Raw genomic sequence first — 129,569 nt, 5'->3', positions numbered from 1 at the left:
TTTCAGCAAAAGTTCTCATTTTCTGAATGCCTTGAAAAGACAGATTCCACAAGGCCCAGGAAGAGGAGAGAGTAATTGGAGATGAGGAAAACATTTACAGGTCCCTCTGTTTCTCAAAGCAAGAGGCTCTTAGTCCTCCTGGGCTGGGACCAGCCAGCCTGCAGAAAGTCCTGCCCGAGGTCTCTTGCAGGCACTGTCACAAGTGTCTGAAGATCCAGCCCCTGTAAGCCTCACAAAGACCAGTGAGGAGGGCATTATCTCACTTACTTTGTGGGTAAAGAAACTTAAGACGTGAAGACAATCAGTGCTTCTTACCCAGGACCACCTAGCAGGTAGGTTAGGGAGTCAGAATTTGACCCCGGCCTGGTTCTTAACCCCTTCTGAGCAAAAAACGCACTCCGGTTTACTAAACATGGCCTGAGGGAAAAATTACTGAGTTTCTCCAAGCCTCAGTTTCCTCTCTGTAAAATGGGAGAAACAGTCCCTACTTAACAGAGTTCTTGGGTTTGGATTTAACCCATATGCAGGGCCTGGCATGGGTGACTGGTAAATAGAAGGCATTCTCTTAAGAGGGACTATTATTTTTAAGCCAGAATTGCCATGATCTTATTTTCGTCCCCCTCCCACCCTCAGCAATCTGCTCACCCTCCTAGGTACTCACCTCTAGGCAGGCAAGCAGCTATGTGGCTCTTATGTCTGCTCTTCCCTCTCTCCTATACCCAACGGCAAACACGAGGATCCCTCAAGACTTGTCCGTGGGCAGCGAGGTCTAAAGGCACCAGGCCTGGGTGGGGTGGGGTGGGGTTCTGAGCAGGGCTCCCTGAGGTTCCACAATGCTCCTTACCAGGAACAAGGTGCCCAGGGCTTCCCCGGCCTGGAGCCAGGCTGCGTTTACATGGGCAGGACCCTGTGCAGTAAGGGCTGTGGATGCTGGGATCAATACCCCAAATCCCCCTCACCACACAGATGCTCCCTGCCACTTGCTATCTGACCTTCTTAGAATCCCGAAAGCCCATTGATTCCAATGGTTGTTCTTTCCCCCTCGCCCCAGGCCATAAGCACCCGGAAAGGAGGCGCAGGTCACAGCAGGACCCGCAGGTGACAGCTCCCACTCCCGCTGCTGCCCGCCACATGCCAGTGAAGCCCTGAGCTGCTGTGATTTGAAGCCCTGCTGAATGGCATTCTGTCTAGACCTCTAATTTAATCTCAATTTCAAAAAGGCAACATGAAGAATGGGTTCTCCCTGGAGCCAGCCTGGCCTTTGGTCTGAATTTGCCCTGAGACCAGGATCCCATTTCTCTGACTGCTTTCTGGTCTCTGCTCCTGCAAGAGGTGAGGGAGAGCCCGTGGGTACCAGCAAAGCGTGGGGGCAGCAGCTGCTTCTGTGCCCTGCCAGCCACCCCAGACCCAAGTCAGCCCAATTCCGGAGCTGGGCTCCCGTCCCCGAGTGAGGGTGGCTGTCTGCCAGCAGTGCCGCTTCCTCTCAGCCCGAGCATCACTCCCCTCTCACATGTCCGTCTCCAACTCCACATTGTGCTTTTAATCTTCAGCAGCTCCATCTGCTCATTTAGATCCCTCACGTCCCCTCAAGCCACAAGTCCACCCAGACACAGGCATGCACAGGCGGACTTCATCTCTCTGCAGCTGAGAGATGAATTTGCACATAAAAGTGGATGAGTTCACGCACAGAGAGGATTTAGGCTGATCCAAGGCACGTTAAGAGAGGGGGAAATATTAGAATGAGTGACGAGGACAAAGGCGCCTAGAATGTCCAAGCTGAAAATAATTCAGGAACCATCTAATCCACTGTCAACTTTATTGGAAGCCATCTGATTTCAATTGCTAAATACAATTCACTGTTCAAAATGTGTTGCCCAGGCCACTGTCCCCCATTTTAAAAATGAGGAAATCAAGACTCCAAAAGACCCTGTGAGCTGTCCTCCATGTGCAAGAAGCCTCTGAACCAAGGTACAGAGAAGGACAGGGACCCATGGGGGCTTCTGGCAAGCAGGATATGCAATAGCTGGAGTGCAGGTGCCCCGTGTCCTGATGCTGGGTTCAAAGCCCAGCTTCACCTCTTATAATGTCATACCTTCAACTGCCTTGTCTGCAGATGTGGGGTGGGGAAGGTATGATAGCTATTTCATGGGTTATGGTGAGGATTAAATGAGATGACTTCTGAAAAGTTCTCAGCTGAGCACACAATAAGCCTTCGGAAAATGGTTACTACCATTGCTGTTGTCATTATACTGCAATCAGTTGCTTCCGTAGATGCCCCCTGCCTTCCCAGCTATGTGTGCTCTTTTCCCGAGTTCTTACATGTGAGGCTTTTTATCAGAAGGGCTTCTAGATTCAATGTTATCCTGGATGTAGACTGACTGGGAGGGCTGAGCTCATGCGGACGATGGGGTGGGAAGCATGCACCAGAGAGCCTCAAGGACTGGGACACACATTCAGTAGGATAAGACTTTGCTGAACTCCACAGTACGTTATCAGTATTGAGGAAAATAAGAAAAAGACAGGCACTGGATTTGGTTAACTTGAATTACAGTAATAGCCGCCTTGCTGATCTGCCTGTCTCATTCTGTCTTCTAAGCCAGCCTGCACAGTGCAGCTGGAGTAATCCTCTTAAAGATCACTTTCATTATGCCGTGCCCCTTTTCAGGCACCTCTTCACAACTGCCTGCAGAATGAAGGACAAACTCCTGCACCATGTGTGAGAATGGGGTGTCTGCCTGTGGATGTGTGCATGGGTGTGTGTGCTGTGAGTGCAGGTAAGCATATGGGTAAAGGGGGAGGAAGAACATAGGGCTTTTTTAATATTCTGAAAATATGCTGATAAAGCACTCATATTATTTTCTTTAAACTACTATATGATTTATATACATTTCTAACTCCAGATATGAGTAAGAGCCATGATTCATAAGTTTTAGGTACAATTTTAAAATTGCCCCTTAAATATTATCAAAATTACACATGGTCTTACCACATGACCCATGTGGTGTGATCTCACTGAGCCTCAGAGTTGGCTTGGTTTCAGGGTCACATGATCCATGTGGTGTGATCTCACTGAGCCTCAGTTGGCTTGGTTTCAAGGGTCATATCCTGGAACTGTCACCAAATCAGACTTGTGTCTGCTCCCCCAGTGTGCAGTAAAGCCAATCTAGTGACAACAGGTTGTGATGAAGAAGATGCAGCATTTATCACAGGGTAACAAGCAAGGACTGCCAAGAGAAATGTTAATAACCTCAGATATGCAGATGACACCACCCTTAAGGCAGAAAGTGAAGAGGAACTAAAGAGCCTCTTGATGAAAGTGAAAGAGGAGAGTGAAAAAGTTGGCTTAAAACTCAACATTCAAATAATGAAGATCATGGCATTTGGCCCCATCACTTCATGGCAAATAGATGGGGAAACAATGGAAACTGACAGACTTTATTTCGGGGGCTCCAAAATCATTGCAGATGGTGAATGCAGTCATGAAATCAAAAGATACTTGCTCCTTGGAAGAAAAGCTATGACCAACCTAGACAGCATATTAAAAATCATCCAACCTAGATAGCATATTAAAAAGCAGAGACATTACTGACAAAGGTCCATCTGGTCAAAGCTACGATTTTTCCAGTAGTCATGCATGGAGGTGAGAGTTGGACTATAAAGAAAGCTGAGCGCTGAAGAACTGATGCTTTTGAACTGTGGTGTTGGAGAAGACTCTTGAGAGTCCCTTGGACTGCAAGTAGATCCAACCAGTCAATCCTAAAGGAAATCAGTCCTGAAGATGCTGAAGCTGAAACTCCAGTATTCCTAAAGGAAATCAGTCCTGAAGATGCTGAAGCTGAAACTCCAGTATTTTCGCCACCTGATGCAAAGAGCTGCCTCATTAGAAAAGACCCTGATGCTGGGAAAGACTGAAGGCAAAGGGAGAAGGGGATGACAGAGGATGAGATGGTTGGATGGCATCACCAACTCAATGGACATGAGTTTGAGCAAGCTCCAGGAGTTGGTGATGGACAGGGAAGCCTGGCATGTTGCAATCCATGGGGTTGCAAAGAGTTGGACACAACTGAGCAACTGAACTGAACTGAAGCAAGGAATCCAGAAAGCTCATGCTCAAAAGATCCAAACTCCCCAATGGCTTTCAGGGAAAGGGTGAAGTTGGAGAGTTAGGAGGTATGTGACCAGCTTGTGGACATTCTTCTGATTGGTTGGTGGTGAGGTAATGGGAGTCAACATCATAACCTTCTGGTTCCAACCAGTCTGGGGTCTACCTGCTGTGTTCAACACACAGTTAACTTCTCCCACCTGGTAGGAGTTTCAGTCTCTGCAAAACAACTCAAAGGATAGAACTCAGAATATGGCCTCAGCAGAGGGCTTCCCTGGTAGCTCAGCTGGTAAAGAATGCAGTGCAGGAGACCCCAGTTCGATACCTAGATCGGGAAGTTCCCCAGGAGAAGGGATAGGCTACCCACTCCAGTATTCCTGGGCTTCCCTGGTAGCTCAGACAGTCAGTAAAGAATCCACCCACAATGCAGGAGACCTGGGTTCGATCCCTGGGTTGGGAAGAAAGATCCCCTGGAGGAGGGCATGGCAACCCACTACAGTATTCTTGTCTGGAGAATCCCCATGGACAGAGGAGCCTGGCGGGCTGCAGTCCGTGGGGTTGCAAAGAGTCAGACATGACTGAGTGACTAAGCACGGCTCAGGACTTCGGAGGAGGAACTAAAGGAGTTTGACTTTGTTTAATGGCTAACTTCCTATTATTCTGTCCTGCTTGACTGTTTTCCTTTCTGCATTTTCCCTCTTTTCTGATGAATGTATTCTTTGGAACTCGGGGAGGGCCTAGGAGGCTAGAGTTTTTCTACAGACCAGAAGCCCGCAGAGGACATGGTGGGGGTGGGCCCATCTTTTCCACGAAGGCCCGGAGGTTCCTGCTGGGTTACAGAACTGACCGTGACTCCCACGCCTTTGTGGCTCACTGTGGTGCCCCAGCACCTCCAAGAAGCCTGAGGAAGATTTGCTGAGTGGTAGCACCCCGCCATGGCCTCTCTTCCCTTAGGCCAGCCCCCCATTTGTTTTGTCTGCATATATTCAGTTCATTCCCATCTTCTTGATTCTGCTTCTACTGTTCCTCCCCCGTAAAAGACCTTCTTCCCTTTCCTTAAAACCTTGACATCCTCAAAGTCTTGACATAATAAAAATGGCAGACACCTTTCATTAAGCACAGGTTTCAGATCCTGCCTAATGAGGTGGATATTATAATTATTCTCCTTTTACAAGTGAGGAAACGGTGGCACAGAAAGGTCAGGAAACTGGTGGAAGATCTACCCCTGAAGTCGATTTCCCCTAGAACTGAGTTCCTCTACTGAGTTTATGATTAACCTTTCTATACAAAACTTTATTCCCTTTCTTTTCCTGAATGTGTTCCTCTCAAGGCTGAGGCATATCAAGGAAAAGGGGAGATTGGACCCTATACAAACCCCGGCGTCCCTGTCCTTTGAAGTAAAGGACTTTTGCTTTAGTCTCCCAGGCCTGTCGCTCATGACATTATCTTGTCTGGATGTCAAGCCTCTGAGTCCTCCACTCCTCAGAGGAGTACTTGCCGCACATTTCTTCACCATAATATCCACAGATAGAATGCAAAGGTCCCACTTTGTGTTTCCTCTTGTGACGGAGTCCAAGCTCATCTCTTCATCATATGACTAGCCAGTAAGTCGAGAAATGACTTCTTAGAGCAACGAATAGCAACCTTATTTGGTAACCCAGCAGACCAAGAAGACAGTGGACCAGTGTTCCAAAGAAACATCTTGCCCGGGTTTGGATCTTAGTTTCTTTTATGAAGCATAGAGGAGTAGGTGAAGAGAAAAAGTTTAAAAGGCAATAAACTATCACAAATATTTCCGGGTTCCACCCAGACTTCAGTGGGCACATATCGATTTCTTGTTGCCTGCATTTATTCTCAGGTAAGCCTGATCAGGATGTTTCCTGTGAGCTAAACAAAGGTATTTCAGCTTCATGCTCAGGCATAGGAGGCAAGGTCCCCAGAGATGGGCCATCATGTATACTTGAAGCTACTGACAATATCCCTTTAGTGGTTAACTTGTAGCAAAAACGATAGACTATGAAGATTAAAGTAAAAGGCACAGATTCCAATTAAAGTCAAATAGGTTCTTCCCTATTACACTCTAAGCAAATGTAGGCCAAAGAGCCCTATTCAAACGTCCCACCCAACAGTCCTGTGTCTCTAGCAGCAGCTTCAGCCCTGCAGTCTGTTTCCCATGGCAGGAAAATAATAGCCTCACACAGGGAAGTACTTTTAACTTCTTTAAAGGGTTTTCATGTCACTGCTCTCATCTCATGTGTATAATACCCGTCAGGTAGGTATTGTTATCTCCCATTTGAAGCAGAGGAAAGAGAAGCCCAGAGATTTGGTGTCTCGTTCAGAATTTCCCGGGGGAAACTGTGGCTGGGCCAGGACCAGAATCCGGCCTTTCCCTTGAACCTTGCTGCCCAGCACCCAGCCCTGCCTCTCCTCTTTTCATTGCTGGACCCAAACATGGCCACAGTGAAGCAGCAGTTCTTCTCCCCAAGAGCGTGAGGGGGAAATGAAACTCTAACCCCTTGAAGGTTTTATCTGAAAGCCTTGCTAATCCATCAGCAGTCTGTTAGATAACAGCTTAAATCTCCCCACCGATAAGGATTAGCTTCCAACTGGTTTGCAAACACATTAGAGGAGGCGTGAGGCGGCATCAGCGCAGAGGCTGGGGCACTGTCTTGAGAAGTGGAGGTTTTCAGATTTCTAGACACTGCTATGCCCCCCAGACAGGGTGGGGGAAGCCCAGGGTCTGTCCTTACATGAAGCAACTCCTCAGCCAAGGTCACTAAAAGAACAGCTTGATTCTGAAAAACTCCTCATTCACTCAGTAAGTATTCATCCAGCACCTCCTATGAGCCAGGCACTGTGCTGTCTACCATGCTATGCTTAGTCACTCAGTCGTGTCCGACTCTTTGTGACCCCATGGACTGTAGCCCACCAGGCTCCTCTGTCCACGGGGATTCTCCAGGCAAGAATACTGGAGTGGGTTGCCATGCCCTCCTCCAGGGGATCTTCCCAACCCAGGGATGAAACCCTGGTCTCCTGCATTGCAGGCAGATTCTTTATCGTCTGAACCACCAGGGAAGCCCAGTGCTGGATACTGTCAAATGACTTTGGATGAAATAGATGATACTTCCTCATTAATCGCTTTGATAATTACAGCAGGGCATTCTCAGTGGGTGCTCAGTCGCTCAGTTGTGTCCAACTCAGGCTCCTCTGTCCACAGAATTTTTCAGGCGAGGATACTGGAGCAGGTAGCCTATATCTCTTCTCTGGGGGATCTTCCCAACCCAGGGACTGAACTCACATCTCTTGCATCTCCTGCACTGGCAGACAGATTGTTTACCACTAGCACCACCTGGGAAGCTTCAGGGTGACAAACCAATCAGACTTGAACAAAAACTCTCCTTGGAGCTGATGTGATCTTGGCCCCTGATTCATGAATCTGGCCTTAAGGGTTAGAGGAACATCCACTAAGGGTGAGAATCCTCCAGACCCCAGCCCTTGGATTACAGGGGTTATCACTCCAGAGTCCGGGTCCGGCAAGATGCCTCATGTCCTTCAAGCAAAAGGAAGCATTTAGAAGACTTTAGACTTCTGGGGAGTACTGCCAGGACTATAGTTTACACATGGAGTTTATAGTTTATACTATACACAGAGTTTATAGTTTATACATATTTTTGATGAAACAGAGCCTCTCCTACATGGTCTTTATTTCTAGTGAACTCAGCCATGACTTTTTTCTCCCAAGGGCAGTTTGGAAGTGCATCAGAAGAAATGTGGTCTGCCCTATTTACCCAGTCAGTGAATGGTATGACTCCCCTCTGAGTACCAGTGATAACTAGTGCTAGACTTTGTGGTAGACTTGCTCTCATCTTTTCCCTAGATATTTGCTAGGAACACCCTCCTCCATGAACATGCGATGAGTTTAGGATCTCTAGTCCTAGTTGGACCACAAATCTGAGGCTCTGGATCATTAAAAAAGAAATTTTTTAGAAAGCGCTCCCCCTGCCTTTTTTTTTCCTTCTCAGAACTGTCAGAATCAAATTCAGGTCAGTAACTGAAGCAGGAATGATGTTTTTGAAACACAACTTCCCAAATTGCTGGGGTGTTTGCTATTTAACCAGAGTCATTGAGAAAAGAAGATCAGCATCTGCAGGGGTGGCCAGGGAACGCGATTTGTTCAGCAGCAGGAGGCTAGACAAGTGGCCCCAGTGGGCTCTTTTTGAAGGCACTCTGGGACCAGCATGGCCCAAGAGCTGGAGGCCCAGCTCTGCCCCAGTCACATTTATGACCTCAGACAGAACAGCTCACTTCTCTGGGTCTGGGTCTTTGACTTGCTATTTCCTTGCTGACTGGACAGTTGACTTGCTTGCCCGGCACTCATTCCCCTGTTCTAGTAATGACACCTCAATCTTCCTTGGTACTTGGTCATATCATTGACAAGAACAAAAATCATGGAGCTCATATTTTGGTGGGAAGAGGGCTGAAGTGCAAACAATAAGCAATATATCCTGATAAAGAAGTTTTATAATGTGATAGAGTGATATGCATTTATCAAGATAGTAAGTTGCCAAAAAAAAGGGAATAGGAACACTTAACATTTATACTGATATGCAATAGGTGCTCAGTATGTATTTGTTGCTTGAATGATTAAAATTTAGCAAGGGAACACATTAGGGGACTCTCATACTACTTGAAACTCCCCAAGCCTTCCTTCACCACCACCATCACCCCTCACTGGTGGTAATGGGCTAAATGGGTAATGGTTTGGGCCGAAATACTACAGTGAACAATGGTTTTCATTTATTAAATCCCCACTATGTGCCAGGCACTGGGATGAGTGCTGGGCACATACAGAAGACAGATACGCTCAGTTTCTTCTCTCAAGGGGTGCCCAAGAGAGAGACAGACCAGGAATCACATACCGCTCAGCCCAGCATGATGTTTGTAGCACAGAAATAAGGCTTCTAGCTCAGCAAGAGACACCCGGGTGACAGACACCTTCCTGGAAGGGATGCTAGAAGGAAGACATTTCAGAGATGGACTTGGGCTGAGGGTAGAGAGAGAAGATGGGAAGAAAGAGTGAAACTCAGACTGCACCAAAGGCTGGGTCAGGAGAAGGCACTCAGAATGTACTCTGATTCCTTCCCTTTTCTCATCTGGGCTGACCTGACTCTGTCAGTCCCCTTGTGCATTCTCTGACACCAGACCAGATTCTCTCTCAGGAGACCAAGTAGATGGGGGTCTTTTACTCTTTTGAATTTCAAGGTAAAAAAGAGTCATAGTTCTCTTTGGTTACCTGTTCCAACATCATTCAATGTTACCATTTGTAACTTCCCATAAGCTGTGGCTTCCCTCATAGCTCAGTCAGTAAAAACCTGCCCACAATGCAAGAGACCTGGGTTTGATTCCTTGGTTGGGAAGATTCCCCTGGAGAAGGAAATGGCAACCCACTCCACTATTCTTGCCTGGAGAATCCCATGAACAGAGGAGCCTGGCGGGCTACAGTCTATGGGGTTGCAAGAGTTGGACACGACTTAGCGACTAAACCACTACCACCAGATCAGTCTTGGTTTCTTTCTTTTTTTAAATTTGGCTGTGCCAAATCTTAGTTGTCATATGCAGGATCTTTCTTGTGACATGCAGGCTCTCAGTTGTGGCATGAGGGATCTAACTCCCTGACCAGGGATCAAACCCAGGCCCCCTGCATCGAGAACATGGAGTCTTACCCACTGGCCCACCAGGGAAGTCCCAAACCAGTCCTGGTTTCTGTGAAAAGCCAAACCTTCCTGTCCATGCCCACCACCAGTTACACCTGGAAAGCAGACCATGCGTATCAGTCTTTTGTCCTCAATATCTCACCTTCTCTACTTCACATTGCTGTTGATTCAGTCCTCCCAGAACCAACCACCACGCCTTTCTCTTTGAGGTCACTCCTCCAGGAGAGAGAGGATAGCTCAGAGCTGGACAAAATCCAGAGGGCTCCCTTCCCAGTCCCAAACTCCATCTGCTTGACATCCCACATGCCAGGTTTCCATACTCAGATGCAAGTTTGCTGTGCCGTGCTAAGTCACTTCAGTCATGTAGGAATCTTGGCAACCCTATTGACCATCACCTTTCAAGCTCCTCTGGAAGGAGGAATTCTCCAGGCAAGAATACTGGAGTGGGTTGCCATGCCCTCCTCAGGGGATCTTCTTGACGCAGGAATGGAACCCTCCTCTCCTGCACTGACAGGCAGATTCTTTACCACTGAGCCACGTGGGAAGCCTCAGATGCAAGTTTACCAGCAAATTTATTCATTTCCCTCTTATTGGTTGAAAGGACTTTTGATAATCTCAAGGACTGATTGCTTTCTTTCTAGCCAAAACAGCAGAGACAAGGAGACATTTCCATTGTAACTAAGTAATCCTGAAATTCCTCCAGAATCGAAATTTGATTGAGCTAATATAGACCTTTCTAAGGCACAGGTTCCAAAGATATCTTTTAGCCTCAGGCAAAGTCCTGATGAGTATAATATTAGTCAAAGCCCTTCCTTTAGCTCACCACCCTCACACTCCCTGGAGGGACTGATGGAGGATGGGGAGAATCACTGAACTGCTACAGCTGATACATGCCGCAGACGTCCAGAACACACGACCCCACCACCTCACCTGGATGAGCCTTACAATCTCAGGATCCGTGTCTGATTTTATCAAGGTTCTTCTGGCCGTATTACAATGTTAAGAACCTGTGCCGTGGCAATAGACAAGCCAGGTTAAAATCCTGAGGCACCTAAGTACCAGCTGCATGACCATGGGCAAGTTACTTAGCTTCTCTAAGCCTATAAAAATGGAAGTAATAGTATCAGTACTGCTTACTTCAGGGGATTGGATTAAATGAGATAATGCAGGTTGATCACTCCAGATGCTGCTGCTGCTGCTAAGTCACTTCAGTCGTGTCCAACTCTGTGCGATCCCATAGACGGCAGCCCACTAGGCTCCTCCGTCCCTGGGATTCTCCAGGCAAGAACACTGGAGTGGGCTGCCATTTCCTTCTCCAATGCATGAAAGTGAAAAGCGAAAGTGAAGTCGCTCAGTCGTGTCCAACTCTTAGCGACCCCATGGACTGCAGCCTACCAGGCTCCTCCGTCCATGGGATTTTCCAGACAAGAGTACTGGAGTGGGGTGCCATTGCCTTCTCCCTCACTCCAGATGGAGTGGGCACAAAGAGAAGATTCAGTAAATGACAGGTCTTATTATTGCTTTGGCCTCTAAAAACCTCACCATCAATTCTTTCTGACTCATCAGAAAAGCCCTTTGCTTGGAAAACCATATTTATGAAAACATGCACAGTGTCATGAGTGATCATAAGGAAACTGACAGGAAAAGGCCAGCAGTGATGGGAGTCTCTGAGAGACCTTCCCCAGGGAGAGGGGGTCTTAGGCAGTCACAGAAGCTCCAATGCTGGGAACTGTAACTGCTCAGAGGTCTTTGCAACCTGGCCCTGGGGTGTGGGCAGACGTGGAAACTATAAGGGGAGGAGGAACTCAATGAGACTAGAGAGGACCCTGAAGAAAGATGGGAGGGACCCCGAAAGTCAACCTCTACCCGAGCTTCACCTTCCCATTCATTCCTTCCTTCATTCACTCATTCACTATCAGATATGATTTGAACTCCCTCCTAAATGCCACGTTCTGAGAACACAGCAGTAACAAGACACCCCACGATTCCTGTTCAGGAGCTCACATTCTACTAGTCTATCTGAGGTTTGACTTTTTAAAACTTTATTTATTTTTAATTAAAGGATAATTGCTTTGCAATATTGTGTTGGTTTCTGCTATATATCAACATGAATCAGCCACAGGCATACTTATGTCCCCTCCCTCTTGAATCTCCCTCCCACCCCATCCCAACCCTCTAGATAGTCACAGAGACCCAGGTTTGAGCTCTCTTATGAGGTTTGACTTTTAAAAGTCAACTCTTAAGAGTTGCGTTTTTCATAGTCATCCAAGCCAGATGGTGAACAAACACAAACAAACAAAATCATTGTTTGGTTTCTTTTAGTGTTCCCAATGTAGTCTAATTTCTCACATCTTAAACAAAAGGATTTCCCAGGTGATGCCAATGCAGGAGACTCGGAGATGAGGGTTTGATCCCTGGGTCAGGAGATCCCCTGGAGGAGGGCATGGCAACCCACTCTAGTATTCTTGCCTGGAGAATCCCATGGACAGAGGAGCCTGGTGGGTTACGGTTCATGGGGGTCGCAAAGAGTCAGACACAACTGAAGAGACTTCATGCATGCACAAGGTAAACAAAAAAGAAACACAATACAAGAAGCATGAAATCAGTCCCATCTTAGAAGTCCTTCTCTTGTCCATTAGAGTCAGCAGGTTTCCAGCAGTTCCTGTTGTACTGTGACCAGCCTGGGTTCTAGGGCTGTCTGATCAGTAGGAATTGATAAGAGGCCAGATGGGGAGACTTTATGGTGGCCCCTTGCTGCTGCACAAGGGGGCAAGAAAGAGTAGCAGGTTCCCTGGCTTCATCCTTTAAATGGGGTGAGGGTAGGGGTGGTTCAGGTGGTCTGCCCACCGCCTTGGTGGTGCTGTGAAAGGATCACGTGCAGTACCCTGCTTTTGCTCCTGGCACCTCAGAAGTGGCAGTTGGGTTTGAACCGTTTTGTATCTTGTCATAATTTGCCCCAGCTGCACACAGTTATTATTTTCAATCTCTTACACAAGTCCAGGGTCCCAGATCCCAACCTATCTCAGTACAACTTGAGACAGCGGTTTTTAGCACTTGGTTTACTCCCTAGGCCCCCCCTTCCTGGCTCCCGCCCACCCTGGAAGGGCCCAGAGGAGAAAGGAGGCTGGCTTACACCCAGACAACAATCCAGCCCCAACCACTGTCAAGACTGATGTCTCAGGGGTATTCTCCCTCTCAAATCCCCATAAAGGGAGTCTCAGTTTCTTGCTTCACATCTCCCTGTCTGACTTGTTGGTAAGTTAAAAGGTGTGCATGCTAAGTTGCTTCAGTCATGTCTGACTCTTTGCAACCTATGGATTGTACACACCAGGCTCCTCTGTCCATGGGATTCTCCAGGCAAAAATACAGGAATGGGTTGCCATGCACTTCTCCAGGGGATCTTCTTGACCCAGGGATTGAACCCACATCTCATATGTCTCCTGCATTGGCAGGCAGGTTTTTGACCACCAGCACCACCTGGGAAGCCTAAATTAAAAGGAATCATATTTAAATTAAAATCCCCTTTGTAACTGCTAGATAAGATGTTGATCATGACCTCTTGGATCCAGTGTGGAGCTCTAAGCCTGAGGAGGTCCAGTGTAGGACCAAAGGTCTCTAAAGTCCCAGCCATGGCCAAGTGCTCTTTAGAAGCTTCTTGGGACAGGACTCTTGGGACATTTGTTTCATATTTTGACATGGCCTCAACCAAGATCAGCGGTAAAGAATCTGCCTGCAATGCAACAGACCCTGGTTCAATCCCTGGGTCGGGAAGAACCCCTTGAAGGAGGGGTTGGCAACCCACTCCAGCATTCTTGCCTGGAAAATCCCATGGACAGAGAAGCCTGGCTGGCTATAGTTCACGGAGTCGCGAACAGTTGGATACAATCAAGCAACTGAGCATGCGTGCACACCCAGGATCACAAGCCCCCAAGGTCACAAAGAACCTGTGATCTTAATTATGACAATGAAAACTATCTTTCCTGAAACACAGGGTTTCCATTTCTGCCTTCTTGATACTTGGGAGTTTTGTTTGTTTATCAAAAACCCTTCCAAGGGGAACCTGGGTCCATATCAGGGGTAAAAAATGGATATCATGCCAAATCCAGAAATACTTGCACTCCATCCTTGGTTTGCTTTATTCTCACTCCTGTTTCTGTACTCATTTTGGTTCTGAGAGGGACTCTTTTTTTTTTTTTTTTTTGGTGTATTCAGGAACTGGTCCACTGGCCTGGTAGCAACAAACCAGGCAGATGTATATGGCAGCCCCTCACCATTGGGCCCACCTGACTAGCAGCAGACCAGGTAGGGACATCCTGTGGTCCCTGGGGTGCCATGCTGGTCCCACTGGCTTTGCAGCCCTACCTACCCTGATGCCCGCACATCTCAACTACTGGACCACAAGCCCAAGAGTCTCAGTGAGTACCCCGAATAAATAGAGCCCTGAACCAATTCTGAGAATGGTTAAGTATATCTTTTTTCTGGCTTTTTCTGAATATTTTAAATTTGACTTATCAGATGTAATTCTGCTCTTACCCATAAGTACCAGCTTACCTGACCAAATCACCCGGCTGAGAGTATCGAGTTTTCGAAGGAACTGGCTGGCTTCCTCCCACCATCCTCTCCTACTTCAAACATTTCAACACAGTGGCCTTTGTTCTCCCTTCTTAGGGCTTCTGTGTGTCCAATAGGGTGCCAGATGTTTTCTAGGCTTTCCATGGTAAATGTTAGATTACTTTCTTTCCCCAGTAATGGAAAAATTTTTCTTCTGACAATGTAATGGTGCCTGGAAATAACAATAAGGAGGGGGAGGAGGGGAAAAGATAGAGGAAGAGAGGGAGGAGGGGAGATTGGAGGAGAAAGAAGAAGATGGGGGAAGGAGGCGGACGAAGAGGGCTTTGCGTGAATTTTTAAAAACTTTTTGTTGTGAGATAATTATAGATAAACACACAATTACAAGCAATAATGCAGAGATCCCTTACCCTTCTCACCCAGCAAACAGTGACACCTTACACAACTATGGTGCAATATAACAACCAGGAAATTGACAGTGAAAACAATTCAATCCATAAGCCGTATTCAAAATTTCACCAGTTTTACATGCCCATGTATGTGTATGTGTGTTGTGTGTGTGTGTTGAGTTCATTGCAGTTTTATCACATGTGTAATTCATGTGACCATCACTGCTGTCAAGGTACAGAACAGTTTCCTTGTGATGCCTTTTTATAACCACCTCCACCCCACCCTCCACCTCTGACAACCGCTGGTCTGGTCTCTATCTCTATAAATTTGTCATCCCTCAAATGTAGCATAAGTGTAATCATTTGAGCTTGCCTTGTTTGCACTCAACAGCATTTTCTGGAGATTCTTCACATTTTTAATGTGCATCTCTAGTTCCTTCCTTTTTTTTAATTTTATTGCTGACTGTTTCACAGTATCCAGATACCAATTTATTTGACATTCACCTGTTGAAGGACATCCAGACTGTTTCCAGATTTTAGCTACTACAAATAAAATTGCTATGAACATTAAGCTAAAGGGTTTTGTGTGAACATATGTTTTCATTTCTTTAGAACAGATGCCCAATGTAATTTTGCTAAGTTGTATACTCATTGTATGCTTAATTTTATAAGAAACTTCTAGAATGGCTATACCATTTTCCATTCCCACAAGCAACATTATCAGTGACCTTCATTTGCATTTGGTGATGTCATTATTTTTTTTTAACTTTATAGACAATCTCATGGGTGTGTAGTGATATCTCATTGTGGTTTCAATTTGTATTACCTTAATGACTGGTGCTGGAGAAGGCAATGGCACCCCACTCCAGTACTCTTGCCTAGCAAATCCCATGGATGGAGGAACCTGGTAGGCTGCAGTCCATGGGGTCAGGAAGAGTCGGACACGACTGAGCGACTTCACTTTGCCTTTTCACTTTCATGCATTGGAGAAGGAAATGGCAACCCACTCCAGTGTTCTTGCCTGGAGAATCCCAGGGACGGGGAGCCTGGTGGGCTGCCGTCTGTGGGGTCACACAGAGCCGGCCATGACTGAAGCGACTTAGCAGCAGCAGCAGCAATGACTGGTGCTAACATCTTTTCTTGCCCTTATTGTCATCTGTATATCCTCTTCATTGAAATGTTTGTTCATGTCTTATTTCCGTTTTCTAATTGGATAGCTTTTTTTTTTTTTCACTGTTGAGTTTGGAAAATTCTGTACATATTCTAAGAAGTTAGCACTTTGTCAAATATGTGGTTTGCAAATATTTTGTCTTCATCTGCATCTTGACTTGTCATCCTCACCACAGGATCTTTCACACAGGGAAAGCATTTAATTTTGAATAAGTTAAATTTTTCCATTTTTCCTTTTGTGGATTCTACCTTTGGTGTTTAGCCTAAGAACTTTTTGCCTAACCCTAGATTCAGAAGATTTTCATCTATTTTCTTTTTTTTTTAACTAAAAGTTTCATAGTTTTACATTTTACAGTTAAGTCAATGTGTTACTGACCTGGGTTCTTGAGCACTTTAATCAAATGAAATTGATGAGGCCAGGTGAGGAATTCAGGCAAGGCTTTATTGAGACTCTTCCTATAGCACCAAGGAGTGAAAACAAGTAACTGTTTCCCCGGCTTGCTCTTGAGGGTAGGGGTGAATCCATGGGTTGGGCCAGAAGGTGGCCCAGGTGGTCTGCCCGCCCCCTCGGTGGTGCCCTGTGCGGGGATCACACATAGTACCCTGCTTTTGCTCTCCCCACCTTAGAAGGGGTATTTGGGCTTTTGGTCTTTCTTTTATCTCTTGTTCATAATTTGCACCAACTACAGAATGTTTGCAGTTGTTTTAAGTCCCTTTCTTTGTATTTTGTTACTTTAGGAGATGTTTCTCCAAGTGTAAACACTGCAGCAAAGAGTCCCAGGTGCCTGCCCATCTCCAGTGATCCATTTTGAGTTAACTTTCAGATAATGTGAAATTTAGATCAGTTCATTTTTTGCCTATGGGTGTTCATTTAGGTGTATATTTAAAGGTTAATTTTTATAGAAACCTTCTGAAATGAGTATTATATTGAGTATAACATAATAATATAAATACAAATAGTATAAATATATACCTGCATATAAATATAATATATATACATATATATAAATATAATAATATAAAATGAGTATATATTGTCATCCCATTTCACAGATGGAGGAACCTAGAGAGATTTGGTAATGTGACCAGTGCCCAACTGCTGATAGGTGGTAGGAAAAAGTTATGGTTTGAATGCAGGTCTTCCCACCTCGTGGGCGTCCCAGGTGGTGCTAGTGGTAAAGAACCACCTGCAGGAGACACAGGAGACGAGGGTTCCATCCTTGTATTGGGAAGATCCCCTAGAGGAGGGCATGGCAACCCACTCCAGTATACTTTCAGTACACCCCAGTATACCCACTCCAGAATACTCCAGTATTCTTTCCTGGAGGATCGCATGGACTGAGCCTGGCAGGCTACAGTCCATAAGGTCGCAGAGAGTTGGACACGACCTAAGCGACTTCTATGCACACAGGCCTTCTGACTCATGTGCTCTTACATTTCAGCCCTGTTGCCACTCCCTCATTCCACCCCTTCTCTCTGGGAGAATCTTTTTCCTGAGCAGACATCCCAGTTTCCTGAACACATTCCTTCATCTTGACCAACCCTGCCCTCACCTCGGGTCACAGGCTACCAGAGGTTGGAGCCTGCCTGAACTGGCCCAGGTGTCCTTCTGTGACACGTTGCAGGGTGCAGAATGGGGACCAATTGGGGAACTTCCCTGTATGCAAAAAGCTTGTCGCTCCAGTCTGGGGAAAGGCTCACATCGGATTTCAGCATCTTCCAGAGTACTGCAGAACTGCACCTCCAGCTCACTTCACTGGTCTGGGGATGGCAGCTCCCCACTCCCCCAGAACAATCACACACACACACACACACACACACACACACACACACTCATTTAATAATTCTGAGTCCAGAAAATTTTCATCCCTTATCTTCTAAAATAAAATATACTGATAGAGTCAATAGGAAAAACTGAGAGCATCTTGGAGCAAAATTCCTATGGTTAGAACGTGCTTCTTGCTCTTCCTGGTGGGACTGGACCATGGTCAGACTATTGTACCTAGTTCATTTCCATTCATCACACCCATTTCCTTTCATGGGCCGAGGGCAGTGAAGGTGGAGCTTTCCTCTCCAGCTCTCTGCTCTCTACCCACTGGCTGTGGACCTCCCAAGCAGGCAGGACCTAGGAGCTTCTGCACTCAGACCACTGGGAAAAAAATCAGCAATCTCTACACTGACTTTGGGTTTTCCCAAATCCCTAAGCATCAGCCCACCTATTAATGACAGATCCAGGAACTCTATGCCACTGTGACTTCGCATTCAACAAGGGCCCCTCCCCTTATTCTCTCAGCGTTTTTCCAAAGACTACTAGGCTTTTGTCCTCACTCACTTTACAGAGATAAAGGAAGCCCAATTGCAAGAACAGATCAATTTTCTGAAAAGTGAAAGTGTTGGTCACCTCTGACTCTTTGCAACCCCATGGACTGTAGCCCACCAGGCTTCTCTGTCCATGGAGTTCTCCAGGCAAGAATACTGGAGTGGGTTGCCATTCCCTTCTCTAGGGGATCTTCCCGACCCAGGGGTCAAACCTGCATCTCCCACATCGAGGGCAGATTCTATACCACTGAACCCCCAGGAACTAGGTATACATGCATATCTATTTTGCCAGGTTCTTCAGAAGTAGGGGTGCCTGATCCCTCAGCTTGGCTTTTTCAACAGATAGGTCAACAGTAGCACATCCTGGGTCCTTCCTGTCCTTCCACCCACGCTGTAAAGAACAGCAGATGAGTTTAATTCAGGACCCTAGCAGTCTGTCTTGAGCCCTGGATGTCTTCTCCCGCAGGGACGAAGCTCCGGCATTCCTGTGACGGTTGCTTCAGAGGGCCAGTGGCAGCTTCTGGTTTCTGGCTCTCCCTGGAAAGCCACTTCAAGTGTTACTGATCCAAAGAGAAGTTCCTTAACTGATTCAGGCCATTTGACCCTGGCATTTCCTCCAGTGGTCCCGACAGATCATGTTGAAGGTCAGAGAGTCATCCTTCCTTAGGTCCGGTGGGCCACTTTCCCAACCTCCACGCTCACTCACCCAGAAGAAGGTGAGAAACATCCCCTTGGTCTCCTGATAGTCATGTCCTCTGTCACCATCGGGCTCCCCTGGGGGAGGGTCTGAGACTTGTCAGGAGCAGGCACAGCTGCTCCAGGGACAGTAAGTTTCATCGTGTTGTCTCACTCCTGCCAAAGTAAGCCAGGACCTCCCTCTACATTGTAATTAGGGGACATCTCCTGTTCTAGAAGCAGTTTCCATCACCTCCACCCTCTTCCAGGGAGCATAGCCCCATTCCCCCTTTTCTGCCATATCCTTTAAAGCCTCCATTATGCCCAGCCCTTTCCACAGGGACCAAACAGACCCAGGATTGAATCTCAGCTCCCACTTACTAGCTACGTGGTCATTCGCTACTTACTGTCTTTAAACCTAGTCTTCTCATCCCTCACAAAAACGGAGATATTAAACCTCATAATGTTGTTGTGGATTTAAACAAGATCCCATCTATAAAGTATGCACAGTAGGTAAAAGAGCTACTGATCCTGGGACAAAGTTAAGGCTCAACAGTGGGACAGTTTCCAGGCCAACTTTCAGTTCTCCACTCTGCCCACCAGAATTTATCCTGGGTGGGAGGGGCAGGTCAATTGCTATGGAAGAGCAAGTGCCCCAGCCCCAGCCTGGGGTCCCTACTCACCTATCATGCCCATGCTGTTCCCCAGGAGTCTGGTAGGAGTCAAGGATGGACTCAAAGGCAAGGCGTGTCCTCCTGTGGTAGGTGGGCTCCTGAAACACGAGGATGGTCACTCTGGGAGGTTCCCTGCGGAAGCTGGCTCACCTGCCCGCTTGCAGATGAGAAGTGACCTACCCCACACTGCCCTGTGACCACTCCTTTAGCACCGCCTGTGCTGGAATGGCCCTGGGAGAGCCACCTATTTAAGCACTTATAATTTTCCTTGCTCTCAGGGTCTCTCAGGTGAGAGGGCAAGTCCACAGACGGAAGACCTAGAGGCACTCTGTACCCCTACTCCAGACTCAGCACCAGGTATCCTGTATCCTCACTTTATCCTCAGAAGGACCAAGGGACCTCCCACGATGGATGCAGGGAAAGAGGATGGAAGTAGGGAGTTAGGAGAAAGGAAGGGGAGTCCACCCGGATGTGCTTCCCTGGGCCACCCCCTGGCCCTGCTCTTGGCTGACTTCCACCCCAGGATGGCTTCCCCTCCCTCCAGCAGCCACGTTGGCCTTTGCAGGTGGATTTGCTCCCCTTCCTGCCCCAAGTCTCTACCCTGAGCCCTTGACCTGGTTCCTCCACAGCCCCACACTGCTCTGCGGTCCTCGGCCCCTAGGTTGCCCCTCCTCCCAGCAGACGGGACCCCAGTATGCTCCACCTGCTCCCTGAGCCTCACCTCTGACCCCCACCTCCACCCCAGCAACAAGCCACCCCAGGGATTGGACCAAAGAGTTCACCTCCCTGGTGATCAACCCCAGCCCTGGGGCTCATCCCTCTGAGGTTGGGGCCAAATGTCATGCCAGGAAGGGGAGCTCCCTGCGACAGAGGTCCAGTCCCTCACCCCAAGGGTCCCGACCCCTTTGGTTGACCTTTTGCATGCAGAGACTGACGAACAAAAAGTCAACAATAACAAAGGGAGCATTAACTCAGTCAGGCCAACAGATTCAGATCAGAAAATCTCCGTTACAAATTTTTTACTCCATATTTGTTATGGAGGGGTGGGTTCCAGGTCCCCACACTCTACAATGGAGACCCCCGGCACAGCCCTGAACTTTTTATAAACCCTCAGGACATATAGGCTCGATGGTAAAGCGTCTGCCTGCAATGTGGGAGACCCGGGTTGGATCCCTGGGTTGGGAAGATCCCCTGGAGAAGGAAATGGCTACCCACTCCAGTACTCTTGCCTGGAAAATCCCATGGAAGGAGGAGCCTCGCAGGCTACAGTCCATGGGGTGGCAAAGAGTCGGACATGGCTGACAGACTTCACTTTCTTTCTTTCAGGACATATATGAGTTGCATAAATAAATGAATCAACTTCCGCACAGAGTTAGGTCCACATTAAAGAGGACCGACTGCTCCGGCTTCCAACTTCAGGATGCCTTTCTCTTCCAGCCCCTGCCCAGGCTCAAGCTGGGGGTGGGAAAAAAAAAAAAGGGAAAAAAAAAAAAAACAGGCCGAGACTGAGGACGCGTTTGAGGGCAGGGTCTCTCAGGGTGCTGCGCGGGGAGGGGGCCCCCTGGGGAGGGGACCCCCTTCAGGGGACCCCCTTCCCTGACTGGGCCACCATCGCTGCCGAGGGCCTCAGGCCTCGGCTGGCTTTCCTCAGCCCTCACAGGGCAGGGCCGGTGCCTCCTCACTCCACAAGGAGGAGGGAGGGCCGCCGCCCGCCCAGCGCGCCCCTCCGGGCCCCGCGGCGCAGGGAGCCGCCACGGCAGCCAGGCCCGGGGCGCGTGGGGCGCCAAGAGCGCGGGCCGCGCCGACGCCATGGCCGCGCGCGTGGAGCGGCGGCCGGCGGCCTCCCCGTCTTCACCCACGACGACTTCGAGGCCTAGCTGCGCCGAGAGCCGGGCGGCGGCTCCGCCGGGTGTCCCAGGCGCCGCAGCAGCGCTGGCGGGCCGAATGCTCGGTGGAGAGCTCTCCCGCCTCCCGCCTGAGGCCCCCAGATCCCCGCCCGCCTGCCCCGCCCCGCTCCCTTCGCGGAACTTTCAGTTTTTAGGGGAGGGGAAACTGAGGCCCAGGGCGCGAGGACGGGGCGGCCGGTCTGAGACTGAGCACGGTCCTCTCCGCCTCTGGAAACTGTCCGATGGCCTGAGCTCCTCCAGGCGCAGCCTGTTTCCATCGGAAATACGCTCGGCTCTGTCTGCGGACCCAGACCTGTTTGTTGAAATCCACAGAGGTCAAAAGTGAGCAGGAACAAAGGCAAGATCCCTTTGTTCAATCCCACCTCCGGATCGGGTCTGGCCTCCTGTTTTCCAGCCTCACCTTCCTTCGGGGTGTCAGCCTGGTGATGACGGCTCTGGGTGGCCCTCCGCCGCCCTCCTAGCCACCCCTGAACCCAGAGGGCGGGCAGGCAGCGCTGGGCTTGCTGAGGAGCTGCGGCACTTGGCTCAGCGATGCTCGGTGACCTGGGGGAAGTGCCTTATCCCCTCTGGTGTGGCCCCAGAGCAGCCAGTGCAGGCTGCAGGGGGCTTGGAAGGTGGAGGCTGCCGGCCTACTGGCCTGAGAACCTGCCCAGCCCACTCATCTGCCGGCTCTCACAGCGGCACTGCCAGCTGCCCAAGCCTGGCATGCTACAGTCTCTGTCCTTTTTTGTCTCTGGCTCCTCCCAAGTCCCATGATACATGCTGTGGCCTCTCCCTGGCAGGCCTCCTGTTCCCTGGTGCTACCTCTCCCGCAATGCTTCCACCCATCTCTGCCTTCCCACTGAGATGCATCTCCAGTCCCATTCCTACCAGATTGGCCAGGACTTGGCTGTGCCCTGGCCCCTAGTGCAGCCACGGAGGAGGCACTTTGGGATATGAAGTCTGAGATGGTCACCATGTCCTCCTCCCAAGGCTCCTGGGATATCCACTGGAGGTCCTTGGGGGTGCGGGGGACAGTGTGGCATCTTTTCTGGACATTCTCCATGGTCACTACACAAGCTCCCAAGACACAGCCTCCCAACCCACACAGCCAAGTCCCTTCCTAGTTCCCAGACCCCTTCCTGCTTAACAAATAAGGGCAAAGTGAGACAGTCCCAGACTCACCCATCTTCCTCCTTCAACATCTTGGCTTGGGAGTAGAGTCAGATCATTCTAGAATCTGTCCAGATCATTTACAGCCTTTGAAGCAAAGAGCAAAGGGAAACAGGTGGCATTGATAAGACAACTCATGAGACGTTGACAGTAACTCCCATCTGAATTCCCTTCCCAGTCCCAAAGGACTAAGAGATTTATTTACAGTAATTAGCGCCTGCCACCTGTGGAGTGCTCCCCTGGGAGTTTTATGAGTATGACTTCACTGGATCCTCCTTCCATCTTTTCATTCATTTGTCCTCTTGATGAATGTTTATTGCTCACCTGTTATGTGCCAGGTGCTGTGCTGGACCCTAAGATATAATGAATATAATGATGAATGCAACAGATATGGTGACTCAGTGATAAAGAATCCACCTGCCAAAGCAGGAGCAGCAGGAGACTTACATGAAAACCTAACAATGCTTATAATTTTGTTTTTGCTTATACATTTGTTATAATGCTTATAACAAATTGATAAGCAGAATGTCATAGGAACTCTTCTGCTCTTTGCGTGGGTCAATATCCTAGGGTTTGTAACCAGATACCTTTAAAAAAACAAACTACCAAATCCATTTGAGCAGTCCAGCTTATACCGAACTCATGAAAAATTAAAGCAAGGTAGGGTTTTATTGCTGGAGGAGGGCATGGCAACCCACTCCAGTATTCTTGCCTGGAGAATCCCATGGACAGAGGAGTCTGGTGGGCTACAGTCTACAGGGTCGCAAAGAGCCAGACACGACTGAGCGACTAAACACACAGCACACACATACTTGATTAACAGTGTTGTGGTATTTTCATGTGTACAGCAAAGTGACTCACTTATGCATGTACATATAGCTTTTCTTTTTCAAATTCTTTTTCCATTTAGATTATTACAGATATGAATATTGAGCAGAGTTCCCTGAACTATACAATAGGTCTTCCTTGGTTATCTTTTTTTTTTTAAGAGTTTTTTGGATGTGGACCATTTAAAAAATCTTTATAGAATTTGTTATAATATTGCCTCTGTTTTATGTTTGGGTATTTTGGTTATCTATTTTAAGTGTGTGTGCGTTGTGTGTGCTAAGTCGCTTCAGTCCTGTCTGACTCTATGCGACCTTATGGACCATAGCCCACAGGCTCCTCTGTCCATGCAAGATTCTCCAGGCAAGAGTACTGGTGTCAGTAGCCATGCACTCCTCCAAGGGGATCTTCCTGACCCAGGGATCAAACCTGCATCTTTTAGGTCTCTTGTATTAGCAGAAGGGTTCTTAACCACTATCTCCACCTGGGAAGCCCACTATTTTAAATGTAGTAGTGTGTATATGGGGCTTCCCAGGTGGCGCTAGTGGTAAAGAACTTGCCTGCCAATGCAGGAGATGTAAGAGACACAGGTTTGATCCCTGGGTCAAGAAGATCCCCTGGAGGAGGGCACAGCAACCCACTCCAGTATTCTTGCCTGGAGAGTCCCATGGACAGAGGAGCCTGGCGGGCTACAGTTCATGGGGTCACAAAGAGTTGGACAGGAATGAAGCAACTTAGCATGCAAACATGGATATGCAGATGACACCGCCCTTATAGCAGAAAGTGAAGAAGAACTAAAGAGCCTCTTGATGAAAGTGAAAGAGGAGAGTGGAAAAATTTGGCTTAAAGCTCAACATTCAGAAAACTAAGATCATGGCATCTGGTCCCATCACTTCATGGCAAATAGCTGGGGAAACAGTGGAAACAGTAGCTGACTTTATTTTTCTGGGCTCCAAAATCACTGCAGATGGTGATTGCAGCCATGAAATTAAAAGACGCTTACTCCTTGGAAGGAAAGTTATGACCAACATAGACAGCATATTAAAAAGTAGAGACATTACTTAGTCAACAAAGTTCCATCTAGTCAAGGCTATGGTTTTTCCAGTAGTCATGTGTGGATGTGAGAGTTGGACTATAAAGAAAGCTGAGTGCCAAAGAATTGATGCTTTTAAACTGTGGTGTTGGAGAAGACTCCTGAGAGTCCCTTGGACTGCAAGGAGACCCAACCAGTCAATCCTAAAGGAAATCAGTCCTTGGTGTTCATTGGAAGGACTGATGTTGAAGTTGAAACTCCAATACTTCGGCCACCTGATGCAAAGAGCTGACTCATTGGAAAAGACCCTGATGCTGGGAAAGATTGAGGGCAGGAGGAGAAGGGGACGACAGAGGATGAGATGGTTGGATGGCATCGCCGACTCAATAGACATGGGTTTGGGTGGACTCCAGGAGTTGGTGATGGACAGGGAGGCCTGGCGTGCTGCGGTTCATGGGGTCGCAAAGAGTCGGACATGACTGAGCGACTGAACTGAACTGATGCACTGTGTATTTGTCAATCCTAAACTCCCAGTTAAATCCTCCCCTCTTCCCCCAAATTCTCGCTGTATTTTGAAGGTAGCACTGACGGGATGTGCTGAGGAGTAGGTTGTGGGAAGGAGAGGAAGAGAGGAGTCCAGGATAATCAAGATCTTTGAAGACTAGAGGGATGGAGCCCTTTCACTGAGATGGGAAATGCTGAGCGGGGAGTGGGTTTGAAGAGAGAATTGGGAGTTCAGTTTTAGACACTGTCAATGTGAATACCCAGTTAGAGATGCTGAGGTTGCCTGGAGACACTGGGACTGGGTCTAGTGATCAAGTAATAGAACAGGAGCCTGCGAAGAAGGGACCAGTCCCACTCCAAGGACAGAAAATTGCCTGTAGGCAATTTATATTGCCTGTAGGCTATAGCAATAGCTGACCAGTGAGATATTAGGACCGGAAACCAGATGAAAGGGTGGGGGGGGTGAGGAAGAGAGAGAGACGGTAGGTGTAGCAAACACTTTCAAGCAGAGTAGGTGCCAAGGGGGAGTTGTACATGTCCCTGTTTCCATTTTACAGTTAGCAGACTGAGACCCAGAGAGTTTGCTTGTTCAAGGTCGTACAGAGATGAAATTGGGATTGGAAAGCAAGACAATGTGGCCCCAGATCCTGTGTTTTTTCCACTTTGTGATGGATGTCTTCTCAATTCTTATGATCTCAAAAGGACAAGAGGAGACAGATAAAAAAAATAAATAAATTGCAGAGGTTGGGGGAGGGGCAGGGAGATCTCTTGAATAGTAGAGAAGACAAGAAGACCTAAACCTGGACCAGCCAACATGTCCAGTTGCGGGGGTGGGGTTGGGGGGGGCTGGGCAGGGGCAAGTGCCTTTTCCTGGAGGTGAGGCGTCTCTGGCTGGCTTCCCAGGGAGGCCCTATGAACACATTTCCAGCAGCCTCTGACTGCAATGCCAGCGCAGCTTTGCAAATACTTTGCTTTTTTAAAACAATGTCATTTCTCCTTAATCTTCATCCCCACTGTCCCCAAACAATCTATAACAATCTGCATATTTGCTGTTCCGTGGGCATGGACAGTAAAAAGAGTGGAAGGTTTTGCAAATGCTTATTCTGTAAGGCTTTCCCTTCAGTCTTGACTTCAATTCAGCAGAGATGCCTTGTGCTGTGTGTGGCTGTGTGCTGTGACGAGCACAAAGATGAATAATTATAGTTCATCTCCAAGATGGAATCCCATACAGCCGTTACAGAGCTCGCTTCGGGGGAATAATGATTCAGAACATGCTCACGCTACCCTGACGGGGAGAAGCAGGTCAAAACAGCCCACACTATCGATGGCAAGGGAGAGTGTAGGAGGAACGAGGGATAGGGAGGGAGGCTCCTTGAAATGTGTTGTGAAAGAATATAGTAAATTATTAACAGAGGCCAACTCTAGAAGGTTGGGTTGCTGCTGAGGCTGCTGCTAAGTCACTTCAGTCGTGTCTGACTCTGTGCGACCCCACAGACGGCAGCCCACCAGGCTCCCCGTCCCTGGGATTCTCCAGGCAAGAACACTGGAGTGGGTTGCCATTTCCTTCTCCAGTGCATGAAAGTGAAAAGTGAAAGTGAAGTCGCTCAGTCATGTCCGACTCTTCACGACCCCATGGACTGCAGCCCACCAGGCTCCTCCGTCCATGGGATTTTCCAGGCAAGAGTACTGGAGTGGGGTGCCATTGCCTTCTCCAGAAGGTTGGGTTACTGATGATTTAATTGGTGAGGGGAGGGGAGCATGCCATGCAGCTTGTGGGATCTTAGTTCCCCGATCAAGGGTTGAACCTAGTCCCACAGTGAAAGCGCTGAATGCTAACCACTGGACCACCAGGGAATTCCCTAATTTTCTAGTCCCTTGATGTTCTACAAGGTATGTGTGTGTGTGTATACATATACATATGTATCTATTACTTCCATAATCAAAAAGGCAATAAATGATATTCTTCCATATTTTTATTAAAGTATAGTTAATTTACAATGTTGTGTTAATTTCTGCTATATAGCAAAGTGACTCAGTTACATATATATATATGCTTTCTCTAAATACTCTTTGCCATTATGGTTTATCATCGGATATTGAATATAGTTGTCTGTGCTACACAGTAGGACCTTATTGTCTATCCATTCTATATATAAAAGCTTACATCTGCTAACCCAGCCTTACACTCCATCCCTCTATGAACCCCCTTCCCCTTGGAAACCACTGGTCTGTTCTCCATGTCCATGATTCTGTTCTGTTTCATCGATAAGTTCATTTGCATCATATTTTAGGTTCCACATATAAGTGATATCATATGTATTTGTCTTTCTCTTTCTGACTTCGGTTAGTAAGATAATCTCTAGTTGCATCCATGTTGCTGCAAATGGCATTCTCTCATTGTTATGGCTGAGTAGTCTTCCACTTATATATGTACCACATCTTCTTTATCCACTCATCTGTTGATGGATATTTAGTTTGCTTCCATATATTGCCTATTGTGGATAGTGCTGATATGAACATAGGGGTGCATATATCTGAGTTATAGTTTTGTCTGAATATATGCCCAGGAGTGGGATTGCCAGATTGTTCAGCAGTTTTTAGCTTTTTTGAGGAACCTCCATACTGCCTGCCACAGTGGCTGCACCAATTTACATTCCCACCAAAGTGTAGGAGGGTTCTCTTTTTTCCACTTCCTCTCCAGCATTTGCTATTTGTAGACATTTTAATGATGGCCGTTCTGATTGGTGTGAGCTGGTACCTCAATAAATATTTTACAACAGAAGCAGGAGGCATGTTTGGTCCTCCATGGACTTGTGGTCTCCTGTGGGAGATAGACATATATAGGTAGCCAGAATAAACAGCAGGCTTTTGGTGGCTGCTTCTGTAGAATGGGCTGACCCCTAAATTTACAGACTCCTTTGCTTCCTGTTTTGTTGCTGGACCCTAGTCTTAGCATCCTTTCGTATCTCTCTTTCCTCCTCCACCACCTCACAAGCTCCCACGGAGGTCTCTGGGTCTGTGCAGCCTGGCATCAAGTCTAGTTTGTGTGTTCTGCTAGTTCCTCTTGTAATTAAAGGGTCACCAGCTTCCATCTTTCATTCCCCCTTCTCCATAGCTCTGATGTGAATTGCCTCATTGAAGAAGCAGCCAAAATGGAGAAGATCAACTTTCAGCACATCATGTCCATCTGTGGGATTTGCAGGCAGACCCTAGGTGTTGTGATGGAGTTCATGGCCAGTGGCTCCCTGGAGAAGATGCTTTCCACTCACAGCCTCGGCTGGCAGCTCAAAATCCACACCATCCATGAGACCAGCCTGGCCATGAACTTCCTCCACAGCATTAAGCCACTGCTGCTCCATCTGGACCTCAAGCCAGGCAACATCCTCCTAGACAGCCACACGCATGTCAAGGTGAGGACCCTGTCTGTCCCCTGCCACTCCAGAGTCTTCTCCACATGAGCTGGATTATCTACTGTCTGGTTGGCCTGTCAAAGTGTTCTAAGCAGCTCCCTTCATGGCCAAATACTCAGGGGAGGGATCACACCTAAAACAGATGGATGCATAGTGAAATTTGGGGCATGAAACTGGGTATCAGGATGCCTGCAATAACCCTCTTTGGACCTCAGTCTTCCATTTCTAATGTGGAAAGAATCATCTCTATCCCATTCTTTGATTCAAGTAATGATGTGTGTAAGTGAGATGTTTTTAAGAAGGTTCATGATGACCTTTTGTGTGTGTGTTTTTTTTTTCCAGTTCCTAAGACATGTTACACTTTCATTCTGCCCTGGAACCTTTGCACATTCTGTTTCCACTGTCAAGAACAGCATTCCCCTAGTCCCTCCTTGTCTAGCAAAGTTCTCCTCATCTTTCAGCTCTCAGCTTAAATAACACCTCCTCAGGGAAGTTTTCCTTGATCCACCCCCATGTGCCTCTGTTATATATCCTCACTGTGTCTGTCTCTTCATATTGCTAACCCCAATTGTAAGTATATAGTCACTTATGAAACTGTTTCATTAGTAACTCTACTCCCTATTTGAATAACCACTTAGGAGAGTAATGGATGTGGGGGGTTCATCTTTCATAGAAGAAATTGTTTTTTTTTTCTGGCCACATTGGATCTTCATTGTGGTTTGGTGGGCCCTTTGTTGTGGCCCGTGGGGGCTTTCCTTAGTTGTGGCATGAGGGCTTCTCATTGCGGACCATGGGCTCTCGCGCACACAGGCTCAGTAGTTGCAGCTCGTGGGCTTAGATTCCCCACAGCGTGTGGGATCTTGGTTCCCCAACCAGAGATTAAGTTCGTGTCCCCTGCATTGGAAGGTGGATTCTCAACCATTGGACCACCAGGGAAGTCCCGGTTTCGTCTTTCTTATCCGCTGTCTGATTCTCAGTACCCAGCCTAGTTGGAATTCAGTGAACTGGCAATTGGTATATGAATGAATCAATGGATGGAAGCAGAGTGTGGGATAAATATACATGGTGTCAATGCTTCAGGACCCATGGAAGTGGGATGAACAGAAGCTCACCAAAGGCAGCAACTTTATCCACAGGCCCTTCGGGTAATGGCCACACCTACCAAGTACTCACTGTGCACCAGGCACTATCTAAGTGCTTTTTGTATATTTCCTCATCCAATGCTCATAATAGCACTACTAGTTAAGTTCTGGTATTATTCCCATTTTATAGATGAGGACATGAAGGCTCTGAGAAGGTAACTTGTCCGAGGTCATCCTGTTGTTCGTGGTAGCTATGGGAGAGAGCCTGTCTTTTCAGTGGCTACACAACACTGGAAATGAGGAAGGCGGGAGGGATGAGGAACTCAGGCAGGTTTCTGGAGGCAAGACCGTATTGCCCTCCCACCCCCACCCTGGGCTTCCTTCCAGGTTTCAGACTTTGGCCTGTCCAAGAGGATGGAACAGTCGACCCAGATGCAGTGCATCAAGAGGTCAGCTCTGCAGGGCACTCTCAGCTGCATCCCCCTGAGATGCTCCTGGAGAGTAACGAGGATCCAGGGCCCAAATAGGACACGTACGGGTGAGCTGGGGGCTGGGCTCCCGGCCACATACCCAGCAAGCAGCTTGCTGTCACCACGCTGCCTGGACCGCAAGGCCCAGAGGGCAGGACAGGGGTGACGTTGGGTCCCGCCCTGCCCATGTGGAAGGAGGAGGGGTGTGGCGGGCCTCCGGCCAGAGAGGCTTTGCCTGGGATTCTGTGGCCCACGGGGCCCCTCTGACCGGACACCCAAGGAAGTCACTCGGGGCGCACTTGTTCTGTCTGCAGCTTCGGGGTTGTGATCTGGGAGATCCTCACTCAGAAGAAGCCGCACTCAGGTAGCAGGTGACAGTCGTGCCGTCAGATGGGGGCCTGGAAGGGACTGTGGGAGGCGGGGGGGTTCATAGGGGCGGGGCAGGTGCAGGTTTATGTTGGGGACTTCACCCTCCTACCTTCCTCCCCCTGCTTTATAGAGCTTGCAAGACAGTGAAAGAAAGGGCAAACTTCAGCCCAGACCATGCCTTCTGCCTCTGATTCCTTTGCTTCAAAATATTCTTTCCTGTCTCTCCCACCCCCAGCCCTGCCACGGTGTCAGGTAAACAGACTGTCAGGGAACTTGGATAATCTAGCAAAGTTCAAAATCAAAGCCCATAACTAGGCCTGCCAGTCAGTCCGGCTGCCTTTGGACAGCAAAGGCTCACAGTGAGGGGCCATGGCCAGTCTTGGCCTGGGAGGATCTGGAGGCGGTCCAGAGACCCGGCTGCTCAAATCTAAGCCTCCTGCCAATGCAGGAGACATACGAGAAGTGGGGTTGATCCCTGGGCTAGGAAGATCTCCTGGAGGAGGACATGGCAACCCACTCCAATATTCTTGCCTAGAGAATCCCATGGACAGCGGATCCTTGTGGGCTACAGTCCATAGAGTCTCAAAGAGTCAGACATGACTGAAGCAACGCTTGTGCATGCACACACACTCCTCCAAGAAACAGAGACACAGCAAAAGAAGCCACAGGTTGGCCTGCAGTTCTTCCCCATTTTAAATATTTTTCCCTCTACCAGGTCCCCTTTACCTCCTCCCAAAACCCAGCCCCGGGCTTAGGGGCACCCACACATGAGCCACATCAGCTCAGGAGAGATGACTGAAGCCCGAGGCCACTCCCAAGACTCGCAGGGAAAGTCCTGCATGGCACTAGGGCAGAGTCTGCTCCATAGTGTGTGAGGGGCGGGGGGTGGGGGGTGGGAGGGGATGAGGGGATGGCAGAGGGGCCAGGGGCAACTGAGGACTGTGATCTGGTCCAAGCTTAATGTGTACCCTGTGGGAGGTAAAACAGGAAAACCCTCATTGCCAGAAGCTAACTGGGCCTGCTTTTGCTGTTTCTGAGTCTCCAGTTAGCCTGGGTCCTCTCAGGCTACAGTGTCCTCATTTGTAAAGTATTCCCAGACCATAAGCTCACAGGCATGGATGGATGTTGCAATCATCCACTCCTCTAGGGATGATGTAAATGCACACTTGTGTGTAAGTGTGAGCATCTTAGAGATTACCTAGTCTTGCCCTCGTGTTTTATGGAAAAGGTCTACCCTCAAAGGGCTTCCCAGGTGGCATTAGTGGTAAAGAACTTGCCTGCCAATGCAGGAGACATATGAGAAGTGGGGTTGATCCCTGGGCCAGGAAGTTCTCCTGGAGGAGGACATGGCAGCCCACTCCAATATTCTTGCCTGGAGAATCCCATGGACAGAGGATCCTTGTGGGCTACAGTCCACAGAGTCTCAAAGAGTCAGACATGACTGAAGCAACGCTTGTGCACACACACACACAAACACACACCCCTCCAAGACAGGGTCCCAACTTGCCTGCATCCTGATGCTCATGTGTGGGTGCCCCTAAGCCCGGGGCTGGGTTTTGGGAGGAGGCACAGGAGACATGGTAGAGGGAAAAACATTTAAAATGGGGAAGAACTGCAGGCCAACCTGTGGCTTCTTTTGCTGTGTGTCTGTTTCTTGGGGACTTCCCTGTAGCTCAGATAGTAAATAATCTGCCTGCAACGCAGAAGACCCGGGTTCGATTCCTGGGTTGGGAAGATCCTCTGAAGAAGAAAATGGCAACCCACTCCAGTATTCTTGCCTGGAGAATCCCATGGACAGAGGAGCCTGGTGGGCTACAGTCCATGGGGTTGCAAAGAGTCAGACACGACTGAGAATCTAACACTACACTACTAATGTTTCTTAGAGCAGACATCATAGCAGAGACAAACATGCTGCTTTCGCTGCTTCAGAGTCCGGTGGCCCACCGTGAGAGCGAGGCCTTGGCCGGAAGGTGTCCTGCGCAGTGGGCCGGCCCGGAGAGGTGAGTAAGTGCGCAGCGGGCCCTCATCTAGCGGGCACTGAGGATGCGCATGCAAGTGTGCGCGCCCCATGAGGCCGTCAGGCTGCGGGGCAGGTGGGGACCAGACTCAGCGCATGCTCTGCTGGCCAAGCCGCACAGTAACTCAGGGATTCCTTTTCCTAGTTTGCTCGAGGGTGCTCTGAGAGCTGGTGGTGGCCGCGGCCACCCCTGAGAAGGACATGCCCTCCCTGACGTGTGTGGGGTTAAACAGGGCCCGTCCTGCAGAGGGCGCCTGTGGCTCGCCCCCGCTTTCCCGCCCTGCCAGTCAGCATCATCCCTGCTCCGCTGTCCTTAAGCCTCACCAGGGAACCAGCCGTGAGCTAGTGCGGGGCTCCGGGCTGAACCCACCGGGCCACCACCCTGCCTTCCCTGTGGCCCAGGGGGCAGCCGAGGCCCTGGGCCACTCTGTTGGGCAGGGCATCCCCAGCTCAGGGCCTTCCCCTAGACACAGCTGGTGGCGGGCATGAGCGAGGAGGGGTCTCCTGGCACAGGGTGGGAGGAGAGTCCTGAGAGGCAAAGGAAGGAGGCAGGCCGGCATGGGCCAGAACCACCCTGCGCTCATCTCATCCACCCCCTGTCTTCCGGTTCCCCAGGTCAGTGAGGATATCTGCCAGGAGCTAACAGACTCTTGAGAGTCCCTTGGACTGCAAGGAGATCCAACCAGTCCATCCTAGAGGAGATCAGTCCTGGGTGTTCACTGGAAAGACTGATACTGAAGCTGAGACTCCAATACTTTGGCCATCTGATGCAAGGAGCTGACTCATTTGAAAAGACCCTGATGCTGGAAAAGATTGAGGGCAGGAGGAGAAGGGGACCACAGAGATGAGATGGTTGGGTGGCATCACTGACTCAATGGACATGAGTTTGAGTAAACTCTAGGAGTTGGTGATGGACAGGGAGGCCTGTTGTGCTGCAGTCCATGGGGTCGCAAAAAGTCGGACACGACTGAGCAACTGAGCTGAACAGACGGCGGTGAGTCCAGACAGGTCTCAGCTGGAACCTGGGAACACACAGCAGAGGAGAAAGGGAACTCAAACCAATTCTCTGCCATCCTCCCTGGCCTACCTCCTCCCCAGGCCTAGAGTCTGTGTTCCCTTTCTGGGCACCCAGCCCTGAGTTCCAGAAATGCCCGTGCCCCTGGGGGGCCTGGCTCTGCTTCCCCTTCAGGACTGTGTTCTTTTGGGGCTGGACTCCTCCCTCCCTGGCCGGGGAAAGGGAAACATCAGTTTTCAATCCTGGTGGCATAATGGAATTTCTTGAGGGAATGAAAGAGTATCCGATGCCTGAGCCACCCTAGAATAATTTATTTACTCAGAATCTCTTGGGGTTTGGTCTGAGCAGTGATTTCCATTTGTTTGTGGGTTGTTTTTTGTTGTTTTCTTTTTTTTCATTTTGGAAATTGTTGCTTTTAATTCTAATACACCACTGGGTAGAGCAGGAGGAAATGGGTCCCTGAGCACCTCCGGAGGAGTTCACATCACTGAGCTCCACCACAAATTTACCTTCAATTTGCATTTATTTACTTTGTGCCAGGCACTTCTCCGGAAGTTCTGACCTACAGGATTTGTCTTCCCGATGGTAGCACGAGGTAGGCATTGCTTGTGTCCTCCTCAGGGATCAGGACCCCCAGGCTCAAAGAGGCAGAGAGCACGTGGTGCTAAGGGGTGGAGTCAGGGTTTACTTCCGGACCGGCCTCTTTCTGCCTCATCCTTACAGGAAGAACTGCCAGACTCAGCTGCTGTCTAGGGCGATGGAGCCTGAGTAGAGATCCGAGATCTAGGGAAAGGACCTGCACTCACCCCATCCAGGAAACTATGTTCACTTCCAGGAGGTAGAGGGATGGCTGAGATGACCCCTGGACAAAGTCAGAGGTCCTTTTCTCAATCTTGTCTTCCTCCCATCAGACTCAGGAGACTATTTGAAGCGGGTTCTGCAACTCTCGGGCGGACAGTGAGAGCCTGGTCCCTGGTGATGAGCAGGAGTGCATCTATGAGAACAAGCTCACCCCCCCTCCACTTCCAGGAAGCCTGGGGCCACCTGGTGGGGGTGAGGCTGCTGCTGGCTCAGGAGGTGGACGTGGACTGCCTGACAGCCTGCAGCTACACACCCCTCCTCTTCACTGCTCAAGATAAGCAGGCTCCTGTAGCACCGCGCAGACGCCAACCTGGCGGATGAGGACGGCTGGGCCCCCTTGCACTTTGCAGCCCAGAATGGGGACGACTGCTCTGCCCATCTGCTCCTGGACCAGGGGGCCCGCGTGGATGCCCAGGAGCATGAGGGGTGGACCCCACTCCACCTGGCGGCACAGAACAACTCTGAGAATGTGGCCTGGCTTCTGGTCTCCCATCAAGCTGACCCCAACCTGCGAGAGGCTGAGGGCAAGACCCCTCTGCATGTGGCCGCCTACTTTGGCCACGTCGGCCTGGTCAAGCTGCCGGCAGCCCAGGGGGCAGAGTTGGATGGTCGGCAGAGAAACCTGAGAACGCCACTGCACCTCGCAGTGGAGGGAGGCAAAGGGAGGGCCATCCAACATCTGTTAAAAAGTGGGGTGGCCCCTGATGCCCTCGACCAGAGCAGCTACAGCCCACTGCACACCGCCGCTGCCAGGGGCAAGTACCTTATCTGCAAGATGCTGCTCAGGTATGGGGCCAACCTGGAGCTGCTGACCCAGCAGGGCTGGACACCCCTGCATCTAGCAGCCTACAAGGGCCACCTGGAGATCATCCACCTGCTGGCTGAGAGCCAGGCCAATGTGGGGGCTCCTGGAGGCATGAACTGGACCGCCCCCCTGCACCTGGCTGCCCGCCATGGGGCAGAGGTGGTGGTGTCCACCCTGCTGAAATGTGGGGCTGACCCCAATGCTGCTGAGCAGTCAGGCTGGACACCCCTTCACCTGGTGGTCCAGAGAGGGGCCTTCCTGAGCATCATCCACCTCCTGGAGCACCGTGCAGATGTCCATGCCCACAACAAGGTGGGCTGGACCCCTGCCCACCTGGCCACCCTCAAGGGCAACATGGCCATTCCTCAGAGTGCTGGTCAAGGCTGGCGCCCAGCTGGACATCCAGGAAGGGGTTGGCTGCACACCCCTGCAGCTGGCCCTCTGGAGCCAGAAGCAGGGCATCATCACCTTCCCAGAGGGCAGGGAGCCCTCACTGGCCATTCTGGGCGGAGCTGAGCCGGGAGCCCAGATGGAAGTTTAGACCGCCTGGGGTCTCCTTCCCTGTAAGGAACACAGGCTGGTGGAAGTGAGCCTGGGCTCCCAGCAGGGCCCTTTCCCTGTGCTTGCTGCTTGCCCCTGTGACCTGGAGAGGAGACAGGAACCTGGTCCCCTGGGTGATGGAGGGGCAGGGAGATAGGCACTGAGATTGTAGCTGGGGAAGGGGCCCTTGGCTGGAGACCTCCTTTCAGCCCCTCCTCCATGTGTATCTCAAGCAGACTCTTAGCCTGCTTCTGCTGCTGCTGCTGCTGCTGCTGCTTCTGCTAAGTCACTTCAGTCGTGTCCGACTCTGTGCGACCCCATAGACGGCAGCCCACCAGGCTCCCCCGTCCCTGGGATTCTCCAGGCAAGAATACTGGAGTGGGCTGCCATTTCCTTCTCCATTGCATGAAAGTGGAAAAGTGAAAGTGAAGTCGCTCAGTTGTGTCCGACTCTGAGCGACCCCATGGACTGCAGCCTACCAGGCTCCTCCGTCCATGGGATTTTCCAGGCAAGAGCACTGGAGTGGGGTGCCATTGCCTTCTCTGGCTCCTCGCTGCACCCAGACTCAGGCCCCCACAGAGAGTTCCCTCTTCATTCCCAGATTCCTTCCACCTTTAATCACTTGCCCCTGAACTCATAGGAGCCCTTGCATTCTGGAACTCACTCTGAAGAAGGGAGACAGAGAGAAGAGGGAAGTGCTCCCTCCCAGGTCATGTCTGTATGACTGGGGCAGGGTCAGGACAGACAGACAAATGCGTTTGTGGAAGGACAGGTGCTAAAAGTTCAGAGGAAATGTCCACTTCCGGTTGAGAGCCCTAGCCAGCCCCCTGTTGCTACACTGACCGCCTCCCTGGTGGCCCTGGTCCCAGCGCCCAGGTCTGCTGTATAGTCTCTTGTGGGGGACGGGAAGGTCTGCTCCAGCTTCTCGTGAGTGATCCTCCATGGGACGCTGGTCCCTGTCCCCCCAGCCTCACCCTCACTCTGTCCAGTTAAATGACCAAATCTAACTTCAATAAAGTTTCAAATCTAACTTCAATAAAGCTGTGTTTCTGAGTAACTCCCAAGAGGTGGACTGAGCTACAGGGCCAGGTTGGATATGACGGCCAGTAGTGTTAGTACAGGGTGCATGTCTATGTGTGTGTGAACATGTGTGGCGTGTGTATGACGTGTACGTGTGAATTCCCACCAGGAAGGAGGCAGGGGGCAGATGCGGGGAGGTGGGGGGATGGTGATGTCACCTGGGGTGGGCTGGTGATATCACCTGGGGGGTGGTGATGCCACCTGGGGGTGGGATGGTTGTATCACCTGGGGGGGGGTGATGTCACCTGGAGGGCGGGTGGTGATATCATCTGGGGGTGGTGATGTCACCTGGGGGCACCTAGGGGTGGTGATGTCACCTGGGGGGGGGGGCGGGGTGGTGATGTCACCTGGGGGTGGGGTGGTGCTATCACCTGGGGATGGTGATGTCACCTGGGGGCAGGGTGGTGATGTCACCTGGGGTGGGGTGGTGATGTCACCTGCAGGGTGGTGATATCACCTGGGGGCGGGGGTGGTGACATCACCTGGGGGCGGGGTGATTATGTCACCTGGGGTGGGGTGGTGATGTCACCTGGGGGTGGGGTGGTGATGTCACCTGGTGGGGGGTGCAGCTCTCTGGGCTCAGTGTGAAGCTCGCTGGGCAGGGACTTCCTCCTGGGAAGCGGCTCAGGGAGCTCTGTCCTGCCCCTGTCAGCCGCCCCCGTCAGCAGGGCTGGGGCTGCTCACACTAGCCTTGTGTGACCCAGCCTAGGCTTGCAGCCAGTGGCTTCTGTTTCCTCTCTGGCTCTGCTAAGGCTGGCCCACTGTTGGGAGGGGGTGGGGCAGGACTGTGGGCGAGGGTAGGAGTGCCCTAGGGGTCCTATCCAGCTCCTTTCTCCCTCTTCATGATGCTGGAGCAGCCCCTCCAACTCAAAAAGTGTTAGTCGCTCAGTTGTGTCTGGCTCTTTGAGACCCCATGGACCGTAGCCCTCTGTCCATGGGATTTTCCCAGGCAAGAATACTGGAGTGGGTTGCTGTTTCCTTCTCCAGGGGATCTTCCTAACCCAGGGATGGAACCCGGGCCTCCTGCATTGCAGGCAGGCTCTTTACCGCCTGAGCCACTGGTGAAGCCCCCCTCCAACTCAAGGATGCTTGCAGTTGTCAGAGAAGAGAAAATCTTCTGCCCCAACTGAAACAGGAGGGGAGAGGGCAGGGCACAACATTTAAAAGAATGACATAACCTAGGGACATGCCATCAACATTGAAACCAAATGGATCCAAGACGGCAGAAGAGCCAACTCCACTAGACCTTGAGCCTCAATATAGGCTTACGGCAACATCAGCAAGCTAAGTCACACACCCACCTGATGTACCCTGACATTCTGAGGCCAACCATCAAAGTGGGTGATGGCCTAGTTCCTGGAAATCTGTCCCCCAAACTCCTTCCCAAAATAGTTGGAATACTCCTCTTCCTCATTAGCCTGTGAAATTACCCAGTCCTTAAAACTAACCAAGCCATATGTTGAGGCAGCTCTCGCCTTGAGAGATGACCCACACTCTGTCTGTGGAGTGTAAGTGGGCCCGGTGGGTTTAAGTCCCAATCTGAGTTATGCGGTTTCACAACCCCCAACGAGCTACAACCCCAGGCCTGCCTTCGAGTGGCCCCCTCGTGGGCTGCGGCAGTGCCCTTGGCACAGCCTCCGCTCCAGAGGTGGAGCAGAAGACACCTGTTTGTCCCACGCACTTGCGAGTGCAGGAGTCCTTTCTGGCAACGCTGGCAGCACCGTGTCTCCTATGCTGTGGTCTCTGGATCGTGGTGCCAGCCTCAGGGGCCTTGGACACTTCTCCCCACACAAACCACAGTCTACTGCAGAGAGCCCTGGGAGCAGCTTTGAAAGGGGTCATGCCCTAAAACACAGGCTATAAATCAAGCCTGCATATTAGGATCTCCTGGGTGAGGTGTGGCAGGGTGAGGAGGAATGTAAACGTTTTTAAAACACCTGGCCCCATCCTTGAGCAGTTAAACCAGAACTGACCCCACCCTAAGCCAGTTAAACCTAAACCAGGGTGGTGGTTGTTTAGTCCCTAAGTCATGTCAACTCTTAGGATCCCATGAACTGTAGCCTGCCAGGCTCCTCTGTCTATGGGATTCTCCAGGTGAGAATACTGAAGTGGGTTGCCATTTCATTCTTGAGAAGATCTTCCCCACCCAGGAATTGAACCTGGGTCCCCTGCATTGCAGGCAGATTCTTTACTGACTGAGCTATGCCCTGAGAGATCCTGGAGAACAGTCAAGGCTGAGGATAACCGCCAGGGGGCGTCCTGTAGTTTTCTCTCTGTGCCCTTCTTAGCATCACCGTGAAGACGGTCACTGGCCAGCAGCCCAGGGTGGTGGTCTTTTCCTCTCCTGGTTGGATAAGTGGGGACCCCGGGGGCCGGGACAGGGTGAACTCAGTGGGCTATTCCATCCGCCTGCTCTCTGCTGACTGCCTGGCCCATCCTCCTTGGGCAAAACTTGTAGTTCCAAATGCCCCTGGGAGTTATATCTTTTCTAGAACATTCTGGAGCAAGAAGAAGGAAAGAGGGGACATGATGGTGTTTGTTTCTCCTCATACCCTGAGGTCTGAGTTTAGCTCCACGCCTAGGATTCTGTATGAGCCAGAGAAGGGGTGTGGAGCTTCATGTTCAAAGCCAAGTGAGCTCAGATCAATAATCAGGAGAGAACCACGGAAGGGCAATAGTGTCTGACTTATCCTATTGGGATAAGGGCTTCCTCTGTGGCTCAGTTGGTAAAGAATCTGCCTGCAATGCAGGAGACCTGGCTTCGATCCCTGGGCTGGGTTGGGAAGATCCCCTGGAGAAGGGAATGGCTACCCACTCCAATATTCTGGCCTGGAGAATTCCATGGACTGTATAGTCCATGGGGTCACAAAGAGTCAGACACAACTGAGTAACTTTCACTTTCACTATCGTATTAGGAAGAGTTTGAGTTGAGACTTTGAAGAACCGAGTTAGAAAAAGTAAATGATTGTTTTGGGTTTTGCACCTATCATCCCATAAATGGCGAGGATCCCACAGAGATGCAAACAGGATTATCCCTAGGATTCACTTCAGTTCTGATGACCCCAGGGTCTAAACGGTGATTCATTCCCCAGACCCTTGCTTTCTCTACTCTCTTCCTCTACGAGATGATGGAGTTCACGGTGTCAGGCCAGCTCCAGCCAAGACAGCCCTCTTGTTGCCGACTAGCACCTTCTTCTCCCTTCCCGAGCCATCCCAAGCCAGACACAGACACGGGACCCTACAGACACACACAGCTTCTACCCTGAGTGCCATTTCAGCAGAGCTGCCTTCTAGGGGTTTCCTAGGGATATTTAGAATTGGGTTTTACTAAGGCCCTTGAAATTCCCAAGGAGAGGATCTCAGTTGAATTTCAAATCTGTTTAGGGGGGATTGGGGTGGAGGAGGAGAGGAACCTTTGATTTCCTACTGGACATTTCCACGTAGGGGTCCTACAGACCCTTAAACTCAGTGTCCCAAACTGAACCCCTACAAGCCCTACTCCTTGCCCTTTTCCCTCCCTTAGTTCTTGTTTAGTCACTGAGTCGTGTCCGACTCCTTGCGACCCATGGACTGCAGCACGCCAGGCTTCCCCATCCTTCACTGTCTCCCAGAGTTTGCTCAAACTCATGTCCATTAGATGGACGTGCCATTGAGTCATTTAGTTGCGGGGACCCCAGTCCCCAATCTAGGAGTCTTTCTAGACCAGTACTGTCCAACAGAACTTTCCAGGAGGACAGAAATATTCCATGCCTGCCACTAACTCCATGTGCTGCCGAGCACTTGAAACGCGGGTGATGCAACCGAGGGATCCGATTTTTCATTTTGATCTGTTAAATCTGAGCAGCCACAGGTGGCTGGTGCATAGACAGGGGGTCTACCCTCCTCCTCTCCCTCTCCCCTCACCCCCCCATCCAATCAGTTACTAAGCTCCCCGGGAAGGGCTTTCCAGGAGCTGCAATGTTGGAGAACGACAAGGACATAGCGGACAAGGGGCAAGGTGTGGACTAGCTGGAAGGGGTGGGGACCCCAGAGGCCGGGGAATGTGAACGAGCAACGAGCCTGTCTGTGGGTGTGGACAGCCCAGCGGAAGAGCAGATGGTAGGCGAGAGGGTGGGCACTTCACGGGGAGACCTTAACACCCTTCCTAATTCCAGAGCTTGGACTCAGCGTGCGGGGAAGTTGGGAGCTGCGGTCACTCCACCAAGAAGGAGGATTCCATCAGAACAAACTGTGTCTTCCAAAGACCCCTCACCACATGCAGGAGGAGGAAAGGGGTGATGGAGAAGGAAGTCTGCCTGTGAGGGGCCTTGGAGTCTGGCAGAGCTGCGGTGGATTCTTTTTTTTTTAATTTATTTATTTGACTGAACTGGGTCTTCGCTGCAGCATGCGGGATATAGATCCCTGACCAGGGATTGAACCCAGGCCCTCTGCATTAGGAACACAGAGTCTTAGCCACTGGACCACCAGGGGAGTCCCTGGGGTGGCTTCTTTACCTAGACCCTGAGTGCCGCCTCCCTCTCTGCAACACGTACTGTTGAGGGGATGAAATGAGAGGATGCACATCGCCAGTCTGTACAGAGACTCCCTTCACTTTCTCCTCCATCGTTCTGGTCCCACCTTTTTCTCATCATCACTTTGTTCACCTACTCACTACCCTCTGTCTAGACAATCCTCAACACTGCTTGAGCCAATACATCCCACCCCCCACCCCCCACCCACCAAGGAGAGCCCTGGGAGATGAAGAGTGAAAGTTTCTCAGTTGTGTCCGACTCTTTGCGACCCCATGGACTATCCAGTTGATGGAATTCTCCAGGCCAGAACACTGGAGTGGGTAGCCTTTCCCTTCTCCAGGGGGTCTTCCCAGCCCAGGGATCGAAGCCAGGTCTCCTGCATTGCAGGGGGATTCTTTACCAGCTGAGCCACAGGGAAGCCCAAGAAGACTGGAGTCAGTAGCCTATCCCTTCTCCGGGGGCTCTTCCCGACCCAGGAATTGAAACGGGGTCTCCTGCATTGCAGGCGGATTCTTTACCAGCTAAACCGCCAGGGAAGCCCCGCCCTGGGAGACGGCACTGCCTATCTAGCTGTCCCAGAGATGCTGATGGGATTTGTTCTGCCTGGGAGGCCTCCTGGTTGTGGGGTCAGGAGTCCAGAAGGAGCAGAGGGGTTGGCAAGCTGTGTTAACAGGAGTTAAAGGCAGGGAGGAAGTCCAGACCGACCCTGGGAACCAGTCCCCAGGTGCGGCACCTGTGTAACCTCACACTGCAGTCGTGGGGGTTCCCCCAGGAACCCAACTCCATGGAAAAAAGCCTGGGACTGAAAAGACACCCTAGAAGTATCAAGGAATGAGGGGACTGGGAGACTGTCCCACCAAAGCCAACCCGGGAGGGTGGAGCTCCGTGAAAGAGTGCTGGGCTGGATGGAGGATGGGCCTGGTCTCCAGCCCGTGGCCAGGAGCGGGGGAGGCACAGACAGTGGGCAGAGCACCGCGGGGCCTCGGGGCTTCCTGAGCACAGGAACAGCAGCTCAGGTCCTCTGTTCAAGACCTTCTGTCCCCGACCAGCACCCACAGAGCACAGTTCCAGAGGGGGCTCCAGAGGGGGCTCCAGCACCCCAGGCCCATTTGCCTCTGGCCCTCCAGCTGGTCCTGCCATCATGCTCAGAAGCACAGGCCCACTCCACGCCCCTTCCCTTCGTGGTCCCAGGCCCTTCTCCTCCCATTGTGGGTCAGAGGCCTACCGATCATCTTTCAAGACCCAACTCACCTGTCCCTGCCCGCAAAGACATCTCCAATTGCCTGGCCGGAGAGTCACTCTGTCCCAACACTCCCTACAGCGAGGTTCCTGCCTGGGTGTGAGCCCATCACTGCTGCTGCTGCTAAGTCGCTTCAGTCGCGTCCAACTCTGTGCGACCCCATGGACTGCAGCCTATCAGGCTCCTCCGTCCATGGGATTTTCCAGGCAAGAGTAGTGGAGTGGGTTGCCATTGCCTTCTCCCCATCACTTCATCTGCTTATTTTCGCATTCTATTAATACCTGGTCCTCCCTTCGCACTCCATCCATGCCTGCTGGGTCGGATACAGGCAGCAGGATTGTTACTATAACTGAAGGGATGGCGGTAGCTGCCAGGCAGGGCTGAGGTGAGGAGGGAAGGTGTCGGGGGCTAGGTAGTGGAAAAACCATGAAGCTGGGCCATCCGCTAGCATATGACCTTGTGTGTTTAGTCACTCAGTCATACCTGAGTCTTTGCAACCCTATGGACTGTAGCCCGCCAGGCTCCTCTGTCCGTGGGATTTCCCAGGCAAGACTACTGAGTGGGTTGCCATGCCCTCCTCCAGGGGATCACACCAGCGTGTGACCTTAGGCTGCTGAAACTTTCTTAGACTTGGTTGCATCATCTAACAGCTTATCTCCTGCTTATCTAACTGCCTTGTGATAATAATCAGATGCCCTGTGGTCAGAGGGCAGATCTGTTAGTAAGCACTCAACGCAATATTTTCTTGCAGCCTCTCCCAAGTCAGAGAAATTTTTCTCTTGGAGGAGGACCCCAATAACCCAGCCTTCTGCAGTCTTTTGTCAAGGATACTCTTGGAAGAGCTGACTATTTTTCTTTGCCAGCCCATCCAGAGGAAGAAGGGGTGGCTCTCCTTCAGTACTTTGGGGGTGGGCTGTGACCCTGGGACCTCTTGCAACACACCTAAAGTAGTATCAGGCCAGCTGGAGGGCAGGGCAAGCCTCGCCAGTGGGCCATGCCCCCGACACACAGCTGCGAGGCCCCAGGAAACATACAAGCGCTTCCATGTCAGCAAAGTAAGGCAGCCATGCCTGCATCTACCAGGAGAGGGAAGGGTCCGGGGCTGACGTTCCAGTGGGCAGAGGCATAGCGTGAGGGCTCAACCTGCTCCGAAGATGAAGAGGATGGGGGATGGGGCAGTGGAGGCGATTTGGACGAGACTGAGATCGGCAGGGGCAGGGGTGTCCCTGCTTTGGGCTTTTTGGCTCTGTAACCCACAGCAGCACCTGCTGTGGGAAGAACTAGACCACAAAACTTGTCTCCTCCAGGGAATTTCCTTTCTCTCTTGCCCACGCCATCCTTTCCGTGTCCTGGATGCAGCTCGGAGCCTGGCTTCCTTAGACTACACTCATGGGGCCAATAGGACAGTGTTTGCAGTTGCACCTGGTCAGGAAAACCCTACAAAAGAAACCCCCTGCCTCTCCCATGTGCCACCTGGTACCACCTCCCTCCCCCCAACTCCCGGCTTCTTCCTCAGCATCTGACTCCTAGCATCTGACCCTGAAGATTTGGGGGTTTGGGGGTGTGGGGTCTGCCTTCCTCTCTCCAGCCTCACACACACATCTCCAGACAGAGCTGGGTGAAGATGGCAGAAAGCACCATCAAGTGAGGTGGTCATGCAGCATCTTCTGTGGACTCGGACCTGCATGCCTCCAACCATGTAAAAGTCTTTTCCGGACGCCCTGCCGGCCGGGGGCTGTGCCCAGCAGCGTTCACCTTGCTTTGTTTGCCAAGTAGCAGAGCTGGGATGGGAGAGGGAGTGGGAATCTGATCCTACCAAGTGCCCCCTTCTCCCTGCCCCCCAGAGATCCACTAAGCCAGCGTCGTCTCCCTCTGCAAAGAGGGTCTACTCTCTCCAGCTTCCTACTTCCCTTGAACCCCCAGAACCAGAGGCAAGGGAGGGATGCCTGGTTGGCAGGAGGGGACCTTCAGTCACGTGGATGCCCAGACTCCTGCCTACTGCTACTGAAAACCCACCAAAACCCGCTCCTCCTAACCTGCACGCCCACCCCCAGCACATACTCATGTGGTCCAGCTGCGCAAATGGTCATTGTTCTACTCACAGTCACCCTGCGGGCCACACCCTAAAAGTCTGGTCCCACATGGTTTTCTTTTTCTCTCTCCTGTTTAAAAAAATTTTTTTCCTGACTACAGTGCCTTCTCCTAGCTTCACTCAGGGCTGGTCAGGGAAGGGGCTGGATGAATAACATCAGATGCAGAGTTGAAAGGCCTGGGCTCAAAGGCCAGCCTTGACCCCTGACAACCACCCTCCCTATTTGAAAGGTCTCTCCTCTGTAATTGGGGGTCATATGGACTGAGCACCGAGGGTCACAAGGAGGGAGGACAGCATGTGAGGCAGAGGTGTCTGCTAAAGCCACGGACACAGCCTGGGTCCTGGGGCCCAGGAGGGTGGAGAGGCAGGGGGGCACAGGCGGGGCCACACATCCGCAGGACAGGGGTGGTGTGGAAAGGCAACCCAGGTAGGTGGGCCCCCCGGAAAGACCCCCAAAGCACACTAGTCCTCAAAGCCCCTGGGTGCAGGCAGCTGACTGCTGTGGGCTGTTCTGAGCCCACCCGGAGCAGAATGTGCAGTCGCTTCCAGGGGCCTCCACCCCACCATCGAGGAAGTTCTCTGCCATCAGACTTCCTGCGCTCCCCAGCTCCCTACCTATTTGCTCCGGGGTCAAGGCACCCTGGGGCTGCTACCTCCCGAGTCGCCCTCGTCATCTAGGTAAAGAGTGTCACGGGGCTGGGCATTGCACGCCCGTGACAGTGGTCGCCACACCCAGCCAGGACCCTCCCCAGAGCTTTCACCACCGTTGTGTGATTGTTGGGCTAACACCCGACGTCCACTGGATTGTGAACTCTGCAAAAGCAGGGATGGTAACCCCCTTCTTCACTGCTCATTCCTAGCACTGCACTCAGGGTCTGGAGTACCATAAACAATTGCTCAGTGAATATTCACCGAGTAAGACCATGCTGGGTGGATGGATGGATGAATGGATGCAGTTTATCCTGCACTACCACCTCTTCAATTCCTGGGACATCTCCTGAGCCCATGGCCACCTGGACCTCCTCCAGAGCCCAGCAGGGGATGAATAAAGGACTGAAGCTTTGGAGACTCGCGGCCACAAGCAGACATCTGAGAGGATGGCTGCACTGTGCCCCACCGTGCCTGACCAGGAAGGCTTCTGCATTAAGTGGTGCTTCCTGGCTGCACTCTGGGGGAGGGCGCTCCGGCATGCAGACTCCGTGTTCCATAAAGGCAGATCAATGATCCTTTGATTAAAAGGCATTCTACAGACAAAGACTGGCATGGAGGCAGAAGCACAGGGGAATGGCCAGGAAAGAGAAAATCAGAGGGGTCCTATGCCCAGCCTGGGGCTCCCTTCTGCCCTCGCTGATCGGGGCAAAGGAGACAGCCAGAGTCTGGGCCGCCCCCTTCCACCTTGTGCTCCTGGGTCCCCCGCCATCCCTTTGCCCCCGAAGCACTGAGGGGGGAGGAGGTGGAGCCCAGCCCTCCCCCTGCCCACTCCAGCTGTCAATCTGCTGTCTGGCACAAAGACTTGAAGCTTCGTGACAGCTGTGGGCAGCTTTCCCCGCCCCGCCTCCCACCCCTGCCTGCCCTCTTCCCCTCTTCTGTCAGTGCTCTCCCCAGCCTGCTCTCAGGCTACCTTCCCTCCCTCCCTCCCTCCCCTCTCTCCTTCTTTCCTCCCTCCCTCCCTCCTCTCTTTTTCTCACTCCGTCCTTTTGTCATCTCTTCCACTCTGTGTGACCCCCTAAGATTTCTAATGATAACAGGAGTTTTTAAGCTCCTGTTCCGGGTCAAGATCATTCATAGACTGTGTGTGCGTGTGTGTGCACATGTGTGTGTGTGCATGTGTGTGCGCACGTGTGTGTGAACATGTGCGTGTGCGCATGTGTGTGTGCATGTGTGTGCGCACGTGTGTGTGTGCACGTGCCCTCATGCATGTGCCTTGACTCCCGGGTGGGTAACAGAGCTGAGAGGTCCCTGAGGGTTCTAGCCCCCTTGGGGGCCTAATGCCTTTCCCAGGAGGGGGTGGCTGGGTTATCGACCCCCTCCCCTGAGCTAGACTAGGAGCCTGCTCTGCTCATCTTCTGGAATCGGGTGTTCTGGGGACAGAAGCCTCTCCCAGGGCTTAGTACTATGTTCAGGTTCAGGGAGAAGATCAAAGTCCATAATTAAGTGTTCAGGGCAAGTCAAGTGTTCCAAACTTTTGGTGCTAAAAATATTGTATTTAGCATGCAAATTATGCCCTGACAGCTCCCAGGAGCCTGAGCCCGTGGGTGCCAGCACCTTGTTTGTTACCACCGCTGTTATTCTCAAGGTGGTAAGAATATTCCTCCTTCACTGGCTTGACTTATATTTCATTTTTAAAAAGCCAAACTTCTGTTGTTGGGTCAATGCCAAGTCATGGCCCCGGAAGGCTCGGAGCTGTGACTGGTCTGGAGGCCAGGAGGACACCAGGCCATGTCATGCAGTAAGTGGGTCCTGATACCAAACAGGGCAAGGCGCAGACACAGACCCGGGCAGGGCTGCACCTCAAAGGCCACTGTTTCCAGAAGCCTTGTCTGCCCTGGTGGGTGAGCAGGGCTGAAACCTGAGCCTGCAGAGGTGCTCGGACCTGGAGAGAGGAGGCGAAGGGCAGGGGGCAGCCTGGCTTGCCCTGCGGCTCTGGTGCTTTAGGGAACCCTGGGGACTCCACACGATTCCCACTGGAAATGTTCTGCCCCCATCCTGCCCACAGTGGAAGCACAGGGCCACCCCACAGCCGCACTGAGCGCAGGTCCACTGGGGAGGAGGGGCCGGGATGAGGGGGACACACACAGGCACGCACCTCTTCTCCTGGTCCTCCCAGCAGAGCCCCTGTGCTCCTCTGCCACCCCCCCAGCACCCAGTCCTGTCCCTCTGATGGTGTCAGGGCCCCCCCCCACCCCAGGGTCTCTCCAGCTCGCATCCCTGCACGCACAGAGCCCTGGCCACACCCGATGCAGAGGACGGAGGGGACACTGCACCCCCCGCCCGAGGGAGCCTGGAGGGGACTCTTGTCAAAGTTTTATTAGTGTGGAGCATGTGTGGTGATGTTACAGAGTGTGGGGCCTGGGGGCCCCCCCCAAGAGGAGAGGCTGCCCCTCTCCCTTCAGCAGCCGCTCAGCCGTGGGCCCCTCTAAGGCAGAGGCAACAGATAAAGGGGATGGGACTGCGAAGAGGCGAGAGGAAGAGAAAAGGACAGTGGCTTGTGGCAGAGGGTGGCAGGCCCCCCACAAGGACCCCAGACACCTCCAACCCCAGCCACAGACATGTGACAAGCCCGCCTTCTCTGCCGGAGTCCCCCTTCTCTGCCGGAGCCCCCGCTGGCCCAGCATTTGCTAAGAGAAGGGCTGTACCCGTCTCCGTCAGCCAAGCGGGCTTGGGGTGCGGTGGTCCTGTCCACACAGACCATCCCCACCCCAGGCCCTTGGAGACCGGGGCTCCTCCCTCTCAGGGGCGTGGAAACCTCCTGGTGGGCGGGGCTGGGATCAGGACCACTGCTGCGGATAACTGAGCGGCTTCTGCCAGGCCAGATGGGAGAAGGGGTGAGGAGTTTGGGCTTCGGCTTCTCTGGGGTCCGTCCAGACCTGGGGTGTACGCGGGTCTCCCAGGCCTGACACTGCCTGGGGCCGTGGCCAGAGTTCTGGCTTCTCAGGTGTGGGCCCTGGGGGGCTGTGACTGTTCACCCCTCCCCACCGCCCGCTCCGGCTCGGCCTGTGAAAACCAGGCCTCCGAGCCTCGACACTGGCCCCGCAACCCCAGAGCCCCAGAGAAAGGTCGGAGAAGGCAGCTGCGTCTTTGGTGCCAAGGAGAGAGGGTCAGGGAGTGGGCGGGGGGCCCCGTGAGCTGCCCCTGAGCCCGGGGTCCGCCCGTGGCGCCTCGCTCGCTCTCTAGCGCTGACCCCCGCCGCTCCAAGGTGCACGGGCGTTGCGGGGCGGGAGCCGAGCTAACACTGCAGGGCCCGCGGGCGAGGACATGGCCGAGGCTGCCCTGCCCCCCTTGCCCGCGGCTCCCGGGGCCCCAGGCGGGGCCGCGGGGCAGGGAAGGGGAGAGGCGGGCTGCTGTGCAGGTAGGCAGCAGGGTCAGCAGTGTAGGATCTTCAGGAAGGCCTTGCGGAATTCGATGTTGAAGGTGGTGTAGATGATGGGGTTCACGGCGCTGTTGACGTAGCCCAGCCACGTGAAGGCGCTGTAGAGCACGGGCGGGATGTTGCAGTCACAGTGTATGTTCAGGATGTGGGTGATGAAGAAGGGCAGCCAGCAGATGATGAACACGCCTGGGCGAGAGGGCGGCTGTCAGGGGGCCCGGCGCGGGGCGGGAGCGGCGGGGCCCGAGGGTGCACCGGGTGGGGGAGGGGGTGGGGGACCTGGACCCGGATCGCTTGCTGCAGCCCCGCCCAGGCACCAAAGCTCACGCCCAAAAGCCTTGTCTCACTCACCCTCATTTAGCTGGGGGGTGGGGGGGGGGGGTGGGGGGGGGGGGGGAGGGGGGTCTGGGGGCGGGTAGTGGGGGAGCCGGGTCCCTCACTGCTCCTTTAATTGTTCACAGCGTTGGTTCCACTGGGTCTTGGTTGAGGCAAGTAAACTTCCTGATTCCTCAACAATTGCAGCATTAACAACAGTGAACGGTACTGACTTGCGGTTGTAAAATGCTTTCACCACCGTGCATCACTTGATGACCACAACAACCCTGAGAGGCAGTCTACTCTGCTGACAAGGAGATTGAGAGAAGTGACTTGCTCAGGGTCACTAGGTTCTCAGAGCCACAATGGTACACTGGTCAAGTTCAGATTCGAGAATCGGCATGTGCTTGTATGTGTGCTAAGTTGCTTCACTGGTGTCCTGACTCTGTGCAACCCTATGGACTGTAGCCTGCCAGGCTCTTCTGTCCATGGGATTCTCCAGGCAAGAATGCTGCCTGAGTTTAAATCATGCATCCTCTTTGATCAAGTTACACAAGCTCTCTGAAGCTCAATTTCCCCATCTTTAAAATGAGCATAATTATAGCATCTACCTAGTGAGGTATGCAGTTGGGTTTGACCTGTGCCTGAAAAGTGCCAGTCCTGTGACCTACCAGCCTTGGTTAGGGAGTGATGGCAGGTAAGGGGGCCTACACTGCTGCGTCCGTCGCCCAGCCAGGGTTGGCAGGCCAGGCTGTGGCCAGAGGCCAGGACCAACTCACCGAGAACAATGGCGAGCATCTGGGTGGCCTTCTTCTCCTTCTGCTGGGAGAGCTTCCTGCGGCTCATGGTCTTGAGAGAGGTCCGGGTTTTGCCATTGGGCATGGACTGGATCTCAAAGATCTTGGCAATCTTGGGGTGGTCTTTGGCATGCCCGTTCTTCTGTGGTTTGGCGGGGCTGTCGGGTGTGCTGTGGAGGCCGTGATGGGATGGGTCGGGGAGGGCCAGCTGGTGGTGGCTGGGGGGGATGGGGCTGTACCGGGTCCTCTCGGGCGGGCTGGTGCTGGAGAGCATCTCCATCTCTAGCTCCTGGGCTCGGCGGGCAGCCTCCTGCACAGAGGCGGAGAGCACTGGGTGGAGCCAGGCAAGCTCTCAGCCTTCGGCCACCCCAGCCTCACCTGACCTCACCTGGCCTCACCCAGACTCCCGTATCTCCCTCTGAAGACTCCTACAAGCACCCCAGGGTCCCTCTGCCAGAGAGGCAAGGGGGATGGTCACTGGGAGGCCAGGGCTGGGTGGGTACAGGACCCAGGGCCCATGACCCAGCCCCCACCTGCCAGGTCACCTCCAGCCCCTCCCTGGAGCAATCCTCAAGCAGCTTCAGTGACCCCACTACTACACTGTGGGGGCTTCAGGCCCAGGCACTTCTCTTCCAGGTGCTGAGCAATACTTGCTGAGTGCCAGCCAGGTGCCAGGAGCCAAGCTGGATGCTGAGAGTAAGTTAGTGACTGACATTTGATGCCTGCCTCTCCAGGAGCTCATGTTCTAACTACAGAGAGGGCACCCTGTTCTCCCCGCCCCAGCTAACCCAAGGCACTTGCACCAGCACTCACAGGTGAGCTCCACTTCTCCTGCTAGACTGCTGGAGGTGCCGAATGATGAACCCATCTATCCCCACATCTTCCCTGCTGGGCTGATTTGGAGGGCCCTGACCTCAGGTCTTCATGGCCTCCCAGGTCCTTCCCCATGCCCCCTTATTCCAGGCTTTGGGGGCTCAGCCTGAGCTTCTGAAATGCAGCCTCACTGTGCCCTGATCCTTGCTCTCAAATGGGTCCTTGGAGTCCTGCCCTTGCAGGTGAACATCAACTGTTCAGGTGACAAGCAGTGGCCCTGCTTGCTGAAGACACCTGACCTGGACTCGGTGTACAGTTCTCCACATGTTCCCTAGCCCCCATCCTCTGCTCATGCTGGGGGAAGGGACATCTGCTGCTTGGACCCCGGTGCTACTATCCCTGGGCAAAGCCTGGGACTGCTGGGATTCTGGGTTTCTGGGCTCTAATTACAGGCTGCACTGCACTGTGATCCCCGAGTGCTCTGCTCCCTCCCTCCCTCCACCAGCTCCCAGCCTCAGGCCCCCAGACCTGCCTGTCTGTCAGGCGGTTTGTGCAAGTAAAAAGAACATGGGCATGGGTTTCAGAGAGTCACTTAGGTCTGGGCTCAGCTATTCACTCTCTCGCTAACTGTTTAGTCTTGGGTGAGTTACCTAACCTCTCTGAGCCTCTGTTTCGTCTTCTGTAAAATGAAGATCCATAAGATCAATAAGACTTACCTCTCAGGGTTGCTGTGAGGATTTGATGAGAAAATAGGAAGATGGTAGGTGTTCAATTAATGGGCATGGCCATTAATATTATTGTTATATGGCCAAGTGCTTTCTCCCATCCACCTCCTTGCACTACGGGTACTTCTCTGTGCCCTGTAGAATTAATTGAGCTGTCTTGCTCCATGCCTGCTTACAAGCGTGTGTGGTGAGCCTGGCCTCAGCTGAGGCAACGTGGGGGGTCCTGGGAGGGGCTTGTCCCTCAGACCAACTGGTGAGGTCTCTGAGAATCATGGCAGGTCATTTCCCTGGAGGCAGACAGACCGGGCTCTGGGTCCCTGACCTGAACACTTACCACTCTCCGCCTGTTCACTGGGAAACTCCCATTAGACTTCATGATAACGGTGCAGAGTTTCATGTCCTCAGGGTGAGTACAGTTGCCCTGTGGAGTGAGCCAGTACATGGGTCATGATGGGGAGGGGGGTGGGGACAGAAACCCAATGCAGGGTAGTCAGACTGGGCATGGGAGCTCAGAGAAGGGCAGAGATTAGGAGGGTGGGGCCTGAGGAGGCAACTAAGGCAAGGTTGAAGGTCGGTAGTGTGATGCGACGAGGTGGGCAGGAGGAGGGACAACAGAACTCTGACTTTTACGTGGCACCTGCTAAGGCTCTGGCACCCTACCGGGCATGCCCAGTCCCTCTCACACTGAATCCTCAAGACCGCCCTGTGAGAATGGTATTCTGATTCACATTTAACAGATGAGAAGACTGAGGCTCAGAGAGGTTAAGCAACTTGCCCAAGGTCACTCAGCAAAAAAGCGGCAGTGCCAGGATTTGAACATGATGTGTCTAAGCCCCAAGCTCTTATTCCTTCTGTGCCCACATACCATCTTCCTCTGGCAGGGCTGAGTGGGGGGTGTGGGGTGGGAAAGAAGTCACAAGACACAGGGTAGAAATGCAAAGGGGGCAGAGGAGGGAAGCAGGTGAGAGCAGGTGAGCAGAGGGAGGTTTGAGCATAAGAGGACGGAGCACAGAAAAGAAGATGGGATGAAGGCATCCGAGGGCCGGAAAAGGAGATGGAAGGCTAGAGTGAGCGAAGGAAGAGGAAGGAAAGCAGAGGAGAGGAGCAAGCCAGGCGCCAAGAGCTGCTGCGCTCCGACAAAGGTTTCCTCCCCGGTGGTCTCCACCCCCTCCCCACCTCCCCGTCCTGGAGACTCAAGCTGCCCACTGAGGCCCCAGCTCTGAAATCTGCCCTCCTCGTGGCCCCTTCAGCCTGGACTCCAGCCCTCCCCCCCACCCGCCTCTTCCCGGGGGTCTCGGGACCTTGAGCGGGGCCTTCAGGTTGGCGCGGAAAGCCCGGCTGCTGCGCTTGGTGCTGACGCGCTTGCGCCGCCTGCGGAGGACGATGTAGATCTTGATGTAGACCAGCAGGGTGACGATGAAGGGCACGTAGAAGGAAACGATGGAGGAGTAGACCACGAAGGCGGGGTTGGCGATGATGCACTCATTCTGGTCTGGGGGAGGGGGAAGAAAGCCCCGGGGATGGGTGCGTCAGCGAAGCCCCCCAACCTGGGGCTACAGTGCCTTCCTGCCGCCAAGGAGCAATGTTACAGAGAGTAGGACTAGATGCCTAAGGTGGCCTGGAAGCGTTAGATGTAAACAAATGCGAAAATCAGAGTATTAAAAACAACCATGAACAAAAAGCTGCTTCCAAGCCTTTCCATTGCTTCCTCATTTGTTTTGTCGTTCAGGACTGCACAAGTGGAGCCACGGGTTTTTTTTTTTTTTGAAAAAATAATAGGAGAAAATAATTTTTAAAAAGTAGATTATTACTGTAGCTTTCCCATGGAGTGGCGGGGGGGGGGGGGGGGGCCGCGCGCGTAGATCTGATACCTTTTAATTTTAGGAACAAAACAACTTGGTCCTCTGCTGAACCTGTTGTTCCACTGTCTTTCCAAGTTCCCTGTCAGATCTGGCAGATGACTGTGCTGTCTCCCAGGGCCTCTTTCCAGATTAATTCAAGCACGTTTAGCCCCATTCCTGCTTCTTGAAATTCCCACAACACTTAGATTTTGAACCACATGCTTTTGAGTCTTCCTTGTGTCCTGTTCAGTAATGGTCTCCAGAGGCACGCTGGCATTATGTCACCTCCCTCATGGGGGCTGTGCCTTCTCTGTCTGAGATGCTCCTGACTGCTTCACACAGGACCCGCTCACAATGGGCTCTTACTTTCTTCTACCTTTTCTGCTCCAGGTGGCTCAGGCCTGGCCTGGGTTTGGCCAGCCCTTGGGGCTGCAGCTTCATTATCAGGGGTGATGGAGGCCCAGCAGCCTCCCACCCTGGGTACACACATACAGACAGGCACAGACATGCAGTCTGCCAGGCTGTCTGGTCGGCTCCAATTTAATAAACAAAGTTGAAAATCACCAGGCATCCTCCCAAAACATTATCCCCATTCCTCACCCAACACCATTGTGCTCCAAGCCATTTTTCCTCTCTGACCTTACCAGGAACAATCCAGGAGACCTGAGTCACCTTGACCCAGGAGACTCAGCCTGGCTTCAGTCCAAGGTGGTGAACAGGCTCCTGGTGGGCCACCACCCATATCCACACCAGGGTTCAGCTCCCTCAGGGTTCAGCTGAGCCCCAGGAGGACAGAGGCAGGACTCACCTGTGTTGTTGAGTCCGAAGAGCATCGGGCAGGAGATGGTGAAGGACAGGACCCAGACGATGGCTATCATGACCGTGACTCGGCGCTTGGAGCTGTAACGTGTGTTGTAGAGCATGGGCATGGCCACGGCTGTGTACCTGCAAGGGCACAGAGTGTGGCCCCTGAGTCTGGGGCGCAGGCCCAGGGACTCCTCACTCCACAGAGACACCCCACTTTGGGGAGTGGAAAATTGGTCTCCCTGCTGTTTACCCTAAATCAACCCTTTCCTGTCCCAGACTTAGCAAGGAAGTTGGTGACACTCATCAAGTGCTTAATGACTGACAGGCTACCATTCAATCCTAGACTGTGTCTACCACTCCAGTCTCCCTGCTTGGATTTTAGGTTTCTTGAGGGGCCATGGCCAGGGTCTTTGCACCTTTGAAACTGCACCTGCGGCACCTGTGCTGGGCCCATGGAGGGTAGAAGTGTTTATTGATGGATTGGTACTTGGGCCCCATAAAGCAAGGATTAGGTCTCATTCAGCAGAAAAGAATAACAACAATAATTGTTTATGATGCCACACATGGTTCTGCTCAGCACTTCTCTGACATCAGCTCCATTCATCTTCCAAGAATCCTGTGAAGGGCAGAGAGCCAGGGCTTTTGGAAGCCCATATGACTTGTATGTGCAAATTAGTAAAAGACTCCAAATGTAGAACTTAGCAAAATGAGCAGAGCCTGAGTCCCCTTGGCTAGGTGCCCTGTGCAGGACACAAAACGTTCAACTGGTGGTAGAGTCACACATGGGCAGGTGTCATCATCTTGGTTTCTAGACAATGAAACTCGGGTTCTAAGAACATCCACAATCTGCCCAAGGTCACATAAGTAAGAAGTGATAGGGTCTCCTGCAGTCAGGTCGAGCGCTTTGTCTTCTATGCTGATCTCTGCCCAGGGATTCTTGGTAGCATCGTTGTCCACACACACCTCCCTTTATGAGGTCTGTCCTCTGCCAGTCAGACACACATGCATACAGACACATGGACTCGGGCACACAGCCAGCCGTTCAGCATCGTGGATAGAGCCTAACCCTGCAGGAGAGGCAGGGCAGCCCACACGGTGAATGGTCTGGGTCACCTCTCCCGCCCTGGCTGGGCTCACCTGTCAATGCTGATGGCACACAGGTTCAGGATGCTGGCTGTGCACATCATGACGTCCAAGGTGACAAAGATGTCACAGTGAATCCTGCTGAATTTCCACTCGCCCACCACCTGGAGACAAACCAACATAAAGGGTGAACGGCAGAGGATACTGGCTCATGCACCAGAGCTGGGTCTCCTGGGGTGATGGGCTCAGCTGAGGTCTGATAGGTCTCAGTGATGGGTCTCCAGCCTGGGGAGAAAAGGGGCAGCTTTCTGCCATGGGGAGTTGTGCTTTGGGTGTCCGAGGTCCTTGCCTGGGTCACCCCTCCTCCTAGACAGGTAAGGCCACGCATTCTATGCCAAGAAGTTTGGTAGAAGAAAGCAGATGAAATTACACAAGTGCTTCAGCTTTGAACCTTCATCTGTAAAACCTCTGTGTGAAAACCTTACGACTCTCATGTTACCAATGGGGAAACTGCCCCAGAAAAGGGTGGGGACTCGCCCGAGGCCTTCCAGCTCAGTTTCTGGCCTGGCCCTGGCCCAGGTGTCTGGGGGTGGGGGGCTGGGCTGCTCCTTCAGTGCCCAGCATGGGGTATGACACAGAGTTGAGACTCAGTGTCTGTGAAGAACAACAGTGAGGATGTGATTATGAAACAGTGAAGACATTTCTGCTTCTCGCTGCACTTGGAGAATGAAAGAGGGGGAAGCTTTCAGAAGAACAGAACGTGCTGGGGAAGACGTGTAATAAATCATCCCTGGTTCAGTGCAGAACCAGAAGTCCAGCTTGTGACACAAGCATTTTGCACCCTTCTTTCGTCTGACACACACACTCACACCCCGCATGCACACCCCCACCCCATAACTCCCCTTTACCCATACAGACACACACACTCACTTAGCAGGCTACCCTAGCAGCTGTGGAAGCTTGGAGCAGCTCCATCCCTGGGGACAGAGTCAAAACAGGGAGGTACGACTTGGGCCACTACCTATTGGAGAAGGAGGAGCAGGAAAGCCTGTCCTGGCGATGTGAGCAGAGCAGTGGCCACTCTGTGGGCACAGCAGGGCTAGTTACAAAGCTCATTCTCAGCGCTGCCCTCTTAGCTGCTCGCAGGCGTAAAACCAATCGCTGGCATTAAGGACAGAGATGGGCAGCGCATGGAGGAATCTATAGCTTTCTCTGGAAGACAGGAAGCCTCTTGTGTAGCACTGCCCTCTCTGGGGCTCACGTGAGGCAAGGGTATCTAAGCGCTGGCCAGGCAGGCACGAGGCCAGGGTGGGGGGCATGGGATAGGAGGGGCTTCCCTGGCATCAACAGAGTCTACCTTTAAGGCACCCCTGGGAGAGTCCCAGGCACACCTGCTCTGTACCCCACCTTGATGTCCTCCTAGGGTAGAACCAGTATTTCCAAGCTGCTCTCAACCCCTGGCAACCTAAGTCTGAGATATCAGGGTCGTCTCCTCCATCCTCCTCACTTCCTTCCCTCTTCCCTGCCTTCCTTACTTCTAATAGACACTTACTGAGCATCTTATTATGTGTCCAGCTCTGTCCTAGACTCTGGGGCACAGCAGTGAACAATCCTGACAAAGTCTTTAGGGAGCTCTCAACCCCTGTCCCTAAAGGGTTTCCCGGAGCACAGAAGAAGTGGGAGGGGGGCTTCCTGCAAGGTCCCAGGAATAGCTGCTCTAGAACGCAGGTTGGGGAAAGACTCCAGAAAGTGTCAAGTAGCCACTGTTTATAGAACATCTCCCACGAGCACTTTACCTCACTTATTGTAAATTAAAGCTCATACAAGAGGGTGCTGCTTATGCCCACTCCTGGATGAGGGGTGAAGCTCTGGAGTACACCCAGATCGTGTGCAGCAGGGCCGGGATTTGAAGCAAGTTTTTGGGGCAGCACATCCTATGCTGTCTCCCGAGCTGCCTTGGAAGGGACCATCTGGTTTGTCAAAAGAGGAGAAAATTATGGAAAAAGTCCTTAGATAAACAGGGCTTTCTAGGTGGCGCTAGTGGTAAAAAATCTGCCTACCAATGCAGAAGAAGCAAGTGACACAGGTTTGATTCCTGGAGCAGGAAGATCCCCTGGAGGAGGAAATGGCAACCCACTCCTACAGTATTCTTGCCTGGAAAATTCCATGGATAGAGAAGCCTGGTGGGCTACAGTCCATGTGGTCCCACAGTTGGACACAGCTGGCTAGATAAGCATATCTAGTCTAGACACAGCTGACACAAGCACTAGAGAAGCATAAAGTGGGAAAGGAGCGATTATAACTGCACAGGTAGACTAACTCGAGGTCAGGGAGGAAAAAGATTTGTCCAGGCTCTCCTGGTGATTTTGTAGTAGAGGGAGGACTGGCCCTCAAGTTTGCTAGTCCCACTCGAGGGCTGTTTCCTCAGAACCTTTGACAACATTCATCAACATCCTTGCTCACATGAGGCTGGGATCTGCAGAACAGGCTTTGTCATTTCCATCACATTCCACTCTAATGGCCTTGCCAGGGCCTCAGACCCCAGCCCGGAAGATGCTCGTGGCTGTTGACTAAGTCAGTAACTGTGATCTGAGTCTGTTACATCCGCTCTTCTGGAAAATGCACCCAGCAAACCTCCCTTCAAAGGGCTGTGAGGTTGAAACAGCACAACTGGCAACTAAGCCCTGGCTTTCTTCTCTCAGCTTCTCCAGATGCAAAGTGGTAGGGTCAAGACCCAAGCCTGGTCCTCTCACTTCAAAGCCAGGGTGCTTTCCTTATTCTGAGCAGAATAAAGGATGCACATCCAGTCCCACCTAGCAGGGTGCCAGCTGATGTTATCATAGGATTTAACATCCCTGGAAATGGAACCAGATGGAAAATTCTGGACAACTAGAGCACCTTCTGGAGAGAACACAGTATAGGCTGAGAGGATGCTTTAACAGGATGTTGGGATGGGGTGAGACTCCACTTGGGACACTGTCTAGGGACAATAAGTAGCTGAGATGATGCCATGTAAGCAAGGCCCACTGTCCAGCTCTTGTTCTGATGGAAGAGTTTCAGCACTGCTGTCTGAACCACCACTCTCCTCTCTCCCCTGAAACACTGAGCTTCATCTTTAAAATAATGTGAACAGATAATATTTAAAATATCTGTGTGAAGGACTTAAAGATTCCTAGGGGCCCTAATGCACACATTGGGTCTTGCCTTAGAGGGTCTGGGTAGGGATGGTGGGTCTGAAAGCCCCAGAACCCACGCCCGGAGCCCTGGGTAGAGCATGCCTTCTTCTGGGAGAGGGCATCTCTTTGCCTGGCCACAGGGAGGGTCCTTCAGTTTGGAGGACGATTTATTGTCACCTTCATCTTCATCACCGTCATCATGGCTACTTTCACATGCTGCTTACTATGTGCCTGCTGCCATTCTAAGTACTCTTCGTATATTAATCCATGTGATTCTCAAACAACGCTTACGACATAAGTACTGTGATTATCTCCATTCTGTAGATGAGAAGACCAGGCACAGAGAAGTTGCTTGCTTGGCCAGCTACCCATCATTTTTTTCCTACTGGTCTGTGGCCTGGGAACCCACTTTACAAGGGAGCAGGAGGGGAATGGTCCTAAGAGTCAGAAAGGCATTCCAGAGGGCAAGGCCCTCAGACAGGACATGGGACGGACCCAGGCTCAGGGTCCCCATAAACGTGCCACCATGGAGGAACCGGATGCCGGGTCCGTGGTACCTGTGCGTTTTTAGGTTGTGTTGTTTCTGTTTGTTTCTTTCTGGTTCTCTCTTAACATTCAGGTCACTTTGAAGGTTACAACCTATCCAGGTTATGCCAGAGGAAACCATGGGAGTGATGGCCCAGAGCTCCCTGTGGTCATGACAACAGGAGGCCCTGGGGACATGGAGACAGAGGGACCAACCTCCCCTCCCCACCTCTGCTGTTTCTCCTGGATGTCTCCTCTGCTCAACCAGCAACCGTTTCTTGTTTTCTTTGAAAGGTGCAAGCCTTTCCCTCCCAGGCAGGGCCTTGACTCTACAGCAAAGGTAATTTCCCCTCGCATCCAGGGCAAGAAGTTCACGACACAGAGATCTTAGTGACCTTGGCATCTGAATACCTGCCCAGCTTCCCATGCAGCCAGACACAATCCCAGAACCCTGGGAAGAGAAAAGGGCACCCAGCCTGTGCCCACCCCAGTCCCCTAGTCCCTCCCACATCTACCTGTCAACTCTAGACAGTGTCCTCCTGGAGGCAGGGCCCCACTTTGGGAATCCCAGAGGTTTCACCCTTTGCTGTGTGATCTGGAAACAGACAGGCAACTTCTCGAGTAGGACCAGCCTGTGCCCACGCCACTGCCCTAGACCCTCCCACCTGTCAGCTCTGGACAGTGTCCTCCTGGAAGCGGGGCCCCACTTTGGGAATCCCAGAGTATGATCTCCCTTTGCTGTGTGATCTGGATACAGACAGGCAACTTCTCACAGCTTCTGTTTCCCCTTCCTTAAAGTGTGAAGAATGGTATCAACTCAGGAGCAGCAGGAGCATTTGCTGAGAGTGGGTCTGTAAAGAGCCTGGTAGCTCCTGGCCCCCAGTGGGGGCTTCGGGCTGGGTGGGCTCTGTCCCCAGCCGAGCAGTGGGTCACCATGTGGTGCCTCCTGAAGAAAGGAGCTGGAGCACAGTTCACAGCCACCTTAACCTCGAGATCCCGGACACACGGTGGGGTGGAGAGGCAGAGAGGAGAGTGTGGAGCCGCAGCCCCCATTCTGAAGTCAGGGGGAGAGGGATGAAGACATCAGGCCTTGGAGCACGAGCCTCTGCCGTCCTCGGGGATCCTCGTCAATGACTCCCATTCTCCACGTGACCCAATGAACCGACTCTGGGGCCCTGGCTCCAGGCTCCGTGTGAGGCTGGAGAAGTCACCTAAGTTCTCTGACCATCCAGCTCACCACCTAGAAGATGCTGTGAAGACTCAGTGGGGAGATGCTCTCTTTGAAGGACTAACATGAGGCCTGACAGTTATTGTGTGCACACGTGCTCAATTGATTCGGTTATGTCTGACTCTGTGCAACCCTATGGACTGCAGCCCACCAGGCTCCTCTATGCATGGGATTCTCCAGGCAAGAATACTGGTGTGGGGTGCCATTTCCTCCTCCAGGGGATCTTCCAGACTCAGGGATCAAACCCACATCACTTACATCTTCTGCACCAGCAGGCAGGTTCTTTACCACTAGCACCACCTACAAAGCCCCTGGCATTTACTTAGTAAGCACCTTATAGCCCGTAGCCAGGACTGTTAAGGAGACGATCCACTCATTTTTGCGAGACTGAGCCCAGAGTGGAGAGAGGGCCTACCTGAGAAGGCACACTCTTGATGGGAAGCAGGGAGGAGCCTGGACTCCTCCTTGGATGGGAACCAGTGAGGAGCGTCTCTGGGTGAGGTGCCAGAGCTCTTCAGGGGCCCAGACCTACCTCCAGGTAGACCACCCAGGGCATGACCAGCGTGGCCACCAGGAGGTCGGCCACAGCGAGGCTGACGATCAGGTAGTTGGTGGTGGTCTGCAGCGCCTTCTCACGGGACACAGCCATGCACACCAGCACGTTGCCAAAGACGATGATGAAGATGAGCAGGGTGAGCAGCATGGCATAGTAGTTGTAGTGGGGCCTGTCGGCCTTCCCTTCGGACCCGTTGAAGGGTCGGCTCCAGTTCCGGCTCTCTGGATCATCATCATACCAGGACAAGTTCAGCGGATCCATGGGGGCGGCGGGGCCACTGGGTAGCCAGGCTCTGGCCAGGAGAAACGGACACAGGGAGTGAGCAGGAGGACCTCCCAAAGCATGCAGTTACCCATTGGAGGCTCAGGGCTAACACCCACCACAGGAGGTTAAAAGAGAATTCTCCAGCCTCAGGTTTTAAGATTGCATCCCCAAATTTTCTTGAAACATTGCAGCCTGCTGCCACTCTTCTGCTAGCAGGTTCTTGCTGATGGTAAGACAAATGAGAAAGTACCATTTTTTAAAGTATAATAAAATCAATGAGCTTGAAAAGAGCTGATCATTTATTCACCCACTTATTCAACAAACAATTAAGCACATCCCATGCCCCACACAAATTCGCGAGAAGTTCTAGCTTCCAGTGGTAAGAACAGAAATATTAATTCATTCCGTCTTGATTCTGTAATTGCTTATTGAACATTGTTCTATATAATGCCAGAAACAGGCAGGAACAAAATATACATAGTTCTCCAGCTCACATTCTAAAAGAAACAATAGCCAATTAACCAAGCAATTAAATGTCTGAGTGGTAGGCATTAGAAAATGGAATGAGGAGAGAGACACAACCTAGATTAGGGTTTCAAAGAAGGCTTTCCTGAGGAAGTGATGTTCAACAGACACCTGCAGAATGTTGTCAGGTAAACAGTTGGGAGCCAGGGGAAGGGTCCAGACACAGGAAGCAGGTAAGCAAATGATGGAGCTGGAGAGTGGGTGCCATGTGAGAGGGATAGTGGGGGATCTGGGGCAGCTGGAGCGCAGAGAGCTTGGAATGAGCTGAACTGGAGGCTGCAATGGGCTTGATCCTAGAAGGTTTTATAAATCACTCCAGGAGTTCAGACTTGACCTCAAGGGCAACAGGAGCCACATGATGAGATTTGCCTTTCAGAGAGAAGAGTCTGACTGCCGTGCAGAGAATAGAAGGGTGCTATTAAGTGGAGAGGCAGGTCACCAGCTGGGAGGCTGCAGGGACCCCAGGAAGAGCTGGTGAGGTTCTGCCTTTGTGCACTAAGAGCCCTGAGAAATGGGCATCTCATCTCAGAGGGCAAAGAATTCCTGAGGGAGGTGTCATCGGAGATGAAGTAGACAGAGGAGTGAGCCGGGCATCTGAGTCCAGGGGATACGCCCCAGCCAGAGGGAACATGACACGGTCCCAGATAGAAATTAATTCTATTTGGCTAAAACTGTAGAGCATAATGGAGAAGCTGGGGAAAATTAAGCCAGAGGGCTCTTCGTGGGGCCAGATCTTATAAGCTTGGAGTCCCTGAAAGTTCAGGTACAAAGGAATGACTCCATTGGATTAGTGTTTAGGAAAGGTTGCTGACTGTGCAGTCAGCTGGGATGTTAGCAGGAAGTGAGGTTGTGACTGTAATTCAGGTGAGAGATGGTGGTCCTCTGAATGATGGCATGGGAATAAACATGGAGAGACATGTTCAGAGTCAGTAGCTAACCTGTCGATTTCATGGAATTTGGTCACTGAATAGATGTGGGGTGGGAGTGGGGGTAGGCGGGGTGGGAGTGGGGGTACGCAAGCTGGGAGAGAAGGAGACGAGGATAACTCCAGATTTCTGCACTGGGCTCTGAGAGGCTTGGAGATGTTTCTTACTGAAAAAAGAAAGCGGAGGGGCTCAGAGGCAGCAGGCATGGATGAGCTTGACAGCCTGTGTTTTGGTTGTGATTGAAACATAATGCACACATAATACAGTTGGCTCTCTTGCTAACAAAAGTGTTCCTATTTCACACAATGGAACTAAATGAACAGTACTTCAAGGCGTTCCATACAGAACTCCACAACTTCCAGGTGTTTTGCTACCCGAATGGATTTGAAATCCAGCAGTTTATTCCAATCGATCTGAACATGGTACCATATCCAAATCAGGGAGGAGGGCACACCAGCCTCGACAGGTTAGAGGGGAGCCCTGAAGAAGGGCCTGCCCAGCTTCGCCTCGCTAACACACCTGCTCTGCCAGCTCTCAGCAGAGGAGTATAGATGATGTCCAACCCAGCACCACCACTCCAGAGCCTCTTAGGGGAAAGCAAAATGCCTAATTCCATGTGGAGTGACATGGAATGCCATCCTTGCAACAAGTCTTCCTGTTCCAAGGGAGCGAAGCCCTGGGCCACGTGGAGGCTGCCCTCTGCAAAGCCCACTGGCTCCTCTTCCCATGTGAAGCACACAGCAGGAGACCTGCACATCTATATTGATCAGGCAGCAGGGGCTGCATCCGCCGTTCATTTACTCCATCAGCATCTATCGAGCTTGCCGGGCAGAAAGCACTGTGCCCAGCGCTGTCAGGGGCCTGAGAAGTCAGAGACACACTCCCTTCCCCCACGATCCTGACTGCACCTCTCTGCCCTGCTCCCACCTCTTTGGTTCCTCTCTCCGTAGAGCCGGTGGCATCTGCTGGGGACTCTCAGCCCCCTGTCCCTCCCATCCCACCCATTCTCCATGCCCATCCAGACTTTCATTTCTGCAGCACAATTCTGAACCTACATATGATGACAGCTTCATTTGCCTGCAAAGGATGTGATCGTTTGCCAAGTTTTTTTCTTTTTTAGATATGCTATCTCATTCACCCTCAAAATAACCTCTAAGGCTTGTAGTTCTCATCCTCACTCTACAAATCAGAAAAGTACCTGGAAAACTTCTTTTCCCTTGTGCCTACTGGCCAGTCCTACATGTCTTTCAAAACAAGCCCCTCCCAGAATCCTTCTGTCTTGGAATCTGTCCCAAGTTCTCCTGGCTGGACCCTCTCCCTCCTTCCTGGGGGCTCCCAAGGCATTGCCTCATGGTTCTGTTCTGGAACATTCTCCATTCGTGTGTGTGTCTGTTCGGTTCATTTGTTTGTGTGTGTAAGCATCTCCAGGGTTACACCATGTCTTGCTCATGCCTCATCTTACTCGTGGGATAAACAAAAAAGCATACTATCTTGTTTTTCCCTTTTGACTCTTAATGCTATGACTGGCAGACAGTAAGTGTTTAACAGATGTTTGCAGAACTGAATCACAGGGTGAGTCCAACTGGGAAGAAAACCCCTCCACACTTGAAATGTAACTGCTAGTGTAACCCATCAGATCAACAAGTGACAAAGGGGAGATGCAACCCAAGAGTATCATGGGTGTTACATGTTGGTCCCCAGGAAGCAGACAGAGGAGGAGGGCAACATGCTGATCTACTGGGGATACAGTGATGCTCAGGCCCCAGGGAGCATGTGTGCGTGGGCACAGCCAGGGTGTTCATGGAAGGCTTCCTGGAGAGAGAAGAACTTCAACTGAGACTTACATTATGGGTGCAATTTTGATGACAAATGCGAGTACTGATGGGTGAGATGGGGGGTGGGGGTGGTGGTCGGGGGTAACACTTACTCCCCTTTGGTGCTGGTTACTCCACAGAGTAAGTCTTGCCAAAGGCTGGAAAGGCCTCATGCATTTAATTTTCAAATTGAACATTTATTCTTAATTGTGCTTATAGCGTTTTGCTGATACAAAGGTAACATAATCACATTGTAGAAAAAAATGGGAAAGTATGGAATATGCCTAATTACCTGCAGACCCTATTAACCAGTGCTGAGTGAGCTCCAGATTCTCCTGTGTCCTCAGCAACCTTCCTAATCGGGGCTGACATCTCTTAACCACAGGGGCTGCCCAGCTGGCTCTCAGACTGACCTGGAATCTGGACATCAGCAAATCTGGACATCCACCCCCACAGATGGGGTTTATTGGCATGAGAGACACTGCTATAACATAGGGGCTGGAGACCAGAACACCTGGGTTAAATACCAACTGTAGCTCTCCTAACTCGGGGGTCTTGGCCAGATTTTATGGCTTTCCTAAGCCTCGGTTTTCCCATCTGCAAAATAGGGACAGCAGTTTTTGTTGTGAGGATTGAATAAGGTGATGCATATGTGGCCAGCACAGGTAAACCTTTATGGAAAAATCAAACCTTTGAGAAAACAAACCAAGCAAAATAATCCAAAGAAACAAGCAATCAGACAACAAACCTAAGACCCCCAAGAGATGAAGTGACAGGCGCTGTCCAAATGCAGCCCATCGAGGTTAGAGGAACTGCTGGGCTCCTCCTGTGACACCTGGCTGCTTATGCTTGGAAAGTGGGCGCTAGACGAGTAGAAAATTCTGAGATGCAGCAGTCAAGTCCTTGCGAAGGAGTGAAAGAAAGAAAAGGTAAAGTGTATTCCTGGACTGTGGTTGCTGGATGAATCTGAAAGACCCTCGGGATGAGGTAGCAGCTGGCCTGGAAGGACAAGCTCTTCCAGCCCACTTGCTCCTCACTGGAGACTGTCGTATTTCCTAGGTTTTAAGACAGAATTAAAAGTAAGTTGTCTTATGTACCACTCGGAAAGAAGAAATGCCATCAAACTCCAATACAGTTCTTAGATGGCACTGATTGCAAAAGGTATTATGACTCCAGAGACTTTAAAAAGTCGGAGAGGCTCTGCATCTTAGCATGTATAAAATAGAGTGATCTGCCGGCATTTCTCTGCTGGCATTTTCTCAGGAGGAATTTTCTAAGAAAGCCTGCTGGTCCCCAGGCTCCCCCTGCTCCAGCCCCAGCCCCAGCTCTTCCTCTTTCCCTTCTGCCCAGGGCTCCCAGGGGCATCTGTCAGAAGATAGAACAAAGGAGAAGCCAGGCTGTGGTCTTTCTCACTCCAGAGGCGCCCCTCCAATTCCTGCCCCTGCCCTGCCCTTCAAACTTCATCTGTGTCAGAGCCTGCGGCTGTCGGGGGAGAGCTCGAGGTAAGTCTGGTCTGGCCCTGGGTCTGGAGAAGCCGGGTGAGACCAGCCAGGTGAGATTAGGGGCTCCTATAAGATGGAAATACCACACAAAGCTGTCTCCCTGGATATGCCAAGATGGTCCACATTTCTTGCTGTTTTGAAAAAAGGAGTAGGCTTTATGTATAACCCAAGGAGAATTATTCCTACAGTTAAAAGACCTCAGATAAATAATATTGCATATTATTAAAAAAAATTTTTTTTTGTTAGAACAAGCATTTTTGATTTGGGATTATGAGAACATGATCAACTTGCTCACCAGCCTCCACATGCCACCTCCGTCTTCCTCTCAGGGGGCTCCTGCCACATGCATAAAATCTCCAAGTCAGTCTCCAGTCAATGTCACTCAATGAGCTCCAAACACATGCATGCTTGTGGCCGCTTCTAAGCTCTCGGGGGGCTTAACTGCCTGGTTCTGTCTCCTGGGAGCGGGATGGATGATCTGAGCCTGCTGCAATGGACTGAGCTGTGTTCATACAAAATTCATATGAGGTGCTAACCCTCAGCGTGATCCTATTTGGAGATGGGGCCTTTGGTCAGGAGAAGGTCACGGGGGCAGGGTCCTCATAAGGGTAGGGATGTGTATGTTAGTCGCTCAGTCGTGTCTGACTCTCTGCGATCCCATGGACTGTAGCCCGCCAGGTTCCACTGTCCATGGGATTTCCCAGCAAAAATCCTGGAGTGGGTTGCTAAGCCCTCCTCTAAGGCTCTTCCTGATCCAGGGATCGAACCCGGGTCTCCTGCATTGCAGGCAGATTCTTTGCCAAGGTTCTTTCTCAGGCTCTGAGCCAACAAGGAAGCGTGAGTGTAGGGTGGCTGCCCTTCTAAGGAAAGACACCAGAGAGCTCAACGTCTCTTTCTCCCTGCCACGTGAGCACACAGTGAGGAGCAGCCATCTACCAGCCAGGCAAGGAGCTCTCAGCACAGCCTGACCACCCAGCCCCCTGGTCCTTGACTCCCCGCCTCCAGAACTACGAGAAAGTAATTTCTCTCACTGAGCCCCCCAGTCTAGGTGTTTTATGAAGGCAGCCCAAGTGAGCTGACAAAGACACATGCAGATGCCGGGCCTCACTCATGGCCTCTTCCCATAAGTACCATCCTCACCTGGGCAGCAAAGTGGGGCAACCACTGCTCCCAACCCCAGCCTCATCAGCAGCGGGGCAACTTCAGGGTAGGGCAACCATGCCCTGACCCTCAGCCTCATCAGCAGAGGGGCAACTGCGGGGTGGGGCAACAATGCCCTGATCCCCAGCCTCAGCAGCAGTGGGGCAACTATGGGGTGGGCAACCATGCCCTGACCCCCAGCCTCATCAGCAGCGGGGAAACTGTGGGGTGGGCAACCATGCTCTGACCCCCAGCCTCATCAGCAGCAGGGAAACTGCAGGTTGGGGAAACCATGCCCTGACCCTCAGCCTCATCAGCAGCGGGGCAACTGCAGGTTGGGGCAACCATGCCCTGACCCCCAGCCTCAGCAGCAGCGGGGCAACTGTGGGGTGGGGCAACCATGCCCTGACCCCCAGCCTCATTAGCAGCAGGGCAACTGCAGGTTGGGGCAACCATGCCCTGACCCCCAGCCTCAGCAGCAGCGGGGCAACTGTGGGGTGGGCAACCATGCCCTGACCCCCAGCCTCATCAGCAGCAGGGCAACTGCAGGTTGGGGCAACCATGCCCTGACCCCCAGCCTCATCAGCAGCGGGGCAACTGCGGGGTGGGGCAACCATGCCCTGACCCCCAGCCTCAGCAGCAGCGGGGCAACTGTGGGGTGGGCAACCATGCCCTGACCCTCAGCCTCATCAGCAGCGGGGCAACTGTGGGGTGGGGCAACCATGCCCTGACCCCCAGCCTCAGCAGCAGAGGCTTCCAGGTGTGCTCTGGCACTACCCGCGCTCTTCTTCCTTAACTGCCTTAGTGTGGGGAAAAGTGGAAGGAGCCAGGAGCAAGGGGAGACCCCATCTGTGTGGGAGCGTGCAAGCCTCTGGCCATCAGAGTGCCAGAGCTCACCCGGGCCTCATGTATCTTCAGGACTCACTGCCTCACCCCTCGCAGAAGGCCAAAGACCTACTAAAAGAACAAGAATCATCCACGCTGGTGGTCAGTACCCCGCCATTGTGCGTGCATGCTACGTCACTTCAGTCGTGTCTCACTCTTTGCGACCCCATGGACTGGGGACTGCGACTTGGAGCTTTTATGCAGGAGGCCCACCAGCCTCCTCTGTCCATGGGATTCTCCAGGCAAGAATACTGGAGTGGGTGGCCATTTCCTACTCCAGGGGATCTTCCCAACTCAGGGATCAAACCCACATCTCTTACGTCTCCTGCACTGGCAGGCAGGACCCCTCTGTCAAGTTCTTCCTAATGGCCAGTCTGACTCCAGCCTGGTGTGATACCTGCCGTCTTCAGAATCTCCAGGGCAGAGCTTCCTCAGGAGATGTCTAGGAGGATGGGGCTGCGTGGGGCGATCAGGGCAAGTGGACCGTGGACCTGGGCGTGTCCAGCCCCCAGGGCCTCTGCCATTACACTGTGCTTTCTGATTGTAAGCATTTTGTGTGTGTGCTCTAATTTGAAAATATGCTAGCTCTCAAGATGAGAAGTGCTCTGTGAGCCCAGACAGCCACCTGGGGCTGAACTGGTCCATCGAGAGGGCCCAGGCCAGCAGCCCACCGGGCTCAGGCCTGCCCTGCCCAGTGGTGGGGGATGGGCAGACAGGGCAGCTGGGAAGAGGGCTGAGCTAAGGTCACTTTCCAGCCTGTGAACAGAAACAGCTTCCAACAGGTCTGCTGGAAGAGGAAAAACGCCTTTGAAGCTCCACAGTCCGAGGCTGACACCTTAGCCTGATATTTTCCTCTCAGGAAGGACAGAGAGGCTGTGGTCGCCCTGGTCCCTAGCCCGGCAGGGTGAAGGCAAAAGCGTCAATCTGCTAGGGTGCCTGGGACCCTGGAGGAGAGCTGGTGGGGTCGGGGAGGAGAGGTGAGTATCCTGTTCCCTGGTTAGGATTCCATCCACCAGGGAAACACCAGGGCGGGGCTAGGAAGAAGGGGTGAGGAACGTTTGGCACAGAAGAAACTTCAGCAACCTGTTTCCCTGCTGCTGCCTCCCCTGGGAGGTTGGCATTTGAAGGAGTCAAATTGTCTAATTAAAATTTAACAATCCCTTATTGGGCTCGATGGCGGGGTGAGACACTGCTGTCTTAAACACATCATTTTTCCCTCTTTTCTGAGACTTGAAGCATTTCAATGAAAAGAAGGGGGGCGGGAGGTGCTTCGCATTTGCATTTCAAAAGCAGCTGCTGGCGCTGGGTGGGAATTGGGAGTGAGTGGTAAGGGGGCTCCTCCCCACAACTCTAGTGATTCAGGTCACCCTCTGTGCCTCCAGACCGAGGTCCAGGCTGTGACCTGGGGTGGGCACTTCTCCAGCTCCTCAGGCAGCTCCGGGAAGGGAGGGTGGGAGGGAAAGTGGGGAGAAGCCCCCACCCCAACTCCATTCCTTCCTTCTCCAAAGGAAAAAGGAGAAGAGTCCCTGAACAAGGCCTCACTTATTGACGCTGGAGGGTGGCCTCATCAGGGCAGGGGTGCCCAGGGCCCAAGGCCATGCAGCCTCAAGAGCCTTCCGCATCCAGATCTTGGGAAGGCTGGCGTGGGCCACTGACGGGTGCAGTCCCGTCTTACCTGGAAAGGCTAAGGAGCAGAAAGACTGCTGAGCTGGGGGAGTGGGTGGGATGCTGGGGAAGGGTCTTTGGAATGGGGGGGCAGGAGGAGTGGAGACGGAGGCATATTAAGGAGAATAGGGGAGAATGAGTTGTGGGGCTGGTGCAACGGGAGAATGAATGCTGCCTCAGGGCTCAGCCTCTCCTGGCCTTGAGCATCTTTCCCAGTGGCCCAGACCCACACGCACAGGGGAGCTGGGTGGTGAGGCTATAAGTCTGTCAAGCAGCAGCAGCTGGAAGGAAGAATCCCCGTTGATTTTCTGCAGTTGTTGGAGAGGGACCCTCGGGACTCAGACAAAGGTCCAGTTCCCAGAAATTCCAAGGTTCTTCCCATGGCTGCCCACGTGGCTGCCTCCCTCTGCCCAGAACCTCAGTGCTGCCTGTGGGGGGACAGATCAGGACTGCTGAAAGGAGCCATAAAGCAGGCTGAGCACCAAAGAATCAATGCTTTTGAATGGTGGTGCTGGAGAAGACTCTTGAGAGTCCCTTGGACTGCAAGGAGATCAAACCAGTCAATCCCAAAGGAAATCAATCCTGAATATTCATTGGAAGGACTGACACTGAAACTGAGTACTTTGGCCACCTGATGTGAAGAACTGACTCATTGGGGAAAAAAAAAACCTGATGCTGGGAAAGACTGAGGGCAGGAGGAGAAGGGGGCGACAGAGGATGAGGTGGTTGGCTGGCATCATCGACTCAATGGACATGAGTTTGAGCAAACTCCAGGAGATAGTGAAGGACAGGGAAGCTTGGTGTGCTGCAGTCCATGCAGTTGCAAAGAGTTAGATGTGACTGAGCAACTGAACAATAAAACGAGGAACCTTGTTTGGGAAAAGGTTTAGTGGGTAAACCTGTCTGCAGTGGCCTGGGGGGAGCAGAGGTCACACTGACACCACCCCCTAGTGCTCCTCCAGAGCTTCAAGCTTCCCTGGCCCAACCCAGAATTCCACAGGGCAGCTCGGCAGCAGAACTCAGACCACTTATCTGTGGGGAGAACTGCCCAGGGCTCCTTAGAGTGTGTGCAACAACGTGGGGGAAGCCCTCCCATTCCTGCTGTCCTGCTGTGTCTGGCCCCACCCAGCTGGAGCCAGGAGGGTGGGCCTTTGAGGGCCTTGAGTTACCCAGCCTCTAAAGTTGGCGAGCTGGCCCCACTCTGTCCTGGAGTTACACGTGGTCAGGCATCGTCTGCCACCTCAGAGCCAACAGAAGCTACCCCGGGACGCTCGCTCACTCAACATCAGTTCACCAGAGCCTCAGACAACTTGCAGTGTCTCCCGCCCTTCCCAGTCCATCCCTCCCACCCAGGCTCAGGGCCCCCTCTGGCTCAGGTCCTCCTCCTTCTCATCCTTCAGGACAGCCCCTCCCTGGCAAGGCTCTCTGATGCTCCAGCACAGAGCCGACTTGTTACTTCAAGCTCTCCTGGTGCACATGCTCCTTGGTGGCATTATCACAGGTAAAATTAAGCTGTTACTTATCTAATTATTTATTTAGTGTCTGTTTTTGCCAAACCATGGGCTTCACCCGTGTACGACTCACACCTGTCTCGACTCAGCATGGCTTTCTCGCCTCCCAGCATGGCTCCTGGCTATGGCAGGTGCGCCTTAAAATGTCTGAAAGGCGTCCACAGGAGGTAGTGCTTCGCTCCGGTGTGAAGGAGCCAGCCCCTTGGTCTGTCTCTACCTTGGTTGCTGTTTCTCCCCTGGATCCTCCTCAAGGGGAACCCAGGAGCCGCCTTTGGGATCTCTCCCTGGGTCCCAGTCACGAGGTAGCTGGGGTCAGATGTCCAGATGGTTGGGGAATCATCCACGTAAGCCATGCCTGGGCACACAGGGTTAAGAAGCATTGAAAGAAAAAAAGAGAATGCTCCATGAAGGTGAGTGTAGGTATGTCGGGAGGTGAGTGGGGAGATAACTCGAATTCTGTAGAAAGGGGAGCACAGAGGCTGGAGGGGAGGGCTTCTGGTCTACCGGAAGGCCTGGGGACCCGGGGTTTGGCGGCGGCATCCAGACTAGCGCCCCCTGTGGGTGTGAAGTCTCAGCCCGCCAAGGCGGCGGCCGGGAGTCAGCCCCTCACTGAGCTCTAAAGCCTTCCCGGGGCACGCTGAGCGCGCCTGAGAGCCAGCCCATCCGAGGAACTGCGGTGGGTGGGGGGTCCCAGGGAGAGGCAGCCACAGCTCGCGGGCCAGCTGGGGAAAGGGGCTTCTGAGTGAAAGCAGGAGACCAGAGGAGAGCGCAACCAGCCTCCTCCCCTCTGAAGCTTCGTCCCAGACGCCCCCTCTGAGGTTCCGCTTCCCCACAAGGCGGCCAGCGTCCCTGGGTCTGGCATCAGGGCCTCGTGGCCTCGCCCCAGGTCTCCCGAGGTCTGGGCTAGGGTCCCTACGTCTAACAGAAGAGGAAAGGGTGCACGCGGGAACGGGTCTCTGCCTGACAGCCCCGTCCCTGTGGATTTTGATGGCTCCGTATTTAAAAAAAAAAAAAAAGTCTCCTCACAAACTGTCAAAGTGTCACAAATTAATTAACTGTTAGCTGGAGTGACTCAGTGTGGGGAGGGGGTGGGGAGTGGGGGGCGGCGGCACCGTTCTCTCCCTGCTCTGTCTTTTGATGAAAAAACTCCTCAGCCTCAGCACAGTGCGGATCCCTGGGGGAGCTCACGTGCAGAAGGGCAGGCGGGAAGCCGGGCAGAGGGCTGGGGCTCTGGGGTCCCTTCCCCGAGGAAAGGGACCCTGTGGGGACGAAACCTCCAGAAGCTGCTCAGGAAATCTAAAGTCAGAAGGCAGTCCACAGGCTTGTTTTCTGTTTTCTTTCCTCTTCCTCCTCAAGCTTCCCCCAGGAAGAAAAGAACTGGGAAGTGGAGCTGGGTTTGCCCCAGGGGCCGGGCCGGGTCACCCGGGTCCAGGGGGCAGGACCCCACTTAGCTGCCGAACTCACCAGCAGGAGCTGGAGAGGAAGGAGGGGACCCGGGCCTCAGACCAGCCTCCTTGACCTTTACTTTAATTTCAGGAAAGAATTGAGAAAACACGCTCTTGAAAGTCAAGAGGGAGACAAATCCTGAACCTTATTGCTCTAGAAGGATGAAAAACAATCCTCGCTATCTGGCAGAAAATTGTTCTGCTTTATGAAAAGACACCCCTGTTCATAAAAACAGAGAGAGCGGCCAGTCCAAATAAAAGCCCACATCCGTCATATGCTGGAGACCGCCTGGAAGCCCCTCTCCTGACTCCCTCATCCTTCAACCCCAGCAGGCTGGCTCAGGGGATGCTGGGGACATTTCTTTTCCACAAAGGATAAAGCCCTTTCTGAAGGGGGGTGGGAGGTTGGGGGTGGTGGCAAGCAAGCTGTAACTTCAGGACTCCCACACAAATAGCTGTTTGGTGTCCATATCTTAAAGACAAATGGAGGGTAAAACTTCGCCACAGGAATGCAATCAGCAAAATCCAGATTGTGGAAAATGAACCAGAACAAATGGTATGGTTTCTTCCAAAAATAAATTGCAAGGACACAATAGAAAAAGATGGGGGTGGGGAGACAGCCTTCATAATAACAGAAACTTAAATGCCTATCAGCCAATTGCAACGTGTGGACCTTACTGGAATCTTGATTCAAAAGAAACCAACTTTTCGTGACATTCATGAGACAACTAAGTGTTTAAAAGAGTACATTTTGGATGATATTAAGGAGTTACTGATAACAAGTTTTAGGTGTGGCAATGGCATTCCGGTTCATCGTTTTAGAGTCCTTATCTTTGAGAGAAACATACTTGAAATATTTACAGTTGAAATTATATGATGCCTGGGATTTATCTGAAAATAATATGAGATGGAACAGATGAAACAAAATCTTTTGTAAGCTGATTATGGTTAAAGCTGGGTGATGGATACATTGAGGTTCATTATATTATTCTTTCTAATTGTGTGCATGTTTACAATATTCTATAACTGTTTTTCAAAAATCTAACTTTCTCTTTAGCTCTCATCACCCACTCTGCCCCCAAAACAACATGGATATAAACCAGGCTTCAAGCCAGCATTCCATCTTGCTCCCTTATTATAAATGCTGACTTCCTTTCTTGCTGGAGGGGCCCCCAATAGACCACCTCCTTGTCCGCATCACTGCTGTGCCCTGTCCAGGACAGCTGGAGCCCTGGGACCCTTCCTTGATCCAATGGGCTATCTCCTCCTTTTCACAGAGGACAATGGCTCTGCTGGTAGGGACGGTAGGTAAGAGTGGATGCCCGCTTTAATGACAAACATAGCCACTCCTGAACTCCCAGTTCTATGCCAGTCACTGTGTGAAGCACCAACCACATGCATTCATTTAACCCACACAGCAGCCCTATGAAATTAGATACTATTTCCATGCTGCAGACCAAGAAACATAGAGAGGGTAATTCTCCCAAGTTCACCCAAGTGCAGGGCCTTATGTATCTGCCTACAGGACCCAGGCTCCACTCCTCATACCAGGGGATGAATCTGGGTCTATAACTTCACCAGGATATTAGGACTCAGACTGAAGCCCACAGGAGCCCCTCGGACCCTTCTCAGCCTAACAAAGAGGGAAGATGCAGTCTCAGCCTCACCCGTGTTTCCTCAGAGTCCTGACTGCCCTTAGGCAACCAGATGCTTTCCAGAAAACGACATTCTAGAGGTCTCCAGAGCATTAGGCTGCCTGGATCAACTGAGGCAGAGGAGGACAGACATGCTGGATTCTGCATGGCAAGGAAGAGCCTAGACTGTCTCCAGGCTCATCCCTCTGGGCTAGTTCAGCCCGCCTTCCTCCTGTCCTTCCTGTGTTTCCTTTCCTTCCATGGGGTGGGGGCGCTGCGGGTCCAGGCATCCAGCGCCCCCTTCCACTTCCCCAGCCCCGTCCTGAGCTGCTGGCACCTCACTCAGGGGAGAGGCGCGCCACACAGTCACAGAAGGCAGTGGGGGGCAGTCTCCCTGCTGCAGCGAATGGCTGGGGATCTCAAATAGAGCCTCACCTTCCTCTCCCACAGGACAGAAGTAGATCAGAAGGGCAGTGTCAGTGATGGGCACAGAGCCTTGATGGTGAGCTGTGCGCCCACTGGCACTGTGTTACCCTCCCCCATCCCTGTCCTCAACATTGAGGTTTTTTTAAGCAGTGATGACCAGAGAAGAAAGAGGAGGGGCTTCCTTCTGTCCTGAGAATTGAAGGAGAGCAGCCAGGTTGGCCTGGTTGTTTTTAATCAAACAGATAGATCTGGGTTTCAGTCTCATTTCCAATATCTGCATGCACTGTGGCCTTGACAGTGTCATAGTGCTGAGCCTTGGTTTTCTCCTCTGTAAAATGGGGATGATAAATCCCTCCTCATTGGAGTGGTTGTGAAATTAATGTAGAAAATGCAAAATGAAGGGGCCGATAAGAGACTCAATAATCAGAAACTCGTTTCACTGTTGGGGGCAGGGGTAGGGGGTGTGGAACTCTGCCAGGTCCCAGCAAAAGGGTCTCCTCTGGGCCAAACACTATGTTAAAGACTTGATGTGTCTTGTTTAAGCTTCAAAATAATCCATGAGGAAGGTGGTCTCACCCTGTTTCAGAGCCACGCAGAGTAGCACTGTTGCTGTCAGTGCCCACAAGTACCACTATCAAAAGACCCACACTGGGATGAGTGCCCTCGAGAGAAAGAACCTCCTACTCCATGGCCCCCAATCCTCTGAACACTCTGGAGGGACTCCAGTCACAGCCAACATTTGGCTCCACCAACCAGCCTTGAACTAAAGGCCAAGAGATGTTGGAGACACCTGGCAGGTGACCTTGGTTATGATCTTCTCAGAGTGTCTCAAGTGGATGTTCAGCCACCTTGACTTCAAGGAAAAACTCTAGTTGGCCAGGAATCTTCCTGATAAATTCTATGGCTAAAACAGCTATGGGATGTCTCTACTCTCTAAGGCAGAGGTGGGCCAGGCATCCAGTGAGACCTTAGGGACTCTGAGAGTCCACCATCAGCACTGGATTATTTCATCCACCTGCTGGAGTCTGATAGGCAGAAGAATAATCTAGTTCCCTTAGATGAGCTACTTCCCTAATTCTCAACTTAATAATTGATAATAATTTAATGAGAGCAGTCATACCTGAAAGAATCATGTAAATTGATATATTTCAAAGTGCCCTACAAAGTCTGCTGCTGCTGCTGCTGCTAAGTCGCTTCAGTTGTGTCTGACTCTGTGCAACCCCATAGATGGCAGCCCACCAGGCTCCTCTGTCCCCAGGATTCTCCAGGCAAAAACACTGGAGTGGGCTGCCATTTCCTTCTCCAATGCATGCATGCATGCTAAGTCGCTTCAGTTGTGTCCGACTCTGTGTGACCCCATGTATAGCAGCCCACCAGGTGCCCCAGTTCACAGGATTATCTAGGCAAGAATACTGGAGTGGGTTGCCATTTCCTTCTCCACTACAAAGTCTAAAGTCCTATAAAATGTTACTGTGCTATTAGCACTTCAACTTAGACCTTCCTTTGTCATCTGTAAATTGATCCCACAGACATCCTCACTAGAGGGTTGGGGACTGGTGCCATTCACCAGCTGTGTGTACATATTCTTTGGTATTTCCTTGCTTCAGTGTCTGTCCTGCCTCTGTGATGACGGGTCTGTGAAGCCTGCTGGGCAGAGGTTGTCTTAAACCCATTTATATCCTTAGCATCTCCTCGGGTGCCTGCTCAGTCATTCAGTCGTATCTGACTCTCAGCAACTCCATCATCAGTAGCCCTCCAGACTCCTCTGTCAATAGGATTTCCCAGGCAAGAATACAGGAGCGGGTTGCCATTTCCCTCTCCTAGTGGTCTTCCTGTCCCAAGGATAGAACCCAAGTCTTCTGAGTCTCCTGCACTGGCAGGCAGATTCTGCACCACTGCACCGCTTGGGAAGCCCCTATTGAGAAGGATACCAGCTTGCTAAGAGTTAACGTGTGTCGGTAGTACTGGTGGGTGTTGACAGCAATAGTGCAGCTCTAAAACACGCTGAGACCACCTTCCTTGTGGGGTTATTTTGAAGGTTAAATGAGATACATCAAGCCCTTAGCACAGTCTCTGGCCCAGAGGAAACATTCGGTTATTCCTATTCTCTTGATGGGGAAAAAATTGTAGAATATTGAATTTTGCTTGTCAAAGAAATCTTATCTAATATAGTCCCTTTATTTTACAGATCAAAAAATTAAGACCCAGAAAAGTGTAAAAACTCACCCAAGTTCATGGAGCTGGTGGTTTTCATTACCAGGAATGCCATTAAGTTCTCTAGATGGGCCCCCAGCTTGACCTTACATGGCCTCTGTGTCTCCTACAAAGGGCTCAATAAATAGCAGGTGTTAGCTACCATCACGGCCTCTATGATCATCATCATCAGCTGCATCTTCAAAGCTATTAAGTCAGCTAAAGACAGGGTGACTCTGGAAGCTCTGTATCTCTCCTCAGTCTAACCTGAATTCATCCAGTTTCTTGTGTATGCTCATCTCACCCAGAGATACGTCAGCAGAGATGAGCAACAGCAGGCATCCAGGAGCCGGCTATACATCCAGTCCCGACTCAGCCCGTTCACCCTGGAAATAGTCCTTTCTTTATAAGCATTGCTCTCTAAACCTGACATTCTTCTCTCGCTTTCGCCTGGATATTGATGAAGCTGTGTACATCGCAGGTTACATGCTCGTGGACTGTGTCCTGAACATCTGTTCAGGGAGCAGTCCTGGGGCCACAGGGTGTGTTAGGTTTCTTTGTGTGAAGCTGCTCCTTGAGACAACTTTTGGAGGAAGCTTTTCTGTCCTAAATTCTGTGGACAGAGGATCCTGGCGGGCTACAGTCCATGGGGTATCAAAGAGTGGGCCATAATTGAGCACGCACACACACACACACATACACACACATTCTTCCCCAGGAGTCCAAGGAAAGGGTTGAATCTCTGGCTTTGCTGCTCGGCAGCCTGACATGGCCAAGGCTGGAGACAACAGCAGGAGCCAATAATCCAAGTCCAGGAGGGATGCATGAGATAGAGGATTCCCAGGGGGCAGAGCTGCTCAGCACGAAGGATAAGGGATGTGACCAGAAACCCTGCTCAGCTGGGAACCCACCTATGGAGTCAGGAGACAGAGGAAGGGAGGGACGGAGAGACACATGGAAAAGGTGCCCCTTGGGGAAGCCACTAAGGAAACACCTATGGCTGGAGTTCTCACGCTAGCTTCTGATCCTGAGAGTATCTGAGGTGGAACACAGATACTTTCGGTCTTGTCTTGGGACTCCTGGGACACAAAGCAGCTAAGTTTTCTCAGCCCAACAGGGCAAACAACACAACATCGCTAATCAAACTTCCCGTGCACCCATCCTATTTGATAAATCCGCCAGCCGTTTGATGCACTAAGTGAAGATGAATTAGCAGTAATGAGGCTGTGACAGCTCCTCAAGGCACAGGCTGATGGAGAGCTCTGATGGCTGTGGCAGGAGGGAGGCGAAGTTCTTCTCGGGGAATAGTTAGAGCTGCCAAGTTTGTGAAAATAACCTACTGATGCCAAGGCACCTCGGCTTCTCCCCACAAGCCACGTGCTGTCACATATGAAGTAGCTGTCCAAGAAGTCTAACCCGCTGGGTATCCGAGAAACAGAGTTGGCTGTCTTCCTCCAAATGAGCCGCATGCCATAAGCCCCAACACAGGAACAACTTTGGGCAAGTCAAAACATGCCAGAGTGTCCGGTTGCCTTAAGGGCACCCAGGACTCTGAGGAAACGCAGGTATGGCCTGGACTGCATCTTCCCTCTTTAGAAGGCTGTGAAGGGTCCTAGGGCCTCCTGTGGGCTCCAGCCTGAGCCCTAAGAGCCTGGTGAAGTAAGACTCTAGACACACTCATGAAGGAACCCTGTCTGCAGGGAAATAAAGGCACCTGTCTCCTGGGTGCCTCTGCGGCTTGGTCCCACAGACCTCACTCCTTGCTCTAGACCCAGACTCACCCCCTGGTATAAGAAGAGGAGCCTGGGTCTTGTAAGCAGATACACCTGTGTGCATAAGCCACTGCAGTTGGGTGATGTTGGGTGAGTTACTCTCTCTGTGCCTGTTTCTTCATCTTAACATGGAAATAGTATCTAATCTCATAGGAATGCTGTGCGGATTAAATGAATGCATGTGTTTGGCACTCCACAGGGTGACTGGCACAGAATAGGAGTTCCGCAGTGGTTATGTCTGTCTTTATAGTAGGCCTCCACCCCCACTTCCTGTCCCTACCAGCCAAGACATCATCCTCTCTGAAAGGAAGGAGACAGCCCATTAGCCCAACAAAGGGTCCAGAACACACCAGAACATGCCAGAACACAGGGTCCATCTATTTTGTTGTATGGGAAAAGTGAAGGTTGGTGATGGCAGGCTGGTAAAATCCTTTCTATTCACAAGTTTGCCGACTCCTTGGTTGTTTTCTGCCAGTCCAGCAACAGAGACCCAGCACTGGCTAGCTAACCCTTTCACACCAGAAGTTGCCAACTTGCAGCCTATTGGCCACATTTGGTTTGCAGACAGGTTTTGTTGGGCTTACATAGCATTGTTGAAAGATTGCAACTTGTTGCCAATATTTAAACTTCAGAGTTGTCACATGAAAATACAGGTTCCCATCAAAAGAATCACAGGATTTTGGAAACACTGGGTCAGAATTCTCACAAGGGAACAACACGCTGGGGTCAAAAGAGGCACCCCCCCTTTTGTTTTGTTTTGTTTTAATATTTATTTCAAATAATCACAAAGTTATTAAAATAAATATCTACATTCATATTCCTGGTCCTCATAAAAATAATAGCATTTTGCTATGTTTCTTTTTGTATTGTACCTACATTTTAAAAGCATGTTCCTGGTTAAATTGTCTTATATGTCCCTCCTCATAAGCAATCACTTTTATGAGTAAGATTTGTATCTCTTCAATGATCTGTATAATTTTATGGACTGCTACAAATATATGCATTCACAAACAAATATAGTGATTTTGCAAGTTTTTTAACTTTAAAAATGCCTGCACAGAGTCAACCACTTGCTTTTTAAAATACTTTTGAAATGTATCCATTTTATATGTATAGTTCTAGATTCTGTAACTTCTGCCTACTATTTTCTATCATGATTTCTTTTTTTTTCCCAATTATTTTTATTAGTTGGAGGCTAATTACTTTACAATATTGTAGTGGTTTCTGCCATACATTGAGATGAATCAGCCATGGACTTGCATGTGTTCCCCATCCTGAGCCCCTCTCCCTCTTCCCTCCCCATCCCATCCCTCTGGGTCATCCCAGTGCACCAGGCCCGAGCACTTGTCTCATGCATCCAACCTGGACTGGCGATCTGTTTCACACTTGATAATATACATGTTTCAATGTTGTTCTCTCAGATCATCCCACCCTTGCCTTCTCCCATAGAGTCCAAAAGTCTGTTCTATACATCTGTGTCTCTTTTTCTGTCTTGCATATAGGGTTATCATTAACATCTTTCTAAATTCCATATATATGCATTAGTATACTCTATTGATGTTTATCTTTCTGGCTTACTTCACTCTGTATAATGGGCTCCAGTTTTACCCATCTCATTAGAACTGATTCCAAAGTATTCTTTTTAATGGCTGAGTAATATTCCATTGTGTATATGTGCCACAGCTTTCTTATCCATTCATCTGCTGATGGGCATCGAGGTTGCTTCCATGTCCTGGCTATTATAAACTGTGCTGCAATGAACATTGGGGTACACATGTCTCTTTCAGATCTGGTTTCCTCAGTGTGAATGCCCAGGAGTGGGATTGCTGGGTCATATGGCAGCTCTATTTCCAGTTTTTTAAGGAATCTCCACACTGTTCTCCATAGTGACTGTACTAGTTTGCATTCCCACCAACAGTGTAAGAGGGTTCCCTTTTCTCCACACCCTCTCTAGCATTTATTGCTTGTAGACTTTTGGATAGCAGCCATTCTGACTGGCATGTAATGGTACCTCATTAAGGTTTTGATTTGCATTTCTCTGATAATGAGTGATGTTGAGCATCTTTTCATGTGTTTGTTAGCCATCTGTAGTTGCAGGATATAAAATTATCACACATAAATCCCTTGCATTCCTACACACTAACAATGAGAAAACAGAAAGAGAAATTAAGGAAACAATACCATTCACCATTGCAACAAAAAGAATAAAATACTTAGGAGTATATCTATCTAAAGAAACAAAAGACCTATACATAGAAAACTATAAAACACTGATGAAAGAAATCAAAGAGGACACAAATAGATGGAGAAATATACTGTGTTCACGGATTGGAAGAATCAATATTGTGAAAATGAGTATACTACCCAAAGCAATCTATAGATTCGATGCAATCCCTATCAAGCTACCAACGGTATTCTTCACAGAACTAGAACAAATAATTTCACAATCTGTATGGAAATACAAAAAAAAAAACTCAAATAGCCAAAGCAATCTTGAGAAAGAAGAATGGAACTGGAGGAATCAACCTGCCTGACTTTGGGCTCTACTACAAAGCCACAGTCATCAAGACAGTATGGTACTGGCACAAAGACAGAAATATAGATCAATGGAACAAAATAGAAAGCCCAGAGATAAATCCAGGTACCTATGGACACCTTATCTTTGACAAAGGAGGCAAGAATATACAATGGAAAAAAGACAACCTCTTTAACAAGTGGTGCTGGGAAAACTGGTCAACCACTTGTAAAAGAATGAAACTAGAACACTTTCTAACACCATACACAAAAGTAAACTCAAAATGGACTAAAGATCTAAATGTGAGACCAGAAACTATAAAACTCCTAGAGGAGAACATAGGCAAAACCCTCTCCGACATAAATCACAGCAAGATCCTCTATGACCCACCTCCCAGAATATTGGAAATAAAAGCAAAAATAAACAAATGGGACCTGATTAAACTTAAAAGCTTTTGCACAACAAAGGAAACTATAAGCAAGGTGAAAAGACAGCCTTCAGAATGGGAGAAAATAATAGCAAATGAAGAAACAGACAAAGGATTAATCTCAAAAATATACAAGCAACTCCTGCAGCTCAATTCCAGAAAAATAAATGACCCAATCAAAAAAATGGGCCAAAGATCTGAACAGACATTTCTCCAAAGAAGGCAGCCCCCTTTACACAGAGTATGCAGTAACTAAAGAAGGCAGTGGCCCTGCCCAGACAGAGGAGGGGCCACCTTTGGGGAAGAGACAGTCTCTGCACTCCAAGGATGGAGGGGTAAGAGGAGCTCCATCCCTACTCTGTGTTCCTCACCCCCTGCGTTCTCCTCACTCATCCCAGTTTGCAAGGGGCCAGGGCCCAAGGCTTTGGCAGAGATCCCTTCCTCCTCTTCGTTCCCCCTTCCAATGAGTTGGGGCACAGGGCCCTCAGGTTTGCCACAGTCCCCACCAGTCTCATTTATTTATTTAGCTGTGCCAGGTCTTTGTTGCAGCAGACAGACTCCTTAGTTTCGGCATGTGAGATCTAGTTCCCTTGACAGGGATTGAAGCCGGGCCCCCTGTATTGCAAGCATGGAGTCTTAGCCACAGGACCATCAGGGAAATCCGCTCACCAATCCTTACAACCCTGCACCCAGCTGGTGTCACTCAGGTTACGTTTCATTCCAGGCTCTGCATACATTTAAGTTTGCAGCTCCTGTTTTGTAACAGTATCCAGGGTAACTGAGTTGCAGAGACATTGCTGGACTACAAAGACTGGTCTGTACAGTACTCTAGGGTCTCTCCACCTGATCCGCACCCTTAAGCCTGGTGGCCGCAGGAAGATGGGAACCCTCAGGGCTGGGGAGGCTTTAGGAAACACCAGTGCCATTTGGACAAAGCTGAGATTTTCCTACCACTCCTAGCCCTGCCTGAAGGCTTCAGCGCTCTTGCTGGAGGCCCTAGTGTCTGAAGCACAGCCTCTCTTGGGGCCCTTTCTGCCCAGCTGATATTCGAACTGACACCGTAAAACAAATCTCTCTCCCCCAAGTCTGCCTTGGCTTTAGACTTTCTATGATTGATCATCTAATTACAGTTGCGGCCCAGGAAGCAGTAATCTCTTCAGCAAATGGGGTGCACATTGCAGGCTGAGACAAAACATTCCATCTTCCTGGTATGTGGCAAACCGAGGTCTGGAGTTTGCCTCATGTACCAGCACGACAGGCAGGCTGCTACTGAGCTAGGAGAGGTGCCCATAGGATATCTCTGCTGCCTTCTTCACTCTGTGAAGTGCTGGGCTTCCCCAAGAGAAGACTGCTTCTATCGCTCCATCCTCCTCCCTTATCTGTTAATTCTAACAAACACACCACGGCTTACTTGTTGGAGGGGAGGCCCAAGGATCCTGTCCCCTCCAGGGAGGCTGTTAACAACAGTGAAGAGCTGGTACCTTCTGCTTCCGTTTCAGAGAACACCCCCATCCTGAGTTCCTTGAGAGGATGATGCTCGGTGATCCCTGCTTCTTCCAAACCCCATTCTCACCTGTGGTCTCTGATGCCACCTCCTCCAAGAAGCCTTCCATGGTCTGCTTCAAGGGAGGGTTACTTGTTCACTCTTCTTCCATTTCACAAATAGGATTTTTTTCCTTTTTGGCATCTGTGGTATCAAAACCTGCAAGTCTATGTCTTCCCAGCTCCTGTGCTCTTTCAAGGCAAGGTCTATATCTTATTCTTCTTTTGTACCTCCAGCGTCTGGGACATGCTAGCCATGAAGTGGAAGCCCCACAAATAACAATGAAATTAAGATGAAAGATCATTTGCTTTATCTGAGGGGGGATAATTTTAGTTTTATTTACTTTTTAAATAAGAAATACATTGATGTGATTCAAAGTTCAAAATGTATAAATGATTAACAGTGAAAGGCCTTTGGTCCTCACTGCCTAACAAACCGCTCCAAAGTACTGGCTTAAAACAGTAATGACAGAGCTTCCCTGACGGCTCCGTGGTAAAGAATCCACCTGCCAATGCAGGAGTCACAGATTCGATTCCTAGTTTGGGATCATCCCACATACCAAGGAACAACTAAGCCCATGTGCCACAACTATTGAGCCTGTGCTCTAGAGTCCAGGGGCCACAGCTACTGAATTCCTGAAGCCTGGGTGCGCTAGAGCCCATGCTCTGCAACAAGAGAAGCCACCATAATGAGAAGCCTGAGCACTGCACCTCTAGAGCAGCTCCCGCTCGTAGCAACTAGAGTAAAGCCTACACAGCAAGGAAGACTCAGCACAGCCAAAAATAAGTAAATAAACAGACCTTAAAAAAAACCGTAATGATGTCATTAGTCACTAATGAAGCTGGTGAGTCCATGGGTCAGTTCTCCTTCAGGCTTTCTCACGCAGTTACTGTCAGAAAGTGGCTAGATGTGGGTTGTGTCAAAGTTTTCTTCACTTATAGGTCTGGTGCTGGAGCTGGGAAGATTCAAGCAGCTGGGACTTCTAGGGCATTTCTCTTCACTCCCTCCTCGAGGGACTGTCCTAAGGGAAGCCTGCAGACCCTGCAGAGACTTTCCAAACGCTGCTTTGGACCTCACACAGCACCACTTCTGCTGCATTCTACTCATCAGGGCAGTCACAAAGGCCCACCAAGCTCCAAAGGAAGGGCGTGGATTCCTCCTCCTGATGGGAGGAGGGCCAGAAAGATCATATACTTTGAAAGCTCTCCAAGACCCTCCATGCTGCTGGCCCATTGAATTAGTTCTCACTCTCAGGAAAAGATGCTGACTGTACCCACAGCACATAGCGCAGCCACTGTAGGAACCCACGCTCTGCCTGTCTCCCTGCACACCTGGGGAGCTGTCTGCTTTCCTGTCACATCTGTTCCCAAATCCATCCGTGCTAGTTTTCCTTCTAATTGCCATTAATCTAGTTCACTGTTTAATAAACAATAAAATATGAATACCAAATTAAAATACTGATTCCATAAAAACTAATTTGAACAGACTGGGGACATTTTTTGATAAAGAAAAATTGCTTTAAAAAAAATCCTGACTAGTTATATGTGAATAAGATGATGCAAAAAATTGTGAAATCCAGGAGTCTACATTTATATTCTTTGGTAAATTTAAGTCTTTGCTCTACTTTTAAAAATAAAAGCAAAAATACTGGAAGTTGTAGCTAAAGCGTTAGGGGGATTCTAATGCAAATAAGATGAGGCAAAACTCTAGTAGGTGGATTCATACTCAAAGAAAAAACTCAAATTATATACCAAAAGTCTGGTAAATTAATGGACATAAATATTCTAAGGTACAATGAAATGTTTGAAGTATCATTTTTAATACATCTTCTTTTTAATGAAAATTTTCAATTGGTCAATCAACCATGCTGGGCAAGAAGCACTTTACTGTGTAAAGTGGTAAGAATGGACATCTTTGTCTTGTTCCTGATCTTAGAGGAAATGCTTTCAGCCTTTCACCATTGAGTATGACATGAGCTGTAGGTTTGTTGCATATGGCCTTTATTATGTTGAGGTAGATTCCCTCTATGCCCATTTTCTGGAGAGTTTTTTTTTTTTTTTTGTAATCGTAAATGGGTGCCAGTAGTATTAATGTTAGTCACTAAGTTGTGTCCAACTCTTTGTGACTCCATGGACTGTAGCCCACCAGGCTCTTCTATCCATGGGATTTTCCAGGCAAGAATACTGGAGTGGGTTGCCATTTCTTTCTGCAGGGGAGTCTTCCCAAACCAGGAGCAAACGCACATCTCATGCGTCTCCTGCACTGGCAGGCGGAGTCTACCGCTGTGCCACGTGGAGCCTGCCATTTAATTGCAGCATTGAACAAACCTTGCTTCCTTAGTTTTGGCAATTGTGCTGGGGCTAGATAGGATGCTCACATTAGGGGAAGCTAGGTAGAAGGCAGAAGAGAACTCTCTGTACTACTCCTGCGACTCTTCGGAAAGTCTAAAAGTATCTCAAACAAAAACAGGCGTTCAGATGTGGAGTGTTGCATGGTCAAGTGGATGGCACCTCCAGCACCCAGGTGTCTGGGTGAAGGGGCAGGGCCGCAGCTCCCACCAGCAGACAGGAGGCCAGAACTCCTCCTGAGCAAAGAGGAGGTCCCCCATCCCTTCCCCCTTGGATGGAGCACAGACAGAGAGTCAGGTAGGCATCAAGCTTCCAGTGCAAGGGCAGCAGGTGAAGGAGAAAGAGGCGAATTACTATTAATATCTGCCAATTGATCCACACCAGTCATTTTGATCCCCTATTGTGTTCTGGATATAGAAATATTCCTTATTCGAGCTCCTTTAGCTCTCATAATGCCCCCATTTTTCAGAAGACTGAGGCCCAGAGAGGGTCAACAATGTACTCACAGTCCCAGCTGGAGGGCGGTGGAAGCAGGTCTCTACCCAAGGTCAGCCTGTGCCCAGAGCCCGTGCTGGATACAGAGATGCTGAGAGTTGCCTGGCTTGGAGGTGATTCCCAGCAAAGGCTCTGGTGCCTTTCCAGGGCCCTGAGTCTGTGAGTTCCAGTGAGTTGCCCACTGTCCTGATCCAGGAAGTTTTTCTCTGCCTGTCCTCCATTCCTCCTCCTGGGGCTTCCTGGCAGGCCACAGGTCCTCTGTCTCTCCTGCTGGGACACATGGACTCTGCTTCATGCACGGGAAGCAAACGGACAGTCTTAGCTTCAGTTCCCCTTGGAACTGCTCTCTGAGCCTCAGGTCCACAGATCCCACCCTTAATTACCCAGGCACCCTCGCCATCCAAGTGTTTCTTATAACTATTTCTGCTGAGAAAACCATTGTCTACCCCTATGCCATTGAGGGTCAGAAATGGGACTGCTGAAAGTGCTAGAGAAAATGGATTCTCATTTATAACAACAACAACAGTCATAGTAATAGCAGCTACTGTTTCTTGACCATTGGCTGTGTACTCAATACCATGTTGCACACTTTACACTCCTTTTTTGTAATTCTTAAAACCATCTTAAAAAGTAAACACTATCAATCCTTTCATTACAGACGAAGCAGGGGAATCTAAGGGGGTCACGACTTAGCACAGTGGGGAATTGAAGCCGGGGCGTGTCTAGTAGCAGAGTCCCTCTTGTCCACTAGGCTGTAAGCCCCTATCAAGTGCTTGGAAAGCAAGACACTCAGAGATTTTACCAGTCTCACCACTCAGCCTCACAGCAGCCCTCCAGAGTCAGCACAACAACCCCATGTCACAACCTAGGTTTAGGCAAGTCATCATGAAAATAAGAAGAATCAGGTAACATTTATCATGCCAGTGTGTGAAGCCAGAAAGCAGAAAGTCATCTCTCCCGGAATAAGGTGCTGCTGGTGGCACTAGTGGTAAAGAACACACCTGCTGATGCAGGAGACTTAAGAGACGTGGGTTCGATCCCTGGGTCAGGGAGATCCCCTGGAGAAGGACATGGCCTATTCTTGCCTGGAGAATCCCATGAACAGAGGAGCCTGGCAGGCTACAGTGCATGGGGTTGCAAAGAGTCAGATATGACTAAAGTGACTTAGCATGTACATATACACGGTTCTCACCTGTCATTCCACCCAGAAACTTCCTGACCATCACACAGCTGGTAAATGACAGATCTAGGGTTCTCAGCCAGGTCCCTTGGTCTCCTCCAAAGCCCACCAAAAGCCAAGTCCCTGTGGCCCCACACCACTGGTTGGTAATGCACAACCCAACCAAAGGAAGTCCGGGGAGCTGTGTTGTCATGGGGGCACCATTTAGGAAGTGGGTGTCTGTGGCTGATGAAGGCGATGCTGTCACTACAGTGAGTCATGCTCTCCATGTTCCGAAGTGGGAGAAGCTTCATGGGACCATCCACACTGTCCCCTCTGCCGGCCTGCCTGCCGCCCATGCTGACTGGCTGGGGTCACAGAACCCCGACTGACCTCCTGTGATCTCATGACAGCCTGGACCGCAGCAGAGCTAGAACTCTACCGAGAGCGCTGAGCTGATACAGATCTGGGCCGAAGCCCTCAGAGCCTGCCGGGAGGGACCCAGGAGCGTGTCTCAGCCCTTGGAAGTCCATACTCTGCTCCAACCTCCAAAGATAGCAGCCCTCCCCACACACACGGGGCCTGGACCAGGAGCGGCATGGGCCGAGGGCCGGAGACCCACTCCCTGCTCAGGAACGTTCCGTTCCTCTGTCCCCGTGTTTGTGCCCACTGCTCTGCACTGGCAATTGCATGGCTTCAAGAGGCTGTTTTTAACAATCATAACATCATCTCCCACTCCCGCACCTTTCCTGGCCCACTCTCTCGGGCTTTCTGTTGAATTTGCATCCTTGTTGCACAGGAGGCCTGGCCTGGCTGATGGAAGTGGCTGTGAGAGCAAGACAAAGAAAACTTTAAAACTTCTCAAGCCTCCCCTATCACACTCTGGGGGAAAAAAAGATAGAAAAGATGCAGCTTTCTCAGTGCTCTGAGAACACAGGAGAACACAGGTCAGCCAGCCACGCTGCTGTCATCACCTGGCGCCCAGGCAGAGCTCCAGAGCTGGGTAAGTACCTGGGGACAAGACGGATGAATGATCACAGAAGGCCAGCTGTGCCCTGCGCCTCCAGCTGTGTGACCTCTGAGCCTCAGTTTCCTTTTCTAACAGGGATGTGTGGCCGCCCTGGAGCAGCTCCAAGGCTTCTTCCCCTCAGTGTCCTCTCACCTGCCACCATGCGAGCTCCAGCCCAGCCAGGGCTGAGGGCTCGGGGTGGAAGGAGGGTAATCAGAGGGCCTGGGCAGTCCCCCATCCACCTCATCAGTCTGGGGAGAGCTGTCTGCTGCAGTTACTGCCCACTAAAGCAGACGTCTGTGGTCGTGATGAGGGCAAGACACCATAAAGGATCCCAAGAGGTCTCAGAGAGGGGGCCGGCAATAGAACACGCTCAGAAGAACTTTAGGCAAGAAGCCACCATCACTCAGGGAAATGGGGCCCGGAAACAGAGCTGGGTGAGTCACAGGGACAATGAGCTCTGAGACAGGAAGGCTCAGCCGTCTTCTGACACCCTTCTGAGAGTCCTGATGAGATCTCAAGTCCATGGGCCAGCAGAGGACTCATGCCCAGAGGGGAACCCAGAGCCACGGGGCAAACCAGCCATAGAGGCAACTGGCTGACCACCACTGCCCAGAGGAGCTGTGGCTGGAGACCACACTCTCTGCTCTGCTTATTTCTGGAAACACAGGGACGCCTGGCACCCTCCCAGAGCTGCTCCCCACTCTAATAAGCCCAAGAGTTCCTGCTACAATATTTTCCCCTTGGAAGGAGCTGGTGTCTCAGTAATTGCCACGTGGTGCTTCCTGGAAGCAGTATTAACCCCCTCTCCCCTTTCCAGACTCTCCCAGTCCAGCCAAGAAAGAAGGAACCTGGGGAGGGCCGAAGCAGAGGGGCCTGGGGCCGCTGACTGCCCCACCCCAGGGCAAGGGCAACACAATCTGCCTGGTGCTCCTCTCAAGCCCCATTCTGCTTCCCGGAGAGGCTTGGAAATGACAGATCGGACTTCACTCGGGTCCTCCTCAGGTGGGAAAGGGCAACAAGGAGCAGACAGCACTCCTTGGCTGCCCCCAAGGACCTGAGCCAAGCATGGCCTGGGGGGTGAGATCAGGCCCAGAGGCCACAGGCGGATGGAGGCAACATGATGGGGGAGCCAGAACCCAGAGTCTCTCCCACGAACCCCATCTCCAGCCTCATCTCCAGACTACCTGCAAGCTCTCCTGAGATCACCTCTTCAAGCCACAGGCTTTTGGCTGCCGTCACCACCTCGCTCAAAATACCTTCAACCAACCACTTCCCCCAAAGGAGACAGTCTAGATTCTTCTATTTTTGACCTCCCTAAATGAAACCTGCTGCTCTGCTATGGGAAGGAGACTCGAGTTGGAGCTGATCTGTGCTTTTCCGTCCTCCTCTTGCCTCACCCTCCCTGTTCCCTCAACTCTGAAAGCTGCTGTCTATCCACCTGCCTCCCCACTCTCCGCATCCCATAGACCCTTGGAGGGGCAAAGCCCACCTCCTAAAGGAGACCTTCCCTGACCACTGGACTTGGCACCCTGATTCCCTCAGAGCAGTGACATGAGGCTCAGACAAGGCAACATTCTTAACTAGCTTCCATTATAAAGCTGAGAAGCAGCCTAAATCCCTGGGGAGGGGGTGTCCAAGATACCTTGGGCAGGTGGAAGGTGGGCAGGCCAGATGGCAAGAACTCAGAATTCACGAGGCTCAGGCGAGGCAAGTGTGTGCCATGCCCTGAGCTGTGAGAGGCGGCTGTTGCCCCCGCCGGCACAGGTCACCGTGGCCAAGGGCAGGCCGAAGAGTGCAGGGCTTCCCCCACGGGGCACACACCCATAGCAGATGCCCAGGAAAATGTGCTGAATTAGTATATGCTCCCCTGGCAGAGTAGCAGGGTGACCTGGAGCTGTTTCCAACGAGATGGCATTTGCCAAGGGGATAGCAATGGGGAGTTCAAAGATAAGATTTCAAGCTGGAGTCACAGTTGAAAACGAACAGAACTAGCCTTAGTATCTGGCAGGTGAATCAGCTCAGACAAGTCAGATGGGTCTTCTAAGAACTGGAACTAGAGAGATGACCAGAGAAGTGGAAAGCAGCCCCAAAGTCAGAGCAAGATGGCTGAAAACCAGGAAGGAGTCCGGGGGTGGTGTTTAGGGAGCAGGGATTCATCGCTATGCAGGAGTACTGATGGCTTCCTGACCTCCCGCTCAGACTGGCACCGAGCCCTGGGTGGCACTTGTCACACCAAACTGTTAACCCAACGTTTGCATCTGGTAAGCTTCTCTTCCCAGCATCATACCAGGCACCTGAGGGCTGCCTCCATTAACTCAATCCTCGGGAGTGAAGTAGCAGGCAGGGCAGGTTAACTGGAAACAACAGCTCTTAAAGGATACCTTACAGTCTATCGCCCTCATACAAGGATGTGCCAGAAATTCCAGTGCTTCAAAAACAACCAGAATCAAGACATTTATTTGAAATCCCCTTATTTTAAAATGCTGGCAACAAGTTAATCACATCATTTGAGCCAAAGCACTTTGATAGATCAGATGCAGCTTGCATCCTCCACTCACACCATCTAAAACACCAAAGCTACACAAGTAGCCACAGTCTAAAGACACTGTGTTTAACTGGATCACTTCATTGTACTAACACTTGAAACTAACACAACGTTGTAAATCAACCACACTTCAATTAAAAAATAATAATAAAGACATGATTATATTTTTCAAAGGCTTCACAACAGCCTTCTTTCCCAGCAGGGCAGGGTTAGTACTCCCTTTTTAAAGGTTAAGGAAGATTACTCAGAGAGGCTTATTAATTTGCCCAAGGTCACCCAGCTAGTTAGTAGCAAAAGCAGAACCAGAACTCACATCTTATTCTTTCTCATGGGCTCTCTCCCCAGAGCCCACGTTGTCTCCAGGCCCTAATGGACAGCAGAATCAAAGCAGCAGTCAGAAAAGTCTGACTCACAGGGACCTGTTGAACCAGCTGGTTGACCGTGGTGTTCCCAGAAGAGACATGAATGGTCATCTTCTAAATTCCTACCTGATGTGTTTAAGTGGAAGAGTTCTAGATCAAGTAAACAGAAGTCTAACTTGAATAACCAAAAAAGGGAGTCATCACCCCTCAGTCGATTCCCAGACCCAATTCATTTACCCAGAATCCCTTGAATGAAGGGGAGGCCAGGGCCCTTTGAGGAAGATCCTCACTACATGGTGAAAAATTAATAGCTAATCTTTTTCCCAGCCTTCCCCAAAGGGATATTTACTCTGTTACCAGGGTGACCGTGAATTGGAGAAAAGGAAATAATCTGACTTTTCGGGGACTGCAGCCTACCCTGTTTTATTGCACTTCAAAGATATTACATTTTTCACAGATTTGAACGTTTGTGGCAACCCTGCATTGTCAGGTCATGGTTAGCATTTTTGAGAAATAGAGCATTTTTAAATTAAGGTATGTATTTTGGGGGACATATAAACTGCAGTATACTGTAAACATAACTTTGTATGCACTGGAAATCCAAAAAATTCATGTGATTCACTTTATTGAGATATTTGCTTTATTGGGGCAATCTGGAACTGAAGCTGCTCTCTCTCTGAGCTCTGCGTATACTGTACTCTGGCTATGAACAGGCACCAATGCCAGGAAACCCAAACATCACCGCGATCCACCAGTCCTCACAGGAGCTTACAGAAGACAGGTGATCAGTGGGTCTTTGAGCTCATTGCTTCTCACAATAGGTCCAATGGGTCACCTAACCCATGCTGTGGTTCTGTCCCCAGACCGGGAATGCATATTTGAACTAAACATACTCAGCAACTGGCAGAATCCCGAGTAGCACGGGACCAGCTGGGTTCCTTTGAGCTGTTAAGAAAACATGGAAATAAGCCAACAAGGCCACTGGAGGGGAGTGCCCTTTGTTTATCTGCTGTTCACTATCCATTATGGGCCCAACCCTGTAAGATAGATATTAACAGAGAGAAACTGGTAGTATGCAAATGTCTTCCACCCAGTAGAGAAGATAGTCCCAAATTCTATGATTTTATTGCCCTATAAGACATTAATGCTCTTTATCAAATTTAGCAATCTTATTCCAGCTGGCTTCCTTTCTTTCACTGATTTTTTCTTCCTTTATCCTCTTTCGAATCTAGCTTGTCATCTCACTGGTTGCTTCATTAATAAGGTAAATAAATCGTTAACATGTAACTGTTTGATTAATATGTTTTTAACCTTTTGAAAATGATTTAACAGTTCACATGACTCACAAATTAAGCACTGACAGGGATTCCAGCATCTGGGGATGGAGCAGTGAACTTCATTTCTCATTTCTCTCTCCCTCACCTGGCTTCCTGCCAGCCCAGAGCACGGTCCACACTCTGTCTGCCCGGGGGACAGCGTCCACACTGCCTCCTCAAGCGGTGATTCATGGCTTCAGGCTCTGCCCTTGTGGTTGCACCCTGTCCTCAAAGTGAGAGGGGATGACTCTAGATTATGTATAGGAGACAGGCACTTTCTAAGTGATTGGAAACATGACAGGTTCTCCTGGAGTCAGAGATGAAGGCCATGAGAAAGGTCAATACCATCTAAGCAACCTAGGGGCTGGTGGATCCTTTATATAAATAAATATTCACATGGGAGAAACAGCAACTGCTGCTGGCACATCTCCTGTGGAATCTCCATGAGATGGGGTGAGCTTGTCTGACATTATCCCCTTGCTTTCCACACTGGAGACCAGGGGCCAGGGGCACTGTGCTGTGTGTTTGTGTCTGTGTGTGTGTCCGTGTTTGAGGACAGGAGGATGACATCTGCAGATCCAGGTCTCTCTCCAGCTCCCCAGGCTCCGACTTAAGCTCAATGTCTTCTGGAAGCTTCCCTGACCACTTGACATCCAGTAGTGCCAACTTTATCTGAAACAGTGTTTGTTCTGTACGTCCCCTCACATTGTACTTTATTATCCTGTTAGAAAGTCTAGGCCTTAATCTTGATTCCACACCCTGTTAGCTGTGTGACTTTGGACAAGTCACTTAATCTCTCTCTCCCTCTCGAAGTCTGTTTTCTCACCTTCATGGAGGAGAGATTTTGTAATGTTGATAGAAATAACAACAGAACCCCTTTCTCCAATGCTTGGGGCAGTCATGATCAAGTTTGAGGTGTACATCCTAGCTCTACACATATAATCAAAACCACTGGAAAATCCACTGGGTTGGCCAAAAGGTCCACTCCCAAGCAAATATTTAACTGCTGTTGTTCAGTTTACTCATATGAAATGTGGATAACAGTAATAACAGCACCAATTCCACTCGGTTGTTGCAAAGATTAAATGAGATAACACTGAATGATTGTTGATACCTGACATACCACAAGCATTCAGTAGGCATTAACTGTTTGAACTGAAAATGCTTTGAAGCACTAGGATTCTTATCAAATGGAAAGTTTTGTAATTATGGCTCTTGTATTACTCTCTGAATGTTTCAGATGCATTAGCTACATCTCCCCCTTAGATAGCTTTCGAGCTTCAGAAATCACCTGACAAATACTTGTTGGTGACCTTCAAGGTGCCAGACAGCATGGATACCAAACAAACACACAGTCATTGTCTTCAAGGCGATCACAGCTCGGTGGGAAAGACAAGCACAAAGGTGGTTAAAATGCTACAGGAGAGAGATTACAGCCTATGGGAGGATCACCTAGCCAAGCTGGAGTCTCTGACAATAACAGACTCAAAGCAGATCTCCTGCCTGTTCTTCTGCCCTTATACTCTGCTCCAAGGACAGGGTTTTGTACATAATAGGAGCTCAATACATACAAATACATAGTTGAAAAAACATGTTAAATAAACCCAAGAATTCTTTCTCAGGTCACAGAGTCCCTGCGGTGGAAAGAGGGGAGGAAGGGAACTTTATTGAGACCCTGAGAGCTGCCAAATCCTGGGCGAGGCAATTCATGGGAGGACCAGTGATGTGCTGGAGCCGGTCTGCGGATCCCTCCTCCCAACTGCGTCCAAAGACACCAGGTTGGCGGCTTGAAATTAGCCTTGGTCTGAGTACTTATATAACAAAATCAGCAAATGCTACAAACCAGGGCATTATTTTTTCTTGGAAAGCTCATTGTCAAAACATTAACCACACAAAACCACAAGGGTCTTCCACAATAATCTATTTTAAGATGAAGACATTAAGGTTCAGAGAGGTTAAGTAATTTGCTCCAGATCACACAGGCCGTAGAACGCAGACTTAGGATTTGAACTGCTCTCATTCTCAAGCCCTGGCTTTTCTCTTTGTAAATTACAACTGCCCTCCTCCCCTGTCAGGCCCTAGTGGGCTTGATCAACAGCCGATTAGCGCATCCCCAATCCTTGTCCTGGCTGAAGGGCAGAGCAGAAAAGCTTCACCCTCTACTCAGCCTCCTTGTGAAAATAGGGCTTCCTGGACCCAGGCCAAGGAGCCCTGTGATATCTGCCTTTTTATTATCCACTGTGAAGATTCTTGTTCAGTTCCACCAAGAATGAGTGAACCTATGAAAAGATGTTCAACCTCACTAGTCATTGCTTTTGTTTTAGTCACTCAGTCATGTCTGGCTCTTTTGCAATCCCACGGATTGTAGCCCGCCAGGCTCCTCTGTGTATGGGATTTCCCAGGCAAGAAGACTGGAGTGGGTTGCCATTTCCTTCTCCAGGGGGTCTTCCCAACCCAGGGATCAAACCCATGTCTCTTGCATTGCCAGGCAGACTTTTTACCACTGAGCCACCAGGGAAGCCCTCACCAGTCATTCGAAAACTGCAAGTCAAAACCACAGTGAGACATCACATCACACCATTAAGGTGGCCACTGTTTAAAAGACAGAAAATAATAGGTGTTGGCAAGTATTTGAAGAAATTGGAACCCTTGTGCACAGATGGTAGAAATGTAAAATGCTGGAACCTCTGAAAAATAGCATGAAGACTCCTCAAAAAATTGGTTACCACCAGTCCTACTTTGAGGTATACATCTAAAAGTATTGAAACAGGATCTCAATGTGATATATACATACAATGGAATACTATCCAGTCTTGAAAAGGCAGGAAATTCTCACATGTGCTACAACATAGATGAACCTTGAAGACATTATGCTAAGTGGACTAAGCCCATCATGAAAGGACAAGTATTGTGATTTCACTTATAGGAGGAATGTAAGCAATCAAATTCATAGAAACAGAAAGTGAAATGGTGGTTGCCAGGGGCTGAGAAGAGGGGCAAACAGGGAATTAGTGTTTATGGGGTATAGAGTTTCAGTGTTGCAAAATGAGAAAGTTCTGAAGACCTGTTATATAACAATGTGAATACACTTAGCACCATTGAACTGTACACTTTAAAAGTGGTTAAGATGGTGATAGTATGAAAGTGTTAGTCACTCAGTTGTATCCTATGCTTTGTGACCCCACAGACTGTAGCCCACCAGACTCACCAAGAGGCAGGCTTCTCCATCTCCAGAGCCACTGTGCTGGGAGACGGACCTCAGACAATCCAATATCCAACCGGCTCTGGAGGTGACTGTCATCTAAGATACTCCCAGAAGGAATCGGAGAAATAAAATGTGTGTAATTTGCCAAAGTTTCAGTAGCTAACTGAGTTTCAGTAGTTTTAAAAGAATTCTACACGTTTCAGTAGTTATAGAAGAATTCTAAAAACGTATGCATTCATTTTAACAAATATTCATCTGTGCCTACCAGATGCAAAGCACTTTGCTAGGGGTGATAGACAGCACGCTCCTTCTCAAAGCTCAGGAGTGTGTAGGAGAGGAAGGCCAGTGCGGGGGAGCTGCTGGAAAGGGCACATGGAGCTGCTTTTGAATCCTGATTGTGCCTCTTCCTTGGATCAGCACACCACCTCTCTGAGGCTCAGCAGACACATCTGTAAAATGGAGATGGTATCTCTTCCCTCAGTGCGTCTGGATAAAAATGGATTAAAGGATATAAGCCTCATACAGTGTGTTGCTTTGTTCAACGAATTTCCATCCTTTCTATCAGAGAGAGCTGTATGTAAAGAGCAAGAAGGACAGCTCTCAGTGACAGAAACAGTGACCCTGCACTCTCATACATCATTTCTCCATGATCTGTGTCTGTATCATTCTAGGCAGGGGACTTGAGGATTAATCTATAGGGCTGATAGCTTTTCTGCTTCCACTGAACCAAAGTTGTGTAGTGGAAATGGCTCTCAGCCAGCTCCAGCTTCGCTGACTCCAACACCTCCTTTCCTTCCTCTGGACTGGAGCCCGCCAGTCTCGTCCTCCATCCATGGGGTTTCCCAGGCAAGAATACTGCAGTGGGCTGCAATTCCCTTCTCCAGGGGATCTTCCCGACCCAGAGGTCAAACCCCGATCTCCTGCATTGCAGGCGGATTCTTTACTCTTTGAACCACCAGGTAAGCCTTTCCCTCCACCAGGCCCCTGTAACTGGGTCCTCAGGAACCACGGCTGGAATCTCTCACCATCACCACCGCCCCCAGGACCAGGATGATAGCAGCGGGACTTCCTGGCAACAAAAGCTCTATTTGCATCTTAATGAAAAAGGTGGAGAGGGAGAGGGAAACCCGAGCGCAGGGACTGTGAATGAAATCACTTTTCTGTGTAAGATTTCCATTTGTTTGCCTTCTGCAGCTTCAGCCAGAGCCACCTCTGAGTGCTGTCTGCACCACAAGATCCAAGCCTCAGAAATATCTAATTTGGAAATTACGTGCGCCATCCAAGTGGCAGCTCTCCAGGCGGCTGGTTTGATGCTCGGCCTGGTCCCTCTGCAGGTAGCACTTCTAAGCAACTGATGGGCCTTGTCACCTTGGCCCTGCTCAATAGACCCTGGGCCAATTACCACTCAGCCCTAGAAGCTAGATTTGCCAGGAACCACTGGTTCCCAGGGCTGCCCACTGGGCCCGGGGCAGGGTCCTGGCTGGGGAGGGGCTCCGAAGACCTGCACTTTCCTAGAAGCAGCCGGCATGGGGGTTTGCGGATAAGGGAGCAAGACTCTCTAAAAAGGATTAAAAGGACAGAATGAGATTTAGCTCCCCCTGGGGCTTCTAGCTTGCTGGTGACACAGCAGAGACCTGTAATTAGAAAAACAACAGCCAGAGGCAATAGCTCAGCTGGTTAATTGTAACTAACCTGAGTATTTAGTAATTTTTATATATAAACACACAAATGTAATTTTTCAAATTATATGATCATTTTCCAGGCTTCCTTCCTATTTTGATAAATGCTTCTCTCTCCAATTTCCTCATTTCATGACTTGACTCTTTTGCATTTTTAATTTCTGGCCCACATGGGTGACACAGAATGCCAGGTGTAAGCCTACAAATATCACTAGGGAAAAAAAAAATGAGAAAAAGTTTGTGCTTACTGTGTCTCGATGTTTTTGCCATGTGGAGAGACAGCTCTGGATGAATTTTGATGGAGAGGCCACGGGGGTTACCCTTGCGCTGGCGGGCAGGTTTACTCTTCCTCCAAATGTGTCAGCCAAGATTAATGAACTAATTTATTTGAAAGGACATGTATCATTTGTGATCTGGGAAAAAAAATGCTGGTCCATCACAATTTAGGCCATGTGGATACCACCACAAACAAACACTGATTACTTGTGGGTATGTGTCTGTGTGCATGTGTGTGTGTGTGCATATGAATTAGAACTCATTGAATTTCCATTATTGTGCATAACACTATGGAATATATATACATATATTTCCCAATTTCCCCAAGTTCCAAATTCATACATTCACTCTACATCATTCATGAGGGTCCACTAAACACCAAGGAGAAGAAGCTGCCCTAATTTCCAGGGGTGATTCAGGGAGGTGAGTCATTATAATACATTGTGGCAGGTACTGTAATAAAAGTGAAGGAAATAAACCAAGCACTTGGAGAATCTAAGGTGGCCCAGGGGCAGCCATACCAGCCAGACCTGTGCTCAATACAGCGTCATTTCCTAGCACCTGTGCGGCCTTGAATACAAAATTTACTCAATATCTCTGAAACTTAGTTTTCTCATCTGTAAACTGAGGATCATGGTTCCTATCTTTCAAGGGCTCTCACAAGGATTAAAGACGGTGTGTAGGAGATACGTAGCATACGTAGCAAAGCCAGGATTTTAAACTGGTAGATATTATTCCCTTGTAATTTGAATACTACCATTGTTAGTAAGAAGGCATCTGATTATAAAATTAACACCTAAATAGTAGATGTGTTTCAAAGCAATGCTTGTGACTCTCAAATGCCGCTCTGGGTGAAGGGAGACAGGATTAGAGCAGCTGCTGCTGGCCATGGTCTGTTTGCACTGGAAGAGACCTCATCCAATCCAATCTCATCTTCAGAAATAGAAATCAGAAGACAGAGGAGGTTAAATATTCCTAGGCCACCTGGCTAGGGTTGGTCAAGCTTTGCTCAGGCTCCTCAGATAACTTTCTTCTGCTAGACTTTTTCCTTGGGATCTCTCTTGGCCCAGCCCAGTTTTAGCAAGAATCCTGCTGTCAGTTTAGACAGAATTCCTCATCCCTGGCACCTGATCACATTGACTTTGCCTTCAGCAAGAATTCCCCTCTCCCTGATGTCTCTGCTTAGCAATCTCCCATCCACTGCTCCTGACTCCCACCCTTATTCCCATTCTACCCACTAGTTGTAATCCACCCCCCACCACCACTGCTGTCTTTGTATATTTGGAGTTGAGGCAGCCCTCCAGCCTGTCTTATGATCATCTTGACACCTATGACCACAGTCCTGAATCAAGTCTCCCCTACTGTCTTCACAAATGTCCGAATAATGCTTTCTAAGACTATAACCGAAGACTTCTGACTCCCTAGACCCCTATAAAGGCCCATGTGGGTCTTGGTTGTGTTAGGTAGTTAGAATAGGGGAAAAGAGTCCAAAATGGTGGTGGCTAAAAGACCTGGAAGGGAAAGCCCGTGAAAATAGAACAAAGGAAGTTCCGAGGACCGAGTGAGAACCTCAGGTAAAACAAACAACACTCCTGGCTGGCCCAATTTACATAAGATAGGCCCAGGGACAGAGAAACATATAAAAAGAGGAGCCAAAGCTCTCTCTCTCCTGCGCGATGGGGCTATCTTCTCTTTGCGTCTTTGGATCGACGTGCCCTCATGCCTCGAAGATGGATTTTCCCGCTAATATCTAAATAAATAGAGCTGTGACACTGAGCTGTAACACTGATTTATTTAAGAGCTTTAACACGGTCTGTCCTCCGAGAGCTGCGACCCACCGAGGGGTCTTCAATGTCCGTCACTCCAAATTTTTGTTGTGACGAGACAAAGAACCGAGGAGCATACACTCGCATGACAGTTGCATAAACAAAAAGCAAATTAGCAGATTGCCAGATGGGATCACCAAGAAACTGGGCAGCGGGCTCCAAAGGGCAGCACCATCATCTGACAGAAACACACTGGAGTCCAGCTCTGCCTCGTATGCCTTTGCTCTTTGTGTCCATTCTGTTAGGATTCCCTGGGTCTCTGTCTGGTGGACTGAAACTCCGAGGACATGCCGAGAGGCACCATCGATCTGCTGTCTTCAGACAAGTTGCACGTTTTGACCATTACCTAGTTTATCCAGCTGCTCTCAGGGCCCAAGTTGCTAGCGCTGGTAGCTGACGACCCTGCGGGGATCCAAAGAGGTCCTTGAGCCACCAGGCTCCAAAAGCCCCCTCCACCTGCTGCTCCAGAGCTCCAGCCTCCTTCTCTGAAATGTCCAGGGGCACTGCCGTGAGGCCCTCCCCACTGCTAGCCTGGATGCGCTCCCCCCGCCCCCGCCCCCGCCTGCTGGAGTCTCACTGCTCAGAAGAGGCACGTGGACACTGTGGCCACATGTCCTCCTGCCCTTGCCCTTTTCCACCTCTCCCCACAGCAGGACCATGGACCCCTGGGCTATGACATTGCCATGGAGACAGAGTAGAGAAATGCTATGGAGAGCAGGTAACTGCTCAGGAAACCAGAGAAGCTGGGCCCTGGCATTCTGGTGCTCAGGATGCTGGGGCAGGTCCCAAGCCAGGCCTCAGGCTGAACCTCTAAGACTTCAAATCCCAAAGCTGGGCTCAGGACAGCTCCCTCCCTGATTACAGCTACCCCACCCTCCACTCCCCACCCTCCCCCACAAAACACACACACACACACACACACACACGCCTATCACAGTGAAGAGATCCATTCACTTAACACAGAATTACTGAACATCTACTATGGACCAGGTCATTATAGACCAGCATCCAGACTGTAAAGTCCAGGAGGGAAGCTTCAGGGGGAGGTAGGCCCACTGGGAGACACTATAAGCAGCTGCCAAGCTGGCTTCTAAGGCAGGACTCCAAGGAGGTGAATCTGCAAGGCTGTGGGATCCTTATTTGCAGGCATGTAATCCACACCAAGGGCCCAGAAGGCTCCCTAAGCACCTTCGGCATCTCCCAGGTTCTGGAGGACTGGCTAGCTGGACAAACTTGACAATGGGGTTCCCTTGGGATCTGTGGTTTATAATGCAGAGTCTGCTAGCCTCTGTCTGTGGTCCCAGCCCTTCTTCTCTCCAGGGGGATCTCATTCCTCCCTTCCTCTACTCCCAGTCAAGCTGAGCTCCGGGGCAGGAGCCAGGAAGCTCTCCGCACTGTTGCCTCCAGTCCCACTGCCTCAAGCAGCAGTAGTAAAATGACTTCCAGAGACACACCCTGCACGTGATCAAGCCCTGTCCATACACACAGGTTGCTACTATTATTACTATTCCCTGGTGGAGTCCAGAGATTCCGTGTCAGACTGGAGCAAATGAGAGAAGAACAATGTTTTGTATAAGGTACAAAGTACTGAGTTAGAAGACTTGGCTTTTGGTCCTGACTCTGCCCCCAAGAGACCTTGGATGATTCCTTTGGCCCCCTGGAGCCTCAGGGTTTTCACCTGTGAAATGAGTGTGTCAGACTGAGGACTGGGCACATAGGAGACATTTAGTAAATGTCTGTAGGCTGAATGTTGAGTGAGCAGCTCCATATTTCTGTGCTCCTTCCAACTATTTCAGGCACTTAATGTTTGCACTCAGCCACCAGCCTCATGGTGAGAAAGGCAAAAAGAGAAGAGAGTGGCAAAAGATAAGATGGTTAGATGGCATCACCAACTCAATGGACACGAACTTGAGCAAATTCTGGGAGAAAAGGAGGACAAGGAAGCCTGGTGTGCTGTAGTCCATGGGATCACAGAATCAGACACAATTTAGCAGCTAAACAACAACCACCACCACCTTCATGGGGCCTCAGCTAAATTGCTGCAGGAATTCAGGTACCCACATCCCTTCTCCTTTCTGAACATTCGAGGGACCCCCTTCCTTCTCCTCTCACCCCTTAAACTTTTCCCCTAGCCTCCCCCTTACTAACCACCTAGCCAGCAAGTCGGTGGATCCCTTTTAATCCTGAACTCCCAGTCTTACTCATTGCTTTCTTTCTTGTCCTTATTTGCTTTCTAACTCAGGAGATGAGGTTTCAATCAGATAAGAAAGCAGCTGTTCTAAGAACAGGTGTCTGGAAGGGAAGTGGTCCTGCCTGGGAGGAGGCAAAGGATGTCTCTAGGGATCAGGAACCAGGGAGGCAGAAAGCTCCTCGTCATGGGTTGAACAGTGTCGCCCAAATTTATGTCCATCCAGAACTTCAGTGTCTGACCTTATTGCAAACAAGTCTTTGCAAAGATAATTAATTAAGGATCTAGAAAGGATCATATGGGATTAGGGTGGGTCCTAAATCCAAATGGAGAAGGAAACGGCAATCCACTCCAGTACTCTTGCCTGGAGAATCCCATGGATGGAAGAGCCTGGTAGGCTACAATCCATGGGGTCGCAAAGAGTCAGACATGACTGAGCGACTTCACTTTCACTTAAATCCAAAAGCTGGTACCATTCTAAGAGAAGAGGAGACAGACAGACACAGGGAGACAAAGACGATGTGCAGATGGGGGCAGAGAGTGGAGTTATGCTGCCACAAGCCAAGGAAGCCCGGAGTCATGAGAAGCTGCAAGAGGCAAAGAGAGCCTAGAGCCTTCAGAGCACCTTAGTCACCTAGAGCCTTGCTGGTGCCTTGATTTCAGGTTTCTTGATGCCGCAGAGCTCAGGGAACCCACACAGGTTTGCAGTCATCTCTTTTCACATTCTTTTCTTATCACACTTGGGAGCCAAGCAAAAGTAATTAGAAATGAAGACAGCAGACATTTGGCTTTTCCAGCCTGATTTCCTGGGTTTTATCCAGCTTCTTCAAGATGTGATGAATCAGATCAATTTTGAGCAAATCTCAGTCTGCTCTGCATGAGAACAGTCTTCATTCATTCATGCAACAATTGTTTATTGATATCCTATCAACCACCAAGCATACGCTCAAGGTAGGGCCTGGAAACTCCTCCTTCTCCTGTTCTTTCCCTGCTGCCCAAGCCCTAAGATCTGACTGATGACCAAGCAGTGACCAGGGTACCTTATTATGTTATTGTGAATGATAGTAACATAGCATTCAAAGGCCTTCACATGTCATACACTATATAGAGCGAGCACCAGCTTGCCTTCAGTCTTCTTCTTTATGAGAAAAGGGGAATATTAATAGCCATTAAGGCAACCCCATCACTCAAAGCTGTAAGCCCCTCAAAATACATGAAGTGCCCACTTGGTCCTACTTCATTTCACTTATCTGTATTTTCCAGGCAACACAGTAGATCTGAGTAATAAAGGTCATCGACTCAACAATTCTGGACCTAGAAACAGGAAGAAAGGACAAAGGGATGAATTTTGGAGCTTGGTTACATTGAGGAAACTTTTGCTGCGGCTACCTGAGGCCAAACTGTGTGGCAAACACCATCTCTGTCTGTCAAGCACAGTACAGGACACAGGCTTGGTGTGGTGGGAAATGGGTTGGTCACTGGCAGGTCTGAGATCTGGGTTTGGTCTGGGCTTAGCAGCCTTCAGACTGTTAGGGGAAGCACACTGACCAAAATTGACTGGCCAGGCACCATAGTAACCATCTGTGTGAGTTATTTTACAACAGGAAGTCCTAGTAAGGAACATGGAACTAGTAAGTCACCATCAACTAGAAGAGTTCAGGAAAGGTCAACAGGAGACACCACGTGTCCGACCACCTCCCAGAATCCTTCTCACTGGCATCCATCTTGGCTGAGCAACGCATGTGCTACCAGGAAGGACTCTGAATCAGATGACTGGTCAAAGAAAACCCGGAAACTGATCCCATCATCATAAAACCCAAGACTGCGAGCCACGTGACAGAGCAGTTCTCCTGGGTTTCCTTACCCTGCTGCTCTCTACCCGGGTGCCCTTTCCCAATAAAGTCTCTTGCTTTGTCAGCATGTGTGTCTCCTCAGACAATTCATTTCCAAGTGTTAGACAAGAGCCCACTTTTGGGCCTTGGAAGGCGGTCCCCCTTCCTGCAACAACACTCTGGATGCCTCACTCAATGCCTCTCTGGGCACAATTTTTTCATCCATGCGTGAAGAGTTATTTGAGGTTCCTAAGGTTATTTACAGCCTTGACACGCTGGGGGCTCTCCTGTCTAAATCTCTCTCTGGAGGAACATTCTAGCCTGCCTTAATAATGTGGGGGAATTTAAGGATGAGCAGAAGACAGCATGTCTCTCTATCTTATTATTATATATACGTGGGGTGTGGGGGAATTCCCTGATCACAGTCTTGCTGTGTGGAATTTAGTGAAGCTGGTACCTAAGCCTGGAAAAGTAAGGACTGCATTTTTGCCTTTGAGGAATTTATTATCTAGTGGGGAAAGGGACAAGTAAACAGGCAATTACAGTACACCAAGATAAATCTTACACTTCTTCCTATGGTAATATGAAGAAGAGTCCCTAGCCTAGGCTGGTGGAACACTATAGGGGAAATCACTGAAGACTGCCTGTAAGAGGTGATGCCTCTGCTCAGTTTAAAACTGACTAGAAGTCAGCCTTTCAGGTTAAGGGCTAGAGCATTCAGGCAGAAAAAACAACATACTCAGGGGCTGAGTGTGGGAAAGTGAGCACAGAGGAATGAGTGTCCACAGATCCTTTTTGCTCCTCTTCCTTGTAATATCCAACCCTTTCACCTCTCTAATCCACAGCTTTATACCATCACACCACCCTTTTTTTTTTTTCTCTTTTCTTGTCATCTTTCTCTTCCATTCTCTTTAGATAAAAAGAAGAATGTAATCCAATGAGTTCATGAGCTAGTGAGGGAGAGAGGAGAAATCTGGTGTGTTGAGGTCTGGAAAGGTATGTACTGGGTCCCAGGAGGGGGCTCCTCCCCTCCTAGCCTCCAGCAGGGCACTTCTTCCCCCACAACCCTTCCCTGTGACTCATGACCACCTCACCCACCCTGTCACAAGACCCTGTTCTCTTGAGGTACCTGCCACCCTTCCATGACCCCTCCATCCCTCTGTCAGGGTCACCCACAGATTCCCAGTCACATCCCCTACTTCACTGATGACTGGCATGTAGCTCAACATCTTCCACTCCAGCCCATGTCCTGCCACTGACTGGGTGGAATCAGCTTCAAGTATCTTGGCCTCTCAGCTCTTTGACCCACCCCAGCCCCCATCTCCAGTACATGTTCCACTTCAGTTCACCTATTTCCATGATTGCATCCTGGACCTTGTCATCTGCCAGGACTGCTCCTCTCTGAAGTCAGAAACTTTGTTCTCTCTCTGTGACCACATTTCATTCTCTCTCTCTGCATCCCAGTTCAGTCGATCAATTACTCCAAGTATAGTGGGTCACTTGACCTCATCCATGCCATCAGTACACCAATTCTAATTCCCCTTTAATATCCACAGACAGTCTTCACTTTCCTTTCTAGCTGAATCGGATTTCTAGCCCAACATTCAGACACTACAAATATCCTTAATTTCCTTGCTTCGTTGTTCTTAAATCATCCTTGCCTTCTCCCTTGCTTTCATCTTCCTTGGTTCATCAATCATCAAGTTCTATTGAATTTTAAATAATTTTTCAAATCACCCCTGTCTTTCCATCTCCACTGCCCACCAGCCTCCAGCACGACTGTCCCAGACAACTGGAAACTCTCCTCACTGCTCTGCTTCCAACTTCCTTCTCTACCATCAGGTGTCCCACTCGGCAGCCTCTGTGATTTTTATTTTAATGCAAATAAAATCAACTGAGTTATTCTACTGCCTAAAACCCAACCCGCTGAGATGACTTCTTGTTGCTCTCAGGATGGAGTCCAGTCTCCTTCACAAAAGCTTCAGGGTTCCTATTCTGGCCCCTGCCCCTGCCTCTGGCCTCACCTGGAACTGTTGTGTTAGTCACTCTCATCATGTCTATTCTCTTTGCTACCCCATGGACTGTAGCCTGGTCCATGGAATTCTCCAGGCAAGAATACTATAGTGGGCCATTCCCTTCTCCAGGGGATCTACCATGCCCAGCTCAAACTCCATTCTTCAGCACTTAGTTTCTTTGAGTTCCTTGAATACTCCACGCTCTAACCTGAGGTTGGTGACAGCAGGATAGGGCAGAAAAGGCCCTGGGGGGCAGAGGTGAATCCTAGTCCTGCTCTGCTCTGCTCTCTTGCTGTGTGACAGTGGGTCCTTCCAAGGATAATGCTCTATGAGTCAAATCCCAACTTGTCTAATTCCCTCATCTGCAGTGACATCCTTCTTCCCTCCAGCAGAGAGAAGATAAAACTTGGAAATTGGGAAGGATTCTGTGGACATTTAAATGCTTCCTACTAATTATGATAGAATAATGATAGAGAATGTGAATGTTTACTAGGAGTTTGCCACAAGTCAGGCACTAGGCTAAGTACTTTATGTGCATGATTCATTCACTTCCTATAAAACCTTATGAAGCAAGTATCACGGTCATCCCTAGTCTGTGAAAGAAAAATGCTGATCTCAAAGGGGTTATAGTAATTTGACTGAGGTTTCTGGCAGAACACAGGTCTGAGCCTGTATCAGTCTGGCTTCCAAGATCATCTTCTGAATCACTTTGTTATATTGAAAAGTTAGATGGGCAGGGAGTAGGTATCTCATTTTTTAGAAGTGATTTTAGGAGAAGGTTTTAAACTATTACTACTTAATAAATAAGGGTCTTAGATAATTATTGCTTCTGTGTACTTTTTATTTATTTTATTTATTTATTTTTTTTTGCTTCCAGCTTTATTCTTTTTTCTTTATTTTTTTCCATTTATTTTTATTCATTGGAGGCTAATTACTTTACAATATTGTAGTGGTTTTTGCCATACATTGACATGAATCAGCCATGGATTTCTCTGTACTTTTTACACTAAGGCTCAGCCTAGTTGCCCAATCTCTAAATTCCAGCTTCAGAACAAACCACCTAAAGCCCCAAAGACCACTCCCAAGGAGTGTTCCATTCTGTTTGTTTTCAGGCCGCCAGGCTGATCTGGACTAACACATCTGTATGTGTCTCCTTGACAGTTCACCCAATACCTTCTCCTCTATATACATGTCTGATTGAAGCAGGCTCCAACTATTCAATAACCCCTACTTCCATGCCCACAACTGTGAAGATTTTTAACCAAACTATAAGATGCTCATTGATGCAGGTACCCAGAGAGTGTTGGTTGATGATGAAAGAGAGATGAAGCATCTTGCTGAACCCCTCCACCTGTAGGGGATTCCCTGGATACAGCAGACGTCCTTGCTGGGCTTCAAGTAAGTGTGGCCATGAGAGGTAAACCGTCACTCACCCACTCCCTCAGTCAACAATTTAAGTGACTACCAAGTGCTTAACATCATTTTCATTTATAATAGCTTCAAGAGAAATTTGAGACAGACTCTCTGTTTCAGGGAGATCTCAGTCAGGTGGGGAAGACAAGAAATGCATCACTGAGAGATTAGCATTGAACATTAAGATGGCAATATAAGAAAGGAGCACGAGAATTGTCATCAGAGAAGAAGGACGTGTGTTCATCTTCCCCTGCGAGAATTCCAAAACTGCAACTTGCTGCTAAATAACCATCGACAGGATAAATGTTGGATCCCACCAAAAAAAAAGATACCCCACATCCAAGGGCAAAGGAGAAGCCCCAACAAAGTGTTAGGAAGGGGGAAATCACTTTTAGAATCAAACCCATACCCACCAGAGACACTCGGAGGGCTCAAAACAAAACCTTGTGTGCACCAGGACCCAGAGACCCCACAGAGACTGAGCCAGACCTGCCTTTGAGTGTTTGAGTGTCTCCTGCAGAGGCACACATCAGCAGTGGCCTGCCACGGGGACAGGGGCTCTGGCTGCAGCAGACCTGGGACACACAGCATATAGCATAAGCCCTCTTGGAGGAGCTCGCCATTAGCCCCAACACAGAGCTGCAAAGCAGATGACCCACAAAGTGCAGAACAATTATACCAAAGGAATCTCACACTGTTCAGAAAGCTCTAGGACCCACAGCAGATTTCCCAATCTGGGGATCAGGAAAAGGGCCTGAGAATCCCCAGGGAATTTGACTTTGGAGGCCAGTGGGACTGGGTTACAGAACTTGCACAGGGCTGGGGAAACAAACTCTTGGAGAGCACAAACAAAACCTTGCAAACACCAGGACCCAGGAGCAAGGAGCAGTGTCCTCACAAACGACTGAGCCAGACTTGCCTGTGAGTGTCCAGGAGTCTCTGGAGAAGGCAGAGGCATGGATCGAGAGTGGCCTGATGCAGGGTCAGGGGCACTGAGTAAAACAAGTCCTTTGGAAGGAGGTCACCATTACCACAATTACCCCTATCATAGTTTGGCCTTAGGCCAAACAACAGGGAAGGAACACAGCCTCGCCCATCAACAGAAAATTAGATTAAAGATTTACTTAGTATGGCCCCACCTATCAGAACAAGTCCCAGATTCCCCCACAGTCAGTCCCTCCCATCAGGAAGCTTCCACAAGCCTCTTATTCTTATCCATCAGAGGGCAGACAGAATGAAAACCACAGTCACAGAAAACTAACCAAACTGATCACATGGACCACAGCCCTATCTAACTCAGTGAAACTATGAGCCATGCCATGTAAGTCCACCCAAGATGGACAGGTCATGGTGGAGAGTTCTGACAAAATATGGTCCATTGGAGAAGTGAATGGCAAAACACTTTAGTAGTCTTGCCTTGAGAACCTCATGAAAAGTATGAAAAGGCAAAAAGATATCACACTGAAAGATGAACTCCCAAGGTGACCAATATGCTACTGGAGAAGAGTGGAGAAATAACTCCAGAAAGAATGAAGAGACGGAGCCAAAGCAAAAACAATGACCAGTTGGGGATGTGACTGGTGATGGAAGTAAAGCACAAATGCTGTAAAGAGCAATATTGCATAGGAACCTGGAATGTTAGGTCCATGAATCAAGGCAAATTGAAAGTGGTCAAACAGGAGATGGCAAGAGTGAACATTGACATTGTAGGAATCAGTGAACTAATTTTAGGAATCCAGTAGACTGGAATAGGTGAATTTAATTCACATGGCCATTATATCTACTACTGTGAGCAAGAATCATTTAGAAGAAATGAAGTAGCTCTCACAGTCAACAAAAGAGACTGAAATGTAGTACTTGCGTGCAATCTCAAAAATGACAGAATGATTTCATGTTTGTTTCCAAGGCAAGCCATTCAACATCAGAGTAATCCAGTCTATGCCCAAACCACTAATGCTGAAGAAGCTGAAGTTGAATGGTTCTATGATGACCTACAAGACCTTGTAGAACTAACACCAAAAAAAGATGTCCTTCTCATGATAGGAGACTGGAATGCAAAAGTAGGAAGTCAAGAGATACCTGGAGTAACAGGCAAGCTTGGCCTTGGAGTACCAAATGAAGCAAGGCAAAGGATAACAGAGTTTTGCCAAAAGAATGCACTGGTCATAGCAAATAACCTCTTCCAACAACACAAGAGAAGACTCTACACATGGACATCACCAGATGGTCAACACCAAAATCAGATTGATTATATTCTTTGCAGCCAAAGATGGAGAAGCTCTATACAGTCAGCAAAAACAAGACTGGGAGCTGACTGTGGCTCAGATCATGAACTCCTTGTTGCCAAATTCAGACTTAAACTACAAAAACTAGGGAAAACCATAGACTATTCAAGTATGACCTAAATCAAATCCCTTATGATTATACAGTGGAAGTGACAAATAGATTCAAGGGATTAGCTCTGATAGACAGAGTGCCTGAAGGACTATGGACAGAGGCTCGTGGCATTGTACAGGAGGTCATGATCAATACCATCTGCAAGAAAAAGAAATGCAAAAAGGCAAAATGGTTGTCTGAGGAGGACTTACAAATAGCTGAGAAAAGGAGCAAAGCTAAAGGCAAAGGAGAAAGGAAAGATATTCTCATGTGAATGCAAATTTCCAAAGAATAGCAAGGACAGATAAAAAGCCTTCCTCAGTGATCAATGCAAAGAAATAGAGGAAAACAACAGAATGGGAAAGACTAGAGATCTCTTCAAGAAAATTAGAGATACCAAGGGAACATTTCATGCAAAGATGGGCTCAGTAAAGGACAGAAATGGTATGGACCTAACAGAAGCAGAAGATATTAAGAAGAGGTGGCGAGAAAACACAGAAGAACTACACAAAAAAGATCTTCACAACCCAGATAATCATGATGGTGTGATCACTCACCTAGAGCCAGACATCCTGGAATGTGAAGTCAAGTGGGCCTTAGAAAGCATCACTACGAACAAAGCTAGAGGAGGTGATGGAATTCCAGTTGAGCTATTTCAAATCCTAAAAGATGATGCTGTTAAAGTGCTGCACTCAATAAGCCAGCAAATTTGGAAAACTCAGCAGTGGCCACAGGACTGGAAAAGGTCAGTTTTCATTCCAATCCCAAAGAAAGGCAATGCCAAAGAAAGTTCAAAGTACCGCACAATTGCATTCATCTCACACACTAGCAAAGTAATGCTCAAAATTCTCCAAACTAGGCTTCAACAGTACATGAACTGAGAATTTCCAGATGTTCAAGCTGGATTTAGAAAAGGCAGAGGAACTAGAGATCAAATTGCCAACATCCACTGGATCATTTAAAAAAGCAAGAGAGTTCCAGAAAAACATCTACTCTGCTTCATTGACTATGCTAAAGCCTTTGACTGTGTGGATCACAACAAACTGTGGAAAATTTTTTCAAGAGATGGGAACACCTGCCTCCTGAGAAACCTGTATGCAGGTCAAGAAGCAACAGTTAGAACCAGACATGGAAAAACAGATTGGTTGCAAATTGGGAAAGGGGTGTGTCAAAGCTGTATATTGTCACACTGCTTATTTAACCTATACACAGAGCACATCATGCGAAATGCCAGGCTGGATGAAGCACAAGCTAGAATCAAGACTGCAGGGAGAAATATCAACAACCTCAGATATGCAGATGATACCATCCTTATGGCAGAAAGTGAAGAGGACCTGAAGAGTCTCTTGATGAAAGTGAAAGAGGAGAGTGAAAAAGGTGACTTAAAACTCAACATTCAGAAAACTAAGATCATGGCATCTGGTCCCATCACTTCATGGCGAATAGATGGAGAAACATTGGAAACAATGACAGACTATTTTCCTGGGATCCAAAATCACTACAGATGGTGACTGCAGCCATGAAATTAAAAAACACTTGGTCCTTGGAAGAAAAGCTATGACAAACATAGCATATTAAAAAGCAGAGACATTACTTTGCTGACAAAGGTCCATCTAGTCAAAACTATGGTTTTTTCCAGTAGTCATGCATGGATGTGAGAGTTGGACCATACAGAAAGCTGAGCACCAAAGAATGGATGCTTTTGAACTGTGGTGTTGGAGAGTCCCTTGGACTGCAAGGAGATCAAACCAGTCAATCTTAAAGGAAATCAGTCCTGAATATTCATTGGAAAGACTGATGCTAAAGCTGAAGCTCCAGTACTTTGGCCACTGGATGTGAAGAGCCAACTGATTAGAAATGACCCTGATGCTGGGGAAGATTGAAGGCAAAAGGAGAAGAAGGTGGCAGAGGATGAGATGATTAGATAGTATCACCAACTCAGTGACACTGAATTTGAGCAAGCTTTGGGAGATAGTGAAGGACAGGAAAGCCTGGCATGCTGCAGTCCATGCAGTCACAAAGGGCTAGACGTGACTTAGTGACTGAACAACAATATGTGAAAGTGAGTTACAAATGAAAGAGATTACTATTGTCTCATGGGTTTTAAAAATGAAAATGGAGTTCCAAATGCAGCTTATTACTATTGTTGCTCTTTAGGGAATAAGACAATTACTTAAAATGCTTAAAAATTCATATAGATTGTAGAATCCCTCTGCCTTGAAAGCCCTTCCTTCTGATATATACGTAGCTTACTTTCCCATATCCTGTGTCAGTTTTCACACGTCACTTTCTCAATGACGTCCATCCTGACCACCTATTTAATAATGCAAACCTTCCTTTCCTCCCACCCTTCAGCACTCCACATCACCTAACCCTAATCAATTTTGTCTTTTTCCAAGTACTTATTGCCTTCTAACACATTCATGAATTCATTCTTTATACTTATTGTTTATCATTTTTCTCCTCCCACCAGAATGTGTGCAGGGATCTTTGTTTCGTCATTGGTGTATTTGCAACCAAAATGAGTACCTAGTATGTAGTAGCTTCTCAATGATTTTTGCTCAGTGAAAGAATGAAAAGTGAAATGTATTCATGACCACAATGTGTGAAACATGAGTGATTTAGAATCCTAAAATAACAAACAAGAGAGCACCACTTAAAACTCACAGAGGCAGTTTTAATTCAATGAGAGGAATCTGTCTTTATATATGGAGAATGAAGAGACTCCACATCATTATAGAAGAAAAGTTTGAATAATTTTCAAGTGTGTGTTAGTTTCCTACTATGCATAATAAATTACTCCAAATCCTAGTGATTTAAAGGGCTTTCCTGGTGACTCAGAAGGTAAAGAATTCACCTGCAATGCGGGAGACCTGGGTTCTATCCCTGGGTTGGGTAGATCACCTGAAGAAGGAAATGGCAACCCACTCCAGTATTCTTGCCTGGAGAACCCCATAGACAGAGGAGTCCATGGGGGTCACAAAGAGTCGGACGCAATTGAGCAAAGAGACTCCATGGCATTGTAGAAGAAAAGTTTGAATAATTTCAAAGTGTGTATTAATTTTCTACTAGGTATAATAAATTACTCCAAATCCTAGCAATTTAAGACAACAAAAATTTATTATCTTATAGCTCCTGTGGGTCAGGAATTCAGGCAGCTCAGTCAGGTGGTTCTGGCTCAGGGTCTTTCAAAAGGTTGTGGTTCAGACCTTGGCAGTGGCCACGGTCATCCAAAGGCTTGTCTGGGGGGTGGAGATGGGCTTCCAAGATGGTTCATTCATGTGGCTATTGGTAGGAGGCTTCAGTCCCTCACCACGCAGACCCGGCCACAGAGCTGCAAGCATCCTGATGACATGGCAGCCGACTTTCCCTAGAATAAGTGATCCAACAGCAGAAGAAGGTGGAAATCATACCTTTCATGATCTATCCTCAGAAGTCTCAATCTGTCATTGATGCATTATTCTATTGCTACACAGGTCTGCCCTACTTCATGTAAGAGAAGATTACAAAATAACATGAATACCAGAAGGCAGGGAGTATTGAGGGTCATCTTGGAGGCTGGTTACCACAGAATGAAACTCAGGAAGAATGCAGAATGTGTGGCAGCAGCATGGATCTGTGGAGAGCAGTCATCATCTCCCCCCACCCCCTTTGGCTGACCAGAGACGACTGGCCAGAGGGCAGACTTTGTGTCACAAGTCATCAACAGCAATTCCAGGCCTTCCGCTGCACACATGGCTCAAGGCAATGTATGGAAACATGGATCCATTTTAGGGTACCTGACTTCTTCCATTTGGGACCCTGGATGCTGGTTTCTGCCTGCCAGCACATTTCTCTTGTTGATCCTGCCATTAATAAATGAAAGAGGAGAGGGAGCCCAGAGTCTAAGAAGTGGCCACATGACCTAAGGAAGACGATCAGGGAACAGAATACCAGTGTGGCCTCAGAAATCCCCTACGATGGTTAAACAGTAAGCCTTTTTAGTTGCCTAGAAGTATATGTGTCAATTAAGAGAGAATACTACCCAAGGAAGGCTTCATGAGAAAAGAAAAAAACCAAAAGAGGGTGTTTCTTTCATGACTGGAGACTCTTAAGGCTGCAGCTATCGTGTTCCATCCTCCTTTCTCAGACAGGTCCCATACGTCATCTAAAAAAAAATGGGTAGCATTTGCTCCTGCCGTTAATGACTCCAAAAGATGGAGAGTGTGCATTTCCACCAGCTTTGGAGATCTTAGAAAAAGAAAAATCTCCTTGTCCTTGGGCACCAATATATTCTCTTTGTTTTTCATTTATAATAAAAAGTGGTCTGTGCCAGGGTGCACCACACCATGTGACAATGACAATCAAGAAGACTCCAGTCACAAGGAGGCAGATGAAGGGCCTGAGAAGCCAGGAAGAAAACGGAGGCTGTGCCAAAGCATCACCATGAAGGCCAACGCCTCCTCCCGCTTGTGCGTGGTAAGATGGGAGCTCAGCGGAACCTAATTCAAAGGGATGACAAGCAACTTGAACCCCTCTCGCTCAAGATGAGTAAGAGCTTTCGACAGGCAAGTGCCAAAGAATTGTGGTGCAGATAAATAGAATGGAAAAAAGAAAGGTAAGCTTGAATTCTGTGAAAGTTCTAAAAACATGCTTAATTTCAGACATGTAAAATCAGAGGCTGAATTCGTGCAGAAGAAAAACAGCTGAAAATGTTCCTCTTAAAAGTTTCTTAATAATAACTAACAGTCTTTGGAGTTAACATTTATAGAGTGTTTCTTTTTGTCAGGGACTCCCAAATGTCTTACATCTAAATGCCTTAATCAATCACCATAACCCAATGAAGTCAGTATTAATATACCCACTTATAGATGAGAAACTCAAGGTGATAGAGGTTAACCAACTTGTTTAAGGTACCATCAGTTCAGTTCAGTTCAGTATTTAGAGTCAGGATTTGAACACTGGCAGTCTTACCCCAGAGCCCACAGCTGTAACCACCACACTATATTGTTTTTAAAGGGTTTAAAAAAGAGAACAAATGCTGGTGAGTATCATTCATAGCATTCATGGGAAGATTCAACACAATGGTCTGGAAGTCTTCCAGCTCATTACGAGGTGAACACCATTATCTCATCACTTCAGTGGAGCCTTCTGTGCTGCTGAATCGCAATCCCTTGATTTTATTCCTGAAGAAATCAATGTGGCCAAGTACCCTGCTCAGGGCTACTGGGTCTCTACTGCCTCCGCCCACCAGAAAAGCACTGACTGCCCACCGAGCTCCCACGAGTTACTCCTCCATCTGTGCAGGGTCCCAGGCCATGCTACTCCCCCGCCCCACGGGGCTGCCTCTGGAAAATCTAGAGTTTAGTGCTGGAGATGGAACAAGTTTTCATCCCGTGATAATAAGAAAGCAACACCAAAGGCCTAAAGGTTGGAAGAAGTCTGGGTTTTATAGTTTGGACAGTTCAGTTCTCCTTGGAGAGGTGTGAAACAGGAGGTGATATTATCCGTGCTTTTCAGGAAAGCTTGTATCAGTCCATACTCTCCTGCTCCTCCACCCCCAGGCCTCCTCCTGCTCCTACCTCTCCCACCTCTGCCCCCAGGACTTGTTGAGGTTCACTCCCAGTGCATTTCATCCAAAAATGCCTAGATCCAGTTGCCGAACTACTTCCTAGATGTTCCTCAGCTTTCAGAATCCCAAGAAGTTATTTCATCCTTTCTTTCCCCTCTGCTATCTCCTCCTTTCCTGCCGTCATATGCAAAGGTCACAGTCACTCCAGTTTGTCCAAGAAAATGCCGTCTTATCAATATTCTCTTCCCTCATTCTGTATGCCACTTCTTATCCATATTCTCTTCCCTCATTCTGTATGCCACTTAGACAGAAGCACTGTTTTAGCATCAGATGGTCTGGCTTTGAATCCCCTCACTGGCCATGACCTTGTGTAAGCTACCTACCTCTCTAAGTCCACACTTCTGTAAAATGGGGATAGTAATAGTGCCTGTTTCCTAGAGTTGTCGCAGGAATGGGAGTTGAAATAAAAAACACACGTCATGTGGGCAGCACAGTGTCCTGCACAGAGCAAATGCATGACAAATGGTGGCTGTTACGATGATTAGGTCAGTGACAGAGGGACTGGTGAGCGGGGTCACTTGTTCAGAGCAGCCCTTCTAAGGAAGCCTGTGAGTAAGCCACTTTTCCAGACCAAAGGTTCCAGGGGAATTGCTAGTGATGTTGCTGCCTGGGGTAACAGAAAGGAGAGGAGGCAATTATACAGAGTGTAACAAAAATAATTTCATTTCTAATGCCTTTCCCCTGCTGGGCCACTTAGACTCTGAACAATAACAACAAGGTGGGGGTGCAAATGAGGCACGTTCTGAAGGAGCCCAGTGACAAAGGCACGGGCCCCACGACTCACTTTGGCTCCCAGACATCTGCAGGGGGATGTCCTTGGGGACTGTGGCTGCCATTCTGGGTGCTGAGCCTCAGTGCCCTGGAAGCTGGGTCTGCCCGGGCTGACTGCAGGCTTATCGACAAGGCCCCTCGGGGCCGAATCTGTCTGACTTCACTTAACCATCATCCTCTGTCTGGGAACACAATGACATCACTCAGAGGGCTCCAGGGAAAGCCAGGGGTCCTCCCTTCTCCCCCCTCCCCCCATCCCGCCATCATTGGAAACAGTAAAGAATTTCCCCTGTCTGTCCCTGGAAAAAGTGCAAATCCTCACAGGTGCCATCAGATTATGACAAATCACCCATCTGCGCCACACTGATGCCTTACACATGCATATTGAACATCAACTGCTTCCAAGGGCCCTCAAGAATTCACTTTCCTCAGCTCCCACATCCATGACGCTGGCTCCACACTCTCAGAGGCCCCCACGGCTTCCAGGGCTCTGAGTTTGGGACCCTCCGTGGGCACAGCCTTTTCCACCCCAGGGAGGGGGGAGTCCCCAGGCCCGAGGGCATTGTCTCTGGCTCCTTTCTGTTCGCTAAAGCCAGCAGGGGCCTCTGCTCCTCCAGAGACACGTTCCAGGTCTCCTAGGGAGAAAGGAGGTTGCACCCTCCCAGGGGGCTTCCCACCTGCTAAGGGTGTTGATTTACCTCATTCATCAGATTGATGTGAAAGGGAGAAGAAGAGGGGAAATGTACAAGACCAGAAGGGCAAATTTCTCTCCTTTCTCTGGACCCAAATGGGAACAAACCAAGTGGCTCAATCGAGGAGTTTTACTCCTCCACCCACATGTACTGACACTATAATCAAGCTATTTCCCAAGCCTATGCATTTAGATAATATGATTCTATTGTTTTTTAAAAAAAAAACAAGAAAGAAATCTTCCATTACACTGGTGACAGGGACAGGTTAGAGGCAGCGGTATATTAACATCGGATTCCAACACTGCTGCAATAATTAAATAGGCTGGAGATAATATCAGTCTAACACCCAGAATTGGTAAATAAGTAACTTGCTTAGTGGCTCTATGTAGTAACCTGGAGAGCTCATACAGAATCCCAAAGCAAATGCTGGAGTCTTCCCAGGGCGTAAGAGGCCCTACTGGGGGGCGAAAGGAAGGAACTATGACACTGGGGGTCATCTAAGTGAGAGGCCACACACAGAGAAGGACGCCCACTGGGAAGCTGAACCCTTTCTGCTGCCTGTAGTTTCCAAGTACTTCCTAGATGCAGGATGCTCTCCTGCTAGCAGGGCTCTTGATAAGACGAGGAGCTTTGATTGCCAAGTTCAATCCTGGTGCACTGGAACTGCAAAGTTTACACCACTCTTTTTTGTTTTTTAAAGAAATTTATTTACAGAAATTTATTTATTTTTTAAGTTGAACTCCTACTTTTTTATTTTTTTAAACTTTTAATTTTGTATTGGGCTGTAGCTGATTAACAATGTTTCAATAGCTTCAGTTTCAGGTGGACAGCTGAAGAGACTCAGCCACAAATATACATGCATCCATTCCCCCCCCCCCCAAATTCCCCTCCCATCCAGGCTGTCACATAACATTGAGCAGAGTTCCCTGTGCTATACATTAGCTCTTTGTTGGTTATCTATTTTAAATACAGCAGTGTATACATGTCCATCCCAAATTCCATAACTATCCCTTCCTTGTGGCAACCATAAGTTCTTTCTATAAGTCTGCACCACTCAATTTTTGGAGAAATTTCCTAATAGGAGACAGAAACCATATTTCTGGACTAAAGGAAAAGCTGCTGTATTTGGAGTCAGGAACATCCAGAATGATTTCTGAGGAAGTCCAAATAATCTAAGGATTTTAAAAGTCCTGATAACTATGTCTGAGGGGAAATGGAACTGACTTTGCAGTCATCCTGTTCTTTTCAAGCCCTCATATCTTAGGTTGATGTGACCTGTGATACACAATCTGATTCTGGGAGATGCTGGAGATATGGCTTGGGGTCCCAGCACTATAAATCAACTTTGATTCTCCTCTCCCTTCCTCAACCTTCACTGTTGGAGATTCATGGGTATTACACCACATGGGAGGGCAAAATGAGGGGTGGCAGGTCAGAACGTATGAGTCACTGGAAGGGGAAGGATTGACTCAAGAAAGTCTCATCACGCTCTTCCCCCTACCTTCACCACACACACGTCACCTGTGCTATCTTCATAGCTTCTTCCTCAACACCGAAATACAACTTCCACGTGCAAGGAAGATGGAGACAGCTCCTTGCAGACCGAGTCCACAGGCCTTTCCCCGATACATGTTTAAACAGAGAAGCGGGGTCTCAGACCAGTCTAGCTTCAGCAGGTCAGCCCCAGGTATGTGTGAGGCCAAATTTTTATGAGATCCTGAGCTCCCTTTGTTTCCACTGGTGGGAGGAAAACACAGGCTTTCTCTCAAGTTCAGATTCTCCTATATCACTGCACATTCTAGACAGAAATAATTCAACCTTGCAGGTGAAGGAAAAAAACTGACTAGCCCACAAGCCTTATCACTGGCCTTATTCACTGCTACAAGCTTCCCAGCTTTTATAGAGCACAAGAACCAAATCGATACAGTCAATATGTCACTGCCAATAGGGCACACATGGCTACCAGCCTTGGGGAACATGGTGTGCTGCTAAGCTGAACTAATCACTTCTTGGCATTTCAGCAGCAGTTGGGTTAGCAGATCACGGCATAAACATACTGAACGAGGATGATTCCCCTACAAGGGGAGGGGAGGGAAAACACACTGGGCTGGCCCCCAGAGGAGACTTAGTATTTACACAGGTCAATGTAAACCCATATTGGTGGTTCTTAAAGAGACCAAAAATCTGTTTCAGAAAAAAAGGGAAGCCCAGGCAGATCCTGTGGGAGGAGACTGGGCTGCAACCTCTATCACAGCAAAGAGACCGGACCAGGAGGATGGTTCATCCACAAGCCCACATCCAAAGAATTTAACACGTGTAACTGCAGAAGGCAAGGGGGTTGACTCAAGACCTTAATCATGTTCTCTCTAGTTAAGGAAGTAATAACTTGTATGAGAGATGATTTCTTAACCCAGTGTACATATGAATCACCCAGAAATATTGTTAAAATATATATTTCTGGGCCTCAGCTTGAGACTATCATTCAGCTGTTCTTCAGACAAGAAACAAAATCATGCATTTTAAACTAGCTTCTCTGGTGATTCAGATACAGAGAGTTTATTAAAACAAAACCCAGCCCTTAGAGAAATGCTGTCCCAGACCTCTATAATAATTCAGAATCTCCCATGTTCTAGGCACATTCCTCCCCCCAGGATGTACAGGTAAGATGGAAGGAATTCAGAATGTTCTTCAAGAGACCAAGGCTAGAACCATGGTGGCCCTCACTTGGCTCTCAGTCTAACCCTCTCAAATGTCTTCCCCACCAGATGTCTGATTTCAGAGAAGGCATCAGCAGCCCCCTCCCAGTCAAATATGCCAGGAATCCTGAATACTAAGCAGACAAGTCAAAGGCAGGGGACTGGGACACAACAAGTCAGCTCACTAATTCTCTTGCAATTGGTCACATTCACCACAAGCCTCTCTTTCTGTCCACCTTCATTAAATAGCAGCAACAGGGAGAAAAATGAAACAAAAAATGATTTTTCAAGTGGTCCTAATGACACAGGATGAATCAAGGGTAAGCAGAGCATTTGCATCCAATGGGGTAAGAATCCCTGTTGATGTCGTCCTGGGGAGGAGTAAGAATTAGCCTGAAAGGTTTATAGCCTGGTCAAAATACAGAAATGGTTGGATCTGAAGAAGGAACTAGAGAGGGAGCCACAAACTGTCTTGCACCTCACCAACCTCAGGACCCCCCAGGACAAAAAGTAGTGGGGTGTGAGGTAGGCGAACAGTGTGACACATTCACTCAGATAGCTTCCCCGAGGCTGAGAGAAAGGACCTGTCCCTACGGAGGCGCAGTGCTGTGACTTGTGTCCATGGAGAAGCCTGTTGTGTAGACGCACAGGCACCCTCTTACCTCTGCTCTTCAAGAGGAACGGCTCACAGGCTACCGGCGGCAGCCAGGGATGCACACACGCTCTGTCTGGCGCTTGCAGGGGCCTCTTGTCTTTGTACACCGCCCTACCAGGGCTTTTGGTCCATTCCAAAGGAGGAGAATCACCCTTTGCCTCTGCGCCTATCGTCACCCCCATTCCCGGGTTGAGATGGGTCTGAAACCCCAACCTCCTTCCTCCACTGAATCGCAAACGGAGTGACGGCCAAGAACGTACATTCAGAACCAAGGACAGCGGCATATTAGCTGTGAGAGCAATTAGTTCGAACCAGCCTCTCTCTCACCCCTGGCTTCGGTCCTTAGAAACTGAAAAGTCTCAGGTCGCACAAATGTAGAGTTGCCAAGAACAACCCTTTTCCCTCCAGGGCGATCGGAACTCTGGCCGCGCGCACGGGGGGCTCCCGGCTTGGGTGCCGGGCGAAAAGTGCCCTCCCGAGATGGTCCGGGAGCCGGCCGCCCTGCGAAGCCCCGGCTCCGCGGGTTTCGCTCTCGGCGCTCCGCCGGAGGCTGCATAGCACTGCCCGCCCGTGTCCGGAGCGAGGATTCGCACGCCGGCGGTGCGAAGGATGCCCAGAGGGTGGGAGAGAGGACAGCCGCCGATGTTCACCTTCGTCCCCGGGGAAGCGGCCCGACGGAGAGTCCGGGAAGAGCAGGGCAGGGCGGTCCCCGGGCAGACGAGCGCAAGAGTGGCCGGACAAACTTCTGGTCCCAGCCGCGCCGCCCTTCGAGCTCCCTCCTCCTCTCCCACTGACCCTGCCTGGGCCCGGGCCGCCTGTCCTGCACCCTGTCGGCGCTTACCTTCAAGCCATAGGGCGCCCAGGGGCAGAGACGGCGCCGGCTGCTCGAGGCTTCCGGCTCCCGCCGCATCCACGCGCGGCCGCCCCTCTGGCAGCCGTCCGGGGCCGCCTCTCTCCTCGGCGGGTCCCTGGCTCCCGGCCCCGCCGCGCCGTTCAGAGCCCCGGCGGGCAGCCGCTTGGCCGGCTTCGGCCCGCGGGGAGCAGTGGACGGGCCGCGGCGGGGCGGGGCGGGGCGGGGCCGGCCGGGCGCGGGGCGGGCGAGCGGCGCAAAGACCTGGCGCGGAGGCGGTGCGGTGCGCGCGGCAGGCGGCCGGCTCCGGCACTGAAAAGCTGGACAGCTCCGCGGCGCTCCAGCGGAGAGCGCGGGGAGCGCGGGAGGGCGGGGCGGGGCCGCCTGGACCACGGGGCGCCTGGAGCCCCGCCCCTGGGGCAGGCCCCGCCCCGTCCCGCCCCCTGCGCGTTGGTAAGCGAGCCTCCAGAGTCGGCAACACTGGAGTCGCTAGCAGGTGGGCATTGCCGCCATCCTTGACTTTGAGGCAGATGGAGCCCAGGCAGGAACTGGGCCGTCCCACCACACCCCCAAAGTAGCAATCTGTAAATGCCCGGCGGCGGGGACGGGTGTTGTCGTCACCTGTCTCTTCCCTCCTTTGAGGAGTCAGAGGACAAGGGTTGGGGGAGGCACTTCCCATCCAGGGAGTCGAAGATGGAGAGATCCAGGACCGCTAGCTCTGTTCAGAGCTGTGCTAAGTTCCGCTACTTACCTCATTTCCAGGGGAAAGCCTGCTTGGAGCTGACTTGACATGGAAATTCAAGAGGCCCAGAGATTCCAGCTCACCTTTGATTCCAGAAGCAGTAAGGGGTTGGAGTGAGAGGAAGGGAGATGGTGGTGAGGACTGCGCTGCTGCTGGTCCTCTGCCGCTGGTCTTTACCTGCAGAGGAGCCGCCTCCCCACCTTTCCCTCATCCCTTTACTTCAAGGAACTGGCCCTTGAACAACAGGAATTTGAACATCACAGGTCAAAAATGAGATATTTTTCAACAGTAAATAATACACTACTACATGGACAGAGGAGCCTGATGGGCTACAGTCCATGGGGTTGCAAGAGTCGGTCATGACTTAGCGACTAAACCACCTACATTATCTGGGGTTGGTTCAAACCACTCATGGAGAAGGTGGGTAAGGAGGGTGGACTGTACATTAAACGCTGATTTTTGAAGGTTAGCACCCCTAGTCCCCACATTGTTCAAGGGTTAGCTGTAGTTACTGACTGTCCTTCCTTTGCCAGGCTCTGTGTCAGATTCAAGGGTCACAAAGAGGAATGAAACCAGGCTCCTGCTCTCACCTCCTGCCAGGTTAAGCCAACAAACCTGTAGCTTATACCAGTGCCATAGAACAAACAAAAAGGGAAGCCTGGCAGGAGCTAGGCATTGAAGAAGCAAATACCAGTTCCCTTGGGGAAGAAGGCAGTGTTCCAGGCAGGGGGGAATAGCATGGAGAATTAGACTTATATATCAGGGAGTCAGTCCATCATGGCTGGAGTCAACCAACCCCCTCCAAGACTTTGAGGCTCTAGGCCCTAAAGGTTAAATTTGACTCAGCATTTCCTTCAGTGACACACACAATTATCAAAAATTAGAATTGGAAAAACAAATTAACATTCATCTAAATCCCACTCATCACTCTGCAAGAGAGAACTGAGGTACAGAGAAATGGAATTCCTTCCAGATGCCACGGAGATACAGCTCTGCATCAGTCCCCTGTCTCTGGGGGCTCAAATCAGCACATCTGTCATTTCTGGAGGCAACTGGAGGAAAGGGAAGAAATGTCAGTGGTGTGACACGTCTCTTCCCCTGCTCTATGCCTTTGCTGCTATACGTGAATCTGGACCATTCCCAACTCCCTGCCGGCTTGATGGGGAGATATTGTAACAATCAGGAATCCTAACATTTTGCCATATCTGCTATTAAAGCAATAAAACATTGCAGACATAGTTAAAATCTCAGTATTCTGCCTTGCATAGCCTCATGTCACTCTTCCCAAGTGACGTTTAAAATCCACTTAAAGAAGCACTTGGTACCTCCCGGCTCAGCACCTGTACATCAATCGAGGCCCACAGCCACACCGTGGACAGGCCACCCCTCTCCTGGCCAGTCAGAAGACCTGGATTGATGCCCTGCTTCTGTCACCTACCCGTTATGTGACCTTGGATAAATAGTTTAATCTCTCTAAGCCTCAGATCCCCCATCTATAAATTGGGGCTAAAAATACCTTTCTCTCTGGAGTACACTGGGGATAATAGATGAGGAGGTATTAGAGAAATGATAACATGGGCAGGCCCTGGCTGCTACAAGGTGGGGAGGGGAGCCAGGCTTGCTCAGGAAATAGGAGATGACCTCCGTGGGCCATCTCCACGCCAACCCAAAGATATGTTAGCGGTAGCTCTGTACTGCCTTTTCCACCCTGATCTTGCATGGCTGAGTGGATTTCATGCTGGCTCTGAGTGAGACGGATGGATCTTTTAGTTTTCAATTAGCAAACGCCTCGCTCTTTAAACAAGTGGCACAGCAAACAGATGCCCTGAATGATTGATGACAGGGAACATCTGTGGCCAAGCAGGTGGCTGTACCAGAGACTCAGGCTTCCCAGAGTGGCAGGGCCCTCTGGAGATCATTGGGTGCCTCCCCTCTGTTCCAGGCAGAACTGTCCCCAGTTCAAGCAGGCTGGGCAGGGGCAGGGTGGCCCTTTTCCTTACAGCTTTCCTGGAAAGGGGGCCACAGGAGTCTCCTTGAGTTTCCATATATTCCAGAACCTCAGAGTCAGGAAGTTGTTCCTGGTGTGCTATCTATACCTTCATTTCTACTCTTTATCCTTGAAAATGGTAAAGCAATGTTTAGCAATGATTATTAGGGGCAGAGGACTGGTTGAGGCAGGTAGAAATTTTGCTGGCCCACAGTAACAAGGAAGCAAAGGATGGATCCAACAAACAGGAAGGAAAATCTAGAACTCCCTCTGTGCTCCAAGAATGGCTTCTGAGCCAGAGGAGGAGGCATGGCTGGGGCTTGGAAGGGAGAGTCCCTTGCTGGTCTCTGTCAAACCCTGCACCACAGAGAGAGACACAAACAGGCTGTCAAAGGGCCCTTTCTGGAAATCATTCCACAGGAAACGAGGGCCATGCCCTCCCTGGAGGGGTTGGAAGCAGAGCCAGACCAGGGAAGCAGCATCGCTGGAGTCTCACAGGAGTTCACAGCCACGTTCCACGCCCTTGGGGAAGTTCTGAATGTCTCCCAGCCCCCGCTTCGCTTCCTCATTTGTGAAGCGGGGATGCCGATCCTATCTCAGCGTTATCATGGAAATTAAGTGGGAATGACCACCGGCATATCGGTGCCCAATCAATACGTTTTGCCTGTTTTCTGCTCTCACTGAAAACTTCAACCAGCGAAGCGCTGACAGAAATGCATACAACTCTTTGTGGTGTCCCAGCCTACTTTTCAGATTTCTTAACCTACCTCGCAGATGAAAACAGAGTCCTTACTTTCAAACTCTGGGAATGCTTCTTTTCTTGTCCTCTTCCCTTTTGTCATTTTGCGCTTATCCCAGTTGCAGACGACTCTGAGAATGCTAAGGTGGCAATCTTTCTGGATCAGAGGGGGTGCAGGGTACAAAGAAAATGCACGTGTCCTTTTTAGACTTCATTATTTTTATCAAAGTGCAGAAAACCTTAGAGAGAGAGTTCTTGGTTACCAATGTCGCTGAGAGATCCACGGCCCCATGTCAGAACAGCCTAGTGAAGGGACTGAAGAGAGCGGAGGCTGGGCCTCCCAAGGAAGGGGTAGGGAAGGAGAGGATTCCTGTAAAAGGCGAGGTTCAGGGCACACTCCTCGACCAAGACGGGAGAGCAGAGAGAGTTACCTGAGAGTTTTGATGTCTGCATGTGCAGGTCACCCTTAGTGACTCATTTCCTCACGGGGATTTCCCACATCAGTGTGAAATGGACATTTGTAGATGCTCACAGGGATTTCCCACATCAGTGTGAAACGGACATTTGTAGATGCTCTTTGCATCCTCCTGTTGTGGAACAGTAAAGAATACAGGTGTGACCCACTTTAAGAACATCTATTATATAACACAGTTACAAAACAGATCAATTCAAATGCAATTATTCACATGAAAAATTTACGTAATGCTTGATGGGCAGAGGTCATAAAAATATATGCCTTATTGGTACACCCATGTTCATAGTAGCATTATTCACAGCAGCCAGAAGGTAGCAGCCACCCAAGTGTCTATCAACAGATGAACAGATAAATGAAACAAAGTACTACACACAGTGGGGGTATCCATCCAGTCTTAAAAGGCAGGAAGTCCTGTCACACACTCCAAGATGGATGACACTTAGGACATTAAGCTAAGTGACTTAAGCCAGTCGCAGAGGACAAATACTGTAGGGTCCCACTTACATGAGGTACCTAGGGAAGGAGGAGATTCCAGTCGCAGTTGCCAGGGGCTGGAGGGAGTGGTGAATAGGGAGTTAGTATTTAAAAGGTACAGAGTTTCTGCTTCAGAAGATGAAGCCATTCTGGAGATGGATGGTGGTGATAGTTGCACGACAATTCGAATTTACTTGATGTCACGAAACTGTATGCTTAAAGATCATTAAAACGATAAATTATATATTATCTATATTTTACTGTATATAGTGTGTATACTATACGTACATAAAATATGTAAATCTTGTGTTTCAGTAGCCGCTGAAGTCATCATATATATGAAAACAAAGTAAAACATCTTGGAAATTACCAGATATTAAACAGGTGGAAAAGTGACTGAATTTAGAAAGCGATCAATTTATATTTAACTTGGGAAGTTGTATTTAGGGAAGTTCAGTCAGTACTGCCTTAGATTTCTTCAGCCCTTTCTGTGATTCATCTACCTTCCAGAAGCTCTGTGTCAAAAATATCATGATTTGGGGTGAGCGCTGGAAAGGTTAAGGCGCTCCCCTTTCTAGAACATAGGAACAAACCAGGGTGATAGGTTTCTGACAGTCTGCACATTCAAGCACTCAGCTTTGTTTGTTTGTTTAATTCCTATCAAATATAATTGATTTACAATGTTGTGTTAGTTTCAGATGAACACTAAGGTGATTCAATTATGTGTGTGTGTGTGTACATATATATATGTATGTATGTATTCTATTTTTACCTTCTCTTCCATGATAGCTTATTATAAGATATTTAGTATAGTCCAGGGTGCCGTACAGTAGGTCCTGGTTGGTTACTGTTTTATATACAGTAGTATATATATGTTGATCCCAAACTCATAATCAAGCATTCAGGTTTTGAATGAAGTGGTACAGTTCAGAGAAAGTTCTAATAGTGAAGAAAAGCTCAATTTGAGCTTTCCTTATCGAGGAGGAACAAATGAGAAGCAGAGGTATTTTCAGTCTGTAAGCCAACCAGCAGCATTCAGGGTTTCTTTTCACGCCCTGCTCCTTTACACGTTTGCCTTGTCTGAGGACCCTGCCACCTGCTCATGCCATTGCTGCTTCCGACGCAGTCAGGGTATCAATCGGGGAACGTGGATGCAAGAAACAAACAACTTGGGCAGTTTAAGCAGGAAAGGAAGTCACTGAAAATATTGTAAGACCCACAGAGTCATGAGGGAGATGAGAACATCAGTCTTATAAAACAGGCAGCAACAAAACAGCCAGATGATGTTAGATCTGCAACTAAAATCAAGTCCACCTAGTGGTCCAGGAAGAATTCACTTGTTGCAGGTAAACCCAGGGCACCAGACGGCATCTGACTCTGGCCTCCCTCTGACACTCTGTCCTGCTTCTTCTGGAAACTGAAAGTTGTGGCTGCTTGTGCTGACTCTGGAGTGGATGCTCTGTGGTCTCTGCCTCTCTGAGTCATCAGCACCCAGTCAAAATCTGGGGCATTTGTCTCTTGTTGAGCTGACGGAGAACCACACAGTGAGGGGCTCTCCAGTTTTGGAAGGAGGCCGCAGAGCCGAACAGCGATGACCCACCGCATCCCAGATCCAAAGGAAACAAGAGACAACCCAGTTCTGCCCTCTCTACTTTCTGGATGCACCCTCGCCGCCACCAGTGCAATCCAGCTCAGCAGCAGCATCTCAGACAGTTATTACCAAAGCCTTTTCTCAGGTCCCCCACCTCCAGCCTGTCTTCCACGCTGCATGAGAAGGCTGTTTCTAAAACATAAATTTGATCATGTCACCCCTGCTGAAAACCCTGCAGAGTCTTTCCCTTGCCTTTGAGATAAATTCTAATCTTGTTAAAATGGATTCAATCTGCCACATCTGTCCCTTGCCTCTCTCCAGTCTCATCTCTGCTGGTGTCCCCTTTGCAGAGAATGAATCAATGAGTGTCAGGAAGAGTCACAGAGATGAGCTATCCCAGAGTTTCCCAAACATCAGTCCTTGGGTTAGATGCAATAGAAATGCCGGGAAACTGAGAGAAATACAGGTATGGGAGCCCAATGTCAGACCTACCAGATCAGAATTCAGTATTTCTAAAAAGCCAACCAGCAGTTCCAAGCACCAGCCAGATGAGGAAATACTGTTTAGTCCACCCCCGCTCACTTCATAGACATGTGAGCCAAGGCCTGAGTAGGTTAAGTACTCAGTGTGTATGCATCAGTTTTCATGCTGCAATGAAGCAAAACTTTGAGCAAAGTTGATTGGACTGATTCAGTTCTCTACATGTCATTATTGGGCATGTAGAGCATGATAATTTGGAACAGGAGATGGCAAACCATTCCAGTATTCCTGCCTGGGAAATTTCACGGACAGAGGACCCCGGCAGGCTACAGTCCCTAGGATTGCATAGAGTCAGACACAGCAACTAAAGAGTAAGTGGGTAAACTTACAGAGGGAGTAAGTTTACAGAGGAGTAAGTCCTTCCTCTGAGAGAGGACTATAATTGCAGTTATAGAAACTTATATGCAGAGTACATCAGGCAAAATGCCAGGCTGGATGAAGCACAAGCTGGAATCAAGATTGCTGGGAGAAATATCAATTACCTCAGATATGCAGATGACACCACCCTTATGGCAGAAAGTGAAGAAGAACTAAAGAGCCTCTTGATGAAAGTGAAAGAGGAGAGTGAAAAAGTTGGTTTAAAACTCAACATTCAGAAAACTAAGATCATGGCATCCAGTCCCATTACTTCGTGGCAAATAGATGGGGAAACAATGGAAACAGTGACAGACTATTTTTTGGGGCTCCAAAGTCACTGTACATGGTGACTGCAGCCATGAAATTAAAAGATGCTTGCTCCTTGGAAGAAAAGCTATGACAAATCTAGACAGCATATTAAAAAGCAGAGACATTACTTTACCAACAAAGGTTCATCTAGTCAAAGCTATGGTTTTTCTAGTAGTCATGTATGGATGTGAAAGTTGGACCTTAAAGAAAGCTGAGCACTGAAGAACTGATGCTTTTGAACTGTGGTGTTGAAGAGGACTCTTGAGAGTCCCTTGGACTGCAAGGAGATAAAACCAGTCAATCCTCAAGGAAATCAGTCCTGAATATTCACTGGAAGGACTGATGCTGAAGCTGAAACTCCAATACTTTGGCCACCTGATGTGAAGAGCTGACTCATTGGAAAAGACCCTGATGCTGGGAAAGATTGAAGGCAGGAGGAGAAGGGGATGACAGAGGATGAGATGGTTGGATGGCATCACCGACTCGATGGACATGAGTTTGAGTAGGCTGTGGGAGTTGGTGATGGACAGGGAAGCCTGGCGTGCTACAGTCCAGGGGGTCGCAAAGAGTTGGTCATGAATGAGTGACTGAACTGAATAGAAATCAAAGATATGGGGAGGGTCAGCTTGATGGGGAGAGGGAAAGGGGCCATTGGGAAAGATTAGGGTGCAGCTCTAAGGCTCCATAGAGGGCCCCCAGGTCTATCATCTGGGCTCCAGCAGGTCTGATAGCAGGTGAGGTTGCCACAGACTTGGAGTCATTTGGGAGCTGAGTTGATGAGAGGTGATTCAAGGCCAGCCCTTAGACAAGACTGGAGAGAGGGAAGTTCCCTGGGGGTCCAGTTTCTTAGACCCCGCACTCCCAATGCAGGGGGCCTTTGTTTGATCCCTGGTCAGGGAACTAGATCCCACATGCCACAAGTAAGACCTGGAGCAGCCAAATAAATGAAAAAATATTAAAAAAAAAAAAAAAAAAAAAGACTGGAGAGAGACAAAACAACCCCTGGCCCCTCCCTGCAGTGAGGACAGGAGCTGACTGGCTGGGGCGTCATGGGAAGAGAGAGGAAGAGGGATCCCTGATCTTGGGTCCTTCCACTGCAGTAATAAGCCAGGGGATGGGACTTAAAGAGATCCCTTTCTCTGCCTACGTTCAAGCAGAAGCCTCTTTCTCACACTGGAATTGCCCACTGAGTCATGTTCCAGGCCCATCTCCAGGGCTGTGTCTGCAGTGCTGTCTTTGTCTGAAATGATTGACAACCCCCACCCCTACACACACACACCGCCCCACCACCATCTATACGTCTGATTCCCACTGGTCTTGCAAAGCCTAGCGCAGATAGCTATGCTCCAGAGGCCTTTCCTCGTCTCCCTCACCCTACCCAGACATAATGCCCCTCCCCAGTTTTAGTAAACTCACACACCTTTTTGTGACATCCACGGCATGATTATTTGTGTTATTGTCTTACTTCTTGACTAAGCAGTGAAATCCCCTGTCTCCCCTGCGTCCCTTGCTCCATCCCCCAGCACAGAGCAGACTTCTCAGTAATAGTTATCAAGAGAAATCTCCCCAGTTAGTCATCCATTTGGCTTAATGAACAGACACCCCTGAGGGCTTAAAGGAGAGTTGTCTGTTGTACCCAATTTACTGTGAGTTGTTTTATTTCATTGCTTCCTAACTTTGAAGCCGAGAGTCTCTGGGGATGTGGAAGCCTTGATGGGGGGTAGGAATGGGGAGAGCTGGGGGCTACGGGGAGAGGTCCAGATGCCCAGAGTGTGGACAGAGGGCTGCTGGACAAGTGGGTTTAATTATCAGGGCTTTCGAGAGAGTAGTTGGGTGTTGACTTGACTCTGAAGTCCCAGGGAAGGAGACAAGGGGAGAATGGGGGAGGGAAATGTAGGGAGAGGTGAGCGGTAGCAGAGAAAGAAGAAAGAAAAGTGAGGAGAATGATGAGGCCAAAGACATACCTACCCCTCTTTGTTGTATGACATGTTCCTGTTTTGGGTGTAGCCCCTTCTCCTCTGCAAAGAGCTAGGAGAGAAAGGAGACACTGCACCAGTCTCCCAGGCCCGCCTGAGTCCCTGGTCTGCTTGGGTTCCAGGAGCAGAGCTCCCTTGCCCGTGTCCTGACCTTCCCACAGAGCCAAGCGACCAGCTTTCCTGTCTGATTCTCCCTCCCCGAGTTCTATCACACATTTGCTACAGGGGTCTGCACTGAGATGACCACACCCATGAAGCGCCCCACAAGTTGTGTGCTTCTGCCTAGCTCTGTGGCTTTGAATGAGTCACAGTTTCCTTAACTATAAAATGGATACAATAATTTATTTTTAAAAGTTTTGTGAAAATTAGATGTGATCCTGTATGTGGGAATT

At 49.8% G+C, this 129,569-nt stretch overlaps 2 protein-coding genes across 3 annotated transcripts; one reads left to right on the top strand and one right to left on the bottom strand.

The window, feature by feature from the left end:
- The first annotated feature begins 20,019 nt into the window (after positions 1-20,019).
- ANKK1 (ankyrin repeat and kinase domain containing 1) lies at positions 20,020-35,603 on the top strand. Its single transcript, XM_070472810.1, is given in 15 exon segments — positions 20,020-20,044; positions 20,358-20,437; positions 21,303-21,592; positions 28,149-28,443; positions 29,913-30,000; positions 30,003-30,063; positions 30,310-30,366; positions 32,248-32,324; positions 32,327-32,364; positions 32,997-33,029; positions 34,304-34,348; positions 34,350-34,409; positions 34,411-34,538; positions 34,540-35,425; positions 35,427-35,603. Coding segments are annotated over 15 exon segments (2,340 nt in total).
- An 11,924-nt stretch (positions 35,604-47,527) lies between these two features.
- On the bottom strand, positions 47,528-120,327 carry DRD2 (dopamine receptor D2). 2 transcript variants are annotated; one of them, XM_020911903.2, is made up of 8 exons: positions 119,979-120,326; positions 60,455-60,770; positions 55,048-55,157; positions 53,912-54,048; positions 52,564-52,754; positions 51,597-51,683; positions 49,707-50,034; positions 47,528-48,801 (listed from the first exon to the last, which is right to left on the bottom strand). In XM_020911903.2, exons 2-8 carry the CDS (start codon positions 60,737-60,739, stop codon positions 48,608-48,610), a joined length of 1,332 nt encoding a protein of 443 aa, XP_020767562.2. In that variant the 5' UTR covers positions 60,740-60,770; positions 119,979-120,326; the 3' UTR covers positions 47,528-48,607. The 2 variants fall into 2 exon arrangements, with proteins under 2 accessions (XP_020767562.2, XP_070329666.1); XM_070473565.1 differs by lacking the exon at positions 51,597-51,683 and having other exon boundaries at positions 119,979-120,327.
- Between the last annotated feature and the right edge of the window lie 9,242 nt (positions 120,328-129,569).

This window comes from Odocoileus virginianus, chromosome 10, assembly GCF_023699985.2.
Source record: "Odocoileus virginianus isolate 20LAN1187 ecotype Illinois chromosome 10, Ovbor_1.2, whole genome shotgun sequence".
In the NCBI taxonomy this organism is placed as follows: domain Eukaryota; kingdom Metazoa; phylum Chordata; class Mammalia; order Artiodactyla; family Cervidae; genus Odocoileus; species Odocoileus virginianus.
This window is presented reverse-complemented; position numbering and strand designations above follow the sequence as displayed.

What these genes read in the sequence shown, in the direction of transcription:
- DRD2 (XM_020911903.2), bottom strand. Translation starts at nt 60,739, where the DNA reads ATGGATCCGCTGAACTTGTCCTGGTATGATGATGATCCAGAGAGCCGG. An exon ending in TGTGCCATCAGCATTGACAG is followed by an intron (nt 54,049 to 55,047) that starts GTGAGCCCAGCC and finishes GTGCCCTTGCAG; the next exon opens with GTACACAGCCGTGGCCATGC. An exon ending in CAGTGAACAGGCGGAGAGTG is followed by an intron (nt 50,035 to 51,596) that starts GTAAGTGTTCAG and finishes GCCTCTGTGCAG; the next exon opens with GAGGCTGCCCGCCGAGCCCA.